At 40.1% G+C, this 108768-nt stretch overlaps 6 protein-coding genes across 29 annotated transcripts; 4 read left to right on the forward strand and 2 right to left on the reverse strand.

Moving 5' to 3' along the window:
- Positions 1-4736: 4736 nt before the first annotated feature.
- Positions 4737-34056, forward strand: ASG3 (SNF2 domain-containing protein / helicase domain-containing protein). Of its 20 annotated transcripts, none has more exons than XM_088718686.2 (17): positions 4890-5019; positions 5132-5862; positions 6544-6622; positions 6734-6894; positions 7343-7474; positions 9338-9527; positions 11659-11794; positions 11946-12063; positions 17170-17259; positions 17537-17644; positions 17758-17961; positions 22667-22792; positions 22898-23562; positions 24021-24166; positions 27991-28155; positions 33420-33528; positions 33624-34056. In XM_088718686.2, exons 2-17 carry the CDS (start codon positions 5845-5847, stop codon positions 33655-33657), a joined length of 2481 nt encoding a protein of 826 aa, XP_088574812.2. In that variant the 5' UTR covers positions 4890-5019; positions 5132-5844; the 3' UTR covers positions 33658-34056. The 20 variants fall into 20 exon arrangements, with proteins under 20 accessions (XP_088574830.2, XP_088574828.2, XP_088574820.2 ...); XM_088718693.2 differs by having other exon boundaries at positions 17576-17644; XM_088718687.2 differs by having other exon boundaries at positions 7346-7474.
- A 12084-nt stretch (positions 34057-46140) lies between these two features.
- LOC120104612 (uncharacterized) lies at positions 46141-46758 on the forward strand. The gene has a single exon (XM_088719350.2). It carries the CDS (start codon positions 46141-46143, stop codon positions 46756-46758), a length of 618 nt encoding a protein of 205 aa, XP_088575476.2.
- Positions 46759-50278: 3520 nt separating this feature from the next.
- On the forward strand, positions 50279-62385 carry LOC103717271 (alpha/beta-Hydrolases superfamily protein). Its single transcript, XM_008805591.4, has 9 exons — positions 50279-50730; positions 51721-51784; positions 52682-52814; positions 55531-55762; positions 59652-59780; positions 59911-59960; positions 60038-60135; positions 60215-60502; positions 61760-62385. Exons 2-9 carry the CDS (start codon positions 51737-51739, stop codon positions 62246-62248), a joined length of 1467 nt encoding a protein of 488 aa, XP_008803813.3. The 5' UTR covers positions 50279-50730; positions 51721-51736; the 3' UTR covers positions 62249-62385.
- Positions 62386-65426: 3041 nt separating this feature from the next.
- Positions 65427-91897, forward strand: LOC103717272 (E3 ubiquitin-protein ligase BRE1-like 1). 4 transcript variants are annotated; one of them, XM_088718706.2, is made up of 20 exons: positions 65427-65998; positions 71289-71450; positions 71536-71623; positions 74115-74339; positions 74452-74619; positions 74873-75066; positions 75157-75240; positions 75360-75479; positions 75583-75769; positions 75870-76030; positions 76120-76191; positions 79681-79757; positions 83497-83568; positions 83705-83899; positions 84425-84497; positions 84589-84675; positions 89549-89686; positions 89793-89995; positions 90076-90241; positions 90692-91500. In XM_088718706.2, exons 1-20 carry the CDS (start codon positions 65885-65887, stop codon positions 90821-90823), a joined length of 2718 nt encoding a protein of 905 aa, XP_088574832.2. In that variant the 5' UTR covers positions 65427-65884; the 3' UTR covers positions 90824-91500. The 4 variants fall into 4 exon arrangements, with proteins under 4 accessions (XP_088574832.2, XP_088574833.2, XP_008803814.2 ...); XM_088718707.2 differs by having other exon boundaries at positions 76120-76170; XM_008805592.6 differs by lacking the exon at positions 83497-83568 and having other exon boundaries at positions 90692-91897.
- An 841-nt stretch (positions 91898-92738) lies between these two features.
- On the reverse strand, positions 92739-93657 carry LOC103717274 (PLAT domain-containing protein 3-like). Of its 2 annotated transcripts, none has more exons than XM_008805594.6 (2): positions 93482-93657; positions 92739-93390 (listed from the first exon to the last, which is right to left on the reverse strand). In XM_008805594.6, exons 1-2 carry the CDS (start codon positions 93545-93547, stop codon positions 92881-92883), a joined length of 576 nt encoding a protein of 191 aa, XP_008803816.4. In that variant the 5' UTR covers positions 93548-93657; the 3' UTR covers positions 92739-92880. The 2 variants fall into 2 exon arrangements, with proteins under 2 accessions (XP_008803816.4, XP_008803817.4); XM_008805595.6 differs by having other exon boundaries at positions 92739-93387; positions 93482-93634.
- Positions 93658-94563: 906 nt separating this feature from the next.
- On the reverse strand, positions 94564-107995 carry LOC103699023 (autophagy-related protein 3). The gene is made up of 10 exons (XM_088718708.2): positions 107674-107995; positions 107500-107570; positions 107131-107247; positions 106888-107054; positions 103955-104040; positions 101855-101906; positions 100939-101004; positions 95512-95639; positions 95053-95158; positions 94564-94812 (listed from the first exon to the last, which is right to left on the reverse strand). The coding sequence occupies exons 1-9, from the start codon at positions 107832-107834 to the stop codon at positions 95059-95061; spliced, it is 948 nt and encodes a 315-aa protein (XP_088574834.2). The 5' UTR covers positions 107835-107995; the 3' UTR covers positions 94564-94812; positions 95053-95058.
- Between the last annotated feature and the right edge of the window lie 773 nt (positions 107996-108768).

Below are 108768 nucleotides of genomic sequence, written 5' to 3' on the forward strand. Positions count from 1 at the left end.
TTCTGGTCGGCGATCTTTGGCCGAGCAGCTCTTTGGTCGGCACCCTCTCCCCGACCAGCCTCAGGGCGCACGGGGCGAGAAGCGCGCGCCTCAACTGTTGTGGTCGTCGAGGTCTTCGCCGAGGTCTTTGCTTTCTTCCTCGGCTCGGTCGGTTCTCCTGAGAGTTCGGCCGCCCTCTTCTGGAAGCGGGCGAAAAGGACTTCGCTCTTGGTCACCATTTTTGCGATGTCTGCAAAGATAAGCAAAATTAGAACATTAGAACAATAAGGAAATAAGAAGTTGCTGTAACTATCCTTACCCTGAGGACGTGCCGAGCTCAAGCCCACGTTCACCAGGGCGTCCTCGCTAATGAGGCCGTTCAGCCAAATCCCGTCCCCAAGGCTGCGGATGGTATCGAAGATCTCCTGCTCACGCGGAGAAAGCTGGGGGAGCCTGTTGATGGATTTAAGTTGGGCCGGCCTCCACCTGGGGTCAAACCCCCAGGACCATTCAGAACCCAGGAAGAAGAATTTCTCCTTCCAACCATGAATGGATGAGGGGGCACCATGAAAAAGTGGCCGACCCACCCGGAGGGCGATGTAGAGCCACTCCCCGTCTCCCGGGTTCGACTTGAAAATAAAAAGTCGCCGGAAGACGTTGACAGAGGTAGGAATCCCCTGTAGTAAACACAGTGACAGGAAACCCATCACTGCCCTCCAAGCGTTTGGAGTGAGTTGCGCCGGAACCAACTGGCATACCGCCAGCAACTCATTCACAAAGCCGTGAAGAGGAAATCGGAGGCCGGCCCAGAGTGACTCCGAGTGCACTCCGATCCAGCCTACCGGAGGATCGGTTACCCGATCCCTTCGCCTGGCGGGTTCCAAACGGAACCCGTGAAGAGGGAAAAACCACTCTTCGGTCATCTCGACCTCCAGGACACTCATGGTGGATACTACTTCGCTAGGCAACGAACCCATTACAAGAGAGGGAAATCAAAAAGAAGGGGGACCTGGGAAAGATGCCGGAGAAAAGGGACTTCGGTCTGAGGAAGACTGGAAGAATAGGAAGCTGGAGGCAGAAAGCAATAGAAAGAGGACAGGGGGCCGGGGGAGAGTTTATATAGACCTCCCCAACGGCCCGAATCAGCGAAGAAAACACTGCGTCCCGGTTAGATGATAACACGTGTCGGTCTAAAAGACAGAACGACGCATTTAATTAGGGCTAGCGCTTCGAACATCGAAGCGCCCCATCGGATCGTGCGGAAAGGCGTCCGCAATCGAAGATCGTGCGGCCCCATCATGAGCCCACGACGCGAGGACGCTTCGCAAAAAGTGCCTCAATAATGAGGCTTTTCGGGAAGGAAGAGACGCCGCCTATTAAAGGCACCTCGAAGCTTCCGATAATTCAAAACGCGCAGTAAATCGAAATTTTCGGAATTCGTAATGACCCAACTAAAGCTACTTCCCGCGCTCCAGCTGGTAGCCAACTGGAACTCGGAAGTCGGGGGGTAGTGTTGGGGGAAAAACCCCAAGTCATATATCCACGGAGGCGCTCAGCCAAAGAGCGCCGACCGGAAAGCTGCTCGGTCAGAGAGTGCCGACCAGAGAGCTGCTCGGCCAAAGATCGCCGACCAGAAAGCTGCTCGGCCAAAGGATGCCGACCAGGAAGGCGCTCGACTAGAAGGCGCCGACCAGAGTGCGCGCCAAGAGGTGCCCAACCAAAATAAGCTGTTCGGTTAGAAAGTGCCGACCAAAGACAGCGCCGAGGCGCTCTGCTAGAAGGCGCTCGCCTAAAGGGCGCCGACCAGGAGTACTCAAAGCAGTCCCGCCACAGGGCGCCCCATTGGGCGATCAGCTCGGCTCGGCACCCTTGCCGAGCCGATGCCTTAACCAAATGTTCAACCTCCGCCTAAAGTCCAAGGGACTTGACAACTCCTGCGGCTTGCGACCTGCCACTATCTCCAAACCATCAAGGCATAAGATCTCCTCAGGCGTTCGGCACGACCTGCCATTAATGCATGAGACTCCCTCAAGTCTCCGATGCACTCAGGCATTTAATGAACACGGCCCAAGACGATCTCCGGATCACTGAACCATCAGAACGTATGGCTCTCCCTGACCGCCGGTTCATTCGGTAATAAATGCACTTACCATCTACGGACCCCAGGCCTACCGCAGCCGGCGGTTCAACCACTCCAACAGGTCCGATCGACCGTGACAACTCCCTGATTCCGGTCTGATCCGGTCCCGTTCTCCATTACGCCATTAATGGGCCACATGGTGCCCAATTATTACAAAACAGGACAAACCTCCTGTCACCTCCCAGGTAACAAAAATCCTCCTATAAAAGGAAACCTGGAGGGAAAAGGGAGAGAGGACCAAAAACCAGAGAAAAAACCCGGAGCTGGAGAGAACCCTCCTAGACCGGGGGAAAAAGGAAGAAAACAGCACAGACACAATTGAACACGAGATTCTTTTTGTCCTCTCCACATACTTGCCCCCTCTGACTTAGGCATCGGAGGGCCGGCGCCGGGGAGCCCGGCCACCGGTTTTCTTTGCAGGACTTGCACATCCCCCCGCAGCGGAGGACGCAGCCAGCCGGCGCACCACCGTCCGCCCCCTGCAGCAGCGGAGCTCCTCCTTCCCCGGCTTCACGGCGGCCCCCGGGTCCAATTTCCAGCAACAATTATAAATATAATATATATTACATTATATCATAATACATTCATATGTTATGTTAAATAATTTAATATTATGTTATATTACCAAATATTAATTTACTCTAATAATTATATTACTATTATGCTATATTAACATAATATTATTTTATATTACAATAATATTATACTATATCGTATATTTATGTATTAATTTATGTTATGTTTTATTATGTTGTGTTGTATAATACTATGCAATGTCCTTTATGGTAATTTTGTCATATAAAAGTACTTTTTCAGTTTGTTTACCAAACACAAAACAAAGTACCACAGCACTTTACGAATGTAGTTACCAAACAGCAAACAACTTTTTATAACAGCTCTACTTCAAACAGCTCTACTTCCAACAGCTCTACTGCCAACAGCTCCCCCAAACAGGGCCTAAAAAATTGGATTATTTCGGAATTTTTTATCATTTCTCGTACTATTTGTTTTGCCTGTGAATTATATCTTTCTCATTGCGAAAGAGCGGCTCATATTGCAAGCGTTTTGACATTTTTTGGGCATATTCTAGGACCGATTTTGACCCCTCGAGTTTGGCCTGGTCTGGTTAGGCTTGTACACCTAACCTTTCACTAGGATGATTAGTGGAGAGTGAAAGGACATTTAGGCCAATTTCAAAAAAAATTTGGAGGACCAAAAAATACTTTGAAAGCTCCAAAAATATTTTTGGATGAAAAAAGATCTTGAGTAAATTTTTTTTTTAAAAAAAGAAGAAATTAAAAACAGCTTCTTGGAAGAAGGTTAAGAAGCTTCATTTTGGAGCTTTTCAAAAAATCTATTTTAAATTTTATCGGAAAGCTATTTTTTTTGACCAAAATACTCATAATAAAATATAATAATTACATATTTTGCCCATTCTATTATTTTTTTCTATAAATTCATAAATTTCGAGCGCACGTTTGCCCTCTAGCTCTTCTTTGAAGAGCCATTGGTCGGAAGATAGTGAAGGCGTTCATGTGGTTGACGCTCAAAACCAGCTCACATACAGGGGAGATATTGAATAGTAAATGATGGAGTCAAATGTTCCACTGTCCCCCCTGCACCTCAGCTTTGGAATCTCTTGATTACTTGCTATTGGGCCGTAGATTCTCCTATAGAATCTGGTATTCTTCCAGCGGAATATTCCTCAAAATAGATCAAGTCTTATCAAATCTTTGCAGGGGTTTACTGGTTCTAATTCCCACTCTACTCTAATGGTGCTTGGAGCTCCTTGAACTTGGAGGTCTGTTGGACTCTATGGAGGGAGCGCAATAACAGAATTTTCCTCAACAAATCAGAAAGCTGGACGGTATCACGTCATAAACCCAATACAGGACACATCTCCATCAGCTCGTACCAGTCATGCACAAATTTACATTTCACCAGTGCGCTTTCTCGCAAGCACGACTAAGTATGAAGATTTCTTATTCCAAATGTAATATATCATTTACATATTCAACACAAGTATTTAGTGTTTTACATCAAGAAATTTTACTATGCAGCCGGATATCAATGTTCTGGATTTTTTTTTTGAAAATATTCTATATCCAAAATTTGTAAAGCAAAGTTACGACAATAGAGAAATTCATATGAAGAATTAGAAAGGTAATGGGTTACTATCTTATTTAATTTTATCACTCGCAGACATTCCTAATATGTTATCGATTGTCGAGTGAGGAGAAGAAACGTTACACAACAAGCAGTTTTGGGTGAGATTTTGGGCTGACTTTATTTATATATTTATTTACATATGATGAGGGGTAAGACAGGCACTTTTAACTTTAAAAAAAAAAAAAAAAAAAATAAAGAGGCCACGCTCAAAAAAGAACAAAGCTGCTGACTGGATCACCTTCTTTACTGTTCATTATTCTGAAAATTTTTTTTGAACCCGTTGCATATCTGTCCCTCCACTGTGGAGTATTTTGTCTCTTGGTTCTGTAGACAATGCTCACGCGAGTTTAGTATAAGTGGCTGGTTTACAAATAAATAAATAAATAAATAAATAAATAAATAAATAAATAAATAAATAAAAAAGGAGAGGGGGAAAGGCGGTCCGGTGAGACCGCTCCCTCTCTGCTTCGTAGGTGCTGGCTCTTTATTTAAACCTCTCTCTCCTCTCCCTCCTTTCTCCCCCAAAACGCATCGCAAGTAACCGCCCTCGATCGTTCTATTTCTTGGCCCTCGGTGATGGAGTACGAGCGGCGGCTCGTCGTGGCGGCGGAGCTTGTCCTCTCGAGCGATCGCCGGGACGAAGGCCGCCCTCCTCTGGACCCCTCCGACATCGGGGTCTCGGCAGCACTCAAACCCCACCAGCTCGAAGGCGTCGCCTGGCTCGTCCGGAGGTACGAGCTCGGAGTCAACGTCGTCCTTGGTTGGTATTCGAAGATCCACCCACCAATCTTGATTCCAAATCTTTCCCAACGCTTGTTTATGCATTTATTGGTTTATTTGCAGGAGATGAGGTTGGGTTGCTTCGTTCCTCAAGAAACAGCTAGAAGTGAATGATTTCTTTGATTTTTTGTTCTTTTTTTTTTATCCAAGTATTTTCTTGTTACTATTTTTACATTTTCCAATTGATATAAATCTTTTCATCATTTGATTTACTTGCTTATCTTGAGAAGCATAATAAGTGCGAAGAGGATTCTTTTGAAAATTGCGTTGCCTTGTGGTCAATTTGGTGAGGAAAATTGGTTATTTTCATGTGAATAAAAGATTTCAAACAATTTATAACGGATGAATCTTTAAAAAAAGATAATGTCCCTCCTCCTTCCTATGATTTAGAATAAGCTTCTTTAACCAATATCTCGTTTTCAAGAAACGTATTCATTCTTGTATTGGTCTATGCAGAATCTTGAAAACTTTTTTTTTTTTTTTTTTGATTTGACTGTTTTGACTTCTAGGGGCCAAGAAACCTATTCATTATTGTATTGGTCTATGCAGAATCTTGGAAACTTTTTTTTTTGATTTGTCTGTTTTGAGTTTTAGGGGATTAGTTGATTTTTTGTTTTGGATAGGATCTTGAAACTTCAGATCGATTAGGTCACCCATCATGAGATGTATATAAATTCCTTCCAAAAGTAATACAACTCTTAGATCTTAGCTTTCACCATTATCCAAGACATGGCACAGATTTCAGTTTCAATGTACTGAAAAATTATACAATACTAATGGGTCAGCTGAAAGAAGTGAGTATCCCTACCTCTATGCAGCTCCTTTTTGCCTTTTTTTTTCACTTCATGTAAAACTAAATTCTTTTTAACAAGTAATTGACTATAATACACTGTGTATGTAGGGTAAACTCAAAAAACCTAGACAATTTAGGTCTTAAGTCATAATATAGTAATACTATATTAATGCTTCTAACATGTATCTTTTTACTGTGATCCTTGTGCTTTAATTATAGCTGAGACACTGTTGCCTCTCTCTCCATACTTTTGTATGATACACCCTGGGTACCAGCAGTGATCTGTCCAGGGAGTATTGCAGTAATTAACCATCTCTTGAGCTAAAAATGATGGACTCAGTGTGTATGATACTGAATAATAATGTTATTATGAAATGCAAATTGTTGCAAATATTCTTTATGGTGCCCATTCCCTAGATCTCTGCCTTTTTATTATACTGCCTTTGCCCAAAGTGAAAGCTAAGTGTGATGCTTTGCAGGAAGTCAATATGTATGTATGGCTCACTTTTCAATTCTATGTACGAATTCTTAGTTTTTCTGCCTTAGTTTTTACATGATACTTCTAAAGTAAAATACTAAAATATGTGGTTGGCACTTGGTAGATGCTTTCTTTTTAGAATGCTAGTCCATTTTTGTAGTTTAATTCTTTACTGACTTGTTAAAGCTGCATGAATTTGATCAGATGGGTCTTGGGAAGACTCTGCAGGCTATTTCTTTCCTGAACTATCTGAAGATCCAGTCCATGTCACGTGGACCTTTCTGTGCGTAAATTGTTATGAAATTTGCATAGTTTTCTTGCTGATCTGAAAACCTGAATCTTCACTGTCTACTTTTTTGGCACTTTCAACTTTTTTTTAAAAAAATTTCTGCAGTAATATTGTGTCCTCTAAGTGTCACCGATGGTTGGGAATCAGAATTTTCCAAATTTTGTCCAACTTTAAGAGTTCTGCACTATGTTGGTGAGAAGGGACATCGTTGCGGTCTTCGAAGGATGATGTATGAGCATTTGCAAAGGCAGTCTACATCCTCTGATGTAGTCTCTAACTTTTCTCATCTAACTTCTGCCTCAATTTTTTTGATTTCATAGTGATAAACTTAATAGGCATTATTTTTTATTGCCTTAGCTTCATTATATTTGTCTCAAGGCTTTAAGTATAGGTGCTGGTGGGCATGCTGGTCATCCGCTGGCAAGGTACGTGCAATGCTAAGCAGTGCCATGCTAGCAGTGCATTACACGGTGCCAAGAGTCTAAAACTCTGTCCAATTAAAAAGATAAAAAAGGAGTTAAATAGATGCCATGCTGGGTTTGGTGCTGGCCCAGCAGAGTGCATGCCAACTAGCACTGGCTAGCATCATTGTCACTCAAAAATGTTTGGTTGTTGGTTTTAACATTGTTATAATCATTTCTTTACTTTTTTTTACCATATTGCTAGTCAAAATTACTTTTGTAACTGAAATCTTCATTGATATCTTTGTAAAAGCAGCAGGAGTTATCCTTTGATGTGTTGTTGACAACCTATGACATAGCATTGTTAGATCGGGATTTTCTTTCTCAAATCCCCTGGCATTTTGCTGTAATTGATGAGGCTCAACGGCTGAAAAATTCATCCAGTGTATGTGTGAGGTTTGGATTATTTATCCATTATGTTAAAATCCACTTTTTTTGTATATCTATGTCTTATGCACATGCACAGATGCACACAGACAAGATAACATCCATGGATTTGCTAATCTCTTTATCTTCATACTATTCACTAAATTTTATTCCCTGGTGCAGAAATTCATAAAACATGTACATTATCGTTTGCTGATTTGCACAAAGTAAACCATTAAAATTGAGAAATGGTTGGAAAAAGTTTTCGAAACAGGCACTAGTTTCTTCCAGATTTTCTTGAAGCTTGTAAAATTAGAGTTTAATCTTGAGAAAATATTTCTTAGAGGCTAGATTTTTCTTTCCTCACTAGTACTCCTGTCCTCCAATTTAAGAAAACAAAAGAAGAAATGACCCAAAAATGATATAAATTATAAATATATGTATTAACATTTATGTATCTACTTACATAAAATGTCTGTTTATGTGCACACATTTCATGTTTATGCTTGTCTGTGTAAGATCTGCTGAATTTTGTTCCATGGAGCCTTCAATAATAAGAATTTTACTATATGGCAGCCTCCATATTTGGTGAGAAAAGGCTTTGGTGGTTATGGTGGTGGTTATATCATTATATGCATGTTTTAAATATGCAACACCTGCTTTAATTGTTTATGGTCAAATATGGGCAAGCCTGACGAAACCAATCAATTTTTATATGAACCAAAACTTCTGAATGAGGACCACATTTTGATTGGTACTAACAAAAATCATATTCAGATTGGTCGAAACATTTTGGATAAGATATCAAAGCCATAAACAAATTTTTTTTGATATCGTACTGTCTAGGGATATGTATGCATGGAGAATTGCAAGGTTTGCTGAATTGTTCTGAACCAAGTGGTTCAAAGTTTGTCAAACCGAATTGGCCAGGAACCAAGATGGATCAAGCACCAGAAAAGAGGCAGGGGGCGAATCGGCCCAAACACTGAACTCGATTTTGGATGTTCTGCCCTAGTTCACCCAGCTGAACTAAGCCCTTGTATAAGATCCCGAACCCCTGCGTTCCATTTGATTAATTGATCTCTCAATCTCACTCTTTATATATATAGCTTTTCTTTCCTTGAAAACTTAGCTTCCCTATTCGCCTCCGGCACTCTGATGCCTCCTCATGCCCTTGATCCTCAATCTCTGCAGCTTCTATCCTGATTCCAATCTCTAGCCCTCGCCCTCTCTCCTTCCAATCCCTTTGCCACCCTCCTAAGCCTCTTCTCGTTTTTTGGCGATGACGACACCCTCCTCCCATCCTATGAAGATGACCGACAGTGATGCCCTCTATTCCTTCCCATGATGACAACCAACAACAATGCCCTCCTCTCTCCTTGTTTGATCTCTCCACCTTGCCCTCCTCATCTTCCGGTGATGATGATGGCTCACTGGCCTTGCAGCCACTCCCTCACCCATGATGGTAGTCATCAACTCCCATGGCCCTGTTGTGGTAGCATGCCTCCCTCCCCCCTCTCTCATTCTCTCTAGATTTAGTGGACCAACACCAGATTGACACCAGGCTATGTACTATGTTGGTATGGTACGGTATGGTATCATACCAACCTGGTTCCTAACCGACACGACACATGGTATTGGTTTTGCATGTCTTGGAGAATACCCATGTGCACCCCTCCAACTGTCAAATGATGCGAAGGAAAAAATAAATAAACATAAAGTAGACCCTCTCTACAAAATACCCCTACCACTTATTTTTCTTGTATGCATTATGTTTCACAAAAGATAATATATTGGATAATTTTGTGAAAAGAAACCATCACATTATGTCTACTTTTGGTGATCCGTGGAAATGCCATTCATATTGCTTCCTTTTTTGCAGGTTTTGTATAAAGTACTTGAACAACACTTTGTCATGCCAAGACGTTTGTTATTGACAGGAACCCCTATTCAAAATAACCTCTCTGAGCTGTGGGCTTTGATGCACTTTTGCATGCCATCTATTTTTGGGACGCTGGAACAATTCCTTTTCACATTCAAGGAAGCTGGAAATTCATCACCAGGTGCCAAAGGCATTATTAAAACCATTCTCTTAGAATTTGAGAAGATAATTGTTTTGGTATGATGACTTGTTAATAAATTGGAATGGTAAGATATAAATCTTCATTCTTGATTCTAGTGTTTATAAAATCTATAACCATTTCCATTAGTATTACTTCAGTTCATTCATGATGCGATTCAGAGGCTAGCGACCCAGGCTTTTTTGAGGGATAGATTGGACAAAGTCAAATCCAATTCACTAGGAAAATGAGCCATTGTTACGATGGTTGTTAACTTGAAGAAGATTGGACTTCAAGTATGAAACATGCATTTTTCATAATTTTAACCAGTTTAGAAATTAGAATTAGTTACACATAATGAGAAACAACGAAGTATTATTCACGTGTACCATGAGGATTGTGACAATGTTATAAAAGACACTAGTTTTTGTACAATACTCTTTATATTTGTACAATGTTATAAATCTTGCTTGATAATTTGTTTTTGTAAAAGACACTAGTTTGATACTTGTTAAATTACCTGACATGGTCATGGGCTGTAAGATTCTTCATACAAAAGTGAAGATGGTGTATGCAGATGACCTAATTAGGGAACCAGATCAAATTGACATTGGACATATAAGGTGAAAAGTGAATATGCTAATAATTTGAATTTTGATGTATGGTAACATCTTTTTAATGGCTAATGTTATATGAACAACTAGATAGCCATTATACGTTGGCGATAAAAGGTTAATGGAAATTAAGTCCAATTGTCATGGTGATGTTGCATTAGTAAAAAAACATGGACATTTGTTTGTACCAAGAGATAGGTCTGCATCTGTGTCCGAGATTTTGTGTTTGAGTAACAAGAGAATTAATGAAAATAAACTTTGTTTGTGAGGTCTTTTTTAGTGCCTCTGTGTGACCTAAAAATCACCGATTGGGAGTGGTTTATCTCATTGGTGCCTTGAACCATCTCCATTGGAAAGAACTAGGACAAATTGTGTATTAGGAATCAAGCCCATCAAGGAGCAAAATAGGAGATATTGTGCTAGGAAATTCAAGTTCTCTACCACTGGTGTGAAAAATCACATGGAACGGAGCCGACAGAGTTGGGTTATACCAGAGGAAAGAAGGAAAAAGAGTTTCACAACAATAAGAGGGATCAAGGAGGCCGGTAGGTTCAGATTAGTGAATTTGCAAGTTGATTTTCGAGTTGAGACTCATCTCTAATAATATTTTGTTACTTGTTGATTGAGTCCAGAAGCTGTGCTATTGCATTTCCTATAATTCTACAGTTCCTTGCATTGGCTTTCATCTCAACTGAGATCGTGGCCTAGAAATCTGTTTATCGTAAGGGCATCATTCACTTTCTCGTAGCTAAACATTCAGCCAGTATAAAGTATTATATCTGGTGATTAGCTGGCACAATGTAATATATCAGCATAGATATTTTAGTCTCTTTTCCGACCATTCTTTATGAATTTTTAATCACTTGAGTATTAAAATTAATACATGAAGCTATGGTTAATCTAGTTTATACTTTATACTTTGTTGGTTGATATTTCAATATATCAGCCATTATGTATTGTACGAGATATTATGGTATCTCAGTCCTCTTGAAATTCCTTCTGCCTTCAATAGATGTCCTGGTTCATCTTGGTATTCTTCATCCACTGAGATAAATGACATGTTAGATTTTGAAAATGTTGGTTAATGATTTAGACGAGCAAAGAAAGGGACTTTTCAACAATATATGTTTATTGTTGTCTGCAACTCTTTACCATTATGTAAGTTTTGCTTCAGGAGATGTAAGTTTCCTTACCATTATGTCTGTTTTGCTTCAACATATGTTTAATTTTTTTTGTGGTATTCTCAACACCTCCTAGGGAATTCTGTAAACCTTTTTTCTTGATTTAGACCATAAACTACTTGACATATACATCCTATATAATTTGGCTTTTATAGGGGATGTCTGTTTTGGTGTTACAAGTGTTGCTACTATACATGGGTCAACAATTAATGTCTATGACTTATTATTCTTTGGATGCTTCATTTCTTATCTCTGGGATGTGTAGTAGCACTTGTTTATGGGATAATTATACACCATTTGGTTTATGTTAGAGGAAAATGCCTTCTACAACTGTTCTTTATGCGGCAGGTGATGTGTCAGATAAGGCAAAAAGGCAACTCAAAATACTTAAATATATATTGCGAGCGTTTATGCTCCGGAGAACAAAAGCACTGCTTGTTAAGAGTGGAATTTTGATGCTGCCACCGCTTACTGAGATCACAGTGTTAGACTCTCCACTATTGATTTAGATTTTCCTTTTCTTTTCTTCATATCAATACTTGGTGTCCTTTACAACTCATTTCAGACATCAAGATCTGCACAATTTTTTTTACTAGTTATTGATGAGAAGAATATTTGTGATGCTAAACGAATAGGTTGGTTCCTTTGGTATCCCTACAGAAGAAAGTCTACATGTCAATACTGAGGAGGGAACTTCCAACACTTCTTGCATTATCATCAGGAACTTCTAGTCACCAATCGTTGCAGAATATTGTACTTAAGTTTTCTTTCATATCTACTATATGGTTGACTTTATATCATATTGCAAATCATGTTAAATATGTGCTATCTTGCACAAATTCAATAATTGTCTGCTTGTAAATACTTTAGTTCTTCAACTGAATTGCAGTTATCTTGTCTTGTTCACCTAAATGGTAGACTACGATGGGTATTTTTTTGGAATTATTCCATGAGATCTTTTTATTCTCCAACAATTGAGATGAATAGATGCTGACTGCATTCTTTATTGATTGAATTGATATGTGACATGTAACTATGCAACCAAATAGCCCTTTGTTTGTTTCTTACAACTTAAAATTGTGCAGTTGTAGAAGTAGCAAAAAACCAAAATGAGATGTCTATAAAGCAGCTTTGTATAAACTCAACCATCGTACGCTATACCGTACTGAATCATGCAGTAAGGGGCATACCGTACTAGCTCGGTATCGATATACAATACGGAGGGTGTACTGATATTCGGTATGCCGAATCAGCCTCTATATCAAACGTACCGACATTGCGACAAAGTGGCATTGGTATGGGGCTTGGCACCAAGATGGCGTACCTTGAACTCAACTCTTTACTCTTAAGAGTGTAAGATGGATGATTGGTAAAACTAATAAGGATAGATTAAGAAATTAGTATATCAGAAGAGCTATAGGATTTGCACAACTTGAGGATAACGTGATGGAAAATCGATTGAGATGGTATGGATATGTACAATGATTTAAGGAGGCTTTGAGAGGTACTTTAGTTTGTGTTGAATATTGTAAGAAAAAAAGAGGAAGACTTAAATTAACATGAATGGAGGTTGTGAGGAAAGATATGGAGAAACTTGGAATAATATCAAATCTGGGCCTAGATAGAAATATTTGGCAAATGAGGATCCATAAAGCCGACCTCGAATAGTTGGAAAATTACTAGATGATTATGATTGTGATTAAGTCTACGCTTAACCATGAAACTTATTTCTTTATGGATGATCTCACATGGTTAAATTTTAATATTCTGCTTATAACTCATGTAAAATGATTATCTTTGATGAAGTTCTCATTTAAGCGTGATCATTTTGATAAAAAAGGTAAGTGGGTTGAACCAAATTTGTCTTCTCTTTTACAAAAATTACTGGTGCTCGCCAAATTCAAAAGTTATTGTATGGATTTGGGTTGAATTAAGTTGCATTGCTTTCTATATCTTTCTTCCAAGGCAAGGGAGCCCCTTTTTTGCTTACCGCTCGAACTTTCTTTCTGCTGCTGCTACTGGAACAGATAGAGATAAAGAAGCCTTAATGTACTTTAGTTTTTCATTCGTCCTTCTCCAGAGTTTTTTATCCTGAATGACCCTATAGAATGGGAAAATTTTTTCTATCATCAAAAAAAACAATAAAAAAAAAGTAATTTGAGTCCATCTTCGTAGTAATAACTTGTTATAGGTATAAATAAAGGTACGTAAAAGGAGCCTGGTTTGACCTTTCGATCCATTAGAAGAACCAGCCGGTACTTTTAGAAATCGAGAGGTTCTGGTACCTGTTTCGTATATTGCTAAAGCAATGGAAGCAGCACTGACTCCAATAACTGGAGCGAAGGTTGCAGCGGTAGGGACAGAGATAGTGGCAGTGGCATAGAGAGTCATGGAAGTAGAAACTACATTTGTCTGTTTCTCTCTTTCTATCTCTCACTCTTTTGCACTCTTTTTCATCTTCCTTTCTCCCCTTAGCCTTGTCCTACCACCTCTTCCAAGCTTTCATTCATCTTTCTTCCCCTCCTTTCGACTAATTTCTATATTCCAAAATTAAATTCCTTTTTCTGTTTGGTGAATTGGCTTAAAGTTTTGGTTGAGAGCAAGAACTTGGGATCGACCTTTTCTTAGATTCATTTTTATTCCTTGTAGGAGTTTTGAACCATTGTGACCTGGAGGTGACGAGTTCGAAATGCCATTGCTGAGGTAAGGCTACATGCATTTGAGTTTTGACCCTCCTCAGATCCCACAATTATGGGAGCCTCGTGCTCTTGGGCTTCCCTTTTTTAGGAGTTTTGCAACAGGGGCTTGTGGGGGATAGAAACATATGAATGTACTGAATGCTAGAGGGATAATAATTTTATGGTATTCTTTGTATAACTTGATGGTAACTTGGGTAATGATTTTGAGTGTACCACTTGAATTTACATTTCTAAATAGGGATTCTTGGGTATATCCTTCCAAATATGGGTTATTTCATGTTTACTTTCGAAAATCATTATTCTCATATATGCCCCTGTTGTTAATATATAGCTATTTTGGATGAAAAATGACTATTATCTTTTTGCATGAATACCCACTTAAAACATATGGAAGATTTAGCCCTTCACAAGACAAACTAAATGTTAAAAAAAATTCAGCTGTCTTGATATAAAAGGGAAATGTGGTCATTTTATACTTAAAAATGCTATTTATTGATGTCATCAGTCAAAAATGTAATGGAAGGGTTATTGTTGTAAAAACATGGTGAATTGATGGTTATATATGTAAATAGTGATTTTTGAGAGGTAAACATGCAATAAGCCATATTTGTAGGGAGTATACATTCAAAAATTCCTTTTAAATATCAATGAAGATTTTATTTGTTAAACTCAGGGAATATAAAATTTGTAGAATGAGAACCTTTTTTGAAGGTTTTTTTGAAGGTTTTTTTGGCATTCATGTTCTTAGTTGTGATGTAAGTAAAAGTTATTCATTTTCTCAAATAAAATATTAAAAAAAGAAATTCTGTCAAAACTGAAAATACAACGACATATATTCATATATGTGATGCTATCAGATGCATCACACATGCATCTTGTAAAGAATTTTTTAACTAAAAGCCCTATGGTGTTCCATTATGTGTAAAAATTTAAAAAAAAGAGAAAAATGCGGGCTGAATCTCACGAGGCATCATTGATACATCTTTCTTAAGAGTTTCACCAAAATGAATTTCTTTCTTATATTTTTCTCTTTTCAACTTCTTTTCTTTAGGTGTAAAGAGAGATTTCAAAAGTGCATTCAGTTTGACTATTACCCATTCTAAGACCTGAAACAGCTTACCCATGCTTCAACGTTCGGTGTGACTGTTTTTCTGCACTATTGGCTGATTCTTCCCTTAAACTCGGCATCACTGGTTCATGTGTTAAACCATACCATTTATGGCCGGTAGTTACTGGCATCGGCCATCCAGTATAAACTTCTAGCGGCTGATTTCTTACTCCACAGTTCAGATAGGACTGGGATAATATGTCCTTAATGGTGTTACTTTCTCACTGGGTCAGCCTTGTAAATGTGAGGTATGAAATGATGAGTTTCTAATGCATTGTTACTGTTACACTGGACTTTGGGTTAATATTTGTATCCTAACTCCTAACAGTGTTTTTGTAGGCCAGCCCAAAGTAGAGAAGGGGCCATAAGTGATCCCAGATAGGGGCTATGTAGAATATTTGCTGATTCAAACCAACATCTTTGGGTAATCATCCTGATAAGTGATGTAAAAACAACAAAAGTACTGTCTTACTAGATATAGATGTCCATAATAAATAGTTCTTACAATATTGAGTCCTATAAACCAATAGCAAGAGGAGGAAGCAATAGAGAGGGTGATGATAAATTTAGGACCTGTTTGGTATTGCTTTTGTTTTCACAAATCTAAGAAGAGAATTGAACTAGACAGAAGAATATGTATGATGAAACCTTTTTTTATTTTTGTAAAAATCTTTAGAACTTTTGGCAGCGAAGAGTTATTGCTTTCTAAACAGGTAAAAATAAAAGAAAGGAATGGCAGGTGTTTGGTGCAAATGCTACATCCGATGTCCATGTCCATGTTGTATTTACCTAATTTGTAGGGAAAGAAAGACGCTAAATCAACAACAATAACAAACAGGCCCTTAGCAACAATCCTAGACAAATTCACATAAATGATCAATTTGTAAACTCAACTCAAGTAAGCCTTTATCCCAAACTAGTTGGGGTTGGCTACATGAATCCTTTTCCTCCCTTATGCTTGGTTTAGGGCATAGAAAGATCAACTTTTACTTTCCAAAACTCAGAATCATGAAATGATTTATAAAAGGAGAAGTAACAACATTAGATGATATATTTAACAAATCATATAGCTCATATCTGACCGACCTTCTCATAGTGCAAATTGAGTATTTAGCTGATTACAGTAACTCATGTCATGCTTTTGGTTACATGTGGATCCATTGAAGATGCTATTAATGTACTGTGCCATATCAATGATATATATCCCATGGGTCATTACCAAAAAAAGGAAGTTGTTTTTGTTTTCTCACTGTAGAAACTGGCTTACTTGTTTTGTTTCCTTGCCATAGCAACTGTGTTTTGGATACTTCAGTTTGGTTGGAAACTCTAGTATGCCCACACTTTTGGACCCTTGGGTTGTTGGGCATGAAATGACACAGTATGTCATTATGACAATGGAATCTCATGCTCATATTAGCCATAAGACGTGGCACTTGGCCCTTCTTTTTATAATGACTAGACACCTCATTGCAATTGTTAATTCTTAATTTTTTTTACCATTTTACTATTAAACAATACTAGTGAAAAGTGTCCATTGTCTTCTACTGGAGCTTCACACCTATATCTTCCTTTTCATTAATGTTGAGATGGCATAACTGTAATTCTGCATGAAATAGATGTGTTTGTTAGCATATTCAATGTATTTACATTTCTTTATTTTTTTATAAATGGTAATGTACCGAAGGGTTCCTATGTCTGGATTTTTTTAAGGTTAAGAGTGTGAAACACTAGGGGACACTTGGATACTTGGCACCTATTCAAAGTGCCTAGGTAATCAATTGTTAGTTCTTAGAGAAAAACTCGTTATTTTATCCCAGAGAAGTAATAGATGCATCTGATCTTCATCATTCTTCTACTTTGAAGCCTAGGAACATTAAGTCAATGGCCTTCCTTCAGCATTAAGCAAAGTGTTCTGGATAAGATTTAAAGGAAGCCAGTTCTCAAAATTTATGATAATTCTAGACTTCTAGTTTCTGTTATTGGAATTCATTTATTTTAGCAATTTCTAGAGAAATTGCTTTGGATTTCCTTTCTGATGTTCATTGTTGTCAGGTAATACAACTCCGGAAGGCATGCAGTCACCCTTATCTGTTTAATGGAATTGAACCTGAACCATATGAGGAAGGCGAGCATCTGATACAGGTATCAGAAAATCTCTTATACTCATACCATTCCAGGATGCCACTCACAGTTCTTGTACAACAAAAGGAAAAAGAAGGAAAATAACAGGATTGTATAAGGAAAATCTCTTATACTCATAGCAGGAAAAAGAAGGAAAAAGAAGGACCTAGGGATCGAGATCCGTCCACTCACAGTTCTTATTCGTGGACACTTATCTTAGACTAATGAGACTTAATTTTGCTTCTTTTTGACTGTTTGGCTTTTACTTTTTTTTGTGTGTGAAACTGATATTGGTCAGGCTAGTGGTAAACTTATTATATTAGACCAACTACTTCAGAAACTCCATGCAAGAGGACACCGTGTTCTGCTATTTGCTCAGATGACTCATACACTGGACGTTCTTCAGGTTAATTATCGTAGCCTATGAACCGAAACAAGTTGTTTAGGTCTTATTACTGCTACTCAGTGCTAGCCTGGCCTTTCTTGTATGATATTTTCTGACATACCACACAAATATAGGACTTCCTAGAATTGCGGAATTTCACCTATGAACGCCTTGATGGATCTGTACGTGCCGAGGAGCGTTTTGCTGCAATAAGAAGCTTCAGCCAGCAAACAGTTAAAGTCACTTTAAAACATCATGATAATCAAAATGGGGCTTTTATTTTTCTGGTCTCAACGAGAGCAGGAGGAGTTGGTCTTAATCTTGTGGCTGCAGATACAGTGAGTTTTCAGAAGTACTCATAGACATTGCTAATTCTTTTTATTTTCCCTTGTTCTTGGATGGAAAAACACCATAAGTATCCATTGCATAGCTTGTATATGCTCTGCACTAGTTCAACTCACTTTGGTGGCATTCCTATTTTAATACTAATGATTTTGTTGTGTGCTCAATACTGTTTTCTTCAAATTTTCTCAAGTTTTTGCAAGTATCTTATAATTTTACTTAAGCATGCTGTGTATCAGCTTTAAAATGATAAATAAAACCAGTTTGTTTCTATCATATGTATTGTAGATGATATAGTACTTGGTGTCTTGCATGATGATTTTGACTTTATCTATCAATTGTACACTTGAAAGTTGAAACCATGGATTTTGGTCCCACAAGAACATAATGGTACTGTCAGTATTGTACCCTTCCCATAGGAAATCAAAACCTGGGAGACTAACAGGACGCCGGGTTCCTCTTGAATTGTTGTCCGGACTGTCTCGATTGCATCTCAAGTATAAAGGCACACCCGGACAATTAGGTGTAGTACTTGCTATCTTGCATGATGATTTCGGCATTTATTATCAATACTCAAAGGAATTAAAAGAAAAATACTTACTCTTAGACTGGATCGCTTGTCAACTATGATTTGGGAGGCTAATAAAAATTCCATTGGACCCAAAAATGCGACATTGGAAAAATCTTTTTGGTCTTCAAATATCAATAGGTTGATTGTTTCGCTCATGTATCTTCCAAACTCTCTTCTCTTATTTTTTTTTTTGAAAAGGAATGTTGCTATAAAAAACGGAGGTGCACTTGAAACCATGGATTGAGGTCCCATTGGAACAGGGTGGTGTTGTCTGTATCGTATCGTTCCCACAAGAAAGCAGGACCTAGGAGACTTGTAGGACGATGGTCCCTCTTGAACTGTTGTCCTGACTATCCCAATTGCATCCTGAGTGTTGGGTCACACTCAGACAATCAAGATGGTCAAATACAATTTGTTATTTTTCCTTTTTAGCCTTATTGTTGCATGTTGTTTTGATATGCTTGATGGTACCATATGTCTCACTACCATATCTTTCCCAAGAGCAAATTGAGACAGGGCCTAGTTCCAAGATTCAAACCCTTGCTTGAAACCCGCATGTAGAATAGTTTAGTTCTAGGACATAATAAAAAGGCCCTCTAACTTTCTTTTTTGGGCAATTTATCTTTGCAGTGCCCATCCCGCATAAAGGGTTGGTGTTGTATAATGGTTCTAACATGGGATTGAAGTACTAGTGCGTAATGTTGTATCATACTGTACCAATATACCCCTTTATACCATACTATATTGGCACATGGTACAACATCTTAGTTCTACTTTGCTAGCACTAGCAGATATACTGTGTTGGCAACTTGATATACCTTCCAGTATCGGTTTGGCAAACCTTGATTGAGATAATCGATCGTCGATGGTGAGCAGGATGCAGCAAAGGAGGGATTGCAAGGCGGAGAAAGTGGAGAGAATGCCCTCGAAGGCTCTCTAAGAGGCGATGGATGTCTCAGAAAAAAAAGACAATGGATTGATTTATAACCCAAACCGACTTGCATGGTTCGATGTTGGTTCAGTTTAGTACAGGTCGAACCTCTAGATTTGGGTCATTTCGGTATTCTTTGCTATAAACTAAAGGTGGCTTGAGTAATAGAACAATTTTACCCAACCATTAAGGAAGATAACAATAATTGGTTAGAATTCCTCGGTCCCAAGGCATACAGTACCTAACCAATTTGCCCACTATAGCCGATACCTTATTGTGCTGATCATGAATTGGGATAGTTCATGGTTTCAGTACAGTTTGTGCTTGAACTGGTGCAAACTGCACGGAACATAGTATTTCGGGCAGTCTGGCCTTGTAAGTACCCTATACTAGTTCAGGGCCTTATTTATGCAAGGAGAAAGGGGTGGATGCCCTTTTCTCCCTTTTCTTCAAGGTAAGAGTGGAGAATGAGAGGAGACATGCATGTATATTGGAATTGAGCAGATACATGTATGTTGCATTTCCAATTTTTTAATATAAGTATCTTATATTTTCAACATTTTATATCTTATATTTTCAGTGTTTTACTTTAGTTAGTTTAACACGTATTATACAGTTATACTATTCTTTTTAGCATGTAATGGAAAAGCTTGAAGTATGTTACATTTAAACATAAAGAATGAACTCACAAAATCCTATTTTTTACTCAAAACTATATAAAAGTAGTTTAAAAATCCTGAAAATAAAAAACAAAGAATATATATTTTTGGTGATCGGGATGGTTCGGTTTGGCATGGTGTCTGTCCCGTATTGTACTGGTCTTTTATCATTACGTAGTTCGGTACTAAGTCTGTGAACCTTGCTTGTGTTAAAATTCAACTCAAAATTTAAGCTAGTAGGCTGATTGTCCCGTCTCATAAGTACCATTAGAGCCCTTAATGTTTTAAACTATCCAATGTGGGTTATTTTCTCAACAACCCCCTCATGTGTAGAGCCCGAGGGACGAAACCCAAAGATGAGCAATACATGGATTAGTAAGTGGGGGTGTGGAAACATCGGAAGGTAAGAGGGATCATGGGCATTGAAACTTTATTAAAATTCAACCCAAAAGCTTAAGTGAATAGGTGGATGGGCGCGTGGTTATATAAGTATCATTAGTATCCTTAACCTATTCAATGTGGGACTCATTCCTCAACAGCTTGGTCCTACCAAGAGTTATCTAGCTTGACAGGGCAAAAATGTTAGTTGAAGAGTTTGATAGGATGACAGTGTAAAACACAATGAAGGGGGGCACCATGCCGAGGGCCAAAAGCTTGCAGTCTTCTACAACCTGTATGAACCATCTCCTAACTTCCAATTAGATCCTCAACTCTTCTCCTTCAGAAATAGGATAGATTGATAACCCCAAGGAAAACGTTTTTGTTGGAAAATGTACATTTCCTTTGTTTCATTAGTGCTCACTTTTTGATTTCCATCTAGATAGATAAAGGCCATCTTAAAAGTCTGAAACAATTAGCTCATGAAGATTTCTTAAAAATGTGGAAATTATGCTACAAATCTTGGAAAGGTGCTGGCGATAGAATCATCAAACTAGAGCTAAATCTTTCCCCATGGCAGAATTACATTGGCTGGTATTTTGGTTGCATGCAAATGTCCATAGTTTCAGACATTGATCTAGGGAACAAGATGGTTTGCAAAGCTACGAGAAAGCATATGATAAGGTGGAATGGGGTTCCTCAATGGACGTTCTGGAAAATTTGGTTTGTTGATTTGTGGAAAAGTTGGTAGGGTGCAGCTCGGGCTGGTTGGGTTGGGTTGGGTTGAGGGCATACCTAACCCAACCATACCTCTGTATCTCCCAACCCAGCACGATCCATCCCAAGCTCGGGTTGGAATTTCTCTGACCCAACCCACCAAGCCACATATTAAGCTCAATTCAGGTTAGTCAAGTTAGTGAGGTCAGGTTGGGTTGTGCTGTGTTAATTAGATTAGATCCTTTTGAAATTTGAATAGGAATTTTAAGATAGAGGAAAGGTTTGGCATGTTCTTTTGGATGTGTATTGGTTGGATTAAGGCCGCAACTGTTTATCAGTGTCCGGGGCTCAGTGCTATACTTGTACATAATTTAAGAAGACTAAAGATATAACTTTTAAAACATATAAATAACCTATATGAAATATAAATATGAATTGTCTACTTATTATGTATCGGTTTTGGCAATGTTCAGGTTGGGATTGAAGGTCAATCCTAACCCTGCCATGTCGAGTTGGGATTTTCGAGCCAAGCCTTCCCAATGAGCGGGTTGCAGTAGCGGGTTTGGATCGAGCCCAGCCAGGTTGCTTCTCTAGAAGCTGGATGTTGCTTTCTTTGATCTCCTCCAAGTTTCTATCTCACTCCAAAAGTGTGTCCTTCAGTTGCTTTGTATTTGCAGGAGTGTAAGTAGAAATCCCCTTCTCTATTTGCCTTAACAGGTGTGGAAATCGATAACTCTGAATCTAACTATAAGGGGCGTTAGCTACAGGATGCATAAAATAAAGTGCTTGTTTGGTGGGCTTTTGATATGAGAATTGCACTTTGATTTTGTATAACAGTATCTTCAATAGCTACTCAGAATTGGTTTTCATGGAATTACTATATGGGAGTAGTATAAAATCACTAGATCATATATGCTTATTTTATGCATACACTGAAGAAATGAGAATATATATGCCTGCCTTTTTGCTAGATTTCCAATCCCCTGCTTAGCTTTTCCTCGTAATATAGAATCAGAATGCAAGAATGGAACTCTACCCTACAGGGTTTGGGAAACACTTTATTTAAATATTTGTTTTAGTGACTTGGTGAATTATTTTATCTATCCTTCCAATATGGTGCAAACAGATTTTGGAATGATAGATTTTGTAGGTAAAACATGGAATTGCATCTCCATTCACTTGGTAAACAATGTGAAGAATGCAGACCTGAATATTGCTGAAGCTCTGTGATCATGATGTCATTTAAATTCCAGTGCGACATTGGTTGTTATATGTCTGTGCTTGATGAATATTATAATTAAAGAAATAGATGTCTTCGCATGTTTTTATACTTAAATGGCATTGATCCATACTGAACATCTTCTTTTCCATTATGCTGTCATTCTATGTTGGATGTGCATTATTCATTCCATACCATTCATCATTGATGGAAAGAAGTGGTTTAGGTTATATTTTATGAGCAAGACTGGAACCCCCAAGTGGACAAGCAGGCTTTGCAGCGTGCTCACCGCATTGGTCAAATGAACCATGTCTTGTCTATAAATCTAGTAACAGAACATACCATAGAGGAGGTAATGAAAGAAGTTAAACACAATATCTGAAATAATGTTTTCTTTTGCGAAGAGAAAGGAGAAAGTTTCATGTACTGCTTATCAAGTGTAGTGGTGTACATTTAGGTAATTATGCGAAGAGCAGAGAGAAAGTTTCACCTCAGCAATTGTGTGGTTGGACAAGAGAATGAAGTACAAGGAGCAGGGAAAGATGTTGGGTTTGATTCTGGTGACATGCGATCTCTCATTTTTGGACTCCAAATATTTGATCCGGCGGATCTCAACAAGGGTACCACAAATGGAGAAAATATGGTACAATTAAATGCAATGACTGAAAGGGTGCTCAAAATGCGTAGTCATGAGCCATCAGACAAGGACGATCACAAGTGTGAAATTAATCCAAGAGATATGTTGAATAGCACTGATGTGTTTATGAGAACTAATTCTGCCATCACCAGTTTTGACCCTGAACTCGACGAGGCTTCATATCTATCTTGGGTTGAAAAGTTTAAGGAGGTTTCGCAAGCTACAGAGAGTTCCACTCCAGAGCTGGAAAAGAGAAGATACTTGTCAGAAGAAAAACAATTAAAGCATGAAGCTGATAGGAAAAAGGCAGAGGAGAAGAAATCGGCCAAGTGGGAAGCTCTTGGTTACCAATCATTGGCCGTCAAAGATCCTGATTTCATGGTGGATAATAATATGATGTCAGATGTAGGGTCCATCCAATTTGTGTATGGAGATTGTACTGATCCATCAAAAATTTGCCCTATGGAGCCTGCTATAATATTTAGGTAACATTTTCTCCTTTTTGCAACTTATAACAAAAATCTCCTATCCCGTTTCATTTACTTGTTTGTTTTTCTATTCATATCCTTTCTCTTCCCTGTGTCTTACGGATGGCCAACTAATGAGTCCTATACTGGAATATCAGTGGGAGTTCTACAAACTTCCTTGCTTTCGAATCTGTACAAGAAGGGCTAAGAATTTTTTTACCTAACATGTCTCCTAGATGAAAATATCAAATATCATATTATTAAGATGATCATATGCAAATAGTTTTGAACTTTTCGTTTCTTGCATAAGAATTTCAGGAAGCAATTTTTCCAGTGTTTGGTTAGAATTTTAGAGGCAATAAATACTGTTCTTCAGCTGAACTATACAAGTTCTTCCTCCCAGTTTATTATATATTAATATGCGCTTCATACAGAAACTACCTTTTCTAATGGCTTATCAGAAGTTTTGTTTGCAGTTGTGTAGATACTTCTGGAAATTGGGGACATGGAGGAATGTTTGATGCTCTAGCTTCGCTTTCTACATGCATACCAGATGCTTATCACCGAGCTTTTGAATGTGGCGATCTTCATCTGGGAGATCTTCACTTAATAAAGATAAATGGTTAGTCTTTGTATCTTGCAATTGTCACCACCATTGCCATGCACCATCTTCTTATTTTCTTCTTATTGTGATCCTATCTGTTAAAGTGGTTTTAGATAGTCAAACAAATAAAGTAAAGAAACCGAATCAGCAGGAATGTTGCCTTCAATGAACCAAGAAGCTTTATACCATTAATACATGCTCATAAACATGCTGCAGATAATTAGCATTCTGCTCTTTGTATGAAGTTTTTTAATGCTATTGAGGAATCAGAATTAAATTCAATTTCTTATGGTAGGGCAAAATAGCCATTCTTTGATAAATCGGCACCTGTACATGGAAAATCTTTCATCTTGCTCATTAAAAATCTAGCTCCCGACATAAGAAGTGTTTAGAATTTTCCGTCAACTCACAAAGATATTAAAACCTAAGATGGTGTAATGCTGTATCAATTGTGATAACCCTGGACTCCTGGTTTTGTTTCTTGTGAACTTCATCTAGAACTTTTACCGCCCCCTTTGCAATTAGTATCTTTAACCTTATAATTCATTTTGTTGAGTGCATGTCTATGATTATCTCAAACTCAAGCAATCAAGTCTCATTGTGTTTGAAAAGCCATTTGTTGTTTACCCAAACAAAAAGAAACCACTTATTGTATAAATATTTTCCATTCAGATGCACCAACATTAGGTCTTGTATCTCTCTTCCAAGTCTCCTTCCTGGTAGACCTGGAAAGAGAAAATGGACTGTCTTTGTTATCGATACTAGGTAAGACAGACTTTTAGATAGCTTGAAGGTAACTTTGATGGACAATATCATTTCTTTTTTTGGTAAACTATAGTGTGATTTTTTTGAAGGTGCTTAAAATACTACATGAATATTAAGGTAATTTTTTTGTGCCATGCTTTCTAGTGAACCCAAAATTTTAAAATTGATTTTTCCTTGCTTCATGTTATCTATCCTCAATTTGTTGGATAATGCTGTTCGTCGTTGTTATGGTGGTAAAACTGAGGAACTTTAATGTCACATTTGGCAAGAGACCATGAAAAATCGATTTGCCTTCCAATTTGGGTATTTGCTGCTACATTTGCTTTAACAATTTAAATATTTTACATACTAATAATCAAGGTTTGTTGAACCACAGGGGGTCGTATTGGCCAGCGACCAGTTTAGTACGGTTCCTATATATACAATACCGAGCCGAGGCATACTGGAACCAAGGGGAGGGGGAGGGAGAGGGAGAGGGGGAAGAGGGAGGAGGAGAGGAGAATAAAAATGAGAGGGAGAGGTGTACCTCATCGACGGCAGCAACAGCATGCTAACCTTACTGCGGAGTTGTTATTATTGCAGAACCCTAATTCCTGCTGGCATCATCTTTGCGGAGCTCTTGTTGTGGAGCATCGAGAGAGAGGAGAGAGGGGAGAAGAAGATCAGGAGAGGAGAATAAAAAAGAGAGGGAGAGGCGTACTTCATGAGCAGCGGCAACGGAACCCTAACCTTAGCTGCGGAGTTGTCGTCATTGCAGAACCCTAATTCTAGCTGGCATCAAATTTGCGGAGCTCTCGTTGTTGTGGAGCAATGAGAGAAAGAGGAGAGAGGGGAGGCGATTGGGAGAGGAGAATCAAGAGAGAGGGAGAGAGGGAGAGGAGAATCAAGAGATTGGGACAGGGAATCGAGAGAGCGGGGGAGAGGGAGAGAAATCGAGAGAGCGGGAGAGGACTTCAGTAGGGTTTTTATTTAAAAATCGGTTTGGTTTTGGAACTAGATCCGACCGGCAATTGTCTTGGGAACCGGTCAACCTAGTTTGGTACGCTTCGAAACTGTTCGATTCAGGATCGTTCGGTAGTCCTTGCTAATAATCAAGGTTTGTCAAACCGGTACTAGGGCTCATACTAGCCGATGACTAATTCGGTATGGTATTGGTCATACCATGCCATTCCGGGGTGTAACTGAAACAGGGAGGGTGAGGGGGAGAGGGAGAAGGGGAGAGAAGAGAGAGAGGTAGAGGATGGGGGAGAGAGGGGGAGGCTTACAGCTTAAGACACTCCAGTTATGGTTCTTGTTCATGACAAGGAGCTAGTTTTATGTGAAGAGTTTGTAGCTGCTAATGATTCCTTGTTCTGATTGCCCCACCACTTTGTACTGTCTTTAATAATGTATAAATACTCTAGAGTGGAAAATAGTAATATAGTTATTCCACTGGCTATTAAGTAGAAAACTGAAATTTAGGAAGATGTAGGTTAAATCTTGTTTGCTATTGACAATATTTTGCACTTTCTGGAACTATGTTAACAGATTTTATGATAAGTAATATGACACTTCATTCAGCCCAATTCTTTTATGATTTAAAAATTGATTTGATTTTCAGAATATTGTTTGCACTCTGTAGCTGATGCAACCTTTCTGATTAATAATCTAGTTGCACTTTTTTTATCGGTTTGCATTAAAAGCTTTCATATTGTATCTATCACCAACAGAAAAATTCTTTCTATCCATGTCATCGTATACTTCATGAATACTCATGATCATCTACAAGCATGTGAGAATCATGTGGTTGCTCCATTAAAGCTTAGTAATGATATTGATCACAGGAAGGTCTTGGGGGATGGAGCAGTGGTCAATGAATGTAAAGATGCTGGACATATTACAATCATAATACTTGATTCTGCTCTCTATGGCCAATATTACCCAACTAATCAGAAACATGATCATTAGGAGATAAACTAAATTGGAAGGTTTGCAAGATGAAAAGTAAAGGCAAGGTTAATTAAAGGTCGTAAAGCATTGAGCAACATAGACGCTAACTGTATCACTCCTTCAGACTATCAAAGATGAGTCAACCAAAAGAATGCTACTCTGTCTTGAATAGCTGATTTTGAGTTGGAAAAACTCATAGGTGTGCAGGACAAGGATTCATGTCCTAGTGTGTTACCATACCATTCTGATAAAAGAACATTACCCGATGGCTTCGCTCAAGAACTGGGACATCTTGACCATCCAAATTGATGCCAACCCAGATGGAGAACATTGCATTGCGAAACGTGGGATGACCCCGCATCCTGGACACCATTTTTATTATTTGCCCCTCTTCATTCTTATTGTTAAAAATGGTTGTTCCATTCAGTCTTGGTAGGTCCTAACCCATCCCAGTACTGTACCATCCTGGGACTAGACAGGAGATGTACTAGAACCAGGACTTTAATCCTTGGGTTGGTAATCATTGAAGTAATTTTTTTCTTTAAAAAACCTTCTATGCTGTGTTTCAGCTTAAACAGATCTACAATGAAGGAAGCTGAGGAAGGTAGTATGTTTTCTTCTTTTTTTTTTCAAATACTGCTATGAGCGTTGTTTTTTTACATTATTTTAAACATGCATTCATGACACTATCAGAAAGCCCTTACCATGAGTGACCAATGAAGTCAGTCTATCTAGACAGAAGAATGTATTTGGCCAACTTCATCTTTGTAAAGGAGGCAACATGTTAGTTTGGCAGCCTTTGGTGGGATAATATAATATAGGTATTGGAAAAAAATTCCATGGCTATTAGATGTTGGACAAGGAAGGTAGGAATCTCATTTTTCCAAGAAGCATTAGGAGATCTGACATGTTTTGAGGACAGGGAAATTCTTTTCATTGGGGAATCCAACTAAAGCTAATTATGAAGCGATAGAATATGAGTCTGGGGAGCATTGCTAAATGATCATTTATAGATCATCACCTCTCTCTTTCTGTCTCTCTCTCTGAGCTTGTACTTCATCCATACAGCACCTATTTTATGCAGCATACTGTGTGATTATCTCTGCATATGTCATGTTCCACTTTCCTAACTATTTATCATACCGCAGGAACCCACAGTGACAAAGGTGATGTCCTAGATGTTCCTTTGTGGGTGGCACTAGCTGTTGTGCAGTCATATAATCCAAGACGTAAAGTTCCCAGGAGTGATATCTCTATAACTGATTTTGAAAGATGCTTGTCAAAGGCATCTTTCTCGGCTGCTCAGAATTCTGGTAGTTATCTAAATCCCTTTCCATTTCATTAAAATTTGTTGATAATATTCTCTTATTTCTTTATGTATTTCCTAAGTCTTTATGTCATTATGAAGCTCTCAAAAAGAAATATTGAAAAAATGGCTGTGACCTCTATTTCGCCTTTCAAACTATTTCAACTTTTATGCATTATGACAAGGCGTTTTGCATTATAAAGGCATGCACACAAATATTCTCATCAACTTTAGTTTTCAAAATATTCCCTTCTAGATGTTAGATAGGGTTTTGTTTGTGTGTTTGCATGTGTCCGCGCATGTGCTTGTCATGAATCTGGTAATCGTAGAATCAAATGATCAAATTTCAAAACTAAAATCTATATTTTAAACACATTCTAATGAATATGCTCATTGTGAGGACTCGTGCGGGCATGTATTTAGTCCCACTATAATTGTGCACTAGAAAGATCTTGGGTACTTATATAGAGCCAGAAAAACTAAATAATACATTTTGGTTGGGTGAGATATTGGATCGTTACAAGTAGTATCAAAATGGACTCGGTTTATGGCCCATGTAAACTAGGGATGCTATAGCACAAGCTTTTTTAGTGCTAACCACAATCCAATCATTGTGTTCGTAATTGGATTTAATTGGACTTGGATCCTTAGCCTGGTGAGATGCCAAGAGTTAAACTTGATGGGGGCGGTATGTGAGGGACTGAGGGCTCTGTGCGTTCATATATTTGGTCCTACATCAGTTATGCATTGGGAATATTTGAATTCTTATGCTGGATCAAGAAATCCAAATAATAACCTCCAATTAGCATTTTTTGGTGAGGTCTTGGATCATTATAAATAGTATTAGAGCCGATCCGATCTATGGCCCACATAGACTAGGGGACACTGCAAGACAGGCCTTTTTGGGGTTGCCCACGTGCTGATCACGGTGATTAGGATTGGATCTTTATGATTGGACTTTTAGCCTGGCAAAGACGACATGACCTAAATGGGGGGATTATGTGAGGACTTATGCGAGCGTATGTTTAGTCCTTCATTAGTTGTGTGTTGGGATTTGGGAAGATCTCGAGTACTTGTTCAAGGTCAAGAAATTGAATTAATACCTTTTATCTGGCCTTTTGGGGTAAGGTCTTGGGTTGTTACACTCATGGATGCCTAATGCGTCGTCATTAGAGTTAATAGTGTATTTGGGCACAGGAATCTGAAATTGCACCTGTGATGACTTTGAAGTTTGCTTCTTCCTTTTTTTGATTTTTTATCCAATTGGCAAATAGTTGATTTAGTAGCAACTAAAGAAAAGGTACAAGGTTCTTATAATGAAGAAGGAAGCATATGGCAAAACATGTTCAATATTTATATAACTAAGGAGAAATGAAATAAAGAATAAAGAATAGGGTCTGACTCAGTCAGTGTTCCATCAGAGAATAGATTATTTGTGATAAAACACAACCAACATTAGCACCATAATAGAAGAGTATCAAGTATACAAGCAGAACCTGGGAAGTTTAACTGTTTGCTTAGATTTGTGTTGATTCGACATTTGACACAAAAGGCAAATGAGTGGGCGTGATACTCAGTTTTCTTATTGAGCCAACTGAAAAACCCAGACCAATTACTGTGGCTACTTGAGTGGCTTGATTTGGCCTTGTAATACATATGTTTTTCACAGAGAATTTTGCTGTCAATTTGTTACATTTGTGCCTTTTGAATTCCATTTTAGTTATTTTTTTTCAAATTTTATTTTTTTTATCAGTTTTAAAGATTGGTTAAGATTCAATAATCACATAATTTTGGAATGGACTAGGGTACAAGGAGCAGGGAACTGGCACTTTTAGATGATTTTAGGTGCTAAATGTTTAGGAAGCATCAAAAAAAAAATCATCTTAAATTCAATATACTCATCTTGCTGTTGCATATTAAAATTGAATAGACGAGGATTAAACACTGATAATAATAGTACCTATCTACAATGGTTCGAAGCTTTAGAAAGTGGATGTAGGAGGGGGAGTAGGAGCAGGAAATCAAAAATCAACGCCGAAAATTTGCCTGATGTACTCCATGCATGTTAGAGTGACTAAGAAGAATAATTGAGGATGATTTTTGAGTTTCAAACTATTTCCCACTATATATGTATAGCACTTATTCGGAATTAGTATTATGAATAAATGATGCCTCACATGTGTTAGCTCGGCATTGAAATAGTTTTGATCATGGTCCATCCAGTACCAGGTGTGGTACCGGTCACCAATAAGTATGGTACAACATCGTCCGATACTATACTGGCACATGATATGGTATGATGTACCAGTCATCTGATCAGTAGGCTATGCCATTTTGCTTTTTTTTTTTGTTTTTCAGTTTTTTAGTTTTTTCTATTTTTTTATTTTCAGTTATTATTTTAATTATTGTGATTGTTTAATTTAGGATTTTGATGTTATTTTGATATCTTTTTTGTCATCAGATGGTCTTGAAGTACAATTGAAGTATGTTTAATTGAGTATACACATAATATAATAAATGGACTCAAAGTATAAAGTACGTAATGACATCAAAAATTTTGTGGAGTGCCGATGTCCCGGCATCTAGGCCTAGGATATTACACCAGTTCTTCTCTACTGCTTACAGTCTCTTCTGGGAGAGGCACGAAGATCTACATCATTAATGGTAGCCCCCAGTGGTATGGCTTTGGATTTCTTCTCGTTGTAAATTCCAAATTCCAAGGGCCCCAAACCTAGTGGCACTCAATCACCGCCTATACGAAAAAACCTCTGACTAATGAGGTTCTCTTGTAGATTGGATTTGCCTTGGCGAATCCAGAACTAGAATGTGATTTGTATTGTGAAGGCCAAATTGAGCCCAGTTCCTAGCAACCTCTTTCCTCTACCATTGGCCATTTAAGCTCTTCTAGAGAGTAGCCTGAATCTGTGTCTTCTCAAGGTCATCTAGAATCGATGCCTCATAGTCTTTCGAATCCCTCGAGAGGTAAGAAGGTGGTTCTGCTTCCGTTCAATCTCCACCTTTTTCTTAACCTTTCTTACTTGTCTTGAAATTGGCAAAGTGCTTTTTTAATACTTGGCAGGCCTCCATGGATCTGATAATGAGACACATTAGAGTAATCATTGGCTAGATACTGCTTTAACTTGATCACCCTTACTTCTTGGAACTCCATGTCGCACCATCTGCACCTTCAGGTGGTGTTGGCCTAAAAGCATCATCCTATGATCTCGGCCTATATCACGATCTAACTCCTTCCATCCTGGATCTGTTTATGCAAGTTTGACAAATATTTGTCATATATTTTTAAATCAATTAACAAACACTTAATTAATTATTTAAAAAATAGTAAAAATATATTGTAATGCAAAAATAGTGAAAATATATTGTATTGCAAAAAATCACTAAATTATTTCAGAAAATGCTTCTACATTATCTATACAAAATACTAATAATACTAATCTTTCAATTTTTATAATTATTAAAATATTTTTAATTAATTATTATATAATAAAGTGATATTTAATAATAAGATCTGTAGAAAATTAATTCTAAATCAGATTCCATATATTTTTATTTCAATTGATCATTATTTAATTGATTATTTAAAAATAGTGATTTTTATTTAATGAAAAAATCAGATTATTACTTTGGAAAATACTTATCAGTTATCCATACATCAAACTATTTTTTCAAGGTTTTTGTAACTATTTAAATATTTTTAATTAATTTTTATCAATAAAATATTATTAATTATAAAATTATCAATAAAATTAATTTTAATTCGGATAAGTAGCATCCTACTAGTGGTGCTACATATATTTTTCTTAGCTCATAGGATATGCACTAATCACTACCATGGTTCATATTAAGCTAAAATCAAGGATTAACGTTTCGATGTGCCTTGTTGGTACCATACTAATTCGATAAAAATACAGTATCTAGGACATCCCAGGACATCGGTTTGCACATGAACTGGAATATCCCAACCTTGCCTGTTGATACCAGTTGGGTTGGCCTTGGTTGGTTGCATCCCAACACTTGGGATGACCTGGTGTATGGGGGGACACAACTTTTCTCTTTAGTCTTCATCATTCTTGTTGCTACTTCTCCATCCATCCCGACCTATCTCACCGACCCAGGACCAAACTGTGATGGGTGCTGGCCGGTACCAGGACTTCAATGCTTGGCTGAAGTGGTTATGAGTTAACAATGTGAGCAGGATGCTACTTCTACAAGATTGAACACTTCAGTCACTTCAGTTTACAAATCTAGGTTTATCACCTCCCAAGAAATTCCTCACAAACTAGAGAATTAATAAAGAATAAAAGGCTGTACACTTAGTATACTTCTCTAGTACTGTTTTACTATTTACATTCAGGATCCATCCATCTGTAGTATATTTCTAGAAATCCATTTATCTAGTCATAAGCTTTTTTCTAGAATTACCACCTCCAAATTATTAATCCTTTGCCTCGTGTTTGCACATTCATGTGTAATGCAAGCTATCAGTAAGCAAAATTTTGGGCAGTTACAATCAAATATCAGGTAAGGTACAGGTGTTTGGTCAAGCTGGAGTTTATTGAGTGACTTGCGTAGCATGCTAATTACCTCATTCACATTTGAACAGATAAAACATTAATATGCATTTGGGATCATGACATTAGAAATTAGTACTTTGATTTATAAAAAATTAGATCAATTGTGTTGCATTTGTAACAGAAACTGATAATTTCATATAATGATTCAACTTCATGAATTTACCTGCATTGCAGGAAGTTGCAAACCAAGTACCACTACCAAGATAAGCTAGACAATAGTGAGCTTAGAGATGGATTATGCCAGCATATGCAATTTTGATGAGTGAGAATATTTCAGGGAGTGAAATGTCATGAGCATGTTCTTTCTACTATTCACTGTAAAAGGATAATTGGATTGGAAATTCTTGTCTTCTTAGATACTGTCACTCCATGACGATTGATGACACATTAGATTCCTATTACCTAAGCAGACAGCATCATTTTTCTGTGACTTATCAGCATTTAATACCTGCAGTGTCAACTCCTGACAGTCGTCTTCCCAAGGTTATGTTAAATTATTAAGAGTCATCAATAAGCTTATCTATGCCTCACACACACACACACACCCACCCATACAGATGCATGTGAGTTTGCAAATGATGCATAAAATACGATTAGCTAGAGCATCAATTTTGCCATTATTCATTGATCTCAATTGTTTTACCATTATTCATATTGTTGTGGGTTGTCTTCAAAGCATCTATTCATATGCCACGCATTGGCTATGGATCCCAACATTCTGAGTGGTACACAGTGGAACGCCTCCTTCGAAAGTATGCTTCAATCCATGGCATTAAAGTTTTTGTGTAAGCCCTTAAACGTGCCTCATTTTATTGCTGTCTTTTGCTGCCTTGGGTTAAGCCTCTCTTCCTTTGTCATAATCCAGCAAATTTGGTTACAGGTACTACTTCCGTCGTCCATCCAAAGAACAATAAAATATGAACATATGAGGTTCCCATGAGAAGCCAAGCTATCTTGTGAAGAACGCTGTATATAAGCATCAACTGCTATGTTACCAGGAAGAAAAATCTATAAGATGCTGGAAGTGTCTGTTTACCTTTCTCATCCAAGCTTTTAGGTTTAACGTTAGGAGAAAATGTTTGTAACTGCAGCTTAAAAGAAATATAGGGTCATGTAACTATGGCAAAAAAAAAAAAAAAAATACAGCAAAACTGCGAGACTAAATCATTGTTTGACTCACCGCTGTATCTACGGATGGATATCAAAACCAGCTTTTTGGCAGTATCCATTGAAGTAGTTGTAATTTTGGTAAATCGTTTTCTGTTCAGACTACTCTATTTTTGACTAAATACATTACAGCATCTTTTAACTCACTTACGTTTCCTTAGGGAAAGTCTAATGCAGTTGGAGGATTTCAGTTTTGGTAATTTAGTTGTCCTTGACGGCCCAGGGATGGAGGGGAAGAGATGGGGTGGTTCCAAGAGTATGATATTACGTGGGCACTATAATTGAGTCGCTTCTATAGTTCAATCATTTCGGGAAAGGGTGTTGCGCACAAGAGAGATGCGCGGGCCACTCCATACGTGAATCCTTATCATCTTGGTATGCTTATTTTATTTTTAATGGATTTAATGTCACCAAAGTGAAAGTTGTTTTTTTTTTGGTAAAAAAAAAAGGAGGGGAGGGGGAGGGACCAGCCCACCCGCGTAGCAGCTCCACTACTGGGCTCTTCCACCAGAGAATGTTCGATACAGGTCGCAGGTTTCGCGTGCCTTTTTCGACCCGTGGGCTCAAGCCTCATGTGTGGGTACATCACCCCAGCGCCACCTTGCTACAGATGGAAGAAAAGCATCTCCGCCAACGAGCTGTTCGGATGTGGGGCATCCGGTCTTCTAATTTAATGGATACCCGCGCGTTTCGAATCCGGACAACTCGGATGGAATTATCGCCCCCTTACCACCAGGCTACTACCTTGGTGGCAAGGGAAAGTTGTTTGATGAGAGTGATTAACAAACAAATTTGGGGCGGATTAATAACTAGCATGATGTACCAGCTGGATTTTGGTACACCATCGGACCCCTCTGCTCCTTTGTGCATGGGATAATCTAGTATGAATCATCTGCCATCCTAATTGTTACAAAATTTGATTACTAGAATTTCTCATTCAAGATATTACTTGCAAGATAATGGATATGTATATATCTATCGTGTTTTCATGCATGTGTAGATGGATAGATATGTTTGTGTGCGAGAACATATGGAATAAAATTTAGTTGGTTGAGTGAAGTTGAGGTACATTTTTATGGTATCATGTAGCTGACAAATGTTTTAGTACGTAACTTTAAATAAAAATTGGCAACAAATTGACAAGGTTTGTAAGATTGTATAGCTCAATTTTGAGAGGCAAAAATAGCATCGTGAATATATTTAAGAAATAGATAAAAAGCAATCACATGCATGAATAATAAGCATTTTTGTATTCACAATTAAAATGTCCATATTTTCAGTTGATAGACGCAAAAATATCTATTATGTTGACCGTTAATTTTTTTCACGGCCTTTATTTTTCCGCACACTCATTTCTTAACTTTTGTGCCTACTCGGCTGTTGATTGGGCAGGTAATCCCACTAATAGACGCTCCACCACTAGCTGCAAGAAGCAAATGATTAATTCCAAATACAGTATTGAAGCACAAAATATTACTTAAAAGCTTATTTGGTTATATTTGTTGTTAGAAGGTATAAAAATTAAGTATTTCAATGCCATGGTTCTTCATTATAACAATTAAAGTGCTATCAAATTGCTCACAACGATGTTTTCTATGAGTGCACAAAATATATCGAAAATGATTGTTATTTTGTATGACAACATATTAGTCGTGATGTGGTACAGCTCCTCTCAGTCATCTTAGTTGATCCGGCTGTTGCAAGGTACCTCCTGGCTTATAGCTCCACAAGGAAGAAGGTCTACTTGGCCGCAGAACCGCAGTGTTGGTGCCCGAATGCTTGCGTCGGCGGAGCTCCCGACACTAGGTTGTTTGACTAAACTACGTGTCGGTTTCGTTCTAAAAACCTTCGTGCCCCTCCATCGGGGCCGGGGGTCAAGGCCACCAATATCCTCCTCTGCTTGCCGGCGGCATTGGATGCGGCTGGGAGTGGGTTGGTTATGACCGGGAACTTCACATCTCGTGCTTACAATGCTGAGAAAGTTATGTAGGCAGGGGTGATGCTGCGGTCAAAGTACTTTGATGACCACACTGGGAATTAGCAAGGCTATCAAGCCAGATGCTTGATTCATCTGTGGATGTTTTGAAGCCAAGGTTTAAGCGTCCTTTTGTCATGCATCTACACTGTATATTTGCTAGGTTACCATCCTTTGATTCTTGAGCTAATGTACTTTGTTGTGGGGTTGTGATTGTGTACCATCGATTGAGCCGCCATACAGAATACATGATGTTGTTTTTTCTTAGTTTGCACTTTTTTTTCTGAAAATTAAAAAAAAAAATAGTGGAAGCAATTTGTACAATTAATTTTGGCATACATCCAATTCACAAGCGGTTGTACTGCTTGCAAATTCAATTTCCTCTACCTTCACTTAAGAGGTGCATATCTAAATTTTGATCCAAAATCCTACCCATCAAAAGCACTATTTCTAGGCGCGAGCAGGTATTAAGTTGAACGATTGTTAGTTATGGCTCGTATGAAATTATAATATTTATGTTTTGGTATTAGGTAAATCTTCTAGTTTGTATCAGGTCGAAGGTATATATCTTTACCCGCCTCAAACCCGAAACAAGAAAATTTTTATGGATCTACCTTTGGACCCATAATTGAATAATCAATCCAAGTGTTTTTATGGTCCAAATTGTTTCAGAGTCCACTACTGGCAAGCTCCTGATCTGCAAATCAGAGTGATAGTCTTACTGCAATTTCTAACATTTAATAATGCAAGCAAAATTGGGATTAGGAGACGGCCTATTTGAACCTATGTTAATGAGTAACCATTCCAGAGGATGTTGTATATATGAAATTTGGACATGTATGTTAGATTGCACTAAGTAAAATGCTAAAATAACTATCACAAACAATCTTGAAGGTCCTGTGGCTCTATTTCTTGTCCATATAGCATCATGGATGGGGAGTTGGTAAATTAAACCCATATGTAAGATTATAAGTGGGACCACACATACCAAAAAAGAAAGCAAAGAATTTATAATAAAAAATCAGGGTGAGTGATGGCTTCAATCGGTGGAGGAAAACCGGCTATGCCCGCCCTCGGCGGTGCGGTGAAGACTCCATCGTGGGAGGAGGTGGCGAAGGGCACGCCGAGGCAGCCCGTGTGGACCAATCATCGGATATCTGCCCGTGAGTTGGTGGCACTCCAGAAGTGCTTCATTGAGGTCGTGGAGGTCCCGGAGGAGGAGCTGGAGGGGACGAGAGAGATCTGGAGAAGCTCGACAGTCTTGGTGCGAAGCTTGGGTAGGAGAGTCCCGACAGAATGGGTGGCGAAGGAGTACCGACGGGTGGGAAAATTGGAGTACAACGTAGATTGCTTTCCTTTGTCGGAAGGCTACACGGCGGTGAAGTTTGCGAGCGAGCAAGATCGGGAGGCTGCAGTGTTGAGTGGACCCTGGACGGTGGCCGGCCAGCTGCTGGCTGCGGATCGATGGCGGCCCAACTTCGTGCCGGGCGTGGAAGGAGTTGGGAAAGTGGTGGTCTGGCTACAACTGCCAGGGCTACCTATGGATTACTGGAGGATGGCATCAGCGGGCGGCCAAGTCGGCAGCTAGGCGGAAGGTGACGACTGAGTCGGTGGCAAGTCGGGACCCGGCGTCGACACCTCCCCGTTCTGGTCCGAGCGCAGAGGGTATTAAGGCGACCTCTAGTGTTTCTCCGATTGATCTAGAGGGCTGGCAGAAACCCTCGAAGGTAGCCCGGAGGAAGACGCCGGAGAAGGATGCTCCGACGGCCAGAATGGGTACGCGAGGGGGTGGACTAAGTCAACCTGGTGTTGGCATTGAGTAAGGCGTCGAGTCGAGTACCAGGCCGGATTTGGGTGGGCTCAATCCAAGTTTGAACCGGGCTGGGGAGGGGCCCAAGCCTGTCGTCGCTGGGCGCATGGCTGGCCCGGCCTTAGCCCACGGAAGAGGTCGAGGAGCCCGTCCAAGCGACCGCTGGGGCTGAGCTCGACGGAAGTGGGTTTGGGTCCTTCGGTGGCATCGGGGACGCCGAGGAGGCCAGTGGGCGGCGTTCGCCGGAGGAGCAAAAGTTCCCCTCCACCCTTGTCGACGTTGTGCGGTCGGCCGCCACGGGCAGATGCGGTGGACAGAGGCGTTGACCATCTACCTTTTCCCGGGGGGTTGAGGGGCCATGGCACGGTCCGGCTCAACCGGGTGGCCTCGGTGGAGGCTTCCTTGTCGGAACTGGGGGATGCGGCGTCGATGCCGAAAGTCAGGGGCGGAGCGGGGGCGGCCGTGAGCGATGGTGCCAGCTAGCTCTCTCCTCCTCCCGATGTTCCGAGTTCGGCTGGGACGGGTGAGTTGTGCCATTGGGCACAGGCCCACAATAGCAAGCCAATGGCCGGTGAAGTGGTGCTCTCCAAGGGAACCAAAGACCTTGCCATGGGTGATGGAGTGCAGCAGGCTGAACTAGGGGACTGTGGGGGAGGATCCTGTAGCCAATGCATGCCATTTGGCACAGCCAAACAGTGAAGGATCACACAATCGCATCATGCTCCAGTTGCTGGCTTCAGTGAAGGGAGTTAAGGCCGATGGTGCCACCAAGGTACTAGCCTGATGGTAAGAGAGCGATAATTCCGCCCAAGTTGCCCGGATTCGAAACGCACGGGCGTCGATTAAATTAGGGGACCGGATGCCTCACGCCCGGCTGGCTTGTTGGCGGTTATGCTTTCCTTCCACTTGTACCAAGGTGGCACTGGGGTGACGTACCCACACGTGAGGCGGTGAACCCAGTGGGACGAGCCCACGGGCCGGGGAAGGCACGCGAAACCTGCGACCTGTATCGAACATTCCCTAGTGGAAGGGGGGCTCAGTAATGGGGCTGCTACGCGGGTGGGCTGGTCCCTCCCCCTCCCCTCCTTTTTTTTTTTTTTCACCAAAAAAAAGGCCGATGGTGGGGTGACTGACAGTGGGGTGAGTTTGGAGGATTCTTGTAGGTGTGGTTCCGGGGAGTTGGGCTGTGTCGATCCATCTAGTAATTTATGAAGGTGCTTCTTTGGAACTACCGTGGTGCGGGGAAACCTTACTTTGCCCCGGCTTTTCACAGGTTGGTGACTCTACACAATCCAGATATTTGTATATTGTTAGAAACTCGTTTATCTGGAAGCAGTATAGAGAAGGCAAGGAGGGCGGTGCCAAGGTCGTGGGGATTTTATGTAGTGGAATCTCAGGGACTGTTGGGAGGGATCATCGTCACTTGGGCTCAGAGTAATTGCAGAATTGACATTTTTAATGTTTGCACTCAAGTGGCAATCTTGGTTATTTCGGAAGGTAATGGAAATCTATGGGTCCTCGCAGCTGTGTATGCTAGTACAGACTATAGGAAAGAGGATTTTGTGGGAGGAGGCATCCCAATTGATTGGTCAGGGCCATCCGATGTTAGTAGCAGGGGACTTCAATTGCATTACCGACTCCCAGGAGAAGATGGGTGGCTGTCCCTTTACCTTTAAAAGGAAAATTATGGAGTTCCAGGATTTTCTTGATTCGAATGGATTAATTGACTTGGGCTATTCAGGCCCGCGGTTCACTTGGTGCAATAATCAGCAGGGGCAGGCCCGAGTTTGGGAGAGACTTGACAGAGTTTGCGCCATCGCAGGATGGGTTCAACGCTTTCCAAATTACCATGTCAGACACTTGCCTAGGATTGCGTCGGACCATTGTCCATTATTGGTGAGGACCGAGGCCCTTATTTCTGGTCGCTCTCCTTTTAGATTTGAGAAGATTTGGCTTTGTTACCCGCGGTCCTGGGAGATGGTCAAGGAGGCTTGGAGTATGCCAGTCAGGGGGGATGCCATGCACCGTGTGTCCCGGAGGTTGGAGTTGACTTCTAGGCGGTTGAGGAGGTGGAACCGTGAGGAGGTGGGGAATATTTTTAGGAGGCTGGAGGGCTTGGAGGAGGCCATCACCAGATTACAATCTCAGGAGGTCCAGAGTGGAGGCTTATCGGAGGAGGAGTTGGGGGAGCTTAGATCACACCTAGCACTACATGATTCGCTCCTTAGGCAGCAGGAGATTTTTGGAGACAGAAGTCAAGCGTTCAGTGGATTCTAGAAAGGGATCGAAACATCAGATTCTTTCATCAGGCGATAGTGATTAGGAGGCATCAGAACAGGATCAGAGCTATCAGAGGTGAGGATGGGCAGCTGACGGAGGACCCGAACTTGATCAGGAGGATTGTGGAGTGTTTCTTTAGAGCTAGATGGACAGAGTAGATAGGGGATGGGAGTTCAGTGGACATCCCGATGCCTCAGACTCGGGTGTTGGAGGAGGAGTCTGCAGCATTGATCCGGCCGGTTTCGGAGAGGGAGATTAGGAAAACAGTTTGGTCCCTGGAAGGGGACAAGGCCTCGGGGCGGGATGGTTTTCCTCCGGTGTTCTTCAGGAGGTATTAGTCGATTGTGAGACAGGAGGTGACGGAGGCCATACAACAGTTTTTTTAGTACCGCTACTATATCGAGGGACTGGTAGAGGACATTTATCACTTTGATACCGAAATGGCAGGATGCTACTGAGCCGGAACATTTTCGACCGATTAGCCTGTGCTCGACTTTGTACAAGACTACGACGAAGATACTTGCCGTTAGGTTGAGGACATTCTTCCGAGGTTGATCAGTCCGAAGCAGGGGGCTTTTTTGGGAGGACGGAGCATTACAGACAATGTGATCATTGCCCAGGAGTTCATGTTTGATCTCCGTAGGGCGCCGATGAGGAGGAGCCTGATGGGGATCAAGCTTGACATGGAGCGGGCGTATGATAGGATAAGATGGGATTTTGTGCGGCAGTCTTTGCAGGGATTTGGATTTCTCGAGATGTGGATCAGCTGGGTGATGGGTTGTGTACAACATTCTTTTTTTGCCATCTTGGTGAATGGTACTCCTTTCCGTTTCTTTGAGTCTACTGGAGGTTTGCGCCAGGGTTGTCCTCTCTCTTCCTTACTTTTCATTATTTGTGCCGATGCACTATATAGAGCTCTTAGACATCCTGCGACTATACAGGAGTTAGAGGCTTATAGGCCGGTGGAGGGGATTGTGCCGATCTCTCACTTGCTTTTCGCTGATGACTGTTTATTGTTGTCCCGGTCGACTCGACAGGCCGCACAGGTTAACTACAGGATTTTACGAGACTATTGCGCAGTGTTGGGGCAGTGTATCAATTTGTCCAAATCAGCGATATGTTTTAGCCCGAAGACCAGGGTATAGGTGAAGAATTCTATTTTGGAGATTCTGGGGGTGGGTGAGCAGGTGGGTCCACTGACATATCTGGGGATTCCGCTCTCGGGTCAGCGGCTACGTCGCAGGGACTGTACTCCTCTGGAGCTCAGCATCAGACATAGATTGGAGGGATGGCAGAGGCACAGACTTTCGATGATGGGGAGGATCACCCTAGTTCGGTCGGTACTCTTGTCGATTTCGACTTACCTTCTCTCCAACTCTCTTATTTCAGTGGAGGTTTTGAAGACTATTGAGCAGCTCTTCAGGAACTTCATCTGGGGGGAGTAGTGGTAGAGGCGGTATCCATCTGGTGGCATGGGAGGTCGTGTGCCAGCCGACCGGGGTTGGTGGATTGGGAGTGCAGTGTTTGGTGGTGAGGCGGGAGGCTCTAGCGGCACGTCATGTTGCTAGATTTATACTAGAGCCCGATAGTCTGTGGTCCTCACTGATGAGGGCCAAGTATGGGGCTTTGGTCCCGGAGGCGAGGGCAGGACGACACCATTTGCCGGTTTGGAGGGAGATGTGCGCCAGGGCCATGCAGGTGCTTCCAGAGATCAGATGGTCTATCGAGGACGGACAATAGATCAATGTCCTGGCAGATAGTTGGGTGACTGAGCAGCCGATCAGTTGTCTGCCGACCCTGGTGGACTCGGCAAGATTGGATGGATACAGAGTATGTGATCTATTGGACCCTGTTGGGTGTCTGTGGAGAGAGGGGCTGATTCGGGAGGCATTCGGAGAGCAGCTAGCAGATTTGGTTTTGGCACTTTCGGTTCCATCGCGAGGGGAGTCTGACAGGCTAGTGTGGAGGCCATCAGGACGGACGCGGGTACGAGCTAGGGATCTTCTTCCCATGTTCAGTAGGGAGACTGGCCGATAGATTGAGGGAGGATGGATTTGGAGGATGCGGATTCATCCGCGGGTAGCGCTATTCATTTGGAAGGCGGCATGGGGTTGCCTGCCGACCAGGAGTCTGCTATCCCGACGAGGAGTGAGGGTTGCGCAGCACTGTGTGGTGTGCACGGAGGCGGAGGAGACTATTGATCATGTTCTAGTGCAGTGTCCGAGGGCGAGTGAGATTTGGAGCAGTTCACCGGTCCCGTTATCCCAGTCGGTGGAGTCAGCAGAGGCTCTGATTCTTTTATTGTGAGCCTCCATTCGGAGCCCTAGGTCTTGGGAGGAGGGTATCCTCAGAGCATACATGGCTTACCACGTTTGGTTGGACAGGATTGCTGGTATTTTTGAGGGTAGGAGGCTTCCACCGAGGATGGTAGTTGATAGAGCTATATCACAGTCGGGGGAGGTTATTGCAGCCTCAGCATTGTTCACTGTTAGGATGGCCAGGGACATCTGGGGCACTTCATCTGCTGTCATAGCGCCCAGGTTCACCCTCGTTTCTTGGGTGCCCCCATTCTTTGGTCATCTTAGAGTGAATTTCGACGGAAGTATGTTGGTGGATGGTAGTACTGGTGGTGTTGGATTTGTGATCAGAGATTTCTGGGGCAGGCTGGTGGCAGCCGAGGGTCAGCGCACGCTAGGACTTACGGTTGTAGGGGCAGAATTTCGGGCAGCATGAGAGGGGTTATCATTTGTGAGGAGAGTCCTTGGTGCCGAGAGGGTGCTTCTTGGGGAGGATTCCTCTGTGGTGATTGACTGGATTTGAGGTGTGGATAGATATGGTGATGGCCATCCTCTCATTAGAGATACTCGGAGACTAGCCCAGGAGTTGGGGGCTTCCAAGCAGCACACGTATTTCGGAAGGCGAACCAGGCAGCAGATTGGGTCGCCTCCTTCATCGCCCGGCACTCCGGGAAATTTCTTTGGACATCTAGGGGAGACACTCCTTCCTCTGTGTACTCTTTACTTTTCCATGATCTGGCATGATGTACTTACTTTAGAGCTATTTAATCTGCCGTTTTGATTATAAAAAAAAAACAAGGGGGAAAAAAGAGAGAGGTGAAAACAGTAAAGAGAGAGAGAAGCTAGTTACTCAGAACGGCTAGTTAGAGCGAGAAGCTCCGGTGTAGAGAGAGAGTCTAACGGCTAGTCGGCGACGATCTCTCGGCGTCCGGCGTGGTGTCTTGGTGTGTGGAACCGTGACGACTCTGCCTCGCGAGCGCACCTGGCTCCCGACAACCGTCGGCCAGCTTGGTGACAGCGTGGGGGGGGGGTCTTGAAGCGGAGGTGATCTATTCGGCGAGGGCATCGGAGCTCCTGTGGGCGACGATCTCTCGACATCCGGCGTGGTGGGTCGAGTGGTTTCTGTGACGACTCTGCCCTGCAAGCGTTTCTTGGCTCTCGGCAACCGGATCGGGTAGCTAGGTGACAGTGGGGGGGAGTCTTGAAGCGGAGGTTCCACTCGGCGAGGGCATCGGGGACTTTGTCGGTCGGCCTGGCCGGGGAGGCACCCCTGACCCAGGCTCTTTTCTGTTAGGCTAACCTTCTTTCTTTCAGGTTCCATGGACCGCAAAGGGAAGGCTCCGATGGGCACAGCTTCGATGGGGAAGACGACGGAGGGAGCGGCGAGAGGACCGGGTAAGCACTCTGAATCTGGGCGCGGTGCTTGGTCGCGGCCGGGGCCGTGGGTCACCCAGTGGCGCACAGCCGCGGAAGTCGAACGGCTGAGCCGCCGCTTTCCGGATGTTCTCCGGCTACCGGAGGAGCCGATCGCGGCGGCCCGGCAGAAGTGGGAAGGGCGAGCTCTGGTGGCTCGCAGCTTTGGCCGCCGCATCCCGGCGGAGTGGGTGGCCAAAGATGTGGCCGCCCGAGCTAAACTCAAGGACGTGGTGGCTGTCCCGCTTGCGGGCGACTACCTCGCCCTCCGTTTCCAGTCGACGGAGGACCGGGACCGGGCCCTGAGTGAGGGCCCGTGGGTGGTGGCGGGGCAGCTCCTCGCCATGAGCCCTTGGGTCCCAGACTTCGAACCCGAGGATACGGCGGTGAAGACGGCGTTGGTATGGCTCCGTCTGCCCCGACTACCACCGGAGTATTGGTCGCCCTCGACCATCCTCCATATCGCTGCCAGGGCGGGACAACCGATCGCGGTGGACGGTGTCACCGAGCAGCAGGGGGCGATGGGCTTTGCCCGGGTTAAAATCGCGGTTGATACCACGGCGCCCCTGCTACCGGGGGTACTGATCCAAGGGTTGAAGAAGGTGCGCTGGCAGCCGTTCGTGTTCGAGAACCTGCCGGCGGTCTACCCTCGCTGTGGGCGACTGGGTCATGGCGATGCCGCCTGTCGCTCTCCGGCGAATGGCCCAGCAGCGGGGGGACCTCCCTCGGGGACGGCGGACCCGGTGGGCGAATCGGGGCATGCTCAGCCTCCTCCAGCAACTGAGGAGGAGAACCAAGGGCCGATCTACGGCCCTTGGATGGTGGCCTCTCGGAGGCGAGCCCCACGAGAGGACCGTCCGCCGGGGTTGGGGGAGACGACCAATTCCGACAAGGGACCCAAGGGACCCGGGTCTTCCTCGACCGGGCCGCCACCTCCGGCGGTTGGTCAGACCTCGCCGGCATCCCCGGCGGATACCGACGGTTGGCAAAAGCCAACTAAGGTCGCCCGCCGCCGGTCGCCCCTGGCCGGTGGTGGTGCCCTCTTGGCTCTGGCCCCCTCTGGTAGCCTGGACCGGGTTGCCATGGTTGGCGACCCAGCCTCCGAAAGGGTTGAATCGGGTGACCCGGGGCCCAGCCGGCGGGTCGACCCGGTTGGCTCGGTAGACCAGGCCCTCCAACGGGCCGACGTTGAGCCCAGCAGGGCAATCGTAGCCCAGGCCCAGAACCAGAAGAGGCCCAGGCCCCCCGCGGGCCTTGGCCCACAACCAGGCCCATGCCTGGCGGTCCAAGCAGCACCGGCGCTGGCCCAACGCGCGCGGGCCCACAGGGCTGGGCGCCGCGGTCGTGGGCCGGCTGCTGCGGGCCGAACGGAGGGCGCGCCCCGAGCCATCGGCTCACTGCGGCTCGACGGCGCGCCACGAGGCGTGGGCGCGCCCAGCGGGGGGCCCGTGCCGCTCGTGCCATCGGCTGCGAGCGGGCCAGCGCCCCCCCGCGCCCCCCTTGCTGCGAGCGGGCGAGTACCCCCCTCCCCGCTCCCTGCCGCGAGCGGCCTTGCGCCCCCCATCGCGTGCGGGTCCACGACCACCCGCGTGAGTGGGTCAGCCCCTTCTGCGCCCCCGTTTGAGTGCGGGCCTGTCGCCTGGGCCGCAGATCGGGAAGGGGGCGCGAAGGCCCCAGTGGCGCAGGGCCTGCGGGCCCAGGTCGCATCAGGGCTGCAGGCCCTGGCGCATCCAGGCCGAGAGGAGGGCCCGCGAGCCCATGCCTTGCAGGCCCAGACTGGTGGGGAGTCACGGCTAGCCTCCGGCCCAGGGGATAGTTTTGAGCCGGTTCCTCTGGCCCAGGATGAGTGGGCTGGCCCTTTCCGGTACAGCCCACCCTCTCAGGAGACGGCGGTTGGTCTGGGGCTCCCTCAGGCCGGTGATCAGGACCCACCCATGATGGGTATGCCGAGTGTGATTCCGACTTGGGATGCTCATGCGGGCCCCGGGAGTGGACCGGAGGGGGTCTTTCGCTTTGGCCCGCCTATCCTCACTGCAGGGGTGCGGGAGGACACTACCCCAGGCGGGTGTTTGGCGGGAGGCCACCCTCCCCCACACATGGTGGGGAGCATGACCGATGCTCTACCACTAGGAGCGGTTATGGACCATTCTACTGCCGCCCAGCGGGTTAGGGCAGTTGTTATGGGGTTTGTAACCGCACCTGGTGGAGGGGTGGAGGAGCGAGGCCACCTGGGTTCTGAGCCTGAGGATGTCCCCGCGACTTTAGGAGAGGATGGATCTGAGGCCGACTATGTGGACTGTGATCCATGATGATTCTCTCTTGGAACTGCAGAGGGGCGGCCAAGCCATCTTTCACGTCTTCATTCAAACGTTTGGTGCAGATTCATTGTCCGGAGATCTGTCTCCTTTATGAGACCCGATTATCTGGTGAGGGGCTCAGCCGGCTGAGGCGGCGTATGGAGAGGGATTGGGAGACCTATGCAGTCGATTCCCAGGGGTTGTCGGGAGGGATTTTGGTTCTGTGGAGGCGGGGTGTGGCGACGATTGATGTCTTCCACAACTGCTCTCAACAAGTAATCATGGTCATATCAACACCCGACGCTGCTCCATGGGTTTTGTGTGGTGTATATGCTAGCACGGATCACCGGGTCAGGAGGATCCTTTGGCAGGAGATTACCGATCTGACCGCCCAGGGTATTCCGGCGGTAGTGATTGGTGATTTTAACTGTATTCTGAGTCAGGATGAGAAGCGGGGGGGCGCTGCCTTCACGGATCGAGTGGACAGGAGGGAGTTCCGTGACTTTGTGTCGCGGAACGGCCTGGTAGACTTAGGTTTCTCCGGACCACAGTTCACTTGGTGCAATAATCAGCAGGGCAATGCTCGGGTTTGGAAACGGTTAGACAGGGCTTTTGCATCCCCTGATTGGATCCTCCGATTCCCCTCTGGCCGAGTCAGCCACCTGCCTCGGATAGCCTCGGACCATTGCCCATTGCTACTCTCCACCTCACCGGGCATTACGCATCACAGCCCCTTCCGTTTCGAGAAGGTTTGGCTGTCATATCCCCAGTCTTAGGATATTGTTCGCGATGCGTGGCGGATTCCTGTGCATGGCGATCCCATGCAACAGGTCTCACGCAAACTCGAGTTGACCAAAAGACGCCTTCGTCGATGGAATCGTGTGGTTGTGGGTGATATCTTCCGGCGACTGGAGGGCGTAGAGTCCTCGATCGCCGAGCTGCAAAGGAAGGAAGATTTAGGAGGTACGCTCCCAGAGGTTGATATGGCTGATCTCCGGGGATTGCTCGCAACCCACCACTCGTTGTTACGTCAACATGAGATCTTCTGGCGTCAGAAATCTCGCGTGCAGTGGGTTAGCGAGGGGGATCGTAATACTAGATTCTTCCATCGGTCTACTATCATACGGAGACGGAGGAGCATGATTCACTCTCTGCGAGATGGGTCCGGACACCGGGTAGAGAGCGAGCCTGCTATCCGCCAGTCCTTACTTGACTTTTTCCGCACTAGATGGACGGTGGATGAGGAGGCCAGCGATGGGGACCGCCCGCTGAGGGTGGATGTGGGCATTCGTGATGTCGAGAGTGTAGCCTTGATCAGGCCGGTGTCGACGTTGGAGGTACAGGAGGCAGTCTGGGACAAGGCCCCGGGACCTGATGGGTTCCCCCCTTTCTTCTTTCGGCAGTACTGGAGTATTATCCGGCTTGCGGTGGTGGAGGCCATTCAGTGCTTCTTTACCCAGGCAGCTATGCCTGTGGACTGGAAGGCCACCTTTATTACGCTTATTCCTAAGCGTCAGAATGCGACTGAGCTTTGCCACTTTCGTCCCATTAGCTTGTGCACAACCTTATACAAGGTTGTGGCAAGAATCATGGTGGGTAGAATGAAGCCCTTCTTACCGGGCATCATTAGCCAGGAGCAGGGGGCCTTTGTGGTCGGCAGAAATATTTCTCACAATGTTATGTTGGCTCAGAAAATGTTTTGGGATCTTCGGCGAGCTTCGAAGCGGCATAGCTTAATGGCAGTCAAGCTGGATATGGAGCGGGCTTATGACAGGATCAGGTGGAGTTTTCTTCAGCGAGCTTTGGAGGCTTATGGTTTCCTGAGGCAGTGGATTGATTGGGTGATGGGGTGTGTCCGTGGGCCAAAATTTTCTATCTTGGTCAACGACACTCCGTCATCCTTCTTTGAGTCTACCTTAGGATTACGACAGGGATGTCCCTTATCCCCTTATCTGTTTATTATCTGTGCTGATATCTTGTCTCGATCCTTGGAGAGGGTGTGCGCTAGTCGGGAGCTGGAGGCTTATACCCCAGCCCTGGGGGCTCGACCTATCTCCTACTTACTTTTTGCTGATGATTGTCTTCTTTTGACCAGGGCACGGACTTCGAACGCTCGGGTTCTCCGCAGGGTGGTGGCAGACTACTGCGTGGCGTCCGGCCAGAGAGTGAACTTGCTGAAGTCCACCATCTCCTTCAGCCCCAGCACGGAGAGCAGAGTCAGACAGGAGATCAGAGGGATTCTGCAGATACCAGAGCAGGAGGGGGCACTCACCTATCTAGGTGTTCCCATTACTGGCCGGAGGCTACGGGTGGCGGAGTGCTCCGGCTTGATGCAGCGAGTCCAGAGTAGGTTGGAGGGATGGAGGGCGTCCTCCTCCCTCCTTATCTATGATGGGGAGAGTGACATTGGTTAGAGCGGTGCTGGGATCTATACCGGTGTATCTTATGGCCAACACAGTGGTTCCGAAGACGATTCTGTTGAGGATCGAGCGACTTCTTCGGAGTTTCTTGTGGGGGTCATACGGTGGCGGTCACGGAGTGCACCTGGTGGCATGGGAGCAGGTGTGCCTTCCTATCGGCGAGGGCGGTTTGGAGGTGCAGTCCCTCATAGCGAGACGCGAGGCGCTCCTTGCTCGGCACGCGGCTCGATTCTTGCTTGAGCCTCATGGCCTCTGGAGCCAGGTGATGGCAGCCAGATATGGTCGGGGGGTTTCAGTGGCAGCGGGGGGAGGGGGGCGACGAGTCTCCTTCATGTGGCGCGAGATCAGGAGTTACATGCCATCTATTTTGGCGCATACCAGATGTTTGATTGGAGATGGCCGGAGTATCGATGTGACTGGTGACTCATGGGTGGACTCCCTTCCCCTGAGTTGCTGGCCGACTATGGTTCACACTGAGGCTGTGGAGGGGCTACGTGTGTGTGACCTACTAGTCCCTGGAGGGGCAGAGTGGGATGAGGCCAGACTCAGGTTGTTGTTTGGGGCTCACCTAGCTGCGAGGATTCGGTCCCTCCCGCTACCAGGATGTGGGGGGCCGGACATCAGGGTCTGGGGCACCTCGAGCCGGGCCAGTGTCAGATTAGGTGATCTTTCCCGCATCCTCTCGGCGGGGCACGAGCCGGGGCCGGACTGCACCTGGACTTGGAGGTCGGGTCTTCACCCGAGGGTAGCCCTCTTCCTATGGAAGATATGTTGGGACCGCCTCCCGACGAGAGCCGAGTTGAGCAGGCGTGGCGGGGGGGTCTCGGCAGAGTGTGCGACGTGTGGAGCTGAGGAGTCAGTGGACCATGTGCTATTCCAGTGTACATGGGCGAGGGCGACATGGCAGTGGACTGGGTTCCAGCAGGGGGCGCGGAGTGCACGATTACAGTTTCTCGGAGTGGTGCGACAGTGGTTAGCCAGTTCTCAAACTCGCGATGAGGGTATCAGAGCGAGTTGTACAGCATACCAGATTTGGTTGGCTAGGAACGCTCGCATTTTTGGCGAGCGTAGGTTGTCACCGAGGTTTGTTGCAGAGCTTGCTCGGGCACAGGCCACAGAGATCAGAGCCACCCCACCTACGGATAGACTTTTGACAGCTTGGGACATCTGGGGCTCCTCCTTTGCCTCGGCAGCTCCTCGGATGGTGTTTGTCACCTGGGAGCCCCCACCCCCGAGCTTCTTCAAGGTCAACTTCGATGGGTCGGTTTTGGATGGCGGCACTCGTGGCGGTGCAGGCTTTGTCATACGGGACCCGGACGCTAGGGCAGTAGCTGCTGGTGGCTGCCACTTGTATGATACATCGGTCCCCGGAGCAGAGCTGCGTGCAGCCTGGGCAGGCCTTCGTCATGCGCGGGTTGTTCTGCGGGCTAGCTCGATCATCCTAGAGGGTGACTCGGCCACTGTCATCCAGTGGATTCAGAGGGGGTTGAGGGGCGGGGACACAGACCACCCCTTGATCCGTGATATTGTGGCGATGATGAGAGATGGGATGGCCATCCAGGCCGAGCATGTATTTAGGGAGGCCAACGGGGCAGCCGACTGGGTAGCTGCCTACGTGGCCCACCATTCTGGTTATGCTCTTTGGTCAGGGGAGGGGGAGTTGCCATTGGCACTCCGTGAGTTACTGTATTTTGATCTTATTGGGTGTATTCACACACGCACTGTATGAAGCACCCGTTTTAAGCAAAAAAAAAAAAAAAAAAACAGTAAATTTAGAATAAAAAAACAAGGGATAAAAAGGTGGCCTTATGACTTGCCATATTAGTTATAAAAGCAGAAATAACATTAAAAGAAAGAGAAGCAGAAAGTGTATGATGAAACCATCAAGGGTTCTTAGGCTTTCATCGTCTTTCCAAATTGATCAGGTTACGAGAAGCTTGGCAATCGCAATCCCATCAGAAAAACCGAACAGGATCTGAGTTAGGTCTTAACTTTGACTCATCTCCACCCTAACTTTGTCATGCTGTCACCCTCACTTTGGGGTTATGGTGGTAGAATCTTTATCTAGAATTTTTCCGACTTCTGGACATAAGCGGTGGGCAGCAAGCAAGGGATCGTGGCGAGCGCGTGTTCGGCTAACCGTGTGCCGGTTTCCTAGTTGAAGGAAACCCTTCCCTCCCCATTTCCCAAAGTCGGTTTAACAGCCAACGGATCCGTTCTCCTACTTCCTTCCCACCTTTTCCTTTCCACGAAAAACGCCTGCGGACGAACCCTAACTCTCGGAATCCCATTTTTACTCTTCCCTCCTCCGCGATCGATCCCAGCCAGGTACGAGCGAGCTTCTTTTGATACTTCTCTTGGATTAGGGTTTTCCCAAGAATTTGACTTGTTATTTCTATCATTAATTTGTGAAAACGGAAAGGGGAAGAAAACTCAATCTTGGTATTTTTGCGGATTTTTTTTTTCTTTTCCACCTTCTTCTGGTGTAATTATCGTTTTGTTTATTGGACTGGATAAATTAATGGTTGTTATTTATATGAGGTTCGATGATCCGTTTTAGTTTTCTGTGTGTTTTGTCGATTGTGAAGGCGTTCATTTATACTTCAATAATTTGGGTTGATCTAGTCGTAGAATTGTGCACCAATTGGCAATTGGATCGTATATTTTTGGCATGCGTCAAGAAGGTAAAGTTGGCACCGCCACCACCTGTCTCTGTATCAAAAGTTTGGCCAAAGTGCCTGGCACCGTGGTGCCCACTCGGAAGACTAGGGGCTCCTCATAGTTCTGAATTGGACGAGTCCACGAGACGGATGTACACTCCAAACCTAATAACTACCCACAATTACCATGTTAGAACTTCTATTTCTGTTATGCCCAACCTTCGATGCTACTGCATGGGTGTACATTGCATTTTTCTTCTGTGCTTTTTTGTTGAACTTTCAAAGATTTTTTTACATGCATGTCTGTTTGCTTGTTTTCTTGCTGCTATTGCGACAACATGACTAATACTAAATTAATTTTTTGTAGATAATATTGTCTATGCTAAAATAAGCCTAAAATGGTAGAAGAAAATTAATTTTTCGTAGATGATATTCTCTATGCTAACATAAAATTTCTTTTGACATTTTAAAACTTAGCATTCAAAACTGCCTCTTTCTGCCTACATATTTTAATTGATTCTATCTTGCAACTCATTATTTCCATATAAGCAACCATTTTGTCTCATTTGCATTGTTAGCATGTCTCTCTTCGGCTTCATCCATGATATTTAGTAACTGCCAGCATGCTATTGAGTATTAACAATGGTCTGATGCTTAGGTTTTTGTCGGCAAGCATGGAGAAGAGGCCTTCAAAAAGGGTGGAACCAACTATTGCTTTGATGGTAGGGACCTATAACAAGATGTTATGCATCTAGGATGGTATTCTTTGAGCTTTTGATACATATTAATACAACCAAGCTGGTTAAGAAAATTAATACAACCAAGCTGGTATTCTTTGAGCTTTTGATACATATTAATACAACCAAGCTGGTTAAGCAAATTTGAATGATGAAAGACATACTTACATAATATGCAGTGTATGTCCGCATACTTTACCAATTCCTTTTGTGTTTAAGCTTTTCCTATCTGGAACAAGTAGATTTCTTTTTCCAAATTAATGGTATTCAAACATAGAAGCACTGAGTATCACTTACAGCGAGGTACAACCTATACTTTCTTTGTTTTAAAGTTCATCATGAAAGAATCTGCAAATGGATTCTTCCAATGTGTATGACCCAATTAAATAAGCTTATATTTATGGTAATGTCATTTCTTCTGTAGGTCATTGCCAAAAATCATTCTTCTTGTGTCTAAAGCTTGTGTCAGTTTTCACTAGTTGCACCACAAATGCTCTCAAGAAGGTTATTTTGGTGCCACTGTTTAAATTAATTATTTATGTTCTTTTCTTTGAAAACATCCCATCATGTTTAGACATAAATAAGCGAGACAGGTATCCTAGGTTTTTGAACAAATTTTTCCTTACAAAGATTTATTCAATTACTCTGGATAGTGGTAACAGTTCATATAAAGGATCCTGGTCCTTTTAGGTCTCTTATGTAAATAAACTTACAGATCCTTCAACTTAAGTCCTAAGCTTCAGGCAAAGACCATCCCTTAGTAATTTTCATGGTTTTTTTTGGGGAAAATTAAATAAGTCGTATCTAGAATTTTATGCACAAGATTGATTAGGTTTTTAAAATTCATTTTTGAAATTTTAACTCGATCATTAATGTTTCCAGGCTCGTGATGATCATTCAGCAGATGAGGGGCATGACTCCCAGCTATTTACCTCCATTCCGGCTCTTAGTGAAGCTGCTTCTTATCTTGCACAAACAACCTCATATTTTACTCGTTGCTTCTCCGTCCCTGTTGGTGAGATCCCAAACTTAAACATTAAGCATCAACTATTTTTCCCAAGGGTGAAAGAGAGTCATAGTTTATGAGAGATTGGGAATTTAGGGGTGGCAATCAGGTTGGGTCAGGTCAGATATGGTTCGAGATGAAAAATTATCAACCTAAAACATACATGTTTATTAAATAGGTTGGAATTGAAACTTGGACCTGATCTATTTAACAAACAGGTACCTGACCTGACTTGCTTAACTTGTTTAATAAGTAGGTCAGTCCAATTAGCTCTGCAATGAACTGTGAACCTGTATTAATGCTAATAACCCATTTTGATATGCAAACTCAAATTGACCCAAGTAACCTCTTAACCAGTCTTAAACATGACTATTATTTTAGGTTTCAGATATAAATATGTTAACCTCTATATTACAATGAATCATGCAGAAAACATCTCATGCTAAGAGGTAAAAAAATTCCTAGAACATAGGTTTTATTTTAGGTCACAAATTAAATTATTTCTTTAAGACAATAGAATAATAAGCGAAAAAAATATTTGCTCTTTTCTTCTATTCTCTTGCATCTTCTTTTTCTGCATCTTCTTGATAACGATGAAACAACTCCTTGTCAGTCGCTCTGTGGTCTTTTGGTACTTCTAGATCTCTCTAGATAGTATCCCTAGTCGCTGCCACCAATTTCCTCACCACCTTCATGATGAAATCAAAGAAATAGGGCAAAAAAGATTAGATATTTGAAAGAAATTTTATGATCTTTGAAAGAAAATCAAGAACGGGACCATGTTCAGATCAAACCAAAAGAGAGAGAGGAGAGGAAGGGACGGAATGTGATTGACTGCAGGGGACAATCACCAACAATGATGGTGGGGAGAAGCCAAGGTTGAAGATGGAGTTGGTGGTGCTAGGGCGGCTGCAATGGTTGAAGCAAGTGGTGGGCCAAGGCTTGGGGAAGCCTTTTCCTTTGTGGCCTTGGAGTGGAAGAGCGTAGAGAAGGATTGATGGAGGAAATGATATAGAGATTGAGAGGGGGGGGGGGGGGGGGGGGCACATGGGGGGCAGGGATCTTTTCCATTGTTAAGGAAAATAGATGTGATATTCGATGGCTGTGAATTTGTTTGGTGAAGCATACAATCCATGTATTGTTGTCTTATTCGTTGGAGCTTTGGGAGTGGGATCGATGACTTGAGATGCATTGACAGGTTTGTGCGGGTTAAATAGGTCGAAACTTATGAACCTAGATTGGACTTGTTTAATAAACAGGTTGAGGAGGGTTGACTTGTTTATGACCCGAACCCATTTATCTTAAATCTGAACCTGTTTAATGCGGATCAGGTATACGCTGGTTGGTAGGTCGGTCATAGATTTCCACCCTTAATTGGGATAGTACATATGTGGTGTGCGGACGTATATGCTCAGTAAATATAAGTATTTACGAAATGAATGGTATTCATTAAATATATTAAATAAGTAGAAAATTAAAATACCTAAATAAATATTTCAGAAAAAATAAGAAAAAATTGTTATACAATTTCTTGCTTATTTAAGAACTTATTTAAGTATGGTATGGTATGTTAACCTAAAAAATAACAAAAATCCTTAAGAACTGATCTTGGGTTTTAAGTATGCCACTGCAACAAAAAAAATAACAAAAAAATAAAAGAACTACAGGAATTGTGGCATGTAAGGAGGTTTGGAGTCCCTAGCTAATAAACAAATCATTTAGTACTTAGGCTACCAATCTTAAATAGTATTCAAAAATCAGAGTTCTTCTTTGGCTCCTTTGGGAAGTGACTAAGGTGTAATCAAGAGGAGAGCTTGATCAAGCTTAATTTGAAATTAATTTCAAGCTTGAGCTGTTAGATCAAGCTTGATTTTTTTTTTTACTAGTACTTTGAACTCAATTTGAGCCTAACCTCAAACCGAGCCAAAAATGAACCTTAGTGATTAGCTTTGGAATCTTAAATGAAGCGGAAATCAATTCATCTTGAATCAAGCTTGAATTAAAACTTACATTCTATCTTGATTTCAAGTTAAGTTCAAGCTTGGTTCAAGACTATTTTGACTTTTGATTGATTTGAAGAAGTCAAAGGAAAACACTAACTAAAGCCTTGATCCAATATATCCTCTATTGACCCTAGCTTGATCGAGTTGGATCAACTTCTTGATTCAGCTTGAAATTAATTTTGTGCCTTTTTTGCTGGTTCAAGCTTGGTTTGTTTAGTTTCAAAGTGAGGTTGATACGAGCTTTTCTCGATCTGAGCTCGAGCAGCTCAATTTGTTTGACGGCCTTAGAAGTGACTCATATGACAATGACTCCCACCATCACCGCAATCCATGTGTAACAAGAATGCATATATGTCCTGCTAAGCTTATGAGGGTGCTTGGTGGCTCACTAGGTGGCCGGGCTCCATATGAGGAGTTCATTGGTTCATTGGCCTCATGAGGTGCAATTATTGGGCTGCACCTGCATATGAAGCCACATGGACTGCATTTTATAACTCTCTCTCTCTCCTCTCTCTCTCTCTTTATATATATAGGCATACACATATATAATATATATCTGTCCATCCATCTACCATCCATCGACCTATCTGTGTAGCAATGCCTGTACCTGCATCTGATTTCATGATTGACTTCTTAATGTCCTCTATGTTGTTGAATTTGAATGAAGATGCAAAGGTTTGATATTCACTTACCTTGATCTTTTGTTCTTACTGCTGTCACAGGTGGAGCTATTCCCGACGAAGGTCAGGAATTAATAACATTTCCATCAGGACAAACCAGTGAGTCATCCTTCAATAGTTGGTCTACAAGATATGAACACTCCAGTGATGTCAGTGCTGCTTCACCTGTTTACAGTGGAAGAGGGACAAGTTCTGATGGAAGTTCATCTCGAGATAGAACTGTACCTAAATTTCCAACTCGTATTTTTCAGAATGGATCTTCAATGTTCCAGGAGTATGAATGCTCGAATAACCACATTTTCATACCCCCCTTAAATTACAATTCTATTAATGGTATTAGATTTGAAGAATGCATTTAATTAAAAAATATCAGTTGCATGTCAGCTATTTGATATTCTGTATCATGCTTTTATAGATCTCTTGCTTGCGGTTTTTGGACTCAGGTGATAAATGATTTGATGCTGAATGAAAATCTAGATTATGTGCTAGGCTTGATAAGCACATATTAAGTTTCTTAAAGAATATTGGAAGAATTATAAGTTGTGTGGTTGAATCTTTTTTCATATGTATCTTGAGAAGAATAAGTTCAATATAAGAATATCAACTTTTTAATAATTTTTTTGAGTTTTAAAATTTCTGTAGAGGTCAAAGGTGTATTTTTTGTCAATTAATCTTTTATGTCTTTACTGAATTGTGTATACAATTTAATTGTTCATCTTGCTACCGGAATCCTATATTCATCTCTTTAGATTTTTTTTTTCACCACTCTTGCTGCTTATTCTGTTCCACCTGAGTCTTTGACACATAGTTAGCAGGATTAAAGTTTTTCTAATAATTAAAAGTTGAGGCCTGAGGATTGAAGAGAATTCCTAGCTCATCTGAGTTACTGAACTTTGTGAGAGACCCCTGATTAGAGTCAAGGCCTCAAGGGATAACCATAGTAAAATTGCACAGCACCCTCTTACTTCTGAGAAAGGGAATTATGGGCATTTATGGAGAATAAGTGGTAGAGTGGAAGGGAATAGAGAAGTGCAAACAATAAACAGGAAGGGTTCAACCATTCTTCCGTTCGTTGCTCCCATGGCCTCAAATTCCTCAACAAAATGGAATTGGGTGTGGAATGGGGGCAGAGAGAGGAGGTGGCCATGGCCATGCATGCACAGCTTCATCTTCATCCTCAACACCTCATGCCAAAAAAATATCAGCAAATATCAGAAGTTATGGGAGGACATTGGTGGTGTTGATGGTAGCTTCAATGTCGCTAGTGGGCCCCCTAGGGAGGAGGGGCATGACTTTGCCTCTCTTTTGACCTCTTTGTAACTCATGGTTTTAACTTTTAAATAATGGCGTTATAAATTATTGCCATTATAATAGCCATTATAACAGTTTCGGTGCTTCACTGCTGCATTATATATAATAACAGGTAGAGATATAATGGCAACTATAATGCATTACTTAATGTTAGAATGTCCTTTATAACATAAACAATGGCTGTTATTTTGCTTGTACCTTTCTCTAGATAAGGTGTTATCTTCAAGAATCAAGACTCATTTTTTTTCGCATCAAAATTTCCTTTAAAGTGATTGTGTGGTCCAAAAGAAATATTTGTTTATCCAATGAAAAGTGAAGGGAAAGATAACATTGTTGTCTTCCCACTATTGTCTATTTCTATTATAACACATCTACAAGTATACAACAGCCTAATATAAAAAATCCCAATGGTACTTTTTAAGGCAAATAATGACTATCATAATCGTTATAACATTTTGGAAGGGGGTCCACCATAACATCATAATGTGTTATTCAAAATCTTGGTTTTTCAAATACATTGGGAGGCATGGCTTCTTTTAGGACTTTTTAATTTGTTTGTTCATATCAAATGAATAAAATCTCCACAAAACTGTAGTAAAAGCAATGTTTAAATTGAGGGTAAAAAAGTCTTCTATGGCAGGTCCAATAGCAAGATTCTAGTGCAGTTAAGTGCATGTGGATGAATTGCAAGGTAGGGTTATAATATCTCCCATTCTCATCATAAAGCATTGCAACTATTATGCCAATCAAGGTTTGTACTTTGTAGTTTTGGTACCAGACCCCATATTGGTAACCAACCAAAATATCTAGTGCCGGGGGGTGTACCAAGTCTTATTACCCAACAGTACTGGGTGGTGCACTATATAGCGGGCTGTACAGTCTAGTACAACAAGCCATGATGCCAATGTCTTGTTTGTATCTCATCCATACAATCCTTGTTTTTGGCCAGTTTTCTTATACTAGGATTAGATCTGTATAATATTGGGCTTTATTAATTTTACATTTTTACTGGTTGTAGCTTAGCAAAGTACCATGCCTTCCCCTTTTCATGCTGTGTGGTAATCCTTTGCCTAGCATGACCTTGACTTTAATATATTTGAGCTTAGTCTTGTTGAATTACATTGGTGGTTTCCACTATTATGTAGCTTCAGTAGTTGTGCACATAAGTTTCTCTCATATAAGACTAGTAGCTTTTCTCTTACAACATTACATCATTAAAGCCATGTCTTCAAGCACATAAGCAGAATGGTTTTGTTGAGAGAAGATATTATTACATCATTTATACTACCTGAGTATTTCTTATATGCAAATATCATATTAAAATTGCTCATACTTACCTTTGTCTTTTATAGTCCATGATTCCCTGTTTTCTTTTGAGATGCTTGCATATTAGCTAAATTAACTCTTGAACTTACAGTTGTATCCATACTTCTGGGTGCAGTTTCTTTGCTCTTTGCATTTCTAGTGAGCTTAAATATCTTTTCCCATTATACTAATTCTAAACCGCAGAATTGTAAGCTTAGGTGTTGTTTGCTACCATTTCTAAATTGGTCTTCTTCTCATAACTATGTAGGATCTCAGTTAGAGCATCATACTTCCTATTGCCAGGATTTTGCCCTCATGGATCTTCTAAAGCCTTATAGCCTTCAAAGTCTTTTCGTCATTTCCCCTTCATGCCTATTACGAACCTTAATTCATGGGATTGTTGAACATTCAGACTCTAGTGGCAAGTTTCATGACTAAAAGCTTCAAGCTCTTCCGGAGACTCAAAAAATCTGTCCCTCCCTGATCGAGCAGTTTGAGTGAGCTCAATAATCTCCAAAGTTGCTTTTCAGGTTTAGTTTAGGCCATAAAGCTCTTTTTGTAGCTCATACCCTTGCTGAAAAATATGGCATCCCTCATGATGAGCTTTTCACCTTTGGGGCTATAATAGCTATCATGGATTTAACTGTCCTTGTTTTCTGACTTGCTATATCAAATGGACAGCAAGAATGCCTTCTCTGAGTTCTCTCACATTGATTTTTTTAAGAATATATACAATAAGCCGCTTTATGGCCTTCTTCACCAGCCTTCGCATAGCTCATTCTGATATTATCTCATCGACAAGCTCAAAGAGCTTAATGTTTGGTCTGGCTGCTTTCCTTGTGCACTCTTTTAGTGCTGGTCTCATTTTAGCAACTATCTCTGAGCTCTTTCTGCTCAGCACTTCTCTTGGGACTTTCCTAGTTTCCCATCTTGGACTTCACGTATGAAATATTATTATTGTCTGTGATGATTATTTTCACTATATCTTCTAATTTGATGTGTAATTTGATTGCATCCAAGTTCATGACTTGGAACTTGAGAAAACTTTTTCTTTTTCTGTTGGATACCATTTGCAAATATCATGGACTAGGGCATTCCTTGAATCTTACTTTTAAGATAAAAAGACAACATAAAACCTTCAATATCAACGTTCATGGAACATTAAGTCAAACATAGATGTAAACAAAAGTTGATGCCATAGTGTTGGGGACCATGGTTCAGATGCTGATACCAATTGTTATATGTCCTAGCTGAGAGGAAGTTGTATTAAGTGGGATCTCTTTTTGTCAGCAGAAGTTTGAACAATGAGCTGTTCCTGTAACTGATTATTATGTTTCTTATATTTAGTTACTACATGTACTGTTGAAGTTTAAACCTGATCATGTAGAGATTGTCAATTTAATGAATTCATTTTTGTGCAGAATTACACTTTAATTTTTGTAGAAGACTTCATCATTGTATTGTTAGTTTGTTGGGCAAAATATTCATTTTCTCTGGATAAGTTATCTTGCTTAGGATATATAGTTTCTTACCGGTTATACTTGCAGTCTTGTGTCTCGGGCTCGAAAAACTATTCGTGGTTCAGCAGATGACATTGGATGGCTACAACATGCCAGAGGCATGCTGCCGGTTGAAGATGGAACTAAGAGGTTCATGGAATTATTTGAGAACATAAGGTCTGCATCACTACCATACCAATTTCTTCATTTGGATAATTAAACAGAGCAAAATCATAATGAATCTGCAAAAAAATGCATATAAAATATTTGCTTTTATGATTATTTAATCAACCTTTTCCTTTGTCAGAAATAATGAGCATAAATTGCCAAACTCAATGGTGTACTTGTTGATTCCTGGTAATATTTTCTTTCTGTCAAGGGGTAGAATAAAGTTTAAAATTTTATATCTGCTCATCAACTTTTTTTGGTTACAGGTCTTTTTAGCAACCATGGTCCACTATATTTCGTTAATACAAAAACATACTTTTCAAAGATGGGCTTGGCTTGTCATATTGCTAAGATTCACAGCGAGGTAGTTGTCCTTCTCTTTCCTTGGTTTTCTTACATTGAAGTTGTCTTGCCTATTCTCAGTACTACCTATTGAACCTCAGGCTTCAGTTGATAAAAATGCCAGAGAAATAAAAGAATACATTGAAGAGATATATTGGGGTTCCAAGAAACGCGTAATGATTCTTGGGCATAGCAAAGGGGGAGTAGATGCAGCAGCTGCATTATCTTTATATTGGTCTGATCTGAAAGATAAGGTTGGTGGGTTAGCATTGGCACAGAGTCCCTATGGAGGCAGCCCAGTTGCTTCTGATATTTTGCGGGATGGACAGCTTGGAGATTATGTAAGATTACGGCAACTTATGGAGATCCTGATATGCAAACTCCTTAAGGTATTTGATTTATGTGCAAGGTTCTTTTATCTTAATGTTCAGTAAGTTTCAGATTGATTGACATGAATGTCGGTAAAATGCTTCAGTTCTGTAGTTTTTTATCCTGCTTTTATCATCTAGTTTCCAGGTTAAAATTATGCATGTGCTGATTCAGTCTGAGAGAAACATGAACTAGGAAGAGCTGTCTCTTATACAGAACTGCAGAGACCATGTATTTCACGTCTCCATATACATGTTGCTGTGAGAGAATGTATCTCATGTTTAGGCTGCTTCTTCTGCTTAACCATTTATTTATATTTACCGCTGTTACTTTCAATTTCTTTCTTTTTTTTCTTTCAAGTACAAGTTGAACTTTGATATCTAAGTCATGCTTTAGGCTGTGATAGCTGAACTGCTGAACAGTCCGCATTTCTTATGATCTAAAATACATATTCTGCAGAACTCCCTTAAAATAATATGCAGCTCAATTGTTGAGGAATTTTACACGTCTGGTAGTACTGTTTTGACCTTCAAGAGAAACTGTATGTTATCATATCTAAAACGGTAAACTTACTATTCTACCATTGAATGTCATAGCTCTTTTTGCAGTCCCGTCATTATCTTGAGCTACATCTAAGTCTGGTGTAACTTCTATTGCATGTATGTTACTGGCATATTCTAGAATGTTTGTATGTGTGTTTCTGTTAGTACGTGAACTTTGGTTGTCTACAATGAAATTGATGATAATTGAAGCAATAACTATCAGAAATAAAATGATTTCAGTTCACAGATATCTGCATTTCTAGGAAGGGATTTAGCAGATGGGACTTAAATAGATACAAATTAAGGCTTGGGGCTGAGCATTTGCCTTAGCCACCATTATTTTTCTAGTGAAATCTATATGATTACAAATGAGTCCTTTAAAAAGAGCAGTGGTTGAATTAGATATTACTTTTATTGGTCCACTAAATAGTGTGGGTATGTATTACATCACCTCTATTATTCATGGTGGAATCTTCTCTGAAAAGAAATGTATTATATAGGTGAAATCGTACTCAAAAGCACAGGCTGGATCCTGTAGTTTTCTCTTTTAACATCTGTACGGCAGGGGCTTGCTCCTCTTTTTTTACCAAACAGAGCAATAATAGCTGGGCTCTGGTATTCTGGGTTAGGATGTTAAAAACAGTCGTAATCTTGTAACCCTGATTTTCATACTCATTCTCGAGTTTTGTGCCAATTTGTCCTCTGGAATAGTATCTTATTCTTTATGCGCTGCAGGGTGATCTGCAGGCCCTGGAAGATCTTACGTATGATAAAAGGAGGGAGTTTCTTGGGAGACACCAATTGCCACGAGAACTTCCTGTGGTTTCCTTCCATACAGAAGCTGCCATCACCCCTAGTGTCCTTGCCACCTTGTCTCATGTGGCACATGCAGAGCTTCCCATCATTGCACCCCTTGCAGATGGCCAACCAGCCAAGCTTCCAGTGGTTATGCCAATTCCTGCTGCAATGGCTGCATGTGCACAGCTACTTCAAGTCAGATATGGTGAGAAGAGCGATGGTCTTGTCACACGGAAGGATGCCGAGGTTCCTGGCTCAGTTGTAGTTCGGCCAGAGCAGAAGTTGGATCATGGTTGGATGGTGTATGCTTCCTTAAACAATGACCCTGGCAAAGCAAATGCTTCGCAAGTGTGCGAGGCTCTTCTCACGTTACTTGTGGAGGTTGGACAGAAGAGAAGGCATCAGATCACCATGAAAGATGAATGAGATAAATATTGGCTTGCTCCTACATTTTACGATGAGTGAGCTGTAATTTGCTGTAGAGATACTTTCTGATTTCACGTCCGAAAAAAAAAAGAGAATTTCTGAAAAGGTTGTACAGTTAATAGAAGCCTTTTGTCTTCTATCGATGATTTACTTCTATGTGCAGCTCATATAACAGCAGTGCTACTTTATTGTGTCCTGTGATGTTGTGGGATAGCATGGAAGGTGAGATATATAGGAAAGGAAGCCCCTGTTAAAACTCATCAGCTGGTAAGTTCGGTATCATTCTGTAGAAGCTTGTTTGAGTGCATGTTAGGATCACTGGATTGATTCTGAAACCACTATATATAGTCTCTTTTGGACAGCATGCTGGACATGATTGGTCATCCCCACGGGGGTTTGTACTTTTCAAGCCCTCTGGCATCATACATTCATACTCCATGCGGTATGTCACGGCCAGGCAGGATCCTTCAAAAGGTAGATAGAGCAAGAGATATTCTTTATGGCCTTTGGTACTTTTGGTGTCTGACCATTCATGGTGATCCAGATCTGTCTCCAAGTTACACTCTTCACGAGTCGGTGGATCCATTTTGATTAAAAACGGTCAGATGTTAAGAACACGAAGGAAAAATCATTTTAATTTTGTTGTTTACACTGGCTATGCTGGTTTTTCCGATGGATGGTTCCTTACTGGTTTTTACTGTAATCAGTGTTTCCACCATGCAGTATCTTCGAGGCTAATAGGTTGTTGAGGAAGATGGCAAGTCACCAAGACTCATTCCTCCTCGGGTGAAATTAGGTCAGGAAGAAAAGGAATCGTTATGATCATGATGACAATTTTATGATCATTTTTTAGCTAACGTATTATTAATGCGATATTTATTTAGTATATATGACACAACTATGTCTAAAATAAATTTTATAGTCATCTAGCAGGATGATGATGATATATTATTTTTGTGTATATCATGCTATTCTGGACCACTGAATTTTATGACAATGAACTTTTTCAAATTTATAGAGAATTTTATTTTTTAAAAAAATTTAATGTCATAACTATGTTTTAATATCAGACATGTAACAATCTTGTCCTAGGATGCTAGGACCAATATGGATCATTATAACAATCATAAAAAGTTGTTGCACAATCAACATTGGAATTAATAAAAATATTTTTTTGTAGTGTTACGGTACTATTTCAAGATTATGCTGACACTTTTAATATTAATATAAAATTATAATTTATTTTTAATAAAGATAATATCAATATATGTACTATATATTTGTTAAAAAAATAATGACATTTTAGTTGAAATTCATATTTTTATACCATTAGATTTGTTAAAAATCGAGTAGAGGTTGGCTGGAATCACTGTATAAAATATCATATCTATTATGGCATGATAATTTAAAATCATGGAGAGATTTGTGACATGGCATGGTTTTTATTTATTTATTTTAATAGAGAAACAAATTAAAGTATGATTCTACATGCCAATACCAAAACGATACCATTAAGAAAAAATATATAATAATCAATTTTAAATATGTCTGAAGAGACTCCAAAATTCGCAGTGTCATAAGTCTTTGCTTGACATCTTTCTTTTTTTTTATTGAAAACGAGGATGAGTCAATTCTAATTGAAACCAAAGCGAAAGCGAGATTTGAATCTAGACCTTTGGTACTAACCCCCCAAAACTTTTACCAATTGCATTAGTGGCGCCCTTTTTAGGAATAAGTTTTCAATCTGAAATATGCATTTTACCTCATCAAGAGAGATCACGTCCAACCATTATCATTATTTTGCCTCATGATATGTAATTGACAAAGGTTATGCTTAAATATTAGTTAAGGCGTATGCAGAGCATGGGGATAACACTGCTCTAATACTTGAATTGGAAGCAAAGATGTATGACCATCAAGCTAAAGTTATCTTTTTCATTTTCCTTGGAAAGGTAACTTGCATAATATAATATTTGTGCCCCCCTTTGATGATATAAAATCAACTAATGGACTACTAACCACTTGATGGTGTCATCTCTTGCCACCTGGGCATTGCAGGTTTCGATCCCGAAGTAAACCCTCGAAGGGATGGGATAGGTATAGGGTAGAAGGTGGGAATTAGGCCTTCTTAATCTCATAAAAAAGATCACTTGGTTCATGATCCAATCTAAAGCATCTCGTCCATGTGAAACAAGAAATCATCAATATATATTACTAAAAATCGTTTATTAGCCCTTCCTAAATCCTTGATAGTCCAATACATTATATTTAACATATCAAGAAGCTATTTATCGGTAGTGATTCACCATATTCATTCTCCAAGTTGCTACATCTATTCACGTGACAGTCACTAAAAATTCCCATGGCTTTCCCAAGATTTCCCAACTTGCATGGAAATGTCTATATCGTTACAGGTGGTTGATGAAACTTTCTAGTCACTATCGATGAACTAATTTATGCATTGCCACCGACAACCGAAGTAAAGTGTGATAGTGTCATTAGGGTTATGACTCAAATCCACGTACCTAGTACCCAACTAGAACTCGACCTGGACCCATCAAACCAATAAATGGGTTGGGACGGAATCAAAGCCAAATCTATTGAAACCTTCAGGTCAGGTTCGGATTTTATACATACATATATACTCACGTAACTATATACATACATATAATAATACTAGTCTTATTTATATATCTTCCGATTAACAAATAAAAACAATGACATGCTAGGTCATGTCTGAGTATATATATTTGACTTTAAGTAATGTGTAACTTTTCAGATTTTAATTAATTATTGTTATATGGTTAGCTGTCAAGTATTTTAGTTCATGGTCTATTTTTTTGCAATATTCAATGGATGTTTACGAACTTCTCAAAGCATAGATTGTTTAGCCTGATTAAGATATAATATTTGATATTCAATGGGTATCCGGACCCGACCTAAAAAATCGAACCAAACTTGATATACGTATTTATTACGCAAATCAGGTCCTGATCCAATCCATCAATGGATCGGTCAGGGAATAATTAGATCCGAAGTATCAACGGGTTCGGATCTGGCTCCCTAAACCCTAAACCTGGCCCGACACGGTGGTATCCTAGGCGCCTTGGAGGACCGGGACCGGAGCTCATTTTGTTGAATGACGATAATATCCTCGAAGTTTCCTAAAAATAAATTCGCCTTGGTCCCCTGCTCTCATGATCCGAATATCGTTCCCCTACCGCCCCACCCTCCTCCTTTATGTTCGTGTCTTCCTCTCCTCCTATCGATAAACCCGACCCGTACGCCCAGGACCCACCTCCCTCCCTGCTTCGCCCCCTACACCCGTCAAAAGAATTCCAACCCTCGATTTTTGGCCTTCTTTGGAGGATAGAGGGGAAGGAAAGATCCCATCTTGGTCAAAATAGTCGAAATCTTTGGCTGCTTTTCTGCCCTAGTTTTGCCCGAACTTGTTTTTCCCATCTTTTTCTGTGGCTATTTTAGTGATCTATAAGTTAGGGTTTGAAAATTTTCGTTTCGTGAGCGAAACCTGTTGCTATATCGATCATTGGCTTCTCCAGAGACAAATTTGTCTCCCTTTTGAGCCCCCATGTGACGGTGGAGCAGTTGTCTAGGGTTTCTCTTTTCTTAATAGTTATGGGGAGCACTGGCGAGCCGGACCGGAAGAGGCGCCATTTCAGCTCCATATCCCCCACTGCCGCCGCAGCTGCCATGAAGCAGCCCTTGGCACCTTGCTCCGATGACAAGAAGGTATGATCTTTATGGATATCATGACCGTCTCCCAATTGGTAGTTTTGTTTAGTCATGATCTAATCTAATTGTGGTCTGTAAGAGTCTTCTTTTACGTGGACTATTTCTGTCATCTCTGGGGTTGGGAGGAGATGAATCTTGTAATGACTTGTATGATATTGATTAGAAAGTAAATTGGGCGGATTGATCTAAGGATTTGATTGATATGTTCCCCAACCGTTCACTGTAGCTTCAAAATTTTAATTTTTAATATTCTGGTTGATTGTTTGGTTGTCATGGCTATAAAGTACAAGGAAAATTTGTTCCTTAAGAAGTACACATGGAGTTGTAGAGTGCTTTAATGAAATGAGGCTGGAGTGGAGAGTCCAATTGTAGCACAAGTCATAAAACTTAAATCATTGCACGTATATCATATACAACTTCAAATGTCGTAATTAGTTTATGACAGTATTGATTAATTGCTGCTATATCTTTGAATCGATAAAATCCAGTATGATTTCACAAGCCTTTTGGAGTAATCTTTAATGCTGCAGCTGAGGAGAGGGCACTGATTGGATGTTGTGACTGTTTGATGCTTTACTCATATCCATGTTGTATGCTTGTTTTGTGGGTGCCTGTGTCACATTTATTTGAGTTATGTGCTAAAGAAAAGATGGACTATATGTTAGGAAAACAATTTACTGTATATGTTGTATTTTTATTTTTCTTGAGGAATTGTTGGTGGAAAAGGATGGACTGAACTCTTAGTGGGAATGATTCAGTATGCTATGTGGCACCAAGCTATGTTGGGTTAAAAGTAACATTTAAAAGTGAATGAAAGTTTCAAATCAGTTTCAATGGGACTAGACATTTATATTTTGTATCTAATGCTTTTGATTTGAGGTTCTCCTCATGTTGAGGTTAGACTATTCGAAAATACCTCGAGGCTTATACGTAAGGCTACATAATGTGCGGCATGCATGTGATAAAGGCATGGTTGAGGCAACCATTTTGTGCCACGTGCTACTTCTTCAATGGCGGAATGTTCTACATAGGTTAGCCTACCTCCTTCAGAAGCTCCCCAATTCTTGAACTCAAACTTGCTTCTAAGTGCCTCCTTACTGCAAGAGTTTCTAAAATTTCTGCTTCCCTGAAACCCGCATCATACCTGCTCCGAGTTCTGGCAACGCAGTCTATTCCTCATATGAGATGTCTATGCTTGTATAATGCTATTTTGTATGGACTCAAGTGCCAAACCTAATTATGGTAGGATATATTATCATATGATAACCATTATGTTCATTTCTCAGTGTTCCAATCTGTATTATATAATGAACTTTGGAAACAAGTCTGAACACAAAAATCATATGTTTGCTTTTATTGATATGGCGTTTCTTTAGTTAATCTTTTAAGGAATGTTCTTAAGGCTTAGGTCTCGCTTTTTGAGGCTTGTGCCTTGCCTTTCTGAGTGTCCGAAAGCCTTACCTTATGCCTTTGATCTTCTAGACAAAAAATAGTGAATGAAGTAGGAATATATTGTGATCATGTATGTTTTCAGGGTTAATAGTATCAATTACTTAAGGCCTTGAGCTGTTGAACCATGATTTTCATGGTATTGCTTATTTTATGCTACATTAAATCATATTTACCAAAATAAATGGTTATTTCGGTTCCTTTTATTGATTTATTGTTTGATTGTGAAGAATTTTTTTTTATTCAATACCCAAGAATGAAAGAACTTAGTTGGCTGGACTGGAAGAGGGTGCACGAGTGGGTGCAGGTGTAGGGAAGCAGATAATCTAAAAATATCACAAATAAGGAAGTATTTATGATGCAGATGTGAGCTCAAGTTATCAGGGAGTTTCCAACGTGGGCTCATTATCCTAGGTTTTTTTTTTTTTTTTTGCTACTAAGGCCTAGAACACATAAGATGTAATTTATTTATGATGCTATGCCATCTATGAGGTTGTGTTCTAATTTAATTCTTTGGCTCATATGTTGTCTTAGAGATTCATTCAATCCTTGATGTGGAGAATAGTGATTATCTTTTTTTTCTTCTCTTCTTAGTCTAGGGAAGTTGTGGAGAGTATTTCCTGGTATAATGAGCTAAAACTGTCGCCTTATGTGGTACCTACCAGTTGCCTTCTAGGTTTTATGACATACACTTCTTGCCTAAAGTCCCATTGATGATTTTGAAATTAGATTGGTCACTAATAACAAAAATCTGCTCAATCCTTACTTGGAAGCTTTTTAATTTAGAGGTGCTTCAACTTCTCCCATTTTTATGGGAAACAATTTGGATAAAACTTCTGCTACTTCTATGTCATCTACCCACAAAACGGAGGCAATCAGATAAAAATGGAATTGAAATTAGTAGCTGATACACCATGTCTTGTTGAAACAAATTTGGCTACCTACTTTTTTTTTACTGAAACAAAAAGTTGGACCATATTATTCTGCATGAATTATTACATCCTCCTGCTGTTACTACTTATAGATTTGATCTGATGTCATGAGACTCCTGTAAATAGAATAGCATAAAATTAAAGGCAAAGTTGACCTCTTTGATCATAATTAATCTTTATCAGATTCCCTTTGTTTTTTATTAGATAAAAATGGAATTGAAATTAGTAGCTGATGCACCATATCTTGTTGAAACAAATTTGTCTATGTACATTTTTTTTGTGAAACAAAAAGTTGGACCACATTCTGCATGAATTATTACATCCTCCTGCTGTTACTACTTATAGATTTGATCTGATGTCATTAGACTCCTGGAAATAGAATAGCTTAAAGTTAAAGGCAAAGTTAACTTCTTTGATTATTATTAAACTTTATCAGATTCCCTTTGGTTTTTTTTCATGAATTCTCTCTCATATAATCTAATTACTGCAGTGGATTACTGTTATTTTTACAGATATATCAAACATCCAATACATTTATACCTAGTTGATGTATTTGCTTAATGCTTCACATCTTTATACTGCTATATCCATGTGTGTTGCTCACTGGAAATGTCGTTTGTCATCAGAACAAGTAGATTGTCAACCTATCATGAATATACATTCAAGCTTTTAATATTTATGAAGTTGATTGTGATCTATGTGTTCAATGTACACACGTTCACTGGCTGATTGACTAATGCTTATTGAATTAATTCTTCCTGTTATACTAGTCATTTCTTTACAGGCTGCAATTTATGTTTTCTTATATTCTGATATTTTTTGACCTGAAGTAATGACTATCGTAGGAAAAAAGGTGTTAAGCTTGATTTAATTATTTATCTCAAGCAATATTTTGTTTAGTGGTTGCCTTGTTGTTTTAAAGGTTAAGCTAGTTTATAATTAATCATCAGATTATTTTATGAACAGATTACTGTCTTGTTATATCCAACTTTTAATACGTAGATGATTAACATGTTGGTGCAATTCCCTTCCTTTCATGTCGAGAGCCACCAACTTTCTATCATGGAAAAGAAACAGCATTTTGCCATCAATCAAGTACATGCATTAGTTTGTAGCTTGTTATATTGAAATTTCCAGTATTAGGAAGCATGTAAAGAAAAAAATGTTAGTTATTAGAGATTATCAGCTATTAATTTCACGTTATTGTTTAGTAAACAGTATAATATTCCAAATTTCACAAATTATGGGATGCCCATTTTGATTGCATATGCTTGACATGTTTCGCAGGTTGATTTAGTTGACTTGTATCAGAATCAGATCCAGTTAGATAAGATACCTAGACCCGTTGGTTGGGATGTGTCCTATACATGGACCTAATTCTTAACTGAGCTAGTTATGAATTTGAGTCCCATGCATACGAATGACACAAGCACATGTTAGTTAAATAATTATAAAACAACTCTACTAGACACATGAAGGGTGTTTGATGTATAAATCTAAACACATAAGTGCATGTAAATGCAGTGGTATGCATTATGTGAAGAAAATGTGCATTATACATGCGTAGTAGTTGAGAACCACTAAAATATTATTCTCAATCATGGTACCTACTTAATTTCTCAAAAAGATGAATAGATATTTTGAGACTGCATAGCTAGCTTTGCAAGCAGTACAAATCCCATGAAGGTTAAAATGTACTATTTTGTCCTGCTCCCACACCATGTTTCTGATTGAACGGAATGGAATACCTATTATTGGTATGCTGCATTCTGGAATAAAAAATATTTTTATCTGGCATTATATGGTTGTCAAATATCTAAACATTAAAGAGTTACATATATTTATTTCTTTACTTAATCATTTTCTGGCAAGAAGAGTATTGATTACCTTTTGTTTTGGAAGTAAACCTCTTGTTGATATATCAGACTACTGCTCTGCTTTTTTTGTTAAAATCTAATAATAGAAGCTTACTATTGAAGATAATTGGACAAATGCTCAACATTTTTCACATAATGTTTTTTAAATAAAAATAATTATTTCTTTAATCTTTCTTCCATGTCTTTTGTTATTGTAGACAGCATCAAGTTCTTGTGAAAGATGCGGTTAAAGTTTTTAGATACCGAAATTTGTCATTTAGCGGCACCTGCATTGTTTTTGGAGATGGTTACTGTTGTACATTTTTGCAGAAATAATATTTTTTAATAAAAAGATGTTAGCTATGAGGTTGTTTGTCTCTATCCTTAGTTAGATCTTGCGCTTCATTTTAATCATTCAGGCATCTGAAGATATTCTTGAAATACACAATATGTAATGCATGATTTATTTATTTTTTAGTTGAAAAAGCATAACTTTGGAAGCTTGATAAGTGTTCTTTTTGAACACATTTGCTCTTTATTCTTTTCTCCTATGTGGTTAATAGCTACTGTTTAGTTGCGTCTGTGATCCCATAAAAACTGATCATTGAATTTATTCCTTTTCTTTTGGGAAGAGTGACTGTTTGAAAGGAAAATCCATCCTCCTGTTATATTAGTTTATTTATCTTTTGATAAGCTTATCTGAAAAGAAAGATGCATTCTTGTTAATAAAGATGGGACAAGCATATGTGTTTGATAGAATTCAGGCTGCTAGGATAAAGGATATACTGGTCTAAAACTTCAATATTGAATTTTGTGTTTGTCCCGAGCACTGTATACCATCACAAGATGAAATAACTGGCTTTGGGTACAAAGCATATATTTGTTTGTGCTTTTTGGATTATGATGCTGATGTTTAGTGTCATGTTGTAAACTTTCCATCTATAAATTTTAACAGGAAAGGCAGGCCTGTGTTGGATGTTTGTATCTCAATATTTTATTTTCTTTCTTTAAGATGTAAAATAATTTGTTCTGGTAATTTAATTCTTGTAGCTTGATGTCGCTGTCCTTCAATACAAGAATCAAAAGCTTGTTGAACAATTAGAAGCTCAGAAAGTTGAGTGTCTTGCTCTTGACAATAAGCTCACTCAGCTGAAAGAGAAACATAAGAATTACAAGGACACATTACTTGTGGTCAATAACTCCTGGGAGCGAGTAAGTAACCATTTCTTCTATTTAATTATGATATTCCACCAACTATTGTGCATTGCCTTGAATACTTTTTTGGATGTTTAAACAGCTTGTTGGTGATTTGGAATCACTTTCTGTTTGCACAAGTGGATCTACAAATGATGGATATGATTTAAGACATTCTCATATGATAGAGGGTGAGACTTTCTAGCCTTCTTCCTGATAAGCTTGTCCTGTGCTCATTGTTCAGAGATTACTTTTAGCATAAATTGGACAAACGATTAAAAAGTTTTGCCTTAGCTCATGATCAAAAGATTGCTGATCTTTATGAAAGATTGTGTACATATAAATATTTGATTCGAGTGCTTTGCAGTGCTGCCTTAAAAATTCATTAACAAGAAAACAGTTGGTTTTTTTTCTAATGGCTTATTAGAAGTTGCTTCACTTGGTTTGGGGGGATTGCAAATACACCATTTGCAAGACTTGCTACACAAGGATAAGATGAAAAGGTACCCAATAAAGTCTAAGCCAGCTTTTGAGTTTTAATGCACATCTTGTGCCCTTTTTTCCGCCTTCAAGAAAATAGAAGACTTAAATTGCTTTAGTTAAAGCCTTGTCCGTCTTATTTTTCCCTCCTTTTTGTTTTGTTGGTCACTGGATAAAAAGTGCTTCTGCAACAGATATTAATCAGATGCCAGACATTTAGATAAGTGATAATTTTAAAATATTTTTCATGGTGATGCCTGTTGCAAAGCTCTATACTATTCGAAAGAATATATGATATACCTATTGCTTCCTTGGTATTGCTTGGCATTTCAAAGCTCTATATATAATTGGTAAATTTATTTATAGTGAAAATTTGGTAGGCCTGCTAGATTGTCATGCCATATTCATTCTGTACATTAGCTAAACTAACCAGTTCCATACTGCCTTTTCCCCATCCAAAGATCCAGCACTTAAGGTCAGGGCTGGCCCGAGTGTTAGGCGACTGAGGCGGTCGCCTGAGGCCTCGGGCCAATGACTAAGGAAGCAAAGGCCCCGGGCCAATGACCAAAAGGAAGCAAAGGCCCCATATAAAACGGGAATAGGAGCTGGCTACGAGTCTTCCCCCTTGATGGGAAGGGACGTGCAGAGAGTTTCCTGGCCTGCAGTGGGGCAATTTGGGAAGTTGGGGACAGTAGTTTTGTTTTGGGTGGAGAGAAAGAGAGAGGAGGGATTTGGTTGGCTTGATACACGTCTGAAGCCACTCGTATCTTTCATCCCTTCTCTTTTTTGGTTTTGGTCTTGGTTTTCCTTCCCTCACATTACTCCTGATCCAGCTGGGCCATCAGGAAGAAAGATAGGGGGATTGGAGATGGACTTCTTGGAGGGTGGAGATTCTTTTAATTTTCTCCTCTCGGTTTCTTCTCCCCTCTTGGTTGGTAGAGAGAGAAAAAGAGGGAGGTTGGAGATTGAATGGCTGCTGTGCCGTGATGTTGCAGTTGCTGCTTGGGTACTCGCTTGAAGGGGAGAAGGTGGGATGGGACTTTTATTAATTAGATGGAGTGAATTTTCCATAATGCCCCTACTTTCTCTTATAGAGAGGTCCCTTTCTGGACAAATTCTTTCCTTTACCTTGACCATGAAGTGCCGTAGGATAACCTATTCCTATTCTGCTCTTGCTTGACATGGTAAACAGTACTGCCAAGCATTATCTCAGTTATTTAATCAGTTTTATGAGCCTTCCTTTAGAGTAATTACTTTTTCGTACCTACATTCAAAAATTATATTAAACTGAAAAGGTTTTTTGTCAGTCTTTGTTGCATTCATGTATCTTTGTTGAAATAATGTACTTGATAGCTATCTATTTTCATATCTTTTTTTAAAATATTTTATATTTATTAAAAAAATTTATTATTAAAAAAAGGCCTCATTCACTGAATCCGCCTTAGGCCTCCAAATGTATTGGGCCGCCCCTGCTTAAGGTTCATACATTTTTTTCAGTGGTCATATTTCAAATGGTTCACAAGTTACAATACAACTTGTTGGAAACATAGTTTTTTGGATTCTTTTAAACTGATAGTCTAATCTGTAGCCAGTATTAGAATCAGGTGCTTGTATTTGGTCTTTCACCTGGCTCTTGGCAGCGCTGCTGGCTGTGGCACGCCATGCACTGTTCTTTGTGCTGAAGCAACAGAAATAAAAAATAAAAAAGAACCCTTTTAAAACTTCAAAATGATTTGAATAGATTCCATGCCGACCCATGCTAGGTGCCAATGTTGCCTTGGGCTTGTTACATGCCAACTGGCAGAACCAGCACTTGAAATCATTCAAGTTGTGCAGCTATTTGATGTAACCTTAAAATCCTTCTTTGTTTGAGATGATAAGGTAATGGATGTTGGAGTTGTGAGGGCAATTTAGGTCTTGCATTATGGTAGGGCTTGCCATGGATCAGGTTTCACTCGGGCCTCTTTCTTTCTTTCTTTTTTTTCTTGTGTGTGTCAGGGATATTGTATGCAGGGCATCTGTTGGCATGACACTGTTCCATCAGCTTGCTTATCATTTTGTGTGCTCATTCATGGGAGAAGTGTTATTTTTTTTCCACCTTTACGTTTCTCATATAGTCCTTTCTTCATTCATTTTTTTTTTTAATTTTTATAGTGTTCTTTCTTTAGCTGTTGGATGAACAATTGTTAATTTCTCATTCAGATGGAGCATCCTGCCCCACAGAGGATGATTTTTTAAGCAGACTCCTAGAAACTGGTGCTACTGAAAGTTCGAATTATGTATCCCCTAGTGAAAAGGAAGATGATATAGGAGCAATGCAATTGAGGGCAAAAAACATCTTACAGAATATCATAGCTTCATTTAATGATGTGTGCCATGTAAATGAGGAACTTGCTGCTGCTCTCCTGGTTGCTCTTCCTGAAGACGGTAAAACATCCAAGTTCATGTTGTAGATTATTTTTCAACAATTTTCACTTCAGGTTTGTGTTTGTAACTTGTTTCTGACCTATTATTTTTATTTTGGTTTGGTGCATCATAGAGAACAGCAGACAATTAATGAAGACCACGAATGATCTGGAGGTGGAACTTGGGAACTTTTTAGTGGCATTAGGTGATCTTCATTTGAAACACAGACTGTTGACAGATAGGTTCCAGAACCATCAAGATGCGGATGCTAAAAATAAGGCTGAGCATAACCGTTTGGCAGGTATTTTCATTAAGTCTTACAGAAGATCCTCTTAAAATTTACAGTATACCATACATGCAGTGCATGCTGGCGTTCTTGCAACGAACTTCATGCTACATCTTCAATAGTGGAGTTCATAGCTTTTTGTCCATAAGTGCGCATGAAGATTCTTGATTGCACACATGGATCTGTGTTTTGAGCATGCCTTGTTCCTTTCGCATGCAGTAATTATTTATTATTGCTGCTGTTGACCTTTACCTCTCTGCTTGTGAAGAGGAGTTGGCAAGTACTGTTGCTGAGTTGGAAGAAAGCAATCGTAAACTGGCAACCCTCAAGGCACAAAGGGATACAACACAAGGAACACCTTTTCTTTTTCCAACTTTAGGAAATAAACATGTTGGTGGAGATAAGGTTAGAGATAAACAAAAAGAACTACATGACCTAGAGTCCACAGTCAAGGAGTCGATGGTACATATCAGCACATAATTTCTTGTGATATTTAGCAGCTCTTTTAATTGATGTGATAGTTTCATGTCTTGGTGTGGGAATCCTGACCAGAATTTAGTTTCAAGCCGGCTGGTAGAGATTCGGAGTCTACATGAAGAAAGAATTGAAATTTTGAAGAAGTTAGTTAATTTGCAGGTTGGTTTTGTTGTTTAATTTTCTGCTATTAGTTTAATGTGATTGTATACTATATTCTATACTTTTTTAATCTGAGTACAGCTGAAACTTTGATGTGTATTTGGGAAAACAATTTGCAGAACACTTTGATGGATATCAAGAGTATATCTTCATCCAAAGCTTTTCAATTGCTGAATGATCAATTAGAAAAGTCAAACATGGAAATGGATCAGTATCGGGCATCTTTGGAGAAATTACAGGTGGTAACTGGTCGGTAGATTTAAGTAGCCTATTTAGATATGCTGGTTGTGTGACTCACTTTTAGGTGTACTTAGATTTCTTTGTCCATATTTATTATGATAGGTTGAAAAGGACAACTTTGTTTGGCATGAAAAAGAAATGACTTTGAAAGTTGATCTAGCCGAGATATCTTGGAGAGTATCTGTCTTTTCTGAATCTAGAACCGCTGAGCTAGATCAGGAGTTGCAGAGACTGGCTGAGGAAAGGATTGTGTTGGAAACCAAGCTTGAAGAGGCTTTAAGAGAACCAGGTATCTTGAAAAATTTGTTTGGTTCTACATCAGAAAATCAGCATTTCTTTACCTTGTCATTCGATATGCTCTTTTTAGGCATCACCCTTGTACATTTCAGGTAGGAAAAAAATTATCGCAGAATTCAAAGCACTAGTATCATCACTACCCAAGGATATGGGAATCATGCAAAGTGAACTTAGTAAATGTAAGGAGGCTGCTTCAGAACTCCATTCTTTCCGAGCAGAAGTTCAATCTCTTTCCAGTATGTTACAAAGGAAGGTAAGGGTATACAGGCCATAAACAAAAGCATTACATTAGTTTGTCCATATTAGATTGTTGGAAGGACTAAAACCATATTCTTGCTATAGGAGGCTGAGCTGGAATCTATATCTGATAGATATGCTAACCAGCTTTCTGAGGTAAAGAAACTGCAGTCCACGGTATGCTCGCTATCTTCTGTACATATGTTTTTATTTTCAGCCTACCAACAACTGATAGCGAGCCTCATTTGCTAGTTCAAGTAAATAAATGAAATAGGCCTGTGGATTGCCAAAATCTTGCCTATTGATTACAGGTTGATTTGTTGCATTTGTTCTTTTGTTTCAAGTAAACAGTTGCCAGTAAGCTAAAAGTCTGGATATGCACAAATATATAAATGAAATAGGGTTGTAGATTGTCAAAAGCTTGCCTTTTAATTACTAGTTGATTGTTACTTTTATTCTTTTGTTTCGAGTAAACAGTTGCCTGTAAGCTAGAAGTCTGAATGTGCACAAATATTTTTGTGAACAAGATCCAAAAATCAATAATGACCTAGGTCCTGCTTGGTTACTGCATAAAGTTAATTATATCTACCTATTTATTCTTAATCTTGAAAACTATTTGGCTATAATGGCCACATAATTTTAACCAGTTAAAGAGGGACAAATACCTAAAAGTGCTTTTCACTTTTTTGAAATTGCAAAAGTACCCTTCCCTATTCTACTTTATAGGGGTCCTAGAAAAAGTTGTTTGGCTGATTAGAGTTGTGTAAATGAAATTTATTCCACTTTTTTCAAGGTTATTTGTGAACCAAAAGGGTCTTCTAAAGTAGGATTTTTCTTGCTTAAAATTGACTATCGTAGTTTTATCGGCGAAGGACTAACTAAGAAGTGTCAGATTGGTTATATGCTAAGTAAAGCTGATCATGGGCCATGCTTGGGCATACAAAATTTAAAATTTTACATAGGCCCGGCCTGAAGCTCGATTAAAAATGAATAGAGTTTAGGCCTGAGGCCCGACCCATGATCAGCTCTAGTGCTAAGTTCTATGACAATGTGAGTAAAGAATAATGTCAGTTATGATATCAATATTTTAAGATATCTTTATGAGCAATTTCAGTCTCTATTGTATGATATTGGCTTGCATGAATTAAAAGAATAATATGTGGTTGTGCTATTCATAGGTGATCCAATATGAGAGAAGGAAGAAATTTCTTCAACTTGCTCAACTTGAATCTCTTTAAAAAAAAATAGAAAAAAGGAAAATTAGCAAAAGCAGGGTCTAGGTCCCCTCTTCTTTCATTAATTTTTCATGATCCACAAATTGTGGTGTATATCATGGGTGGAAAGTAGAGTATATTATCTTTGTTTTCACTCCTTTTGCCAGGGTTCTATGGGGTGATAAGTAGAATCTATGCTCTTTTCTCTCTCCTTCAAATTCCCCTTCCAAAACCATGGTCTATGCCATCCATTTATTACTAGTGAAGTCTTTATTTGAATCATTTTTTTCCTCTTTTAGCTAAAGAGGAGAAGGTTCAAGTTGTCTACTGCTCTATAGAGATCCACTCTCGTTATTTGAGTTAGATTCCTCTTCTAGTTGGAAGAGGATGAAAACTCTCTCTTTTTACGCTAGGGAAGTCTAGTCTAAGTCAGGTTGGATTTATCTCCTAATTAAAAGAGAATACAAATTACAAAATTAATAAAAATATTTAAAGTTTTTTTTAAATTCGAGTGGAAGCTAAATCTTGACTCCTTTATTAAATTCATTTTCAATTGTATCACCAAATTCTTCCCATATTAGATGTTATGACTTTCTGAAGTTTCGGTACTTGATTGAGTCCGGAGTGCAGTGAATCTTTCTTTCAGAGCTTCTCCAGACCTACATAAAGTAGTCGGTTTGGTCCATGGCTGGTCAGGTGGTTCTCCTAGATCAGAGCTCTCCCACTTCAGGGAAAGTAGCTCTTGCTGAATAAAGATAAAGTTGGGAAAAGCCTGCTTCCCATTCTGTGTACAAATATCTTCTACGATCCAAAAGTCTTTTTGGAGGGCTAGAAAATGCTTTCTGGCTCTCCAAAAGCTTCGGCAAACAGGCTTAGTTTTCTGGAAAATTGAAAAGTTGAAGATGTTGCTTAGCTTGATAAGTGTTATCTTAGTATTTAGCATCTTATAGGAAGGATTCTTAAACTTACAATAATTAGTTAATTCATATTAGATAGCATATGGCTTTTGAGTTAATAGTTCTACATATTAATTGCATGTTCAAGTTGGCTAACCAACCAGCAGATTGATTAGTCTCTTTTGCTGCTACTCTAGCTCAGGCCCAAGTCTGGGAGGAGGGTTTGTTATTACCTCTTGGCTCAACGCATCTTGTTAATACGGACAACTGCTTCATGTACTATAGATCAATACAAATACTTTGTTACACCACCCCAAAAAATGGCTATACAAGCTGGTGACATGAAAATACAACATCCCATGCACAACCTCTTTCATGCATATAAAACATAATAAAATGCATTGTTTGCTATTGGATTATCTAATCGTATTAAAGGCTAAAATACTTTGAAATGGGAAGTACCTGAAGCTGATTTTGCACTTGTTCCTTCTTTCGTCCTTCGATTGTTTTGACATTTTTGACTTGATTTTTGCTCATTTCTAAGCAAATTCAGAAGGATGTACATTGTTTTCTTCTTTCAGTTAGTTCTAGTCCCAATCTTTCCATGGTGTGTTGATTTTGGGCACTCTCTTGTTTCTCGATATGTCCATCCTCAACTTGGCATATTCATCCTATCCATACATCTCCTTTGTTGCCAAATTTTTTGAGTTGGACTAATAGCCTGTACCTATTATTGTTGCATATATTAAACCACGGCTCTAAATCTTGGTGAGATGGGGGATTTCTCGGCCGTCTTGTCCTCTTCTTGTGAGAAAACAGGAATTAGGATGGGGTGGGACTCTGAAACCCATCTACGTGGGGAAGGAAGAAGAAAGAGGAAAGAAAGAAAGAAAAGAAGAAAAAAGGAAAAAGAGGAAAGAAAAAGAAAAAGGAAAGAAGGGAAGTGAAAGTAAAAAAGAAAGGAAGGAAATAACGAAGAAAGGAAAGAAAGAGGAGAAAAAGAAGGAAGGAAGGAAGGAAGAAAAAGAAAGGAAGGAAAGAAGGGAAAGGGAAAGAAAAAGAAAAGGGAAAGAAAGGAAGGAAGAAGAAAAGAAATAAAAGAAAGGAAAAAAGAAGAAAAAGAAAGAATTGAAGAAAGAAATAAAGGAAAGAAGGGAGAGAGATGGAGAATACCTGTCAAGATGCTTGACTGAGAGGGCCACCGGGACAGGGGGAGATAGTGGGGCATCTTGTTCCTTGGAGAAACTAGGATCCCCCATCCCAAGAAATTTAAAACTTTGTATTTAAAAAACTAGCCTGCATTTGTAACATCACGTTTCACTTTGATTTTTAATTAAAATTGACAACTTTTTTGGCGATGAGCCTGTGTGATGGTTTATATTACCTGTAAAAATCATGCTTACCAATTTTACATTTGGTAGATCGTTTAAACTAATTTCTCTCTCTATGTTATGGGGTATTAAATTATATTTTGCTTTATATGCTATTTTTTATATTGTTTATATTGCACTTGCTCTATCTACTTTACCATAAGTTGCATGTTTATGATGATGTAGGTTCGAGATTTAAGACAGGCTAATCAAGAGTTGAAGCTATTTCTAGAGATGTATAGGCGTGAATCTACCGATTCCAGGTAGTAAGTTTTATCCTTTTCTGTAAAATCAATTGATACTTCTTGCATTTTATCCTCTTTTAAGGCTATGAATTTACAGGGGCTTTTGTTTTAATATTTTGGAATTTAGTTGATTGACTTATTTTCATTCTGAGTACTTATTGGCATTTTTTTGGGAAAGATTTGTTTGAGGATTGCCTAATTTTATGCTTGAAGGAAAGGGCCTGAAAAAACATTTTGAGGCTTAATGTGAAGTGTGTCAAGTTAAGCAGTTCATGTGAGCTGCATACCCTGAATTTATAAATTTTGCCTTATATAGGAAGCATGCAAATTAGGTTACCATAAGAAATGGATATCTTTTGATGTGTTTTGCATGCTATTGTGTGGGGACTCATATTCAAACCTAGGTGCATGCGATCAAGGTTGTAAATACTATGGGATGGGGCCATCCTAGTTTTTGTGTAAGGGGATGCCTTGTGTCCTGACACTTGGGATGGGGATAGCTCATCTTGTCTTGGTCTATATCTCAACTCATCCTCACATTCGGGATGATGGAATACTCCATCCCACTGATATTCAAAACATTGCATATGATATTGTTATTATCATTAGGATTTGTGCACATTGGTATGTGGGGTGTGTTGTACATTCCAATTATTGTAGACATTTGTGAGTGTAATAGCTATGCTCTTTACTTGCTTATTTTTCAATTACTTTTAATACATTTTTAAACCTTTGTGAGTGTAATGTGTTTTATGCCTTGCCTCATTCATATTCTGGGCTCCTTGCCTTGCATATATGCCTCTTTAAATCAGGGCTGAAATCGGGCTGGGCCTAGCCCAAGTTAGTTGAAAACAGCCTGCGCTCTAGCGATGCCCCACCTCAAGGAAAGGAGGTTTGGCTGAATAAAAGTAGGAGGAGGATTGAGGGTGTTTTGGTTGCAAGCAAAACAGGGAAGATTGTTCTTGGAGCTTCCATAGTGTTGGAGCAGATTAGGGAGGGGGAAGGAGGTCAGGAATGGGAATGCTCCTGTTGGAGGTTGCGTCATCCCTAGGGTGGGGCTTTGGTCACTGTCTCTGCAAAAGCAGGCCTTCAAGTTGTGGTCAAGGGAGAGGGGGAAGGAGAGACTAGCTGGTTTTGGGTGCAACAAGAATTCTCCTAACGCACGTGCACGCGCACAAACACACCAAGATGACTTATGAAAGATCGATGATGATGGATGGCCATGGTGGGAAGTGCAATGGAGGCACTGCTAGACAGGAGAGAGGATAGGGTGGGTAATTGAGAGGGATGTGATGGGCTATGGTTACAGTATTAGAGCTGGGATTAAGTATTAAACTTTTGATTTGATTTGCCCATTCTAATGGACAATCTGGATTGTTTTAAGAGGCAGATTAGGGACCGGTAAAAGCAGGATTCAATCTAAATGAACAATCGCCCACAGGATTTTGAAAGTGCGATTGAATGTAACATCAATCCTCCAACCAGCATATAAGCTGTTGGGGCTTTGGGCCTCAGCCAAGGGCAACGGGCTTTGAATTTGCTTCAAGGTCAACACAGGTCAGGCTCAATTCTGATTTGGTTCTTAAATTTGGCTCGAGGTTCAGGACTACAGAGCTATGTTGTTATTGGCCTATTTTAAGCATTGCTTGGTGGCGCAAGTTTTTGCAAAATTTGCTATGAGAACACCAATCATTTGTCACCTTTTTTCGTTTCTATATTGGTGTCTTTTTTTTATATATTTGACCAGGTGCTGTGATTTTTATTCATGCCAGCAGATCCTTATCAGTCTACTTATGTTCTACTTCAATTAGTGTGGCTTAGGAAAAAAAATAGTGTGGCCTTTTTATGTACTGCGGCATTATCCTTAAACAACTTATATGGGACAGAAGAAAATAATTTTATAATTTTATTTAGAGTTTAGTGTATTGCTGCTGACAGTCTTGATGTGGGCGGGATATGAGACTTGTAAGCTTTTGAATGTTCAGTTCAGTGTTATAATGACACCTCGTTTCCTCTGCCGCTCCCTCGACTGCCTCTCTGCATGATGTCGAGCTCTCTCTTGTCCTCGACCACGTCGCTGGCCCTTGTTGAACAAAAAAAAGTGAATCAAACATATTTTCTGTTGTCAGAAATCTCAAAAAAATAGAAATAGAATTTTCTTTTCCAGATTTTTTAAAAAAGAAAACAGAAAACTATGCCAAACCCAGCCAAATTGAACACAAGAGTTTTTTCCCTTTTTTTTTTTGCTTTCCTTTCTAAAAATCGCTACCTTTTGGGGAGGGAAAATTTTAGGGTGGTTAGTGGCCCCAACTTTTCTCTCAAGAACTTCCCTCTAGAGTTTTCTCTTGGCTACCAAATATTGGAAAAGAAGACTCCCACAATTCTCTCCCTTCCCTCTCTTTTTTTGTCCACTTTCTCAGCAACCAAGGTATGCTGAACCGGTCCGTACCGTTAATCGGTACGGTTCGACTGTGGAAAACGGTTCCTGCTGCTTACCGGTGCGAACCAGGTTGGCACCGGTACCACCTGGTACCGGCGCGGGGAAGAAGAAGAAGAGGAAGAAGAAGAACAGGAAAGAAGAGGAAGAAAGAGGAAGAAGAAGAGAAAGAGGAGGAGAAGAAGTAGAGAGAGGAGAAGAGAAAGAGGAGACTTACTGGTACCGGGCCTTGTCGGGGTGATCCTCGTCGGCGTTTGCTCGCAGGAGAAGAGCGGAGGAGAGAGGAGAAGAAACGAGAAGGCTCGAGAAGGAAGGAAATCCTGCGCGGGAAACGCGCCCACAAGGAAAACGGCGCCGGAAAATGTGTTTCGCGGTTGCGGTTTTAAGTGGGGAAACGAGAAAAATGCGTGGAACCGCCCGTTCGCACTTTCGGTACGGTACTGGTACCGGTGCCTATCAGTACGTTGGTACGGTCGGTACGGCGGACCTTGTCAACAACTAAACAGAACCTTAACCTTGCAAGTTGGAATGAATTTTATACTGTTGTGATAGGTGTCCTGATGACCTAATGCACTGATGTGCATGATCCAAGGGATACATCATTAATCAGGAATAAAAAGTTTTTGCTTTCATAAATCCTGCATTGTTACGCAATATACTTGTAAATATTGTTCCATGATTTTAGCGTGCTCATTATGGTTGCTATAAGTGGAATTGGTTAGACTTCTGTATGTGTTTCTGATCATCTGAATACTATCTTCAGTCAATTGAAGTTTCCATGAGAACTGCTATATGCTTTGCAGGTGGGCATGCATGGTAAAGTCAAATTTTCATAAGTTTCCCTAAAATGGTTGTGAATTGTAGTATGGTAAATCTGCTTTAATGGCCATTCAATATCCAGATTGTCATAAATTGCTAAGAAAAGACTTAGGGGAGCCTGTACGTTAATTTGATTTCTAAAGTGTTTTATAAGAGCCTATTTGAGTGGACTTGCCTTTTCTTACTCTTTTATAATTTACGCTACAAGCGTTGCTTGAATGTATTAAGTCCTCTTTCTATCTGGTGAATTTCCTAATTTTATCAAAGGAATATAAAGAGAGTGGAATCTCATCCCCTTCTCCATCTAAATATGCACATTACAAATATAATATCTAGTTTTATGATTCAAAAATTGTGTCTGCAGTTGCAGGTGAGATAAGTTGCTTTTAGGGACATCATTGCATTATATTTATCAAGTTTTGAAGTTGAAAATTCTAAGCATTACTGTGTTTTCACTAGATGTAGATTAGTTAATTCTATTAGTTGATGGCATGCCTTTAGAAAAGTAATGCTGTTAAGCAACAAAAAAGACCATGACAAGCTGGCAGGTTGTGTGAATGTCACAAAAGCAAGGTAACTCTATGCTAATGTTCGCATTTATATCTCAGTATAAAACGTGCAGTGCTTCTGCTCGTTAATGTATGTTAATCTATTGTTTTGATCTGATTCTTACCGCCAATCTTGCTTCTTGAATCTTTTTGTTATGCAGAGAAGTCATAGAATCTAGGGACATGGAATACAAGTCATGGGCTCTTGTTCAAAGCCTTAAGTCATCTCTTGATGAACACAACCTGGAGCGCCGTGTGAAGGCAGCCAATGAAGCTGAAGCAATATCCCAGCAGAGACTAGCCACTGCCGAAGCTAAGATCGCTGAGCTGAGGCAGAAGTTGGAAGATTCTGGGAGGTATTTGTTCTGTTTTCTCTACGGTTCTTGGCTTCTTGAAGGAAGACAAACTTTTAAACATACTAGTGTAGATTCATACTTTGTGAGCAATATAAGTTCTAGATGTCAGGTTTAACATGTTGCAGATTAAATGAATCTTCGATTGATGATGTTAGGATTATAATATTCTTTATTATTATTATTTTACTCTTATAACTTTGTAGAGAGCTTGTGCCAGTAAAGTTTGGTGAAGTAAATTTTCCAAGCAAGCTAATAATTGGTGCAGTAATGCGTGAATGTTAATGTAATTGAGTGTATCGTCTTGCAGTAATTGAATGTTAATGTAATGATCTAGAGGCTCAAGAACTATCCATTGTCTAGTAATTTAAACTCATCATGCTTTCAGCCCTTTATTCATTCTTTAAGACTTATATCTGCTATATTTGGTCAAGCAGAGGAATAGTAACCAGTGGGTTGTTTAGAGTCTTTTCTTTGTTATTGTGCTTGAAGAAGTAAATGATGAAATGCCTGTTACGTTCTATCCAGGGAAATATGTAAATACTCTGAGACTCTGAAATCCAAACATGAAGAAGGCGAAGCATATTTATCGGAGATTGAGGTTTGAAATTGCTTATGTAATATTATTAAATGCGAGGGTTATAATTGATGGAAGTATATTTTAGAGTAAATATTTCACACATTCCTTGCAGAGTATTGGGCAAGCATATGAAGATATGCAAACTCAAAATCAACACCTGTTGCAACAAATCACAGAAAGAGATGATTACAACATCAAGGTGATTTTTAAATTTATATTTTGTAATGGCTGAAGTTGGGTTTGTTAATAGTTTTTTCCTTCAATATTGGTCATGGCACCTTGTAACCTACCTTCCTCTAGAGAGCATCACCATGTTTAGAAAACATGATAAAAACATAGAAGACTGTTATTTCTAAGAAGTAAAAGGATTAGAATAAGCAAGTAAAATTTTCTTGGTACAAAATCATAGGATGTAATGCAATACCGGAACTTTGGTAACTATTTCAGTCATTTTCTGAAGATTTAACAGTGAATGCTTTTACAAGAAAAGCTTTCTTGCGATGCCACATGCATTCCAGTATAAAATTGTAGCCGGACGTTTGTGCAGGCATTCGTTTCTCTAGATACAGTGATAACAATTCCTACAGCAATTAAAAGGCATATGCATGTTGACATTACAATTATGCAAACATGTATGTAAGAAATATAACAAGTTAGATGTATATTCTATGTTATGGTCAGCAAATAGAAATTACAATTACATTGCGGAGAAAAGGTTAAAGCCCTTTGTCTTGGAGAATCTAATGTTTGCCTTTAATATTATGGAGACGGTGGTAAGTCTGCATAAATTCAACCCTCCCAGACCTTGCAGTGGCGTGAGCCTCGTGCATTGAAACCCTTAATATTATGGAGATAGTTGAACCTAAGAATTGTGAATAATCCAATTGTCGATATGTGTGAAATCATTAAAACAATTTAATAAAAGGAAGAATGCTGTGCATATATGTTGAGTTGGAGTATCTAATGACATTTTCTGTAAATTAACGGTAATAAGGAAGCTTCCACAGAATATGTCAATTTGTTTAATTATGATGCAGTGCACAGTTGGCCTATCGATGAGGGTTTGCAGTCGTTATCTTATTTCAGGGGTGAAATATAAATAGTTGGCTGAATTTTGGCATAGTTAAATAGATTGTTAATGCTGGAGCTTCTCTTTAAGTGGAGGCCTTGCTGGTGGTTTTGGAGAACACTAAGGTGTTATTCTGCTTGGACTTTTCATACTCATTCTAAGGTAATATTTTCATACAAAATGAGCAAAATGGTAATAGAAGAATAAAGCCGGAATGGAAGCAATCAAAGAGAAGAGTGGAGAACTGATTTGAGAAAAAGCAAAAGGCTGAAAAACATTGTCATCATTTCCAATATGCGGGTTTCATAATGCTTAACTAATAGGTCATATTACTAATCTTATGAACTGCTTTTAAGATCACCGCAATAGAGTTATGTATTAAAACTTTGATGATGATGCAGGTAAATTGTAGGATTCTAGCTTTTCCTGTGATGTCAGGAGTAAGAGCAGTGGGATAGATAAATAAGTGAAAGGGGTATAAATTGATGGACACTGGGAGAGGCAATAATGAACTAAAATGGAGAATATGGTAAGGTTCAAGTAAACCAATATAAATAATTATAAGGCCATACACCATAGTCTGTTGTACCGGCATCATGCACCGGATTGGTTGCCTAGCGGTACGGGTCGGTACGGACCCGTGCTGTGCCATGCCGAGCATGGACCAACAGTTGAGGAGGCGAGGGGGAACGAGAGAGAGGAAAAGAGAGAGAAGGGGGAGAGAGTGTGGGAGGCCGGCGGAGGGCCGGCAGAGGCTAGCGCCCGGATAGGAGGCGGAAGTCATGGCTGGGTTCTCTGTTTCGTTCGAAATAGAGGTCTGATCTCTAAAAAATTTGCGATTTTCGCCGACTTCACTTAATTGCAAAATTTTTTAGCGGTTGGACTCTTGTTTCGAATGAAACAGGGGACTTGATTGCAGCCTTCGCCTCCTGCCCGGGCGTCAGCCTTCGACGGCCCTCCGCCACCCTCCGATGGCCTCTCTCCCTCTCCCTCCCTCCCTCCCTCCCTCCACGTGCTCTCTTTTTCTCTCTTTCCTTCGCCTTCTCCCCCTCCAGAAACGGTTTCGTTTTCGTTGCCAAAACTATCTCGGTTGGCTGCCGGGATGGCTCGGTACGACTGAAATCGTCCAGTTCGTGACGGTTCCGCTGATCCTGCCGTATACCTTTTCTGGCATGACCTTTGACCTTGCACTTGTCTCTTCTCACCGTCAGTCTCACACCTTTAGCAAGGCTTTGGTAGAAGTGTCTTGGATTGACTAGATCATCAAGAAATTCAATTGAAGTCACTCAACATCTCACTGTGAAAAAATCATAGCCTCTTACCACGACCTCAAACAACATACGAAGATAGAATACTCTTAAATTTTATTAACTCGATTTTGTATGCAAAAGAGAAGACTACGCCGGTATTTACAGTTATAGCCTATTGGTTTCCTCAAACTTTTGAGAGTCAAGGTCTCATCTAATATTGGATTCATTGCCTAATTCTTGAAGGACTCGATTAATGAGAAAATAAGACAAAAATATCTTTTCTAATCCTAATGGGACTTAGTAGCTTGATAACCAATCTTTCCTACAATGAATAGTAAGAAAAGTAGAGAAATAGTTGTTACATCGAGTTGTAAGTTCGAGTTAGCCATGCAATGGAAAAACCATAATTATTAGCATCCTTGTCATCAACTTTCAGCAAAACAAACCTTAAACAAAATGGCCATATCTCCCTCATCTGTACTATAATCAATGGAGCTCAAGATGTGCTCGAATGTAAACTTTGGTTAGCTGTGATACAAGTTATTGAAGTTTATGTTGTTATTCAGAAATGGATAACTTATGACATGCAAAATTTTAGTTCATTGATGCCTGTGCTCAGGATTCTGGCATGTGATGCCTCACATTTTTGGCTGTGGAATGGAGCCATCAAACGACTTTGATCTAAATTGGGCTTTAGAGGCGGTTGTCGGGCTGATGTTGTACTGTTGAAAGGATCTGATTATTTTGAGTTGATCATCAGAAGCACGGGACAACATCCTCTTTGCTTCGGATGACTTTGCTTCAAAAATTTTTGCAGACTGACATTTGGCTGGATTGGATGGCTCTCTGCGAGCTTTTAGAATATTCTGACAATATGAATTGCTCATCAGATCTGGTTTTCAATTGTTGGTGCTCCCTTGCTCCCCTTCTTTTTCTTGGGCGTCAAGGACTCGAATGGTTGTTGGGTACATAATCTGAAGATATATTTCAAGTCTCATTCTAATTATTTTGGAGGTTCACACAGATGGGTTTGGGTTTTATCGTTCATGCAAAAGAGTGATTGATCTTCTTTCGCGATGTTGCCCATTGGATCGTGCTTTGCACAGATCTCAAAGCACTCCAAACCTTTCCATTCATCTGCCTGAACAGCTTTCGAAGCAATCATTGTGCGATCCACTAGTAGATTCATGTGAAGGTGAATCCTTCTTTCGCATGAAAGATACAACCCTGTCCCCATACAGACAAGCTCATAAGGTTAGATAGGCTTGGGTCTTGCTCATTGCATTTTCTGCATGGATTCAATTATGGCCATCAGTGCTAGGGTGGTCAATCTTGTCTCACGTAGACCCCCTCATTGACTCTGCAACTTACGATCCAAATATGTATTGTTTCCAATATATTGTGGAAAATGGTCGGATCTCTAAAATAATTTGGTTGAAAATAGAAGGTTTATTTACCTACTCAGAGTTCTAGCTATTGACTCATTCAGAAGTGTATTGCCCCAATAATTGATTCCCCATTCTATGAGGCGGCCTGGAGTGTGCATCCTTTGGATAGATCAGGTAAGTCTTATAAGATTTTGCTAGTTTCTGAATGGCTAGAGGGAGGGATTGTGAGCAGTGAGCCAGTGATAATGCCAGTCATGGCATCTTTGGGAAGAAATTTGCCTAAGTAGTTAATCATGATACAGATGAGAGGCTTGTTGCAGAAGTTTCTAAGTTTAACAGTATGAGCTGACTAGTCTCTCATCAAGGCATTGCTTAAACCTAGGGTAGTAACTGCATAAGTTCTATTTTCATTAAATGAAGCATTGAGAAAATGAGAATATTACATGAAAATGCAAGATAGATGATGTGACTATTGTGTTCAGGGGTAGTTAGTTTACTTTGTGTTAGTAAAGATCTAGAACTCCATTCTCAAAAATATGGTGAAAAATTTAGTTGGTCTAATATCACCATTACATGCAAAGCTTAAAAAAAATACAATGACGTATCCCCATAATTTGCATTTTAACCACAAAAAGAAAAAATATTCAAAAGTATGAGAATTCATGCCCTACCTTCTATTGGTTGTGAGAATAATTAAAGCTTAACACTGCACCTGTGAAAGGCATTATGTGGGCACAACACGTCTTGTATAATACAATGTTTAGGTGTCACATTATATGTAGCCTCCCCCATGAACCTCAAGGCATTTTCAAAGAACTTTGCCTCAAGGCATGAGGCAAGATGAGCTTCCAGCCTACCAAAAACATGTCTTGACCATGTTATCGTTACAGAATTTAGGATTTATGGTATGGATACCATAAGGAAGCCATGAATTTTGAAGGCTTAATTATATTCCAACGATTACCTTAAATAGGGATTAGTAGGTTATAGGACATTTCTTATCCTTGGATAAGTGACCTTGTTAGGTGAGCAGTGTCTGCTTTGGCTCTAGATTTAAGATGTCTGGAGTTAGATTATTTACATTTTCTATAGCTAAAAGTTTATTCCAATGGAGGGCTTCCAATTCTTTAGAGATATTTGCATTTGCCATTTTTCTTATGCACACCTCTAATTTATTAAAGATTCTTGTTGCTTCAATCCTGCTTCGGCATCTGCTTCTGCTAACTAAGATAGACATTTTACTCCATTTAATGCTAGCAAGGACATACTTTAAATTGCAATATGAACTTGTGAAAATAGTTGTCATTGCTTCACCTGTACATGTTACTTTGAGTTGTGCCTCATTCTTTTAAATTCCTTATCTAGCTTGTTATCGAGGGTGTGAAAGCAAGACAACTGAATGATGCGCTACGAACAGAAATACAAGTGATGGACAAAAAATTGCAGCAAGCGAATTCAGTCATGGTTTTGTACAGCCTGGAAGTCGGACATTTGGATGAGCAGGTTACTTTTTTAATGCCCTCCCCCAATCCACCCACCAACAAAAGAGGAAAAAAAAAAGAGATAATCAGTCAAAGGTACTTGAAATCTAATTCTGTACTTTTTGCAGTTAAAAGTTTGGTCAGAACATGTTGGGAAACTTGCAGAGGATGGGAGGCAAAATTCTATTATTTGGGAGAATGCCCAGAGGAGGCTATTGGATGTGTGGAGCGAGTCTCAGCAGATAAGGCAATCATTGGATGAAATACAAAGTAAGGCGGGGGCAAGCCGGCTGGATGTTACTGAGCTGCTAATAGAGCTAGAGAAGGAGAGGTAGTTAACTGATCTTCTATTTGATATTCTTGATGTGATTGTGTTGCTAAACCTCATGAATTTTTTGTTGAGTCAATCAGGTTTAACACGAAGAGACTAGAGGAGGACTTGGAAGTCATGTCAAGGAAAGCTGAACATCTTAGGGCTCAAACTGAGGGCTATTCAGTCCTAGAAAAGCTTAGGCAAGAAGTAAGGGAATACAGGGGAATACTGAAGTGTAGTATCTGCCTTGACAGACAAAAAGAGGTAAGAACTCAAAATAGATTTACTATAGTATCTGCCTTGACAGGCAAAAAGCGCTAAGAACTCAAAATAAATTCTTTTTTTTTAAAAAAAAAAATAATTGACAGACAAAAAGAGGTTAGTAAGAACTCAAAATAGACTTACTGTCGTATCTGCCTTGACAGGCAAAACGTGGTGAGAACTCAAAATAGATTCTTTTTTTTTCAATAATTTACTTTGTGCATATGAAGCCCATTTGATTACACAACTGAAGCTTGGAAATTGACATAACATTAACCTTTTATTGGCACCATTAAGCTATTTATATATTATATAAGCTATCATATTAATCATCTTGCTTCTACTCTCTTTCTTGCTGCTGCTGTTGGTTTTTTTTTTTGATTTAATTAAGAAAATCTTCTACTCTTTGTTGTCCGCATATTTTGATTTGCAATTCTTTTCTCATGGACCTAGGTGGTTATTGCCAAATGCTACCATTTATTCTGTAATCAGTGCATTCAAAGGACCCTTGGAAACCGCCAACGGAGGTGTCCGACCTGTGGAATGAGTTTTGGGCCCAATGATGTGAAACCTATCTATATATAATCTGGATGTGCAAGCTGTTTTTTTGCTGAAGATAGAAATCCAAAGGCATTGCGATACTGGTGCACAACAGTTCTGTGGCTGTGCGCATGCTTATGTTTGTAACATATCTTCGTGGGGAATTGATTGGATAGGTGCGTTGGCAGCCCCTCCTTATCCATAGCAGGTTGCAGGAAATTGGAGGGCCATGGTAAAAGCTGCAGGTCTTTCTCTACATGATCGTCAGGCCGTCTATTGTAAAGTCCCATGTGCATCCATTGAACTATTGCATCGGCCTACCCTATCCATTCTATTGTTTCTTAAGTGGCATGGAGAGCCTTATTGTTCCCTTGCATCGCTTGCATTGTGCAGTATCGAATTAATCTGAAGTCGGGTTGCACTAGCAAATAAGAAATTTTATGGTTGCTCTTGTTGATCCTAACAGTTTGTATCCTGTACGTTTCTTTGGAGAGAGTGGCATGGTAAAGTTTTGGTTGTTTCACCTGCCTTTGACCTGAGGCATCATTGCCCTGTGTACATCTATAGATGTAGCTGCTTGTGAAATTCGGTGTATCAAAGATTCTTGGGTATTTCTCTCTTTTTTTTTCTGAATAGTTCAGTTTTGCCATCTAGTTTAGAACGGTTGGTTTGATTGTACGTTCGGTATAAGATGTTGATATGTCTGGAAATATTCAAAGCTATAATGATGCATTCTGCTCTTGGTTCTTTTTGTGGGATAAAGCTCGATGTGCCTGCGAGCCTTCCCTGGGATCTGAAGTCCCTGGGATCTCTTCCGAAGATGATCATGAGCCTGATTTAGTCTGGCCTGAAGCCTGATTAAAAATGCCTAAGGTGGTTTAGGTCTGTGGCCTGGTTCGATCATTTTTTTTTTGGGACTGTAAGATGTGAAAATAGGAAGCATATGTTTAAATGTCTTCTCACATCCGAATGGATTGCGTTGAAATCTCTACGGCTGCTAGATTTCTCATTTACCTCATTGTGAGAGATATAAATGGTGATGGTGTAATTTTTTTTTCTTTTTCTTGTTAACTTAAAAGGCACTTTGTAATCATATTCAGGCTTGTGTCGTTGTGGTTGTATGTATATGAGTAGATGGGCAGGTTTTATTTATTTAAGTTATTTATTTTTTTAAATTGGGTGTATTAATCTCTAATATTTTTCATATTTGCATACCAATCTCTATCATTTTCGTATTAATATATAAATCTTGTAGAACTTCTTGTACAGACCGGTCCTACTTGCTCTCATTGACCGAATCTCGTTTAACACCATTGCAAAGGGATAAAACTGTACCTATTAATTGTGAATGAGCTCAAGGTTTGGCCCCTTTTGGCTAACACCATTCTCTCTCTCGAGACTTGGTCGCATGGATCAAGGGGTCAAATCAGTGTAAGAAGGAGAATATAAGCAGAACATTTTATTATCATCTAGTTAACGTGAGAAACGTACAAGCAATACGAGATTTTACTAAATTATAAATGCATAAAATATAGGTAACAATAGGCAAATATAAAATTTTTCAGGACTAATTGCTAAAATCCTTTTGTCTCCTATGATAATCATGTAGATCATAAACTGTCTTCTTAAACTCGGCTTCAGACTCGATGAGGATTGGGTGCAGACTGTGGACTTGGTATCACCTATACAATTGGCAATCTTCGCAGAAGAAATGTGTATTTGGATCTTGAACCTTCCTGTACGCTATATTTGGTCCGGTCCGATACTATTTTCATTAGCTTAAATACCAAGCACCGGTGAACTATGGAAAGAGTTCTTTCGTCAGCTCTATTTTACCGTCACGGACGATTAATAAAGGCCAATGCTGGATCTTACCCAAGTGTTGGGACAACAAAATCACGAAAATAAAAAGAAAAAAAGCTGGATCTAAAGTAAATAGATAGATCACAGAACAGAAGCATGAAATAACAGCCATAGAAAGACTTGGTATTGTTTATCCATCATCGCCCATCATCATTATCATCAAGCTGAAACATCTCACACGGAATACACCAAAACCTCTGGATCTGGGAATAAACCAAAAACACCTGAAGGTTATGAGATCAAGAAGAAGATGAGGAGGAGGAGGAGGAGGAGGAAGAGTCGGTGTCGGGGCGGTTTCCTAGGACGAGGTTGGGCCTCCTCGGAGCGCTGGCCTGGTCGCAACCGTCGACGGTGGCGTAGAGCTGGAAGGGCGGGGCGTCGGTGGCGAGCCACTGGCGGACGTAGAAGAGGGTCTGGGAGCAGGGGAGGTGGGGCCCGGTGGCCGTCACCTCGACGTACTCGCAGTACCAGCCGTGGTGGGCCCCACCCCCGTCGGAGGTCACGTTGAGACGGCAGAGCGGCCTGGTGAGCCCGCATGGGCCCCGCCCGCTGAAGGCGTCGAGGTTCCCCCGTTCGAAGTAGTCGTGGTCGGGGCCCATCAGCCCGCCCCACGACACCAGGTCCCTTACCTGGACCTCGCGCCCCGTCGCGTCGCCCAGGGACACCCCGATCTTGGCGTCGGTGCCGCCTTTGATCACCGATCCCGTCCGCACATACACCGTGTACACGCACTCCCCCTCCTGCGCCTGCTTCCATTTCATTTCCCTTATTTTTTTTAGTTTAATCATCATAACAACGGACTTAAATACAATAGATCAGATGCACAAAACTTATACTTACAGCGGAGGCTAGCAAGGGGAGGAGGGCGAGGAGGAGTAACAGAGAATGGAAGCGGCGAACCGTCATCTCTTTCTTCTTCTGAGAGTTCTCTCCGTGTCTCCGAGAGGTGGCGGTGGGTGCTCTTTATAGCCATCCATCCGTCCAGAGAGAGAGAGAGCGCGCGCGCGCGTGAGAGAGAGGGAGCGTCCGTACCAAGATCGGTGTGGAGCGAGGACGCGTGGGTGGGGGCCACCGGCAACGTGGTGCATCGTGGTTTGCAGTGCAACGGTACATGAACGGGAGTCTCGGGGAGGGCGGCCCTGTTCCTCGCGGACTGGATCATTGAGCCGGCCCAGTCAGGAGTGGTGATGATGCGCTGGTCCCGGTTTGCTTTTGTGACGCCATGTTCACCATGACAGGGAGACAAATTAAAGGCACAACCTTTCTCTCTCTCGTGCCATCTTGCATGATAGACGTTATCAGGTCTGACTCCGCCATGTGCCCTCAAGATCTCGTGTCTTGTAAACTTTTTTTTTTTTTTTGCTTCTAAAAAATAACATTTGCACCAAAAATTACTTTTTTTTTTTTAATAACATGGCATCATATCAAATCATCACCATAACTTCTTTTTAATAAAATGGCATCATATATGTACCAAAAAAAATAATAACAATAAGATGGCATCATATCAGATCATCAGTTGAACCGCCGGAGTCAAAATGTCAAATATCGAGTTTCTCGGGTCCAAAGCGGCCTTGTTTTTACTTACAATCAATGCATACGCATCTCGAAACATCGTGCATCCAGTTTTAATCAGTATTCTTAAACCGCCATTTGCCAATTGCCGATTTGGCTAAGCCAAAGAGAGAAATCAGTCGCAAAGAGGGAGCGCAGCTGATTGCGCGCGATCTACTTATCCAACGTTATCACCAGCAAAAACATAGGAATCCGAGTCATTTTATACACGAGGAAGCTTACCGTCCTCCCAGAATAGCCGAGAAAAAACCGAGATGATTTAGCAAGGTTCAACTTCATCATTTTTTTTTTCTTCAAAAGAAAGAAAGCAAGCAAGAACAGTCGAACGAATAATGTTGCTAACATACCATGTCCAACACTGCACAATTCCTTCTTTTTTCATTGATATTATTTGAGTAGCAAATAAACATCAAATTGTTTCATCTATATTACCACCAGTAAAGAGTCCGAACAAGCTGTCATCATCTTACTGAGTATTCACGTATGCATGACACTCGTGGTATGTACCCTGGCTACCAAGATACGCTGCAAATGGACATGAATGACTATACCTCAGGCGACCTTCTCAACAACCCTAGCTGCCACCTGCTTGAAGCCTGAAAGCAAATCAAAAGCTGTGAGTCACAACATTCAAACCCAACACCCCCCGCGGCCCGCACAAAGTTAGTTAACCTAAAAGGTGAATGCAAGTGAAAATTTTCCCTACTATGATATTTGCATCTAATATTTTCATCCAACAACTTAATATATTAACTTCTAACTCTATTTCCCTCCTTTTCAGACCTGAAGATAATGAAATAGTGACTCAATCAGAAATCAAATAACAAGTAGCGTACCTTCTCTTAACAGTGGCTGGAACTACCAAGATCAAAGTCCATAGTATAGTCATACTCGATGGTGGGAATCACTGATGCCATAAATTTCAAGAATAAGAAAAGATATCTGCACGAAAGCGTAGAGGCGATATAAGGAAAAGAATAGTTCAAAAGCATGCAGGGCAGGACACTTTGTCTACAAAATATTAAAATGGACAGGTAAAAAAGATGGCTATCAACTGGAAGGGAGAATTACAGAAATGAGCAAACAACATAATCAACATGGAAGCATTAATGTGATTCTGCATATCATATGAAAAAGCTCGAGAGAATGTATACTGTTGATCCAATTTGCCCAATTTAACAAGACAGTATCTTTGTTAAAAATTAACAAGGACGAGAAATGGAAGGATTTTTATGCCACCATGAATGCATTATACAGGCTTGAGGTATAAAGTATGTCACAACAAAGAATATTACTTATCAACTTCTGGTTCAACTCCACGCGACATTAGAACATCAATGATCTTTTTCATCACAGCCCCATGGCGACATGGATGCACAGATGCATGCTTCCCAGGCAGATGAGGATGGTCCTCAATTGTCACCTGCATTTGTTCCAAATGTGATTGGAATTGTTAATAAATCAAAAGGATAAGAACATAAAGTTAAGACATTATAATTCAACTTCCAGAGAAAATAATGATAACATCAGAAAGGCCTTGGTATAAAATGAAATCTTATCCAAGGAACAAACAACAAATTCATCACACAACAACAATGCAAGATTTGAACCTGCTTTTAGAGGAAGGTTCTTTCAAATAACGATAAAAAGGAGAGCATGACTCCAATGCAAATGAGTAACCTCTCCATTCCAGACAAACAAAAGGGTGTTGATACCACACCTTTGTTGGACATTCTGTCAACTATGAACATCCTTCCGCTTGCGGCCTTTAATGTATAAAAACCAGTCGGACAGATCTATATATAAGCCTAACTAGCATCTAATAATCAATCATACAACAGTATTATTCGCCTTTGCGCCTGGAAATAACAGACCCTTGCCTAACTCAGAAACCTCAGATGTTTCATGAGCTTAACAACATATTTAACATATAACATTTTTCACTGAAACTTGTCTATCGACAAAAAGCAGCTTCCACCAGCTGCACACAGTCTCTTTCCATGCTCCTTGAGCATATTCCTGGGCTATCCCAATAATGCACCAGCTATAGAACTCAACAAAGGGAGAATGAGATAAAGCCCGAATGGAAATATATTCTAAAAGAAGGCTGCAATATGCGGGTGGTAAGGAGACTGCTTTGGTATGCAAGCCGCATATGCAGTTACTATTGTTTAAACTATCTAAAAAATACATTAAATCCAATAATAACAACAACAATGATGACAGTAATATTTTCCCTGATAAACGACAGCAATAGAATTAACAACTGGCAATTAGTTCTTACTGCTCAGTACTTAATACTAATAGCAGTAGTAGTTATAATATTAAAAAAAGGCAGCCCAGTGCTTAATATCCCTATTAGGCCCATTTGAAAACCACATCAAACCTAACCATCCTCTTGAAGCCTTGAACCTAGTTCATCTGCACAGAACTGCATAAGAGTGGGCTGTATATTTGACCCTAGAATTATAAGTAGGACACGTATATGGCCACATAATGCTAAGTACACTTCCTTTTCAGCCATATGCAGCATGACTGCATATTGTAACTGTATGTAAGCAATGTGGTGCGGTCAAGGGGCTGCATCAGAATGCATGGGCACATATGTAGCTGCATGCACCGGATTTTAACACACTAGGAAATATCTTGTTTTGGTAAATTAATAAACCTTAACTATGCCACAATCACGTGATAGCATCCTGACCTGTGCAAACTGCATGCACAAGCATAGGAGCATGTGAAATAAAACACGCATTCTCCATGTGGCATGCATATAAGGAGGACACAAGGAGGCCCATAGGAATCTAAGTGATTTCATCAGTAGATGAGAGGTAGGCACACCTATGCGCAATACCAGCCTGGTCAGCTTGAAGCCTCATACCAAAAAATTTCAGGCTTGGGCTTATTCGACATGGCTCAACAACTAGACCTGGTGTTAGATCTCCAGGCTCGAATCAACTGTTGGATAAAGATAAGGCTTGAATTTTCACACTATTGGGTCACATCACACATGATATTATCAAAGGATTTCAGAAAACGTGACAGCAAGCTCAGATGCATCAAAGACCAAACTCTGGTAGCTCACCCTAATTGCTCTCGTACCACACCAAGCTCACAACTGCTCATATGGACCCCTTTCTGCTTGTCTCCGTTCTTTCCTTCATCTTTCCTTTCTTCTCCCTTTTTTCACAGTATAGTGAAGCAACAACCAATAACACCTAAAGCATCACCACAACCTTAGCTCTTCTCTTTACAAGTCATATATAAATGCATGCATAATTGTTTCTAAGACATGTCTCTCATACCCTACCCTGAAATGCAGAGTGGATGAATGAAAATGATACTTAACATTGTTCATTGTGTAATGCATACACTAAAACATCGACAAAAAATTCAAGCTGTACAGGTAATTTTTGACCCATAGCTCAAAACAAATCATTTGTTCCTTTTTCAGCTTTTTTTTGTGAAAAAGATATTTGTTAGTAATTACATGATGACTAATTAATAAGTTTCTTGCCACCATTGAGGTACAGAACTCTCCCAATGAAGTAAAGTAGGTGACACATCCGAACAAGAAGAATATAAGCAGACTAAGAAAGTGATTCGGATCTCACACTTTCCACCAACCTCAAAGGAATGGGTAAGAGGCTGACTAAAATTTGAATCTAAATCGGAAGATCATCATTTTTTTTTCTCTGCGGGATCTCCCTTTCCCAGCCACCAAGGTTCCGTTCGGTCCTCTTCCCCACCTTGAGGACCAAAGGTTGAAGAAGGGTTTTGACTAGTGCATTTTTTCACTGATTCCACTGGTTCTCGATTGCTGTACACAACCACATCCCGGTGAGGCTAGAGAAACTGGAGGTCCTAGGGAAGAAGCACTATGGAAAATCATGATGTTGTAAGCACTAACAAAGCTGTAAATCATGATGAATCAGTTTATCATCGATTCAGATGTCCCATGGCCAATCCAGCAACAAGCACTACAATTTGGATCGACCAGATGGTCTAATGGCTAGCAGCCTGTGGCTCAAGTAAATCTTGGCCCAAGCCTGACCTGACAAATTTATGCCCTCACTTAAAGGAGCCTAAAAGGTTTCCTTGAAAATTCTAGCATTGTTTGGAGTAATCTTACGTATATTGCATAAAAGAAGAATGCGGAATTGTACAGCCGATACTAAATTATCCTTGACTAATATACAATTGCTGCATAGGATCGCCTAAGGCATTTAGATTAGGATGCTAAAATTTCAAAAGGACATGTAAAGCCTGGAAGTTCTGAACAGGTTGTGGCAAAACCATAAAAAACTTAATATACTTCAGATCTGTTCAATATCTCTATATCTAGTATACTAGGAGAAAGCATAAATACAAAAATGATTTTGAAATATTCTATGCCATCATGCAATTTCCAATCAGGATCACCTTAGGCCCTTCAGATATGGTACAATCTGTAAATAAAGAAAGAATTTTTGTTAATCTAAGCAAAGTTCATCTAATTCTAAAAGCAAACTGATAAAACCACTAAAACCTTATGGGAGAGGAGAGAGCAAAGAAAGGGTGGTGGGTTACTATTAACACAAGTTTGATACAGGGGAACTTTCATGATTATCAAACAGATTAAAAACTTAAGGGAACACTCATATTATGATGTTTGGTATCAAGATGTGGTTGCACGGAGGGTGATCACCAAGTGAACATCCCAAGTGGCAGGTTTCATGAAGGCCAGTGAAAAGCAAACACTTTGAGATGACATCTTGGAGAATGATAAATGGAGAGGTCTAACCTTTGAAACCAAGAGCAAAAAACAAAGTTTAATGTGAGGGCAAGGGACAATATGTCGGCATAAGGAAATGGAGTAAAATATAAACTGTAGCTATAGAATAAGTTTTGAAACCATAAGTTAGAAATCTCAGCTGTCAACTGCGCAATGCAATGACTTGGCAACTTAATAACAAACAAAAGGAGAATGTAGGGATGCATTTAAGACTTTGAGCCAAGCGATAGTTCATGACTGCATCTAAAGATAAAAGCAAGAGATTCCGATCAAAGGCAAGAGCATAATTTAGCCAAAGGGTAAGTAGGGAAGGTCTTGAAGCAAAGAAGGCAAGATCAGCACAAAGTATGCACATAAGTGCGTGAAGATGATTGCTGATTCATGCAAATGGCTTATGTTCGTCAAGGCACAGAACACCAACATTAAAAGATTTGACTTCATAATACTACTATTGATTTTGAAGTACTCTTGCCAACAACATCATGCACCCATCACCACCTTAGGTTGTTAGAGTAGGTTAAGAAAAGTGATACACCCTTTAATTGTAACCAAGCTAGTTCAAGCAATTCTTGAAGAAGAATTGCTAGAACATAGCCACAATTCCAAAATTCCAAAATAATCTGGCTAGGGAAGTTACAAAGTTCAGATTAAATGCAAATAGTTTAACAGAATATTACAAAGAATTTGAATAACTTAAAATTAGAAAAATGAAGAAAATACCACAAATATAATTTAAACTGGCCAAGCAAAAATATGATAAACACAACAAGAATAAACAAAAAGAATACCAACTCCAAAATGAGAATTTTATGAACAAGTTGCGGACAATTCATAAATTACTCAAAGTTCTTGAACAAGCAAACAATTCATGGATTTTCATATTAGAGAACAGTTTAAAGAAACACTCTACTAACCAAAAAATTGTGAATAATTCAAAGATTCTTCAGGATTCTAGAAATAAGGTTGTTATGCATGTGCATTCAAGTACTAGCATGCCTCATTTTCTATCATAAATAAGTTCATTTTATGCCTAACAACAAAAGTGGTTAAGATCATGAACTCAAGTTCAAAGCCAGGAAAATGATCAGTCAGTCATGCACATCATGTAAACTGCTATATGACATGTCTCAACTTTATCCTTTTCTAGTGCAACAGACACTTCAACGTGATGGGTCAAGCAACTTAGTTTCATGCCAATAAGGTCCCTCCAATTGTCTTGAAGATCTGCACAATTACCCAAGCCGTCAAAATTGTTTGATCTTTAGTGCCACCTTCTTCATTAGGAAAGAGGAGATTAAATGTGTAAAATCATCTCTTTGGGCATGTCCAATGTATAGGGATACAAACGGTGAAGATATTTGCTCTTTTATCTTAGCTTCAGCATTGACACAGATCAAAATGAATCAAAATGAAAATGATTAATTCAGAGCAATATTCCAACAGGATCTATGTTGTCTGGGAAAGAATGAAATGAAATGGCAACATTACTATCAAATAAAAGGGACAAAAATAGCAGCAACAAACACAACTGAAAAGGCATTATACAAGTGCAAGAAGGTTAAGAAATGAAATTAGGCACAGCAAGAAGACATTTTTCCTCTAAATAATCTACTAAAATATTTGTGGAAATTTTTTCACTCTGTTTATGAAAGATGGATTATGAGAAAAGCTCCCTTAATCAAAAATTTGACAAAAGATGGCTATATAAATGTGTTTGAATGTGCGCCCGTACACGACACAAAAGAAGGAGATACATTTGCACGTATTTATGTTCTCATAAAATACAAATGTTGCAATGCAAATCCACTAAATGGCAATTTGAATTAAGAATGTGTCAGACTAGCAAACATGGAGGTTGTAAGTGGAATAAAAGGTCCAGTATATAGCAAGTTATCAAAAATTAATACAAAGCACATTCTGAACAGTAATAACAGTTACAAGTCATCACCGTTTTGTGTGCATGGTCCTGGCTAACATCTTCAAGTACAAGCTCCGGTTGTAAAGGCATTCTCGACTGCAATAACACATTGAAGTAAGTCGATAAGTAAGGCAAATGGCCTAGCAAAATTATACTATTTTAAGGTTTATTCTTGCATTAACATCAAGCCCACTGGTCCAGTAAGTAATCCCAAAAGTCACCCATCATGATAGCAGCACCTCTAGCTATGTTCAAGACTCCAACAGTCCTCATTTACGAACAACAATAAGTAAAACAACTTCTAACTAGGACTGCAAAATGTCCCCAACCAGCACAGTCATACATAAATACATACCCAATAAACGAAAAAGGAAAGCTATAATTTAAAAGTTAAAATGAAAAAAGAAAAAAGAAAAAAGAAGACAACTATAGGTTCTCTTAATCTTAATTTTGAAAATCCAATTTTCCTAAGTTTTGGCACTGATACATAACACTACTTAGCCTCACATCAATAAATCACTAAACAAGTTCCAACATAAGGTAATAAATCAAAATCCAGCATCAAGAGAACCAAATAAAAACAAAATTACACAACTGTGTTGCAGGAAGTGAGTATAATTTGGTTCCTTTTATGGCAACTTTGTCCAACAATATTTGAGGAAATATTACTAATTCTTAAGATAGATTGGTGGATCAACCACTCATTATGGAATAGTTATTTTAGGTATAACACGTTATACTTAGGATTTCTATACCTCTAAACGGTTGGTAGTAGCTTTGTTAACACTAAATACCAAAAGGTGGCCAAAAGCCTACCACCACTACAAGTGATTGATATAGCTATCTAGCATCCAACTCCTCTCATAAAATATATGGTTACTTTCAATATAATTGCTACATTGCATGTATTGACAATATTGCAAATATAGAGGTATAGTGGCACAACCTCATCATATCCAGTAAGCCATACACGAGGAGTTTGATAATATTTATCGTACCTGCAGCAAGAATTGCTAGGTTAGGCCTATGCAGAATAACAAAACTATCAAAATATCTTCAAAAATAAAGATACGTATAGCATGCACTGTAGGAAACAAAGATATAGTGATAAGCCTAGCTAAAGAAAAGAAAACTCAAGAATTCCAAAATAGCTAGTTTAATGAGTTCCCATAAAAGTGTAAAAGATCTTAAATAATTTTGATATCAACTGTACTTACTAGATGGCTAACAAACTTCTAAGATATTCAATAGCTATGTGTGACCAAATATATATATATATATATATATATATATATATATATATATATATATAGTTTATACATTTCAGTAATAATACAAGCTATCATGATTACAAACAGGAAAGGGACACTATAATATACTGGCATGAGCTCTGAATCTTTCTTAGTCCACTGCCATGATGGCAACCTTATTGACCTTTGTAATATTGTTATAGCTTCTGTATCCTGATCCCCAAACTAATAAAAACAAAGTTTATATGAACTGTAAGCATAATTAATAAGCAATGAAATTAACATGACAGTGGAAGAAGGAAGGTTAGATTAATGAGTTTGGATAAGGTTCCATGAACAGCCATGAATGAAAGTTTCACTTAATCGCGGAAAGCTGATTGATAGGTTCCCATATTAGTCACTAAACTAGAAGTGAAAAAACCTTTATATTCTATTGTAGCGACTAGGCAATTAAGCACATAACTGACAACTGTATTTTCATGGATAATAAAACATATGAAGTGGACTATCAATTTACTAGAGAGAACATGGTGAATGAAAAAAATAAAAATGCCACTTCAAACATCAGGCAAAGACTAATTAGCTAGTATGTTCACAGAAGTGTAGCAACACAAGAAATTAGTTGTGGGCTAGGGAAGGCTTGGCTGCTCAAATTTCTATGCTCCAATTTGAGGAGGAACATCGATGATTTGATTTTTGATGTTTTTATTTCTTGGATTTACTTATCAGGTTATTGAGATGTTTAGGGGTTCCCTAATGTATGTGGGCCAAAGTCATAGGCCAAAATCAATGCAATAGGCAACTCGTTAACTGGTAAACCATAAGTTACCCTTAAATGGTTACCCCAACAAAAAAGAGCTCAAGGGAGGTACACAGCACCCTACCAGATTTTGGACCATTCTTGCTTCCTTTTTTTCATCATATTTTCCTCTTTATTCTCTTTTCCTATCTGAATATTTAAAGGGAAATATCTAAAAATTAAGAATATTAAGGAAAGACACAAAAACAATTAACACGTACTCAAGGAGCTACTTAAGTGTAGCACAACATGTTAATTAATAAAATGAAAATTTCCTGCAAACAATACAATACATCAATTGGCCACCCCAAAATGACATGCCTAATTACTCAAGTAAACGCACCATTTAACCCTACCGAATAAAAATAAAGAATACAAAGCTGGGGAAAAAACGAACTGATGAAACCTGAAAACTGCAAGTCAGGTAACCTTAGGGATTTTTAGACCAACGGGATGTGGAGATTATAATTCATTTGCCTTGTCTGATAACCAAACCCATACGAAAAGATAGTACAAAACTAAACAATATAGGTCATCTAGGCTAAGTTGAGCAATTTAGAGACCATCTGGTCACGCCTCCTAGAAACCAACTAGGTGGCAGGACGAAACTAAGGGCCAGCTAGGCATCTGTGCCAACCGAAGCTTGGTGTCTGCTATTCAATCTAGGAAAGAGCCTTCCCAGGCACCAATAATATAATACTGTCAGTCATCCGACAACCACACACTACAAGCAAACAGAACATTCTAAAATAAATGCTGTAACTAAATCTGGAAAGAAGACTGTGAGTATGCATGTATGTGCACACGTTCGAAGGATGAGCACTATGTGATATGAGTATATGCAACTAACCATTTGTGTTTGAATATTAAATAAAAATAACTATATAAAATGAAACAAGACATGCAGCTCTTGAAAGCGATACTAATATGTCAACTGTATCCTTGAGACAGTTTACATAAGAGAATGGTCTTGATTTTCATACAAATAAGCACTTACGTGATACTAACGTCGTATGTTCTGGTTCGAAGGATGTTGTCATCCTCAGGTTCATGTGCAACAAAATAAGCAGGCTGGAGAGTAGCCTGCATTTAGTCAAAATAACATATAGATCAAAATTTGAAATTTACTTCTATAAGTGACAGAAGAAGTGGTGTAGCAATTCAAAGTCAGTAATCACTAAAAAGACCACTCTATATGTGATATAAAGAATGCTTAAGAGAAATTGACCTGATAAAACAAGCAAAGGTCAAAAGCATAGCCAATTAAGGGTCCATGTGAGCTTGTAAAGGCATAGAAGGGATGTACAAGAATTGGTAACATTTTAAAACATATCATACAGGAATACACGAAAATGATTCTCGTTATTTATGATGGTGATTATAAGTACAGAAGTTAGAACCAATTGGAAGATTAAAGTCTCATCTAAAAAGAATATTTTGGATGGAATCTTTTAAACTTTCCATATACTGAAAGGATAATTATAGATGCTTTTCAACAATTAAATATCAAAGTTATGCCAAAACGAAATGAATGTCATCAGTTTTGGCCATGACAAATGAGTTTTAATTTTGGCAGTTCTGCTTGTAACAATGGTTTTACTCTAATTTCATCAGTTTAGTTGAAATTATAAAGAAACCTAAAAATGCAAGCTTAAATTAAGTAAAATAAAGTGTGAAGGAACATATAGTGAAAAATAATAAATTAGAAAAATTTCAAAAGAAAAAAAATGCCAGCCATTTTGCATCAAAGAAGTAAATAAATATTCAAAAATAAAAAATTAAGAAGCATGTTTAATGTTTATAATATTACTAGTCGAAGTATATGTGCAATTGCTTGTTAGGTTAAATATCATCTTAAGGAAAAAAATATAGTTATTATATAATCTATTAAATAATTTTAATTTTGAGGATAGTAAGATTTTAATAACTTATGCAATTCTGAATTGGGATTATATGGTGGGTCAATGAGTCTATCAGGCCAGACTTTCAACTGTTGAAAATACAATTAAGATTTTGTATTAATTCATTTGTATTGGTAGAAGAATACAAGTATACCCATTCTAGTCCCATGTTGTCAAGGAAAAAAGAATCAGCAGGACATGAGGGGTTGAAACATTTGGCTAGTGCATAGGTCAGAAAGTCCCTTAGCTTTCTCAAGAGATCAGACTTTTCTCATCACACAAATTCAAAAACAAGGAAAGATTTTGACTCATGGAAGTAACCATTTGATGTAGTTTTACAAGCTCCATCACAACTATCCAGAGTTATAATTTTCTGATTATTATGGTACAATTGGTTTAATATAGAAAGCAGAGGGCTGGCCTTAGGCACAATGATACGGTTGCTCCATTGTGACCTAAGTGTCATGGGTTCAAAGTATAGAAACAGTCTCTCAGCACATGAGGGTAAGATTGTGTATATCTAACCCTCCTCAAACTCCATAATGGTGCGAGCCTTGTGCACTAGGTTTAAATAGAAAGCAATGATATTGGTTAATCCTCTGAGATCAATATCATTTAATGGCTAGCATTCAAAGAATTTCAACTAGAGAAGGCACCCAACAAGGCCTCATGAAGAAAAGAGATTTTCAAGGAAAGCGGGCAACTTAAATATGTCTCAAGAAAGCAAAGGACATTGAATGGAGCTCTGGCTCTCCTTTCCTCAATGTTATAGTTGGAATGATTTAAATCCAAATGTTTGTTAGAGTCTTGATGTCATTAAATCTCATCTTCCAAGATTTGATCTACCCAATTAAATTCAAGGGTTGCGACTTGTGATCACTTCAGGACAGAAATTCATTGGCAATTTTGTATAAGATACATTAGCAACGTAACATAATTTAACAAAATCTGTACGAAATTTTGAAATCTGCAATGGCCAAATCTATGCCAAACAACTTTCTTCCTTAGATCTCTTTAAATCTGACATCACAATGCTTCTAAATGCTCTCAAAACTTGTTAAATTTAAGATTAATCTAGATAAAAGTGTTCCTGCATTTAATGAAATAAAGAGATGCAAATGATTCGCATAAACATCCTGTATATTCAATGAAATTGGTCTCATAAGTTGGCTTCAGCCAAAACTACAAAACAACCTCAGATTTAGATAAGGTCTAAGCTGAAATTGAATTTTGGTTTTGGTTTCAACAATCTATACAAGATATCCAATGCTTGCGCAACTGTTGTAAATTACCCCTATTTCTCACAATGGAATTTTCTTGTCTTCTCCTTTATCTATCTAATTAGTATTATGTAAAACTCTATTTCCTAAATTGACAATCTCAAACTCCTTTCTAATGAGACTTGAGGCTGTCCCACATCAACCTCCAAACTCTACATGCTTCTTTATCTTAAGCATTCCTGATGACATAGCTGAAGAATTAGTTCCCATTCATTTGTTTGTAGTCTGGTAACACAGAACTTTTTATCTAAAGAATGACTCGTATATGTAGAGTACTTGTTGTCTAAGATATAAATTTTTTTGACTAGCACTGACATGCAACAAAAGTTGAAGTATCCCTCTAAGGGCCTGTCTGTTTGGTGCAAGTCGGCCGAGCGGGAGCCCACTTCAATCAACTGGTTGTGGCTCCCCTCAGGATGAAGCCATTCAAGCCCTAAATTTGGCCATTGCAGGAACTTACTTCAGCTTCGGTTTGAGCCAACCAAATGCCCGAAGTACATTCCCTAGGACAAACTGAGTTCGGATGCCCAATTACAGGCAACCAAACAGGCCTTAATAGAATTCAAAATACATAAGCAACGGATAGGTTTCATATTTGAGATAGAAAATGAGCCATTAGAATGTGGAATCATGACAGAATATCACAGACGCAAGGACAGCTTGGCAATAAGAAAGGCAAACGCACATCAGATGAGCAAAGCAACATCCTCAAATTCTCAAGTGACAAACTGAAAGAAAATGCAACGTACCGGATCATTCTCAACTAGGTTATCGGAACCTTCAAAATCTGCCATGTCAGGTATATCTTCCTCCTCTTCACCACCAAAATATGAGGGGATGGACCGAATAGCCTGGCCTTTGCTGATCTCTAGGGTGTCCATCGAAGGTAAGTTATCCTCCTCATCATGCTTAGTCTCTGGAAATTCAAAGCCAAGCCATCAACATAAAGGGCTCATGGCAAGAAACCCTATCCAGAAGAAGTAATGCCTCACCTTTTGGCTTCCCATGAGTCGCAAGCCAGCCATCATTATCATCGTTATCAAGCAGAACTTCCCCTCCTGCAGCTTCATATTCTTCTTCCACCGAAATAGCCCTCCTTAGACAAGGCACTGAAAACAGAGTAGCAACACTCAGATGCGTGTCAAGAATATCCACTGGTCTCATTGAAATCAAGAACATCGTGTACCCAAGATTCTATCTTTTTTCGATACTTCCAATCGTCTCATTAAAATCAAGAGCTGTGGGGTGCCAAAATTTTCAATCTTTTTGCTCAAACATTACCCTACCTAGTCCGAAACATCAATTTGGAACAAAAACGAACCGAATTTCAAAAAAAAATCAAGGGACGTGGGTTCCCATACCGTTCCTCGTGATGAGATACTGCTTGTCGGCGGGCAGGTAGGATTTCCTCCTGTTCGGCTCGCCCGCCTCCCTAGCAGATCCCATGGAGCAAGCAAGCCATAAAAAGGCTAGAAAAGATAGAATAGGAAACAACGGAAATTGGGGAAAACAGGGGGAGAGGGGAGACAGCTAACCAGGACCAGGTGGGGCACTTGGAGACGAGGTTATCGCCGGCGAGGACGAACTCGGAAACGCTGAGGACGCCCTTCTCCTTGAAGGCAGAGACGGTGCGGGGGCCGGTGATCCTCTCCACCGTCCCTTTGAAGGCTTCGTGAAGCTTCTGGGACAGCACCATCCTTCTATCTTCACCTTTGCTAACAATCGAATCGAAATCCAATCCAATCGTAATTAATAATGCGAGAGAGAGAGAATAGAAGAAAGGATCGCGGGGGAGGAAGGATATGCGCGAAAAGCAGAGAACGGGTTCGCCCGTAACTCGGATTGGCTGGCGAGGAGTCGATGTATGGCCAAAACCGAACCATAAACCATGAACAATGAGCCGGCCAAGCATATTATTATTATTATTATTATTATTTGTTTTAAACGAAAATTTCATACATAACATGTACAAATACGGTTAAGCATATTTTTTTAAACAGATAAACGAAAATGAGTGACTTCATACATGGCTACAGTGTTAGCACGTCTCCTAATTCTAAAAGACTTGATGTGGCCCATTTGATCAAGCTTAAGATAAACCTCATACATCAAAATAACCTCGTAATTAAATCCAATCAAGAAAGAGGTTATATGAAGTTTATCTTATCTGATAATTTCTATGATGGATAGAAACTAATTAGAGATAAACCTTAAAGATAAGGATTCGCGTCTCTAACCTAGCACTATCAATAGCATGTGAATCCATCACCTAAGGCACTCAAATTCTGCATAAGTTGGAAACTTCGGATCTCCTCTCCCTCAGGTCTCTTTTCTTCTTCTCTCTCATGTGGGTGCGTGTTTAATCTCAAGAGTGCTTAATCAACGATGGCCGAAAATTAGTAAAAATTATTTACTTTATTAATTTTTCTGCTGTGCACTTTGTGAATTTGAGAGAAAAAGTTGTCTAACGCACTCTAAAATTTATTGTTTTCTAATTTTATTAAATATATTCATAGTAAACCTATATAAATCATCTATTTCAGCGCAAAAAAAAAAAAAAAACTATTGCTGTGAATCGTGAACCGCATACAGGGTTATGTAAATGGGATCAGAACCGCCAGATGCAGCAT

Source organism: Phoenix dactylifera, chromosome 3, assembly GCF_051530095.1.
Source record: "Phoenix dactylifera cultivar Ajwa chromosome 3, Ajwa_hap1_PhDact_Kaust_v1.1, whole genome shotgun sequence".
In the NCBI taxonomy this organism is placed as follows: Eukaryota; Viridiplantae; Streptophyta; class Magnoliopsida; order Arecales; family Arecaceae; genus Phoenix; species Phoenix dactylifera.

What these genes read in the sequence shown, in the direction of transcription:
- ASG3 (XM_088718686.2), top strand. An exon ending in TCACTTAATAAAGATAAATG is followed by an intron (nt 24,167 to 27,990) that starts GTTAGTCTTTGT and finishes ATCATACCGCAG; the next exon opens with GAACCCACAGTGACAAAGGT. An exon ending in CATGGCATTAAAGTTTTTGT is followed by an intron (nt 33,529 to 33,623) that starts GTAAGCCCTTAA and finishes ATTTGGTTACAG; the next exon opens with GTACTACTTCCGTCGTCCAT.
- LOC120104612 (XM_088719350.2), top strand. Translation starts at nt 46,141, where the DNA reads ATGGAGAGGGATTGGGAGACCTATGCAGTCGATTCCCAGGGGTTGTCG.
- LOC103717271 (XM_008805591.4), top strand. Translation starts at nt 51,737, where the DNA reads ATGGAGAAGAGGCCTTCAAAAAGGGTGGAACCAACTATTGCTTTGATG. An exon ending in AACCAACTATTGCTTTGATG is followed by an intron (nt 51,785 to 52,681) that starts GTAGGGACCTAT and finishes TAATGTTTCCAG; the next exon opens with GCTCGTGATGATCATTCAGC. An exon ending in TGATATGCAAACTCCTTAAG is followed by an intron (nt 60,503 to 61,759) that starts GTATTTGATTTA and finishes TATGCGCTGCAG; the next exon opens with GGTGATCTGCAGGCCCTGGA.
- LOC103717272 (XM_088718706.2), top strand. Translation starts at nt 65,885, where the DNA reads ATGGGGAGCACTGGCGAGCCGGACCGGAAGAGGCGCCATTTCAGCTCC. An exon ending in AGAGGCTTTAAGAGAACCAG is followed by an intron (nt 75,770 to 75,869) that starts GTATCTTGAAAA and finishes TGTACATTTCAG; the next exon opens with GTAGGAAAAAAATTATCGCA. An exon ending in CGTGAATCTACCGATTCCAG is followed by an intron (nt 79,758 to 83,496) that starts GTAGTAAGTTTT and finishes GCATGCCTTTAG; the next exon opens with AAAAGTAATGCTGTTAAGCA.
- LOC103717274 (XM_008805594.6), bottom strand. Translation starts at nt 93,547, where the DNA reads ATGACGGTTCGCCGCTTCCATTCTCTGTTACTCCTCCTCGCCCTCCTC. An exon ending in TCCCCTTGCTAGCCTCCGCT is followed by an intron (nt 93,391 to 93,481) that starts GTAAGTATAAGT and finishes ATGAAATGGAAG; the next exon opens with CAGGCGCAGGAGGGGGAGTG.
- LOC103699023 (XM_088718708.2), bottom strand. Translation starts at nt 107,834, where the DNA reads ATGGTGCTGTCCCAGAAGCTTCACGAAGCCTTCAAAGGGACGGTGGAG. An exon ending in GACTCATGGGAAGCCAAAAG is followed by an intron (nt 107,055 to 107,130) that starts GTGAGGCATTAC and finishes TTGAATTTCCAG; the next exon opens with AGACTAAGCATGATGAGGAG. An exon ending in GTTGAACCAGAAGTTGATAA is followed by an intron (nt 95,159 to 95,511) that starts GTAATATTCTTT and finishes GCTTTCGTGCAG; the next exon opens with ATATCTTTTCTTATTCTTGA.